Genomic DNA, 144,179 nt, shown 5'->3' with positions numbered 1-144,179 from the left:
TCCTTGCACAGAGACCCTTCTTTTCCAAATTGCCTCACAGTACAATTCTTCTCTTACAAACCAGGAGAACAAACAGGCCTGCATTTCCAACTCTCCATGATTCCCTACAAAAGACAAAGCTATATAGGAAACACTAGTAAGGAACAATGCAAGATTTTTATTAAAAACAAACTGACCAAGGAGTGAAATTTAATTGCTACACTTGCAGCAGTGATTCATCAAATTGTTGCTATTTACGTCTGTACAAGAAAAAAAAATCTTTTTTTGTGTGTGTGCTATCATCTCTTAAAACTAAATAGCAGGCAAGAAAAAGATACTTTTTTTTCTCCAACATAATGATCAATCCTGTAAAAACCCAGGGAGTGTTACTATTGAAGTTTCACATTAAATGAAAAGTATACTGTCTTTTAATATAGCCTGAGATACATTAACCTCCCCATTAAAATGGACAATCAGGTCAGTAATTATTTAAACAAAGTAATAAACAATACGGAATTTAGTGGACATTAGAACAGGTCAACTCTAAATTTTGCACTAAAATTTTAGCTAACAGCTAAGTTCAAACCTCTGTTTCCTGAAGACATAGACCAGCCTCTGCAAATTAGTAAGAAATACACTACATATTGAATACATTTTTGTGTACATGCATTACAAAGTTTGCTAGTTTATGAAACCCTCACTTAGAATGATCTTAGAACTCCTCTAAGAACATTTATACCATTCAGACAAAAAAATCAATTCCAGCCCTTTCAGAGGTGAAAACTGACCTACCAAGTTTGTATGGGCTTCTAATGCATGCTGTTAAATTACATTTATGTTTTGGTTTCTGTTTAAGTATTTTTGTGTCACAAGAAACAGAAGACATTTTATAAAATAAAGACTGGGGAAATCCAGCACCTCACCCTGTAATTGAGGCTAAGCATATATCACAGCTCAAAACATTTTTCTATGAGTATGTAAGGGTGTTGCTTTAAGATCACAGAGATCTCTACTTGAGATTCGGATGAGATATCATGAGGAAGAGATGTCCTACACCTGTTTGCTGCAGAATTGCTTCACCTGCTTTTAAGGCACATAAGACAGGACACAGGAGTGTAAGTCTGCTCCAATATTCTTATGATCCTTGGAAAATCATTACTGGTTTCCATAAATGCATTGGGTTATCATGCTGCAATCTAGTGTTCAAACACACACATATGGTGAACCACAAACATCCTCATATGCTGCTCTTGTTGGCTGCTGGCAATTACAGTCTTATATCTATTGACCTACCAAAGAAATTCACTGCAGCTCCTGTTCCTATTGAAATACCACATGTGACCTTAGGGAACTCATTTACTCCATCTCAGTTACAGTTGCCTTTTGCGAGACTGAACAGAACATCCCACCCAGATGCCTGAAGACTATGCATACTGAAGTGTTGTGTATATTATGAGTATAATCAAGAAATAGGGAATAGGTAGATTTCAGTATTAGTTTCTATGTGATGTCAGTTAACAGTGAATTGTCCCTTGGTCTAAAAACTGGGATGTATTTTAATAAAACATACTAGAAACATGAAGTCAGGTAAAGTAGGATATGCAGAAGAGATCATCTTTATTTGCTTTTCTTTTTCCATGGCAAAGTCTATGATTTTTTGATTTAATGTATCAGCATCTAATCAAATATTTAAGTTTTAGATTGCTGCACTAAAGGTCATTGATGTGATGGTATAACTGAACTGCAGAGCTGCACTTGGCTGATGTTTGGTGATGCCTCCAGCAGGACCCCTGAATGCTGTCTCTAGGATTTTTTTGCACTTCAGGATTTGTGGTTTATGTCAAAAATTTATTTGTGGATTATGTGGTGCAGCTTTAATTCTCATGTAAAACTATGCACCCTGCTTGTCTGTCTGCAGCAGCTAGATCACAGAAGAGGTTACAGGTGACCCAGCTCTCTGTCTGCAGTCCTGCTGAAGGGACAGCGATTTTCAGAAGATCAAATGAAATGAAAATATGCCCCAGCCCAAGCATGACACTTAGATAAATAGGTAAGCCATTGCAGCCATACTGCTGAAGTTTGCTGATCATAAATAGGCAGGTAGATAACAGGCAGATAGAAAAAGTGCACCTCAACAGGCAGATAGACAAACACACTTGTAAGAGCCACAAACAGCTTTAAATGACAACCCCTTCAAAAAACCTTGAGAGCTATCACACACATCCTTGCCGAGAAAATGGGCCAAACTCCTTGTACTCTGTGCCACCATGTCCCCTACCACCACCACATGGAGGATGAGGTTATATATTAGCTCAGCACTTTATACATCTCAAACATGGTGAACTCTGCAGTTGCTCAGCCAGAAGTCACAGCAGGCAGAGAAGGAGACTGAAAATGTGTAACAGGACGAAAGTACAACATGAGCAAAAATTGTGCCAAGAGTTCTGCCTCTAAAATGTTCTTTGTCCCTGCATCTGAGCTAACAATGGTGAATTTCAAAGTGAAAAGTATGGCTACTATGAAATGACATCAGAGTAAACTCCAAAGAAAGGAAATATGAGACCAATGCTGCTACATTCTAGATGTATCTATTTTATTTCTCTGATGGAAAGCTGTATTCCCTGAGTGCATGAAGTATTTTCTAACTCTCTTGCAGGAATCTGATTTGAATTATACAGAAGTCTCAGGGGTATATGTATTGTTTCTCTTCTTTATTTTTGATGCATATATCCTTACTTTCATCTGTGATATAGGAACTATTGTTCCAAGAAGGCAGATTTGCCACAAAGGTTCCATGTATTTACTGTCCATATCCTAAGAAACTACCATCTATTCCCCCAGTTGCATATTTAAGAGAGATTGAGTATGTATTGTTATTCATTGGTCCATTTTGGTTTTTTCCTTTGCCTATTTTTATGACATTTCTTTGTTGAAAAAAAGGAAAAAAAAGATACTACCAGTAAATCATCTGTTACCATTTACATATACATTGCATAGCTGCAAATAAGTCTTCCTTTTCCTTCTGGATTTCAGATTTTATCTTTTTATAACATCTGTACATCCTGAATTCCAGATATAACATGACCTTTATTTTCTTAGTCTGCTGTGACCTCTGGGATAGAACCAATAGCTTTTTTTTTTCATGAAAGCCAATTCAGATGTTAATTGAACTGGTTACAGCAATTGGCTGACTCATATAAAGTGAAGTGAACATACGAAGCTCTCGGTTGGACTCATTTCATGAGTTTACAAAGGAAAAATATACTAAAAAAAATTATACATCATCTATTATTGAAACAAGAACTGCACTCATAAAAATGAGTGCAGATTGGACAATTAACAGATTGGATCCCAGATTTAGAAAGAGTCCAGATCTAGATCCACCAAACATTACATTCTATCTGGAAGCTCTCACTACTGCCCCACAAAAAAAACCTGACAGATGCTCATCAGAATCATTACAAAATTTTCTGGCTAATCCCTAACAATTTCAAAACAGATGCTAAAGTCCCTACTTTAACTCAAGCTGAACTCAACAACTGAGGACATAATAAAGCTGGATCAGGTGGGCATGCAAAAGTATAAATCATAATATGGTGTGTCAAAGTGCTGTTTTCCCAGTGATAAGAGAGTAGGAAAATATAATAGAGGATAAATGGTCTGTGTGGGAAGAAGATACAATACAGTGTATCCAGCCTCCCATTGATGTTAAAAATGAAGGGCATTGAATTTAAAGCAGAGGCAGGAGAAAATACATCTTAGAGGATTTAAATGGCACAGTCCAGAGACCATTTCATTAGAGGTTTTGAATAATATGACGCTCATTTTGCCAAAGTTTATGACTAAAAAAAAATCAAAATAATTTATGAAACTATTATTAAAGCATTTCAGCTCCTGAAAACTTCTTTTCCAGGGTATCTTTTTTTTCTTTTATTAGACCATAAATATGTCAATACAATTTCATTAAAGGCATAATGAAAGACATTACCAGCAACAGTGGAAAATGGGTTCATTTGACAATTTGCAAAACAAGAACTGTCAGTATTCCTCTTGCTTTTCCTAATGACACTTCAGGCTTTGGACTACTTCCCCAGGGGAAAAAGCAGATAAAATGAATAAATGGCTTCCCCCCAGCGATGTGAAAGTGTGCTATTTTGGACTGTGTGCTTTCTAGGAACATTTGGCACAGTGGCAGGCAACCACCTCATCTGAAATACACCAGGCAAAATTCAGGCCAAAAAAGGGACTCAGTATCTGCCCCTTCCCTGGGTGCTGCCCTTCAAGGGGGAAGCACAGCAGCACATTTCCAAAGGCCCAGGAAGCTCCTGGATAGGGTCACCACATTGGCAGAGGAAAGAGGGGTTGTTGAGTGATAGAGGACCCAAAAGACCAACGTGTATCACCAGGTCAGCGCCCCAGGGAGGAGAGTTGCTCCCCACCACAGAGGAAGAGCAGCAGGAGCTGGGCCACCAGCACTGGATGCTGGCAAGGCTCCCTGAGTTTGTTTTGGCTCCCAGTTTCGCTTACTCTCTCCCCGGGGACCCACTGACAGCCACCGGCAGGGACAAGCTATTTGGCACTCCTCATTTCTTACAATACCATGCCTTGGTAAGACAAACTGTAATTTTCTCCATGTCTGAATCCAGAAACCACAGGATGCAGCAAAAGCAGTGCAGAATTGCTAGAAAACATTTTTTAAATACTCTCTATTGAACCCATTTCAGGGGTCTTGTTTTGACCAAAATGCTCTTAAAATCTTGACAAACTATCTCCTTTTCTAAATATACTCCTTCCCACTTCCCCTACATCCCAAGGGGGAGCCAGTCTAGGATATTAAATGACATGGACTGAAGTCACAGTATGGATATAACTTTTCCTACCAGCAGAAAGAAATTAGAGGGAAAGAGAGGGGCACATATTAATTCACTATTCCCTTAGGAGAAATAGCTCCAGCTTCAGCCTCCCCAATATATACTATTATTCCAAGGGTTGCCTTCATTAAAGAATATTCCAAGTGTAAACAAGTGAGTCTGAATTTCCTCAATATTGAAAAAACACATTTTAGCTTTGGTTTAGCTGAATTCTTCTGCCCTCTTCTAACCTAAGGAAAATCAAGCAAGAAAGCAGCAAACAAACACATCATCCTTCTGCCACCTTTACACTACGCATTTTAATCTTACAATCACTAAATACTTGAAACCTGTCACATCATGAAACACCACAAAAAGACATGCATAACAAAAATACTGTGTCAGCAGAGATACACAGCTCAAGCTCATGAAGGAAAATATTTTTACAGCTTTTCCTGAAAAATTACACATAATTGGATAGCCCCTGTGGTGGAGCTGCCTCTTTCTCTGCTGGGACTGAACAAACCACTTGCAGCAAGGAATGACTTTGTGTCTGGCAGTGGGACTAGCAATACTCTCTCTCTCTGTCATAATGACTGAGATTGGACATGGCCTTCATGTTAACACATCTTCTGTTTGAACTCCTGCAGTCCACATGCAGGCAGTTTTTGTGCTGGAATTCATTCACGGGAAAGCAGTTTGGGGTGGTTTAGAGTTTGCTTTACAAAAGTTGTCTATTACCATTTACTGTGAAATATATAGAAATTGCCTCAGTGCTGGTCAGATCATTTAAGAATTGACTGTTCTTTTTCCATGAATTTAAAAGTGGAACAATTTTTGAGAGCTTTTCTGGTCACATGCAGGCTTGATATTAAATGAAATTGGAGAATACTCTGAAGTGCCAGCAAAGAGGTAATGTGAGCACTTAAATTGTGGGAAATCTTCAGAATTGTTTGAACACGTTGTCAAAACACGTATTAGACAAAAATTACCACCCTCTGCAGCCCAAAATGTGCCAGACAACGCACTTCCAGCTTTTGCTTAATCCAAGACAGTCCTCTGAGATCAGTCATCCTGACTACTGGCACACCTGCCTGACACTGGAGATGCTGGAAGCTATGTGGTCCCCCAGCTGGAGTAAGTCTGCTGGTGGATTCCCCCAGAGTCCCTTTTGGTGGCAGATGCCTGCAGCTGCTCAGGGAAACTGGCATCACTGCTCATTTGTGCTGGAGGTGGCAGTAAAAGTGACAAGAACATCAGTCTCAGTGAGCTGAAATAACCTGTCCTGGGAGTTTGTCATTTGGCACAAATTTCAAAATCAGAAAATTCTTTCTACCCCAAATAATACTAAGATCAAGCTCAGGGAGGGAGGGAAAGGGAGGTTGTTTCATATTATGGAAGCTTTTCTTTTAGGCTAGCATTTCTCAACAGTGACAAATATCTCCAAAGTACTCATGGTTTGCAAACATGCCCTTTGCTTGGCTCCAAAACTGCCACACCATCTTTCCTTTCCACCTTACTTCCCTCCTCCACAGAACTATGAGTTTTCCAACTCATCCGAATTAATCTGGACACAATGAATTTCAATCAAACAAGGCTTCCAAAAATGTATTTTTAACACTCCTGATTGAACAATGCAATGAGTAGAAATGGTCGCGAGAACTGACAGAGACCTACTTGGGGAATTTCTCCTGCAAAGGAAATAAATAGAAGGTTGTTAGGTACTTTTGCACTGCATAATCAGTTTGTACTGTTAGCATCCCCAGACAGTGATATGTGTACAGAGGGTGCTGCAGTTGGGATCATTACTCCTTGCTGGCAAAAGCTGCAGCAGCATCTTTCTGACACCAGTTTCCTGCAAGAGACCCGGAGGACGGAACAGCAGTAGATTATAAAATTGCTGTGAACATAAACTTACTGTCCTCTCCCCAGAGTCTGACCTCCACAAGCAAAAGGTTCTGAAGGTGCAGTTAATAAACTTCAAATCTGTCCTGCCAGTGAGAGTGCTTTCCTGAAAATGTATACTTGGATCCTACCCCAACTCTAAGGACCATCCACAGATTTTACATGAAACAGTCATTGGGTAAAGTATGGAAATAGCCAGCAAGCAGAATGACAAGGTGCTGCCAGCTGGGAATCCCCAGAAGTCTTCTCTCTTCCCCATGCACCTCCCTCCTGCCCTGCAGAGTCCCCACTGCTCTCTCCTTATTTATTACCAGATTTGAGACTTCTCTGCTCCAGAAAGTTCTCTCCTGCTATTGCACCCCGTTGTGCTGGGCTCCTCCAGGAGCAGAATGACGCAGTCACTGTCATTATCCTGAATCCACAGAAAAAGTATTCTTTTGCTGTAGCACAGCCTGAGGTTTCAAAACAGAACCTCTTTCTGCAGCAGAGTTAAAGCAAAGCTTTGGAGGCTTTTTGTGGTGCAAGTTTCTCTACCAAGTGGAAAGTGCAGAATGGGTAGGAGCTGAGCCCAAGTCTTTCACCAACATGCAGCAAAACAAAACCTCCGCAAAAATATTCCAGATCTGTGATGTCATTTTCCTACAATTGCAAACTACTCCCACTTCATGGCATTCAAACCACGTCTGTCTTCATAACAGAGACTTCCCATCTTCCACATCAATACATTTAATTGTTTAGTGTTCTGGTGTCAGCAAGGATGTTGTTTAAAACTGTTATGAAACACGTCAGTAAAACATATGCCCATTACATAAATTTCTATGAATGCAGTGGAACTAAAAGCTGTCCCATTATGCTAATACTATTGAAAAGATCTATCTATATGCATATGAATAGATACATGTGTGTGTGAGTAGCTATATTGATACAGCAAGTGTACGTGTGAAATCCAGCCTACTGCTACCAGCAGCAAAAAATCCCTGTGGATCCAAATCACACAGAACTTCATCTTACATCTAATAAACACATTTACAGGTACCATAGCTGAGATTTTGAAGACCACTAGGAGGAACTGGCATCCAAATTCCACATGGAACCTCAAAAGTTTATCTCTGCTTTAAAAATTTGTGTCTGTATAGTCAACTGCATAAATCACTTGTCATATTCAACTCCAGGTTGCTGTCAAATTAGTGTTCACTAGCTGCAAAGAATTTCATGTGCACATTTGTATGAACTTTGGTTATGAACATATTTTCCCAAGCAGCACAGCTGTGAGTGCAAATGTGCACATCCTGCCCTGACAATTCAGTCCTTATCTTGGACCTGCAATTCAGTCCCTCAAAAAAAACCCATAGCAAACTAAAAAGAATTAAAAAGCCTTTCCTCAGAGTTCCCCTGGAGCAATATCCAAAATATACTGTTGGGTTTATCCCTGATGAAATCTTGAAACAAAACAAGAAAATCCCTTAGATGAACTCCCTCGGCCTGAGCAGATTTAGTTTAATTTGCCACAGTCCTTTGTGGAGCTGCTGTTCCCAGGAAAGCAGCAGGTCTTGATCTTGGCCTCTAACAGATGGCCCCAGCAATATGACAGTAATAGCATCTGACATGTGTTGTTCCAATGATCTCCCTCACTCTCGGAGAAGTATGCAAGCGTTACATGCCGTGTGCTGCTTCAGATTGCTATTTTTGGCATGCTTCTGCTGGCATATGTTATGATGAACCATTCACAACATCTTACATTTCCATCATAAAATAAAGGGGAAATAAGAGAGTAGGTCCATAAGCCTATCATTTAACCTTGTTCCCAAGGTAACATTTCCTTTGCACGAGGATCAGCTCCACAGAAAGCAAAAACCAAAACTGCATTTTGAGGGATTAGCTGTATTGCGGGAAGTGGAGTCCTGGGGGTGGAAGAGACATAGGTTGATGGAAATATTTATGGCCCAGCTCTTCAAGTGTTTCACACTGAAACATAATAAGGGTTTTCTACAATATGTATTACATAGTGGCAATCTACAATCTGAATGGCACCTGGTGATTAAGGAGCTGTGAGGAGGGGAACCAGAGGGGACTTAGTGCCCTGTCAAGATGAAGTTTTCCTGCTAATTACAAGGGTAATGAACACATCCCCTTTCAAGCCCAGAGGATTTTCTTAAGGAACTTGGGATTTTACTCATTGCCAGGTTTAACAAAATAGGATTTAAGACAGGGAAATGCTTTCAACTCTGAGCAGCAAAACCTAGCTAAAGGAGAAACATCAAGGATTTTCACTGAGTATAAGTCACTGAAATGTCTTAGCATCATAAACTACTCTTGATTGCTTTTTTCACAAATGAGCTGCTGCCAAATAGAGGACAGACGGCAACAGGGAAACCCATCTAAGCTGGTTTCCTCCTCAATTTGCAGTTACACCCCCTACCATTTTTCCCCTTAAAAGCTTATCTAGCTCCTCATAAAATTATTTATTGTTATTGCCATGTGGGTTATTTATTCAGTCAATGAAGGACAGGCTCTGACAACCCTCTCTCCCTCATCCCTCCAGGCCCTTACCTCTCCTTGACTTCAGCCGATGCTGCCTTTTCCTGTCTTGACTCAGCCTTGCTCAGCTCCATAGCCCCATCTCCCCCTCACAGTCCTGTGCCTTTTTAACCATCTCTTCTCCAGAGAACCAGGGGCTCCTTTTAGTGCCTCTGAAGGAGTTCTTCAGTGGAGAGCTGTGAAAAAGCTACAGCACAGGCAGAGAGCACAGAAAAATCATGGGGTTTGGTTGTTAGCCTTAAAAGAAGAACGACAAACATTTTGCAGCACAGCCTTGAATTTTTCTCCTTCATGCATCCGGAACAAAGGCACCAAAGCTGGAGCACACAAAGCTACAGCATTCACACCTGAAGAATTAGAAAAGAGATGTTTCAGGAGTCCTAGCCCCCATAAGTGGCCACTTTTATAATTCTGGGTATAGACCAAGAGAACAGCTTGGAAAAAAAATGGTAACTAAAAGCAAAGAGTCCCATTCAAATGACATAGAGAAGAGTGTCTGACTGCAGTGTATTGAAAACCCTCTCGGAAAAGGTGAGGTAAAACCCAGAGAAGAGCAGGGAAGGGGAGGTTTTCTGTAGAAGAACCTGAGCAGGGAAGGAGCCACTGTGATGGAGACATGGGCAAATGCACACCGCTCTTTGGACACAGGGAAGACAGAAGACTTGAGCCTTCAGGGAGCTGCTGGGGTGTCACTACCAACACCATCATCTCTGGTTAATAGCACTCAGGTTATTCACAATACTCACTCACACCACTCTGTGATGGCTCAGATTACAGCAGCAGAAAGAGTGGGATAAGGCAGAAGGACAAGAGGCAACCAGCCCAGTTTGCAGGAGGGACAATCTCAGATGGTGTTGGAGAAAGATTTCTATCTATAACAGCAGTGGAGTACTTGACGGGGCTGCTCTCAGGGGAGGCTGCTGTGGTCAGAGCTCCAGCTCCCATTCGTTCTGCTGTCACCAGAAGTGCTTAATACACCAACCACGTGCAGAGGATGGCTCATGCCTTCTTCCTTTCCATGGCATTGGTCTTCTTTCCTGTGCTTTCCTAGCCTGCATGCCCTTCCAAACCTTCAGACAAAACACTCAGCAATGCAAGTGGCACTGACATTGAGGGGAAACCAGTGAGCGTGAGGTTGGTATTTCAGTAAGATGAATGGTTTGGAAAGGTTCACCCTTTTCTGATAAGGCTGTGTTAGACTGTGGGAAGACTATCTTGGCAAACCAAATGGTTAGAATTCACTTGTTTTAACAGAAGGCTGGGTTTGGTGCTCCGTGATGCAGCCATGTCAGCCTTGTTAACATTAGTTGAGTCTTGGACACATTGCTGTTAGAACAACATCCAGAAGTTTTTGGGTTTTTTTATTCAGGGAAAGATAGTTTTCATGCTAATTCAAATTCCCACTATACCTCTGGGAGGAGTACCCACTCTAAAAATGATAGTAAAGCAAAGGAAAAGTAAACTCAAGTAACTATGGCCTAACACCAGGCTTCACCTTGCTCCTTCCAGTTCCTAATGCACAGAGCCCAAGTTCAGGGTTATGCATTGGTGGCTGGGATGTGCAGCCCAGATGAACAGTGCTGGGCACTCTTCTTTCAGGCAGTAAACCTCTTATGCCTTTGGTCAATTCTGCTTCTAGACAGCTACTGTATTTGTGAGGAGGAGAAAGACCTTTCCTGCCTATTGTGATAATGGCTGCAAGTTCCCCACACCCCTTTCTTAACGACTGTACTTGTCACCTATTGTCCTACCTTCCCTACTCCACACAGTCCTAGCCACACCCCCAGTTTTCCCTATTGGTTCCTGTACCCTAACCCCACGTGGCCCTGGCCACTCCCTCAGGTTTCCCCTATTGGTTCCTGTACCCTAACTCCGCCCCTGTACCTCCCCTGTACCCAGAGGTCACTGGGCCTGTGTGCTGTCCCTGCCCCTCTCTGTTTCCCTATAAAACCCCTTACCCTCTGCCATCTTGCTGTCTATGCTCCACGTGTGTTTATGCTCCACATGTGCTGTGCATGTGAGGCCTTCGCCCTCGAGGCATCTCTGCCTCGGGGAGGTCGTTGGCCTCTGCTGCACCATGCGAATAAACATCTTCCATGGACACAATGCATAGACCCTCCTCGCCTCCTTTATCACCGCCGGTTGTGGAAGCAGACGAACCAGAGCTAGCCTTATGGCTCCCCGGCCGGTGAGAGCGCAGTGTCTGCCCTGGGACAGAGGGTTTGGAGCACTGAGGCGCTGAACCGGGCTGGGTAGAGAAGCTCTAGGGTAAAGTCTGCTGTAACATCCTCTAAACCGCAACACCTGCCTGAGTTTTAAAAGGAAAGGATCACACATTTCCAATTTTGTGAAATTAGTACTCCTGGTTCCAATCAACTTGTTCATGACTTTCAGGAGACTTCCTAAGGGAAATGACTGACTGGAAATCCCATTTGGTCATAGACAGTTTCCTGGTCCTAATAATGACACTTCTGGGTTTTTCCAGAGATATAGGCATTTGTAAATGCCAGAGTCAAGCCTCGTGACCCTTAAGGAATTCAAACACCTTGAGGGTGTAAACAGGAAAGGAGGTGGTATTTTCCATGCATTTTGACCTAGGTGTCTACAATTTATCTAGACTACACTTTTACACCCTCTGTTTTGACACCGATGCTTAAGTTCAGGAAAAGTCCTGTTGAAGAAACAGCTATTTTCCTACAAATGGGCTGCCACTTTAATTCCTACATGAACAGAAAATTGACAGCTTGATGTCAATGCTGGTGATATTAAGGTTGACAGTAAGTGCTTTGCTGTTCCATAATGAGATTGGAACTTCATTGCTTCATGAAAGCAATGAACAGGTAAGATTAGGCTGGTGGAAGATGAAAATTTTATTGGTAGAAGCAATCAAGGAATGTTATAAACAACCTTTGAATAGAAGGAGCATTACTTTGGTTTGCAACTGAAAGGCCTGGTTAGCTGCTCAGCCAGCACCTGACAATCATGTAGCTGCATTAGCTAGCATGGGGTCTCTCAACTCCAGCTGGTCAGGAGCTTGCGAAACTACTGTCCATTACACTTATTATCTCCTGATTATTCTATTTACAAGATGCTCTCCCCAGGGAACCCCCTGGACAAGCTGCTGCAGAACCATTGAATGCAGCAGTTGTACTGGGAAGGCTCCTACTGTAAGCACACGCCTTGGGCACTCAAGAATCTGCACTGGCAAGCTGTTAGTTTTCACCTATAATTACCAAAATGGCTTGGGATCTGCCTGTCTGTAAGACACTTCTCTCCCCAGGTGATCAGACTGTCACAGTGGCACGCAGAGGATAAGCTCAAGCTGTTGCCTTACCAATTTAAGAAAGGGCAGGACCTGCTTGCAATGATTTTACTGAAAAAGGCTGCAAGCTTTGAGATATTTTCCCTCAGCTTGGATAGAAAGGTAAAATTCTCTGGAATCTCTTGACTTTTACAAATACCCCATAAAATCTAACAAAGCTTTTGTAGTGATGATAGCAGTGGTAAAGAGGATGCAAACAGTATCTGTGAGTTGGGCAGATTATTATTTATCTATATCTCACTACTCAGTACTTCGTCTGTAAATAAAAAGGAGCACCACTGGATTATGCATCCAAACTGGTGAAATTGAAGGCCTGTATCTTTTTGGAGAACATTAAGGAGAGTAGATAAGCATGGAAAAACAGCACTGACAGAAATAAATCCAGTTAATGGTAAGACTTGCTCTGGCATAGAGATTTCATATTTAAGAGTGGGACATAAGAGCCCTCCATAATTTCATTAACAAAAGGACTCATCACCTACTATTTCCAAAGCATCTGCCCACAGCATACAGAACACCCCAATTATCAACACAATGAGAAAAAAAAATGTAGCTTGAGCTTAATTTGGTTCCATTTTTTCCTTTGTAAATCACCACACATCTTAGCCTGACATTCGTTTTGCCTACAGCTCTCTACCTAATTTACATTCACATGCCAATATACCTGCTATCAAATTTGCTCACACCATTTCCTTGTAGACCCCAAGAGCTGAGCACAGAAAGTTAATGTCGGTAGTTTAATGCTTGAGAAGGGGAATTAAAAGCTGTTCTCCTGGCATCAAATTAACCCCAGGTTGTTTGAATATAAGGTATTTAGCAAGGGGTGCATCTCTTGATCCTTATCAGATGGGTGAAATATGCCCAGATGTATAGAGATTGAGATTAGCATGAATTTACATAAACCAGTATGGATCTGTGTGGAAGCGTGGGCTGTATGAGGGAATACAAGCACACACACACTGCCCACGGGCAATTGCTATTCAGTAGGAACAGTCACATTCCTGCCGTGTGATCCATGAACAGCAGAGTAACTGACTGTTACAAACTGTGCTTTGGAACTGACTGGCTTCGGAACAGACCTTTGAAATTAGCTGAAGTCTAGATAATGGGGTCAAAGAGATTGAGGATATGAATTTACGGACTTCAGATAATAATTTTTTTATCAATAAAGCCATATCCTTGCTGTGTGTCTGCTTCACCACCTCCAGAAGTTCAGGAGAATGAGGTTCCATTTGTGGCTCTCTGGAAGCTCCACTAATCCAAGAGATTTCAACACCCGCAGAGCAGGACAAAGTGACCTGGCCTTTGGACTTAGGGCTTTGACACAAAAAGCACTAAGAAAATTCTTCTGATCTTTGTCCACAGTGGGAGAATCTTCACAGGATTTCTTTGCCAAGCTGAAGGGGCTGTTAGACTCTTAACTCAAAGCTGCAGCTCACTCTCAGGAATAAACCAGCACCAGCCCTATAAACTTGAGGTCTAACTTGCTGTTTTCTTCTGCAAAATTTTATTGCCTCACACAAAACTTTGTTTCAAAAAAACTTTAAGTTTTCTTGCATCCATATGAGAAGGAGGAGAGAAGGATGTCCTGATGCCACCTTGTGCTCTGGCCTTTACCTTTCCCCTTCTGCCTGAGCAGACCAGACAGGGAGCAGGAACTAAAAGGCCACCCACCCTTTGTGCAGGTATGGCTGCATTTGATGGCTTCACAGTTAAAAAATACAGCCTCCTCACACCTCCACACATGCATCAGTCCTCAGGTGTCACTCAGGTAAATATTTTCCTCTGAGGATTCCCATGGGCAGAACTCCCTGCACACGACCAAAGGACATGAACCACTCCCTGTTATCAGTGGTTCCCTCGGGTTAATCACCTCCTTTAACATTGCAGCTGTAAATTTTTCAGGATTATATAAACAATGCCTCTCTCCTTATCTATTGAAGTTCCAATCTAGCCTCTCATCCCTGTACTTTCTGGGCTGTAATTGTAACATTATTAATGGTTATACCTCCTCTGTGAAGTAAAGAAATCTTGACTACCCCAGTTAATCAATACTTGGACAAATGAGCTGAGCCTTTTCCCTGGGCTAGGATAGTAATTATAATTATGACATGTGATCAGCTGGCAAAGTATGGTTACTAACACTTGCATCTGACAGAGAAGGGAAGTTTTAAATATCTATCCAAAGACTCTGGTTTCACAGAGACAGTATTTCTTTAAGTCTAGTTAACTACTTGTCAGAAACCATTAGCTTTAGCTAACCAGCTACCATCCTTCTGAGGAATGACAAGCAAGAGTCTAGTGGGCTGACTCTTGAGATTCCTTGTTGGCACCACCGTCCATCTGTCCAAGAGCACTGAGCAGAAGGCATCGCATTTGCAGTGAGGTCACAGGGCATCAAAGGGAAAAGCATCAGAAGGCAGAGTGGAGACAGACCAAAGCAAACAGTAGTTTACTACAAGTCCTGAACACTTTGAGGCATCTGGTAGTCAATATGGGTTAGTTACATTATGTTTGCTCTGTTTTCTGCATGAGAACCACACGTGCAGCTTCTCAGAACCCTGGGCAGCAATTGAGATGTAGGAGACCACGGAAAAATCTGCTCAGAAAATAATCTGGCCTCTTTATATTTTACATGCACATACATACACACACTGAAAAACTGTATTGCCTGACTAAGGAGCAACACACAAGATTAATTAGGGCAAATGGCAATTTAAACACAGAAGGGAAAGAGGGCACTAATATATCATCTTGCTTCTTTGCTTTAATCTCTTAAAAAGGCCAGAATAGGTTAGTTTTTGTTTAGGGTTTTACAGGTCCCAGAACTGTGAAATGTCTTACAGTGAAGCACTTAGGCAAATATGTGAAAGTAGATGTACTGATACCTTACCAAACAACATTTTCAGGAATCTGCAAGAAAGAATGGCCCTTTCTGCAGTACCAAAGATGAAGCCATCTTGTGAAAAGGAAACACAAGTCACCTTTCACCATGCTCCAGGCAACTGAAAATAAGGTTGCAAAAGGAATCACAGGAAACAAATGCTGTCTACAGCAGCTTTGAGGTGAGAGAGCCAGGGAGGCTGGAAGTGGAGCAGTCACTATCTTGAACTTGCTGATGCCAAGAAGGGAAGTTTTCTGTTTGCAGCAGTTGCTTGCCAACAGAGGGGAAACATTTTTTTCCCCAGCTTGTGATTTCTGTCCTTTATGCCATGCCCAGTAGGAAGCAGAAACTCAGGAATTTAAGGGAATCCAGATAAATCTGCTGTAGCTTCTTAGTCACAGCAATGGTTTTGTGCAAATTCTGCCCAGACAGCTCCAGAGCGACCATAATATATACTTCTTACCTGAAAGAGTTACTGCCAAGGACTACCAGAGCATGGTAACTCTTCAGGCAGATCTCTCCTGCTCCTCCAGGTATATGCCTTATGTCAGAGCTAACAAAATGGCTGATTTCACTTAAATTCAGACCACTGCCAAGGTTTGCTTGGAACTTGATGAAGTCAGAAAGATACAGAGTGAGAGCCATCCAACTGAATGGAGACATGAAGTAATGCTACATTTGCAGGAACTACCCAGGACTAACTTTACGGAGAAAAGCACTCACAGGTTATGTTCCTTTTCATCCTGTTGTAAATACCTCATATGACTAATTTGTCCCTGAAGCCCCCTACTCACTCCTACAATTCAAAGAGAACACTGCATTTCTCTGTTTTACAGGGAGCAGATTAATTGTACCACTGCAAATTTCATCCATGTACCCAGCACCGCTGGCTTGCCCAGCAAACCCAGGCCCAGTGCACTGCTTCCAGAAATGGCGGCAGTAAATTCCCCCAGAGACTCTGCAGACATTTAACCTGGCACCTCTCCCCTCTCCAGCAGTGTCATTCAAGGAGGCAGCCCTGGAACTGAGGATGCTCTTCTTCTGCGTGAACAAAGGTACTCACAGCTTAGGACTTGCAAGGAATTTTTAAGTATTTACAAGGATTTTTTAAATAAGGATTTTTTTTCCTTATTAGGCTAGGATTAGATAATTCTTCTGCTATTGATAATGGTAACTCCCTCTTCCCTACCAAAATCATGTAGGACCATCTATCCCTTTTCCACTATACACAAAAAGCAGATACTTTCTCCCTGCTATGCAGAGTTCCCTCCTGTCCATTTTTTCATTGTGCAAAATGGCACAATGAATCTTCTGCTCTTCAGGTGCCCTGAAGCCACTGGTGGGTGCCATTCCCAACAAAGGCAGGTCCTCACCACCGCCCACCCTACCTCTTCAGCCAGATCCCAGATTGACTGCTGCTGCTGCCATCCATTTAAGTGGCTCTCAGACTAACAGCATTTTTAGGATCAACTTTACACTCACATTTTATGCTAAGCAAAAGCAGTAGACTCAGGTTCTTCCATGAAGTGACAGTCTCGTCACCATCCGCCAGAAGGGGCTGCAACAGTTAACTGCTGCTACTGACTTCTAAATTTTTTCCATGTTATCTATGTAATTTAGACTCCTAAATCCTCAACTGTTCATCTTGTAACCCTAAATAATAACTTTCTTATCCATTTTTATAGGCATTATCTTCTTTCACCAACCCATTGACCCTCACTGAATTTTAAAAGCTCTACCGAATTTGCACTTTGGGACTTTTAAAATATTCATCCAGAATCTCCTACGAAATACTGATATATCAGAAATAATCAAACTTAACAAGCAATTAATTATGCTATTCTGGGAGGCTGTGCTGTTCAAACACACTGATCCCATGAGCAAGAGATGTGTGCAGTCAGGGTTGGCTCACAAACATTTCCAGATGAAAAACTGAAACTCCTCATAGTCCAAGTGATTTCTATTCTCAATAAAACTGGGGTTAAAGGCAGAAAAATGTCATCCTGTCTTGTAAAGCAGCTTGGCACATTTACTAAACGCCTCTGGGAGAAGCATCCCTTTTTCACCAGAGTTTTATGTGACCAATTCAGCTGTAACAGTTCTGGCTACTTTACTATCGACAATTTGACAAGTGGACTCAAACGAGAAATGTTTTGTGATTTCCTTTCACAAACCTGGATGGGGGAAACATTAAATAGAAATTGAAAACCAAGTTCCATTGGCATTTTTCTTTTGGACCTATTTTCCCTGGGAATTTAACTTTATTTTTAGAGGAATGTTCCAATAGACCGCAGGAAAGATAACACTTGCTTCATTTCCCTTCCCTCCAGCCTTAAACATTCAGGCTTTATACAGTTATTTTTATTCTTTTCAGATACTGCAGCCTTGCCTGCTTATAAAATGTAAGAGGTAGACAGATAATTGTACTATTTCACTAGTAAACAGGGAGCTGAACATGAAACTGAGCTCAGAATTGGAAACCCTGTCAAAGTGTTGGTGAATCATTGTATGAAATAAATTGTTCACTTTCTGTTCAGTCCATTAGCTACAAGGATGGAAAGAATTGCTCTCACAACGCATAATGCTGCAATTTCATATATTCACTTAGCACTTCCCCTTTCCCTTCTGCAAATCAGAGGCATTACATTTGAGGTTTAATTCGCTGCCTCTAACCGTGTTTTCATTCCCAACTTTGACAGACCAAGCTATCGCTTGGTGAAAATGCACCAGCTTTTACATGGCATTCATGTATATCGTGCTCTTCCTCCCCACTGGAAATAAGGTAATGGTGAGAAAACAGAGAAATAAATAGAGGCTCCTATGCCTATCCAGCTGCAGACAATCTTTTGTTTTTCCAGAGCTTTTTGAGAGATAGTGTAACAAAAGTGAATCTACATGAACCCTACATCATCAGTATGCCAGATTTTGTGCTGACTTTGTGATGAGAAAATCAATACTTGCCTATAGGTATCACACAGTTGCCCATTCCCTTTCCTTTCCTCCTTTCTCTGGGAGCCCCTGACATTTTTAACAGTCCCAAGTGTTAGGCTTCCTAAGCAATTTCTTACTTAAAGCAATTCTGCCTCTGAAATGGGGCAAGGAAGATTGTATTGGCACCACTAAGAGCCCTGATTGTCCTGGAGGGCTTCACTCCAGCAGTGAGGCTGGGCTTACCATCTCAGACAGAGCTGTGTGCTACCACACTGTACTCTCTGTACTCATCCACAGACCTCCACAAGGCTGCTCACCTCCACACAGCAATGCCCCACTGGGAAAATGCCCTGAGCGGGCACAGCAGCGAGAACTCACGCAGCCCTTCAGATCCACTGTGTGCTACTGCTGCCCTCAGAGGAGAGAAGGGCTACAGATGAGAATGAACAGATGAGAATGATGCCCTACAGAGCTTCTGCCTGAAGACTGCAGTGGGAGGCAGGCATGAATGGATGGTGCTGGTAGGCATCTATTTTGCTTTTTTTTTTTTTTGAAGCATCAGCCAGGTATAAGAAGATTTGAAAAGGAGAGCTATGGAATAAAATTCTTGGCACTTCCCAACCTGTCTTTATTACCTTCCTTATACATACGACAGCATGTGTTAAGTGATCCCACTACACAGACACCCACAGACAAAACCTGAGGAGTTATTCTGTACAAACAAGTCACAGAAGACAAGCAGTGGCCTTCTGAGGCTAAAGGAGCAGCTCGGAGTAGGAACTCTTCTCTAGGACTGAGGCAGCTTCGTAACTTCTGCCCCTGCCAATTAGCATAGGTCAAGACTTCCCTTGGGTGCATGAACTGTGCTGACCAGCACTTGGAGGGAGCAGTGAATGGGATCTCAGAAAAGAGCAGATCATGTTGCCTCTTCACTTTCTGCACACTGCATTTTTATTCTGGAGATAACATTTTCTTTTTTAAAATGTCTGCAAATGAAATAAGGAACAGGCTTTGCATGTCTGACTTACAGCTCTAGCTCCTGCTCCAGCAGACACGGATCTATCTCAGAAGTGGCTGGATTGAGACCCGCAGGTAAAATGTAGCCTTTCAGTCCAGCAACTATGAAATCTATTTTGAGCTACTTCCAATTGAACTGACTGGTGCTGGCACTAAAACGTCTCTTGGAACATGTGCTGGCTTTGCAGCAGTTGAGATTTTGACTCCCTGGTTCCCATCTGATGAGAGACGCTTGCTTCTCCATAACTCCACCTGCAAATGATCTAGTAGGGGTAATCAATAAAAGGGAACTCAAACAAATTGATCCTCCTGAGAAATTCTGCTAGAATGGCAAATCCCCTGTGTGTATAACCTTAAATTCATTTCCCATTAACTGACCTTATTCTCATCTCTGAGGTTTGTCATTCGCTGCAAGGAAGGTGGTCAGGGAGGGTAGCACTAGGTGTACCCATCAATTGTAAAGCTCTAGCAAATGGCAGCATCCCATATTCAAGATTACTCTACTTTCATGTAAAGTAGCAAGACTGGGTAGAGACTTTGGTGGCAATCAGAAAAGCTCAAGGCAGAAAATGCTCAGAGAATCAACCACTCCATAATTAACATATCTCTTTATAATCCTTACCAAAAGAATAAATGGTATTCCATTTAACCATATTACAAAAGGTTTCATAGAAAATAAGTGTGATTTTATTTGTGTCATGCTGGTCTCAAATCAGACACATTTTCTTCTGTGGGAAAGCAGGGCTGTTTGGCTCTAGAGTGCTTTATTGCTGCTCTGTTATCAGGATTGTAATCATGCTGGAGTTCACAGAGAAGCCAATGATTAGGCATATTTGGGTTGTGTTTCAGGTCATGTGCCAGTTTAACATGGACTGAAATCTACCTTGTGCTGCTTCACAAACTCAATTCTTTACCTCCAAAGATGGCGTGTGGCAATGGCAGCTTCTTCTCCATTATTTTTTCTGGACATTTGAGATTTCTGATGACATTAAAAAAATGTCCACTGGAATACCCATCACCCACCTGTATCTTAAAGTACGTGACTATATAACCCATTTCACACTTATTCCACTTGAATAGCCCCCTCTGGTCAGAATTCCAAGAAGATGCCAGCACTTATTTTCAGTCTTACCTTAATATCTCAGCTGTTGACAAAGAAATATGAATTCTTACTCAAATGTGTTAGAGGGCCTTTTTAAATTAAATGTAGCTGTTTTGAATAGACATCACTGAATTCTGATTACTTTGTGTCTACTTACATTTTCTCTAGGACCACATACAAAATTTAACAGAGGTTTCATGGAGCATTTCATGGAGCATTCATTTCATGGAGAACATTGTTTAGCCTTCAAGCTCAGTTAAATTACAGGAAATTACAAATAAGGATGCCAAGGACATTTCTACAGCCTTCACTAAGGCAACTAGAGGTACTCATTTCTAATAACCAATTTCCTTATATATTTTCCAATAAGCTATAATTTCCAGTATGACCAGAACTTTTCTCTTAGTGTCCTGTCTCAAACATACTTTGAAGCCCAGAAGAAGAATCTATCATTGTTGTGCAACTCTTCACTGAGAAGGCAAGAATATGTTGATGAAACATCTCCAGAGCTGAAGTGACTGATACCACAGAGCACAGTCATTATACAACAATAGCAGAATTACTCGCTTTACAAATTATTTGAAAATGTAATCACGGGTCCTACTGAGATAGAAGGGAAGCTGTCATATTTCTAAAAAAGGCATAGCCTGCTCTGATGAAACAAGAAGAGAAGTTTCCAGTTGAGAAAGCTGATTCCCAGAGAGGAAGAGCATTGCACTGCTCCTTACCCAGCCTTTAATGTGACACCAGGCTGGACAGCAGATGCAGTCCCCAAGTGCCCTGGAAAGCTACAGCAGGGGCCTAAACTGAAGTTCCCTTTTGGTTTACACCAGCGGGTTTCTCTTCCTTGGAAAGCAGAGGAGTTAGGAAGAACAGGCTGCTCTGTGCCCAGATTTCACCACAATGCAAGGCTGAGGTCTGCCTGGAACACTCAAGTTCAGCAGCTTGGAAGAGCTCCAAGTTCTCTAGATTGTTCAAGGAAGCACAGTCTTCCTGACAACTCAAATGCAGTCATAGACAGAATGAAATATGCATTTCTGTTTTGTTTATGAAGTTGAGCACCTTTAAACCTTGTTCGTAAAAACCACAAATGCTGGTGGCTCATGCTTGGTCTTCTGCCTCCAGGCAGCTGTAACTAGCAGATGAGTCACACACAGAGCTCTCCCAAATGGCTGATGAACTTGAAATAGAGCACCACAGTCAGCATGTAGGGCTACACTCTGACCATGGATCTTATTCATTCCCTAAGGGAAGACAGAAAGGTGAAGAACTACTCTTTCAGGTTGTTTAAAGACTGAAGGAGCAGGCAGAAGTGCAGGTGACATATATATGCTCCACAGTGGTGGCTGTTGACCATTACTGCTCTTATGAGCTGTCTGAAGCTTTTTCCAGGCTGTTGCTCTAAGGGACTTCAAGACATTTTATGGCCTCTCCTCTGGTCTCAAGATGGGACTGACTATGTCAGTCTCTCTCCTGAAAGACAGCAGCCAAAACTGTTCTCTTAAAAAATTATGGAGGCTCTGCAGTCTCCCCAAGCAATCTGTCCCCCATGTTTCACTGTTACATAACATAATGCTCCTTTCCTGCACTTTAAGTCCATTTGCTCTTGAAGCTGAAGAACAGCTTGTCCCTTCTATTTTGCAGCTATTTCTATGTGTTTGAAAAAGGTTATCGTGTCTTCCCTCAGACTCCTCTACTCCAAACTAAGCAATCACAGCCTCCCAGTTCATCACAGAGAAGCCAGGCTGCTGCTGGCTGGTGACAGCTTTCAGTAACTGCTGAGTGGACTGGATTTGTACCAGCAGCCTATAGGTGAAAGCCTTCAGCAGCTTTAGCTCTCTGAGACAGATTGTCCTTTCAAAGACATGAAATTTTTTCTGTAATCCATTACAGCACGTCAGTAAATACACATTACAGTATAGTAAATTTTTGGAATTTTCTCCATCACATTAGAGTATCCTAACAAGAAGAAAGGAAAAGACACCTTATTTCATGAAAGTGCATTTTAGGGCCAAACTTAAAACAGGATCCCCAACAGGTCTTGAAGAGTGGAGAGGGAAAATGCAATATATTGTGTTAACACCTTCCCCGTTCCACCCCTGCTACTGAGAAAATTAAACGAAATGCACGAACCATGTATTGGTTTGCAAATGAAACTTGGTATTTGTATTTGCTGCCATGTGTCAGAGTGCTGTTTTTCATTTTAGGCTTTGCATGGTAGTAAACACCGCAATGCTTTACATTCATTAAGCTCGGTCCCATTTACTCTGTGCAGGCAAAGCAAGTGCATATATCCCAGACCGATAAAGCATCAGTTCAGAATTACAGAGGAAATAAATGAGACTAAGCCAGAAGTCCAATTTCCAGAGTCCAGCTCACTAAAGCTAAACAAGTACCTTAGATAAATATGGCCTATTCTAAATGAAACGTTAGTGTAATTTGATAACTGTCAATAATTCCCTCATTATGCCTAAATGAGCTTGTCATCCAAGGAGATTGCTGCATGGCTGATCTTAATTTGCTAATAAAAACCACAGAGAAGAATTTCAGCTAAGCTGGAACTATGTGATTCATAAAAGTGCAACAGTGCACTTTTTAAAGCATTCCTTCCCAGTCCTGGCTCCTGACTGGCTGAAGCCCAAAGCCAGTTTGCTCTGCAGCCTGTAAGACGGCAGCTTTGCTATGTAAGAACAATGAGTGATTGTGTCTCTAAATCACTATTATTCCCTAGCCCATTATAGTTAATTTATTTTTAATCATGTTGTATAATAGAAATAAAATCATTGGATTAAGCATATATCTAGCAGCGGGAGCCCATTATCCTTTGACAATGTTCTGTGTCATTGACATTATATCTTCACTGTAGACAGTTTCCTTGCCATCATTAGTCCTAGAATGACTATTGGATTTCAAGGGTTTCTCCCTAATCCATAATAAGATTTACTTGCTAACAGCACAAAACAAAACAAAGATATGCTTCTATTGTTTTACTGCTACAGAATTCTTATTTTAAGCTATTCAGAAAAGTCAAGTATAAATCCAGATATTAAAAGTATTTCAAGTTTTTCTGCATAATTCTTATTCAAGGGAAAGTCTTGGTAACTTTGTAAGCTTTGAATCTTTGTTACTTGCCATGGCTTTATTTTACTTAAGCAATTAACGATACCTTGCCAGTTCTTGAACCAAGTAAGAGCTACTATTTCTTGCACAATGATTTTTTCAGACTGGTTAAAGCAAATCTCAGTACAGTCCACTTTCTCCAGAAAGAGCTACAAGGGGTTCATCAGATTCCATGGAAAGAAAGAGGGAGAAACTTTCCTGCTAAGGTTGCCAGCTATTCCTCTGTGGTAAGTACTAGCTATTAGTCAGCATTAATGCTGGGAGGTTAAAAACTCCTCTGGCATGCTGATCCCCATGGGATAATTCAACAGCTCTTCATTTGTACCAACGGCAGTCACAGTTAAATCTAAAACTAGATTCTTCCACACCCTATTAACAGCAGCATTAGAATGCAGCAGGGACTATCCACAGAAAAAAAGCCTTTTCTGTTATCTCAGAGCTATCTTTGAGGAGGTGGCAGATTTCCCTGTGAAAATTATCCTTATAGATTGCCTCTTATTTAAGGATATGCTGGTGCTATCAAAAAAGTGGTGCCTTTTTTATGCTGAAATTGCTAGCAACACTTAAGAGTCTCTGCACGACTCTTTCAGCTGGGAGAGTAGCTTCAATAGATACCTGCTTTCCATGTATGTAGACAAGCTGTGACACTTTCACCCTTATTGACATGATCTGCATAAACCATGCGGTTTCCATTAAGAAGGGTCCACACAATACAGTCAAGTCTCCATTATCTTGGTTAATAGGAGAATAGAATAACCCAGATAAAGAAAAGACATGCATAATTATTGCTTCCAGATAAGAGCCGGCTCAAATATTTCTGCACTGTGCTCCCCAGACAGAGCTGGTACTTCTGTCAGAGTTTGCCAGCTTAGAGTTTATTAACTCAGGCATTACCTGCACCCATCTGATACAAGCAAGGCAGCTTGGGTGTTTCTATTATTTAATCACTGCACAAATATTCTAGTAACTGAAAATCATCTTGGCTATAATGAAATAACAACTTGCACATTCACCTTTTTCTATGTTCTGATACTGACACAATGTAGACCCAGTCAGGCACGGCCAAGTCAATGTTGAATGTGGAATAATGAGGAAAAGAAAACTATGGATCAAATATAAGAGGAGTAAGTTCAAGACACAACAGAATGCAGAAGGAATACAATGCTGTAGAAGGGCTTTAGATTCACATCTAACAAGGGAACTAAAACAAACACTTCCTCTCTTGTTTCCAGATAGGATTCTCAGAAGAAGCATACTCAGGACTGACACAGGTAACACGTGTGAACTGCAACTACCTTTTAACATGAATTGTCAGAGGTTTCTCTTTTTGTGCTGCGCTGTACTTCCCCAGCCACACTGAACTTTTGTCAGTTATGAGTTCTCATAATGTGTAATCTTCACAGACCTTTTAGTACCAATACATAGCCTTCCTGATCTCAGTGCTGGCATATAAATTGTATTGTTCAGTCACAAGAGACACTAAGTTCTCTTACAGATATATAGACTAAACAGTGTCTTTCCCACTACAGAAAGAAATACAGATTTCTTACAAAGAAAATGAAAATGTCACAAACAACTTTTTTTTTCTGGATTTTTATGGAAGGGGAGGGATTATAAAGAAATAAACTCAGACCTTATGGAATCAGCAACACCATTTCTTAAAACATTGAAGTGAATTATCTTATTGAAACCAAACCATTGCCAGGAAAGTTTTTAATGGTATACTTGTACAAGACATTGTGTTGAGGAATTGATGATTATATTCTGCCACATTCTATGTTGCATTTACAAGTTAGCATTGCCCTGGTTTGTCTGCACATTACAATCAGACAGAGCTACACAACGATGCAAGCCACAGGTCAAGCTGTAAAAGGGAAAATTGATGGGTTTGAGAAATTAGCCATCTCATGAGATGTAACTGGCTACAGAAAGAGCAACTGACAGCAAATCACAGTGCCAAACATATCAAATCCCTAAATATCTGTTCATTTTACTTAAAGCATCACATACAGTGTTTAGATCGCTGCGGAGGTCCTGGACAACATTTTCTATACTCCTGGTATCCTTCAGAATCTCAATGCTTTGCGTATAGGGATTGAAATACACAGAGAAGGGGCGATTGATTGATTTGGCGAAGTCCCTGAAAGTAAAAAAAGAAATTAACTTTTTTTCCCCCAAACTGCTAAAGAAAAGAAAATTACATTTTTGAGACAGGGAAAATAATTTACCTCATCTTTTCTTTGGCTTCTTCAAAACTCTCTGAAACAAAGTAAGCTTCCTGGAATGTAGTGATAAGGCATTCTTGCAAACAGGTTGTCTTTGGATCAAATGTTTTCACATTGGCCTTGTCAGAGAGAGCATGCTGCAAAATACACCACAGGATCTGTTAAACTGGATTTTGATATTGCTGTGTATCTATATCAACTCTTCTTATATACACCTTTTATGGCATTGTTATGTATGTTTCCCACTAATTGGTAGTCCCTCTTGTTTTACATACAGTGTTTTTTTCAGTTTGAACAGTCAACAGAATTTGTTACTTAAAAAAAGGTCTTACTGTGGGAATATTTTTTCCTATAATAATAAAATAATAAAAAGGAGATTAGAAATGCACCTGCCATGAAGACATACAGATCTAAATGTTCAGATGGGAAAAGGAAAGTCATCAAATAACCATTCTTGAAAAATTATCGATACAATTACAGATATGTAGGTCCCCAAAATGCCATTTAGCTAGCAGAATTCATCCTCGTCTTGGTGGGTAAATTTGGTCTGACCAAACCATTCATATAATCTGTGCGTTATATTTTCAGGCCAAAATCATATACTATTTTCCTGACAGTGAAAGTGAAACTACATATCTGAAAACCCATTAAATAATGCCAATGTATTGCATGACCATTAAGTGCATTACTTTTCTGCCACACAACCTGAGTCATGATGCTCCATATAATACTGCAAAGAAAAAATAACTGAACAAACAGACACAAATATGTACAGAAAAGACATTGGGTAGATAAGGCAAATGCTGCTACCCAGAGTAGAGATTTCTGATTAGCCTTTCTCTTTATATGACTTGCACAAGCCACTGGAAAAGAGAGGTTTCAGAACCAAAAATCAGGTACTTTGTGTTGGCTTTTGGATCTACCTGATCTTCTAGAACACATATATTTTCATTCTCACTGCCCCATTATAGAAGTACAAGGTAAGGAAGGAGAGCATATTTAGGTCACCTTTCAACCTTCTTTAGTCCCCTGATATCTACACAGAGTGAAGATGTGCATGAAAAGCATAAAGAAATGACAGAGAGGAAGCAGATCCCTGAGGTCCAAAGGCGCCTCTGATTTCTTTACTTTCTATCTGCATGGATATTCTTTATAATGGAGTAAGGTATTAACCTTAAGGTATTCACCACAACTTTTATCTGTGCTCTTGCTTATGCTCATTTCTAAATCCCTGGGAAAGGCTCTGAAAATATCATACTAGTTCTCAACCTGCAGTCTCCAAATAACAGGACAGAAAACTGGAACAAGAGCCTCTTCCTCCCACCTCCTCCCTCTCCAAAAATAAATACATGAAAAATTAATGCATGGAATCTTAAAATGTCAGGGAATTAACTTTCTTTAGTAAATGTATCTTTTCCTTCTCACAAGGTTTGCTGTTTCTAGCCAGCCATCAGTTAAACAGGTTTAAAAAGAAATATAAAAAATGGTCTGTCAACCATCATCCTCTTCTAAATGGATTGCAGAAGCAGGCTCAACTCATTAGGCCCTGCCTATATCCCTGTTGTCATTTTCCCTCTGCAGAGCTATGACATGGTTGAATGCTTATAAATTAAGGCATTTACTCCTTATATCAAAATGAATTTGCCTTTTTTTCACTAGGAATTATAATAGATTCCCTGGGAGGGCAACTATAGATAAAAATCTCCTCTTAAGATGCCTTTGTACTTCCAGGTGAGACTCGATGCCTCAAATGTCTAAAGCACAAAGTTTCAAAATTCTGACTGGACTGAGTCAAATTAATTCCTTGCAGAGCATCAAGATTATGATACAGACCATGATTTTGTAGGAACTGACTACTTCTGACTCATGGTTTCTTTCCCATACTGTGAAAGGTTCAACAGAAAGGGGGACAGTGTTAACATCTCTACTTACTAATGGCTTCTGATGGGCCAGGCCCGGTCCTTGGGACTGAAATTATCAGTAGAGAAGGGATTCAGCCTGTTGGGCTCCTACATTGTATTCAACTGCTCTAATCACTGAGCCCTAATTTTATAAAAAGAGAGAGTTGAAAGAGAAGGAAAGGCTGACTATCACAAGGGATGTCCTCTGAGAAAGCCTTTCTTGTTATTCTCCTCAGATTATACACATGAAGTGACTCATACTTTCTGGATCCCAGTTTAGTTATACGTGAACAGAGCTGCTGCTTCACAAAGCAGCTCTGCAGAGAGTGGAACATGAAGACACTGGAAAATGTACAAACTGGAAACCAAGAGTTTCAAAATTAGGTGACAACTGATCAGTTATTCTTAGAATTGCAGTTTGGGAACGAAGTGTGCAAATTCTGATGAATGCCCACCTGAGATAGCTGTGTCCCTTCCAGAATATGTTCTTCTGGCTTTTAGATCAAGTAGGAATTGTCATGGCTACCAAAGCAATGTTTCCATCTTTGCAAGTCTGGATGGTGTTTTCAAATTCTGCAGCCTGGCCATCTGTAACACCTGCTATTGAGTTGATACACTAACACCAGCAATGCCAGAGTTCAGCAGCAACTGAACTAAGCCTGCAGACAAACCTTCAGAGAGGCTATAAACTGTTTAGTCTGAACTAGAATGGTTAAGACACTGACCCAAAGTTGGCTAGAGCATTTATCAGAAACATTACACTGCTCTAAAATGTTGGTCCTTGGCACTCTCAGCATTATGAAGTACATAATCTCAACGAAAAACATTGGTCTGTCCAAAAGCTTTCTACTTCAGGCCTGTATTTTTTTACACATATGTTATTCACTTATGGTTTGGTTGGACATTCAGTTCTTTAGTGAACTCAAATGAGTAAGTACGCAATACAGATTTCTCCATCAGAAACCTCTTTTGTTATCCACCTCCAATTAGATGTTAGGGTTAACACTCATATGGAAAATAGCTTTTGGTGAAATAGAGCATCTCACCATCCTGTGGATCTGCGATAACTGTCTCTAATGGCCCATACATACAGACCATACTGGTAAAACTAATAAAACTATTGGTGATTCTCCTTCAGTTCAAGAAATAAGAATTGGAGTGAAACTTCCGAATGAATCATCACTGATTCTCAGGAAAAGCAGAAGTATCAGAAAACTTAAGAATTAGACAGTCATCCATACCAAAAATCAGCACAACAATAAAGAAATGCCTCCACTCCCTGCCAGAAAAAAAGTTAAAAGAGTGATTGAAGTACCTAACCACAGGTCTCTAAGGCCCAGGCTGTGTGATGCATTGTACAGAGATTGGAAGATACAGCACAGGATCGAAAGAAGACTTTTACATGTTTCTGCAGTGGCAGCTGGTCAGAAATACTAGGGCATGTCAGAAGGCACCCGGCATTTACACTGCACAACTGTGAATCATTTCCTAAGTGACCACTATCATTGACACATGAAAAAAGAGTTTGGTCTTGTAATTTCTCCTTTGAGTATAAAAATGGAGTGCAATAATACAACCCAGAGCTTTTCAGTTTTGAGAAAAAAATTACTAAAAAAACCCAAAAAGTAAAATCTTCAGCTAGCAAGGGAAAAACTTGAGATGAGTTATAAATACTGCACTATCTGAGAAGTACAGGAGGGCAGAATAAGAACACAGGTGAGAAGCTGTGTGTGTGCCAGCACTGATTTTATCACCTTGTTTTCCCAGGGGGAGTACACAGAGTCTTGGAAAACCTGCTTTTAAGTGTTTTCCTGCTTATCCACAACATGAGTCGTGAATCTGACAGTGTCCTGATATTACCAGAAAATTTTATTCAACAGTATAATTTTATATATTGTCTATAAAAATACAGAAAAAAACTCTCCATTTAAAGAGTCTTAAAATGAGCATCTGGGATACAGGAGCTGTTTTCTTCATCTTCTTCAGAAAACAAAGCTAAAATTTGCATTTGAATCCTTTTGGTTACAAAATTTAATGCTGGCACTTCTTAAAATAAATTATCATTAAAACAAAATAACACAATTGGATACTGTATGTGACTTTAAAAATTCATAGAGAGGTTTGAAGTCTACCTCTCTGTTCAATATAGAAGCATACTACATGGATATATGACTTGATCTACAGCCAGCTGAAGTTGATAGGAGACTCCTTTAATGAAAGAGTTCAAGAGAGCATCACACAAAGTAAATGGATTAAAGTTTCTGAAGACATTTGAACTGCCTTTTAGAAACAGTTTTAATAATTGAAATGTACATTATTTCCGCCTTATCTCTAAGCCCCAAATACATACTGTGTAATAGTGTTAGCTAGAGTTAACCTGACTATATTAGGCAGAACATTTTATAACTACTTACTGTATTATTCACTTCCCCCAGGCTTCATTTTTAATCTTCTCTTTCTCCTTATTTTGTTGTGCTTTTAATTTTTTTTTTACTTGATGCTTCCATAGCATGCACATCAGGAGATGCATTTTTCAATATCTGAAATTCTAAGTCTAAATACTGAGTGGGGAAAAATATTTGAAGGGAATCCTCTCTTGATAGCTAATTTCTCTAGCTTTTACAGTTCTTTATTACTAGAGCTGTTGACCAGATTTGCAAATTGGAGCATTGTAATACAGAAAAATGGATGACTAAACAAGCTGTTCACTTCTCTGAAAGGCCCAAATACTGCTTGCCAGTTCTACCCTGCAAATAGACTAATTTATTTCTAGAAATTCATATAGATTATACATAAAATTGGCCACCATTTTATTTCCTGTGAATACCTCTACACTGAAAAGAGAGCTGATAGGGACAGCAGTTGGAGAAAGATCTTTCTTCTTGCTTACAAAAGCATATTAATAACAAATGCCTGTGCAGTCTAGAGTGCACCCTCGGTAAATCTGAAGACAACACCAAACTGGCCAGGAACATTGCTCTGCTGGAGGTTAGGGAGGCTCTGCGGAGGGATCTGCACAGGATGGATCGATGGACTGAGGCCAGTCATTGAAGTTCAGTGTGCTGTGCCCAAGTGCTGTGCCCTGTACATGGCTCCCACCAACCCCTGGCAGCACTACAGGCTGGGGGAAGAGTGACTAGAAAGTGGCACACCAGAAGAGGACCTGGGGGTGCTGGTCAACAGCACCTGAACACGAGCCAGCAGTGTGCCCAGGTGGCCAAGAAAGCCAATGGCATCCTGGCCTGTATCAGCAACAGTGTGGCCAGCAGGACCAGGGCAGTGATTGTCCCGCTGTACTCGACACTGGTGAGGCTGCACTTCAAGTACTGTGTCCAGTTTTGGGCCTCTCACTAGAAGAAAGACACTGAGGTGCTGGAGGGTGTCCAGAGAAGGGCAATGGAGCTGGGGAAGGGGCTGGACCACAAGTCTGATGAGGAGCAGTTGAGGGAACTGGGCTTGTTTAGCCTGGAGAAAAGGGAACTCAGGAGAGATCTTATCACTCTCTAAAGTTACCTGCAAGGAGGTTGTAGCCAGGTGGGGTTTGGTCTCTTCTCCTAAGTAAAAAGTGACAGGAAAGTGGAACTGGCTCCAAGTTGTGCCAGGGGAGGTTTAGATTGGATATTAAGAAAAATTTCTTCACAGAAAAGGTTGTCAAACATTGTAGTAGGCTGCCCAGGAAAGTGGTTGAGTCACCATCCCTGGAGCTATTTAAAGGATGTGTGGATATGACACTTGAGGACATGGCTTGGCAGTGCTGGGCTAACAATAGGACTTGATCATCTTAGAGATCTTTTCCAACCTAAACTGTTCTATGACTCTATACAGTCAAAGTAGCAAAATTCAACATTTCAATATCTGCCTTCCTAGTGACAGGGATACACAAGTATTTGAACTTCTTCACAGAAGTGAGTACGGGCCACAGTCACTCCCATCTTAAGTATGGCAGTAGTTATTTCTGAAAGGATGTCTTCACCGTGACACCTATGAGAAGTACGAGTGTTGTACACATGAGGGGGAGATGTCATGGCCATGCAAACTGAGTCTCCTATTCATCCTCACTCATCACCAAAACAGCCAGTATTGTTCTCTTCATTTTCAGAGCACTTGCTACCATCCATAAGGATTTCAGTTACAATCAGGATATTGATATAACCAGGATCTCAGTAACACTCTATTAGCATGGTTTCTCAGATATCTTCAGGTCAAGGAAAAAATCTGCCCTCCCAGTAGGTGCTAAGAGGGAGATTGCTTTCCCAGGAAACAGTAGAGACTGACAATGGCTTGATGAAAGGCTCTGCACCAAAGTAATGGGTGTCCAGACATTCTCCTTCCTAAGTTCTGCCTGATATATCTTGTTGATAAGAAGCACATTCATGTGCTTGTGGTCAAGAAATGGCTTCTCCTATGGTCATTTTATCAGAAAACTTAGTAGCTTTTTGCATTTTTTCCTTTATTTTTACCTTCTGTTCTACCCTGGAGCACACTCCCACAAAGACTTTCTGAACATTTTTCACCTAATCAGTCCTTTCATGGAGACTATGTCTACTTGTCGTATGGTGCTGTTCTGTTCCCACAGCACACAAGTGCTTAGTTTCTCAGTAACTGAAATGTCTAACTTAAGTCCCTAAGTTCACTATATGCAAGATCTGGTGAAATTTAGTATCTTACAATGCACAAAAGGTCAAATCAGATGATCTAATAGTCCACTCTGGCATCATATATACAAAATATGTATGTCGTGTAATAGAAAAGTATATAAAATTATTGACTTATGGCAAAATAATTATGATATATATCTGGCCATACCACTGTAGCAGATCAATATAGTCCATTAATGTGCAGATTATTTAGCTTTCAGTGTAGCTTTTCAAAAGGATTATTCTTTCCATTTATACTCTGAGATTACTGCCGAGCAAAGAACATAGATCTGGGATCACAGACGTGTGATACCAAATATGCAAACTTGACAAGAATAATGCATTTGTTTATGACATTGATGGCAGAAGATTTATTATGTTCTTGACTATTCATGTCCTTTTTTTTATGCCCTTAGATTTTGTAAATGATGTGGTAGGTATTTTCAGGGTCATCACCTAGCGACTACAACTGTTAGTTTAAATAACTGTTAGTTTAAATAATTCTTTACAGAATCCTGCACAGTTTGGGGCTCAGCAGTGAATGTTGTTGGGCCAAAGAAAAACAAATGGGACATGTTAATCTATTTCATTTAACCATCTTTGCACTGTGAGTATAAAATATTGCCAGACAGACATAGGATGCTTCTGTGGCTGAAGTATGCACAGAACTTAGTGCAACCCTAATGCATTCAAAGAAAAAATACTAGAGAGGGTAATTTACTTCAACATTTTTTTACTACTAGGAGGAATAGCAGTTTGACTAATGAGCTTCACCACAAATATTCTCAGTTACAGATAAAACAAACAGCAAAAAGGGACTGAGATACTTCTGTTAAACTGCTAGGTAGTTCACTGAAAGCCAGCCCAGGAGGGTGGGAAGATGTTTAAACACAAATAAACAATAGATATATTGCAAAATAGTTTTCAATACTCTTCTGTTTATGCTTTCTAAATCCAAATGTTTACCTGCAAAGCCACCAAGAGTTCATTTGGGTCCCTGAAGATAGTATTCCTCCCTCTCTCTACCCTTCCCTGCCATCTTACCAACATAGAGATGTATCATGTCCCAAAATACTACAGCTGTGACAAAATACTTTTTGACTGTTCCTTATGTTTTCCAGGCATAAAAAGAGGCAATAAATGATCCACTATAACTACTAACACCATGCAAGGTTAAACACTTTCACCTTTACAAGAATAGGGCTCTATGTACTGTCACACAGGCAAGTTCAACATGAGTTTATATGCCCTCCTTAATTTTAAACATGATTAATCTACTGAATCAAGATATTAAGGAATGTTGTCCTTTTCATATCAGTAATGAATCCACTCAAATACACTGGATTACTTAGAACAGAATCATGTCTGGTTTCTAGCATTTTTTGTAGGTACTAAAAATGTGTGCTTCTCATCCAAACAAAGCTTTTTGAGCCCAGGGTACTCTTACCTGTTAGAGCCCTTGAGCCTCCTTTTACAAGAAATGAAAATTCAAACAGAAATAAATTTTGTAGTTTATATTTGCTTTGGTACTTTGGGCCTTACAAGTCCATTTCATGCTTCAAGTGCCAGCTGATATTTCAAACAAAGCTTTTAGGTCAATACAATATTTTAAATATAAGCTTTTTATCTTGAGAATTTTAACTGTTACTCGAAAGTCAATATATTTATATCCAACTATTATTTTACGAAGATTAAAAGTTGACTCTGCTTTCAGGGTACCCACCTTTAATTCTCCGATAGAAGACAGAAGTCCTGCCCCATAAGCACGCAGTTGTCCTTCTTGCTTGCAAAGGCCAAATTCAATCGTAAAGAAATAGCACTGTAAAATATACAGATATTCAGACACACATAGTATAGTTGCAACCAGGCACTTCAGCAATAACAATCAGTATCATATTCACTTGCTTGTCCCATTTCTTCAGAATTATCTATTTTTAATATAAACTCAGATAAAGTATAGTATTACTGCTAAGTAATTCAAGTGTCATGTTCAGCAGTAAGGGAGCTTTGCACAAAAATGTGAGATTTTGGTCTGTGTCGGGGTACCCAAGCAGTTCACAGGAATAAGCAGTAAGGAGCAGACAAGCAAGATCATTTTCAGGTGTCAAAGGTGTTGATAGAATCCTACAGAGATTTTTGAAACCTTCAGAAATAAATGGGATGACTTGAAATAAAATCCTGCAAGGTAGTTGGTCTGACTGTCTAGGAACATCTGAAGATCTCTAAGATGTAGCTCAGGGCACTCAGTTTTAAGCTCAAGTTGATACCACTTTAAAGTCTGCAATGTACTTAAGTGCTGTCGTGAGTAAGAAAGAAGTTTCTCACATGTACGTGCTTAAGAGCCTTTTGAGCTGAGGCCTTATTCTTCACTAGATTTTACTCTGTCATAAATAAAGAACTAATATGGCATTTGGATTCTTAAATTGCAGAAAGAAAATTATACTTAGTCAAATTAATTCACTTGATCAAACCCTTACAATTGTTCTTTAGGTTCTACATTCAATCAGGTAACATATCTGACCATAAAACTGATGAGAAGCTGTGAAAAGAGATGTGCTAAATCAACATAACAGTACTGTATCTAACTTTGCTGTGCCCACACAACAAAGTTTAATATTAGGAAGATCATAAGAAGCACAGATGGCCCACTGTCCACTAAATGCAAAAGATCAAAGTCAATTCTACTCCTATGGTACTGAATTTTAGTTGGGTTTTGTTAAGACACATCAAGATTTCTTTTTTATATTAGATCAAACAGTTGAGAATAAGATAGCACTATTTCTATATATGAAGGTTTTAGGAAGTTGAGTTCTAACTTATGCAATAATATTGCACACATATATACACATATCACTATGTATGTTTTTGTTTATTACATTATCTGACAATTTCAGGTTTTGTGCAAAGAGGCATAACTCCACTGAATCTAGCAGACTTACCTAGCAGATTTACCTAGCAGATGTCTTTGCATGAAATATGAATTTAGGATGAGAAATAGCCCAGTATTTTGTACTAAATTTTAATTTTTTTAAATAACTTCAGACTGGATCCTAATACAAGTGGTTTTTTCCACTCACTTCCTCCTTAACTCCCAACTCTTCCAGACTATCATATTAAATGTAGTAGACCAGAAATTAACATCTCTTTTAAGTTCAACAGATCTTTAGAAATTCAGAAATTATTAATTGCTTAGATTCACAGACATTTCTGTAGAACTAGTGATTCATTCTGTAGAGCTAGTAGAAGGGTATAATAAAAAAAAAAAAACACATGAGCCCTGTGTCTGATTCAAACCTACTAAGTCAGCTGAGAAGAAGGAACAGCTGCAGAGACTTCAAATGTCTTAAGTCAGTTCCATCACAGAAGTCGAACACACTGATATCCATAAAGGGAGGTGAAAACACGACATCATGAAACAAAACAAAACAAAGAAACAAGCCCCCAAAAAATCAAATTTCCACCTCTGGTTTTGCTATTGACTCAGGTAAATCAAGCAGGCGTAAAATTTTTCGGTACATCCAATGAGCTGAAGTCACCACTTAGGAGGTGGCCCAGACAACTGGTTTCCAGAAATATCATCTAGCTGACAAAGAGCCAGGTACACCAAACAATGAAGGCATCACTGTAGAATTAATGAGTGAAGCTGAGAGAACTACCACAAAGAGTACAAACTTAGCTTTCCTGCCTAAATATTTTGCCAGCAAAACCATCAGTCCTGGTTCTATACAAGCTAACACTGTCAGCAACAAACTACTCAGCTTCACACTTAAATCCCAGGAACATCTTCCTTAACTCCCTTAAAGGAACCTATCAGGTAGTAGTTCTTACACAGTGAACATGAGCATTCTGACAGACATACAGAAGGATTTGACTCTTGATAAAACACAGTGATCGTGCTCATTTTCACTCTTAAAAACAACAAAAAGAAGGAGTCTGATGTTTGTCTGTTATAGATCTGTAAGAGCAGTACTTTGTCTCCATATGTGGGACACCTTTACTGTTGATCTTTCTTAGGCTGACGAAGACCAAAACCAATGTCATGCTGCTCCCAAGAGAAAGTCAAATGCCCACTTAAGCAATCTATAGGGCTAGCAGAGCTAGCCCTATAGAAGAGGGGAGAGAAACATTCTTTACTCCTCTGAGGATGTGTGCTCCAGGGAATGGAAAGGGCAGAAGGCAGAGAGCTAGCACAGGCACAGGAGAGAGCAATCCCTGCTGTCCAGGGTGAACAGTATCCTGTTCACAAGACAGGGAGAACTAGATTCCACTTCCTCCTTGATGGATAGACAGCACATAAAGAGGGGGCTTCTTTTACATCAGTTCAAAAATTATTATAATTGTTACTAATATAAAAGAGTCATATTTATGAGCCAACACTTGCTGGTGAGAACCAATCTCTAGTATTTATAAGACTTGTACTCTCAGTAAAGACTTGTACTCTCAGTAACTAACTAAAATAAAACACATAAATGGCAATACATCTGTCTACTACTAACTTGTGATATCAAACTACAGCATCAAGAGAAGCCCTTCAAATTAAAAGCTGATTTGTAAATTTGCCATATGCAACAACTACAATTTTGTATTTAAGAGAGCCCTGCTTAGCCAAGAAAGTGCAATAGCTCACCCAATGCTGCCATCTTCAGATGGTTAGACAGTGATACACAATTCCCCCCACCTGTCTACTCAGACACACAGAGGTGGCTCAGTGCACTAGAGCTTGCAGGCTTTGGTAAGTTGCGTTCTCAAGCCCATGAACATCGAGGCATACTGATAAGGAGTTTAAATATTAACTATATAGCGACATTTTTTATAGACCAGTCACATAGATACCCCACTAAATGCCTCTCTTTGTATGGTAAACTACAGTTGTGATACTCTATATTATACACAGGATAAGTGCACTGGAGTGGGAAAGACTGAACAAAGCAATGACTGTTGAGATGAATGTTTCTTTAAGCCTCACCTGAAGAAAAATTTTATTATTACACTGCTGTTGCAGGTAGGCTGGTGAATGCAAGCACAAACAGGGGCATCCAAGCTCACGTGCTCTGATTTCAAATCTTGTACCTGTCTCTGGCATAGTCCCTAGACTGTGGCCCAGATATTTATTTCCTCTACAAACTACAGCAATATCTGGTTACCTACCTTTACTTTCAGCTCCACCTCCTGTTTTGGGGTGAAGTGTTGATTTACTACAATCAATAGATAGGCTCTTGAAATAGGAAAGGTGGCTTTCCACATTCCATAAATTCTGAAGTTCTCAAAGAGCCTTACACTAAAACGCTGTTTTGTTAGTCAAATGAATAAAATGAGATGAAGAATCAAAGTGCCAAATGAGGGATTAGAAATAATTTTTATACCAAGTGACATCAATCAAGATGGTGCCAGGAACACAAGACAGTGTTCAGTATGATTTTATTCTATTTCTCTTATTAATTCAAAAATATATGAAGGATACTTTGCAGTCATGCCTATAAAACACTGTCTAATCGGTTCAAAAATTATTCAGCAGATGCACAGAAGAAAATCCAATTAAGGGCTATAAAATACTAATAGAGCAGATTTCTTCCTTCAGAGCCCTTGAATCAAAAGTCATTGGCAACTAAAGCAGTACATCAGGAAAATACCACCATATGGCTTTAGACATACATTGTCCTGCAGATGTCTGCAACTTGTCTGTGTCAGAGACAAGATACTGGGATAGCTTGTCTGGCCAAGTATATTTGTGATTTTAGGAGTCAGATCAGTTGTCCTGCTATTGATAGGAAAGATAGAGAGAAGATCAAGCCCTGGCAAACTCCAAACCTGGTCTCTAGGGTAAACACGGTGACTTTTCTTCACATTCAGATGCTGCCCTGCATTATAAACTGGACTAAAAAGAGAGAAAGAGAAAAATCAGTGACAGCTATGACAGCTAACAGAAAAAAATGTTATTCAAGGGTGCTGAGATATTTTCAAAGGCAGGAAAAAAGGTCTGATAGGCTCAATTCTCCTCACCTGTCTGGTTTCTAAGCCTCTGAAAATCCCTTCTCACACCACATCATTTTGCATTTGAGAATCTCCCTCCTGGGACCTGTGCAAAGAGCTTCCTCATGATGTTGAGTCCTAGTGTCACAGAGTCAGTAGTTCAAAATCTGACTTGTCCATAAAAAGGCCTTTCAAGCCATTCCATTCTGCTGAATTTTCTTATGGTATAGCTGGAGACCGATACTTGCATTCACTTGGCAATTTTCAGCATGATGCATAGCATTTTATCTCTTAATTTTTTTCTCTACAAATACCTTATAAAAATGTTGTCAGAATGAGTCCTGAGAACACCAATCATGTCAAGAGCTGATTCACTTGAGCTCCCTGCCACAAGGGGGGAAGAATGAGAGACTGCATAATTGCATGACTGCAATCCCGGTACATGGGCAGGAAGACTCACCACTACAAGAACTGCCAATGTCATGGGGCTACAGCCCCATGTGCAGCAGCACAATCAATTTATATGTATATAAAATTACTTGCCATGAAGACAATACAACTAATTATATATGTAAGTACTTGCAAGACCAGTGCCAAATAAATGCCCTTAAGAAAATATACTTACATTGTTTCTACTGGATTTCAGATTTCAAAGGATATTTGAATGAACCACTCAATTCAAATGCATGTGATACACTCACAACATGCAAAGATTAATTCCTTTTTCTTTAGGAGTCTTTTGATATTTCAGCTTTTAAAATATTCACCTAGAGATTAAATCTCTCATACAGTTGTAATTATATAATAAATAAATAATTATATACCACTGAAAGACTTTTTAAAATCCCATTGTTAGAAATTTATCCTAAGAATTAATGAAATAGAAGTGTTTTCATTCCTCCTGTAAAAGGTGCTCAAATTGCAAGCAACTCTCAACTCAGAAATATATATGGCTCTCATTTGTGCTTTCTTTCTTCATTCAGAACTGGTGCAAATAAATTTTTTAATGGTTGCTTATTTTTCAATCTCAAAGACATCAATAGTCACAAAAAAACCCCAAAAAACAGCTGGCATTTCACATTTGACTGAATTATTCAAAATTCACAGTCTGTTGAGTAGTATCAGGAATGCTCTACTACAAGAAACAGATAGATGTAACACAGGTAACCCAGGCAACTAGCCAATTCAGCCTAGTGCTGGAGTCCAGACCTCAAGCAATACCAGCTATTTGACAGCTATTCATGTGGGAACATTATTGAGTAGAAATGCAGGGAGATTTTTGAACAACAAATAAATCTCATGATGAGCTTGTGAATAGATCAAAAGCAGAAAAGAAGTAAAATTCAATAGCTAAGTCTCATTATAGTTTATTCAGCTACCTCCAACAAAGGCAGTGACCCTATTTACAAACAACAGCATTTCTAAATAAAAAAAAACGAAGTTTAATTCTTCAGGCTTACCTTTTTGAAGCGTTTTGTTTAGTGTGCCACTTTGAAAAGCATTTAGACTCACTGAAATGAAGTTTCCTTTGGGTATTTCAAAGTGAATATATCTAACAATATTCTCATTTTCCCCCTCATCTGACTGCTTCACATTCAGACCTTTCACCAAGGGTGAATGCTTGGAACACTCTCTTTATAAACAGAAGTTTGAGTAGATGTAGTACTGCTCATTAGAGCACTCAGAGATAGGCGCACATGAGCCTTCGCATTTCTGTTGACAGTCACATCACACAATACTACTACATGCAAATTCCTCTAATGCAAGGCTTGACATACTCAGAGAAATCATGGCCTATAGTGAGCACAGGGGGAGTTTAACCCCTCATGAATACTTTGAAATTATGCTTGTTTTTTCAGGACTTTCTGCAGAAAAACTCATAATGGTAATCAAAATAAAATTTTCATAATGAGTTTGTAAGGGAGCAGAAAATATACCTTAAGCAGAACATGTAAGGAGGTATACCTCCTACTCTGGGGAGCCCAGCCAAGACAAGACAATGTGTATGGCAGCAGCCAACCTTGCAGGTGCAATATGATTTCCAGAATAAGACCTGGAGGATGCTACTACTAACAATTTTGTATCTCTTGAATATTTCTGCTGTTCATTCTCACATGGAGGAGGCCCACTTGCTACTCTAAAGAGCAAGCAGACGGAATGGAGGATGAAGCACTTCGGGAATTTTTCTGCTGTTGCAAAAGAAGTTAGCTTCTACACAGCTGAAGTCACTTGGTATCACACTCTATGTTTGAACTACTTCAAAAGAATCTGAACTTAGGTTTTCTCTGTGCAAAGATGATGTCCATCCAGCCCCCTCATTTTATCTCAGTTGAAAACCTTGGAGTCCTCTGGAGGTGACAAATCAGGAACCTCAACACTTAGGCAGAAATTCTGGTGTTTCCTGACAAGGCTGCAATTCCCTTCCACCAAAGCTAGTGATCACAGAGATGGTGCAAAAAATCAATGCCTGGAAAAGCACATTTGCCTCAACTTGCTCAACACCACCAGAAAAAGAACTCCTAGCTGTTTCAACATAATTAACTAACAGTGCTGAAACTTAATATGCAGCTAAGAAGATGAGATCACTGAAACTAGAAACTGCTGCTGAGATAATTGTTAAACATAAGTCATTGAAGCCCTAATGCTTTGCCCTTCCTATTTCCTCTTACCTATCATTTGACTCTTATCTTGAACAACTGCTAAAACCTGGGGGTTTCAGGTTTATTAATTTCATGTGGAGTTATTAAGAAAAAAATTATGTGCAATAATGAACCATCTCCTTTCCACTTTATTTTACATCATATAATATGAGTTCACATTCAGTGTTCCTCATTTTAGCTGAAACGAGTATTTGCTCACTTCTTTTTCAAGCTGTTGATTCAAATTTCAGTCATCCAGAGATTTCACACAGGTAACATAACAGGGACAGTGAGGTCTTCTGACATGTTAGCTGGGACTACAAGAGATAGGGTCCTCTGACAGTCAAAGAAAAAGGAAAAAGGAAAAAGGAAAAAGGAAAAATGAAAAAAGAAAAAAGGAAAAAGGAAAAAGGAAAAAGGAAAAAGGAAAAAAAATAAAAAAGAAAAAAGAAAAAAGAAAAAAGAAAAAAGAAAAAAGAAAAAAGAAAAAAGAAAAAAGAAAAAAGAAAAAAGAAAAAAGAAAAAAGAAAAAAGAAAAAGAAAGGTGAGCAAACCTATCACTTCTGTCCAACCACACTCTTCAGTCTATGCTGCCTCATATGACACACTTGGTTCATTAAGATCCCTCAAAATTCACAGGCTGCAAGCAGGGACTGTCTTTATGGCTTTGCCATTCCTGTTTTCCAGATCTTTGCCCTGCTACACTTACAAACCAGGACTTGGAATTAACACAGCCTGTCAAAACAAGAACAGTCCTGATTTCATAGGCTCTAGGGGCAAGGACTAGCACCCCATAGTGTTCTCCTCAGCTTTGTGGTTTATGTTACTGCTTGGAGAGTATGACTCCTCCAGCAAAGAGCAAGGGACTTGAACACTGACAGGAGGCATCACACAAGTGAGAGCAAAATTTGTAATATATACACATACAAAGAGATCATTTGCCTGTCCTGTGCCTGACTGCATACTCATTTGATGGGTCATTGACCCTAGGACTGTTACCCCAAATTGTGAATTGCCTTGCTTAGAAGAATACCCTACGAACAGACAAGAACCACCTCAAACACTTGTCTTCCCCCAGCATCCAGGCCAGAATCTCTACAGATGCCTAGCTCAGTCCTCAGGACCCATTTACCACAGTTACTGGTAGACCTCAGCACTGGTCCAAAGTTGTTTGTCCTTCTCTAAAAGACCACCTTCCACTTCACAGCAAGCATGCTAAGCTGGAGACTCAGAAGAGAAAGCATAAAATTGCAACACTCCATGAAATACCAAGAAAACTTCTTCAGGTTGGGAAGGAAGAGTTCATCCTCTTGAAAATGCTGCAATGCTCCAAGGAAACCTCAAAAGGGGAAAACTGGCACAGGATTCTCTTCCACTTATCCTGGGAGAAGCTTTTGACAGACTGGTACAGTAAATCCACAGATTATCAAGTAGCAAAGGTGAAGCAATTAATCACAGAACAGGCAACCCTCACTTCTATAAGCAGGGAGTTTACTGAATCACTGCCCTGTGCCAGTCCACTGTCAGAATTAATTACTGCGAGCTGTGAGGCCTCTTTAGTAACCATCCTCGGCCAACCCGAGACAGACCCCTGGTGTCCTTCCTAACAGGCATTCCCCTGGGGAAGACACTAGGATCATGTGGTGCTTCTCGTGATGCCATTTCCTGGAGCAAGTGTGTCCCCACTAATTGCCAGGCCAATTACTGCCCATGACAATAGCACTGCAGGGAGCAATGCAGGAGAGCCACTGAGCCTCCCATGCCATTTTAGCCAAGGAGAGGTATGAGGTTCTTGTTTACATGATCAGCTGCAGAAGTCCTAATGTATTTATTAACGAGGGGAAGTTATATCTTCAGAAAGGGGAGCAGCCTCCAGGGGCTGACAGGATCTCAGAACTTTTTCAAGTTCTGTAACTGTGGGGGCAAAAACACATTGAAGAGACAAGGGACAACTGGTCAGTGAAGTTTTAAAATTCTTATTTCAAGGAAAAAATGCACTATTTCTTCACAGTCATATTAATTTCAAATTTATTTCTGAAGAGCAAAAAAGAGTTAGGACTTTATTCCAAATTTACCAGCATCCACACTAATTTTCTAAACATTTTTTTAGAAAATGTTCTAAAAAAGTTCTTGCATCTACTTAGTGAAAACTGACTTAATAGCTAAGACTTGTTTTCAAACATCATAGTTTCTAACAGCAACACTGCATTTAAACTCAATGTTCTTTTAATCACGTAAATGCCAAGGGACTCCCAAAAGCTGTTGTGACTCTTAATGCATTAGCTCAACCTGCTTTGCAAAAAAGAAGCAAAAAAGATAGTAGGCATAAGCACAAAAGTGTAAGTTCTATTCATGTCAAGCTGACAGACAGATCAAAGAAGAAAAGTAGCTCAGGGAATTTTAAATATCTATTAATTTTGTTACTAAAAATATATCCAAATTGAAGATGTTTTTCACAGCCCCAGACAAAATCTTTTTCAAGTATAGCTGAGCACCTTCTTGCAGCACCCTGATTTTCAGCAGCGAGGGCATGTAAAATGAATCTATCGTAACCACAGAGTAGTCAACTGAGTCACCATTGACTTACTTGCCAGCAGTGTGTAAACACAAAGCAAATCACATGAAAATGTATTCAGCAAGGTGGAAAAAATATACTGAGCAAGTACCTGTGAGCAGAGAGATCGCAGCTCTTCACTGTACCGAAGTCAAAGGAATTTATAGTGGCTGTGGTCTGGAAGTGACTTACCAAGTGTGAAGATCTGAAACGACTCCGCAATTGTCACTAGTGATCAGACTCCCACTGATATGCAAGAATTCTGTGCTTATATAGGTCCTAAATTCATTGCAGATGTACAGTATGGATCTGTACATAAGCTAATATGCTTATTCAAAGCTGAAAAATTAATCCTATAAAGGTGTTTACGTTCGAGAGATGTAAAATGTCTTGTTAAACTATAATTTCAGCTACTTTCATGTAGACAAAATATATAATTATTGCAATTACAGCCTACTGGTTCAAGGTAGGGAACAAATATATCCAGGGGGAAAAAAAGAGTAATATGCTTTACAGGGAGAAAAAATTATAATCTGTGAGTACCCGCTCTTTCTAGCACGTCCTGAAAAACCTCTGAGCTCAAACAGCTTTATCTAGCACTATTAGTTGACACCATCTTTATGAATGTCACAATTATGATCTATAGAAAGTTCTCTGTAAGGTAGAGCATACATAAAACTGACAGCTAATAACTGAAACAAGGTTCCCCAGTCTAAACTAATGCTATGTCTGATGCAAAAGCAAACTAAAAAAAAGAATAAGAGAGCAGAGGGGTTGTTCAAAGTGTGCCTGAAAGGGCACCATCATGGTGAAGTTCTGTTGACCTCGCACTGCAACAACTTCAGCCACAGTTGGAATCAAACCAAACCAACCAAAATTAACAGTCACAAAGCCCTTCTCTGCGGCCTTTGGCTTCAACAATGCTCTCAGGTTTAGAGTATTTGCTTTAACTTTCCAAAATCATCAAAAAATAAACCAAAAACCTTTATACAATAACTTCAGAAGGCCTGCCAGCTCTAAGAAGTAGCTAACAGAATTTGTTGCATGCTGTACCACACGAGTCTGGACAGAGACACAACTGCAAAACCGTGTGTCCTCCAGAATCAATTCTATCCCCAGAGAAACCCATATTCCTAAATAACAAGTTTTGACAAGTAAATTATAAACATTAATCAGCAAGAAATTTTACTTTCATTTGCATGTGTAGAACTCTATTGCCTTTTAGGAGATGGTACACATGGAAATGAGGTTAGTATTTAGCCCACAGACCTAACTCATTGAAAGCAATGGCAAACCGCCCCCTGGCCATCTGTAGCAACAGCATTGGACCTATAAATATATAATTAAGCTATACTTGCAAAATTATTATGGTAGATCACCCAAAAATATCTCAATTAAAAATTTATGGGACCACATTCCATCCAGCACTTTGATGCCATTTGATAGAAGGGTGACGACAGGCATAAGAACCACTTCCAAATTTGCAGCATTAAGTAATTAAGCCCTCGGCATAGTTAGCTCTTTAGGGATGCCAGATGTATTTTGTCTTGCTTCCATATATCAATCTGTGCATACAAAGAAAGTATGCTGGGTGAGATAATTAGACTGAACACATGAGGTATGTCCAGTCCTGTGGTTGTGAACATTAAGTTAGGACCTGTTCAGCTCTGTATGGATACATATTTTAAGACTCTTTCCATAAGATACTATTTGGGTTATGCATAATAGCTCCATGCATGAATGTCCTTTTGGAAGCAAAATTGTTCACAGAAATATCCCAGACAATAAAAAGAATAGTGCACAGCTTGAGGACTTTAGTGAGGTCACATCTGGAGTGCTGTGTCCAGTTTTGGACTCCTCAGACATGAAGCTCCTGGAGCAGGTGCAGCAAAAGGCTATTGAGACTTAGGGGCTGAAGCATCTCTCTTATGAGGAGAGCCTGAGGGAGCTGGGCCTGTTCAGCCTCGAAAGGAAGATGACTGAGAGGGGACCTCATCAATGTTTGTAAGTATCTGAAGGGAGGGTGTCAAGAGTATGGATCTGGGCTCTTCTCCGTGGTGCCCAGCAACAGGACAAGAGGCAACAGGCAGAAACTGATGCACAGGAAGTTCTACCTGACCATGAGGAAGAATTTTACTGTAGGGGTAATTGTACACTCAAACAGATTGCCCAGAGAGGTTGTGGAGTCTCCCTCACTGGAGACCTTCAAGCACCATCTGGAATACAATTCTGTGCAATGTGATCCAGGATGACACTGCTTGAGCAAGGAGGCTGGGCCAGATGATCCACTGTGGTCCCTTCCAGCTTTACCCATTCTGTGACACGACTCTGATTACATATGACTGCTTTGGTTTCTGCCTGAATGCAGAATCTCCTGGCTTCCTTCTCCTGATGGGGTCACTGACCCCTGAAATGAGGGTGGCATATGCAGGGTAGCAGCCATGGTTGCACAGCACAATGCAGCAGGATGCACACATCCCTGAGCAAGGGGAGCCTGTAGCTGGCCCACCCCAATACCACTGTAGATCCCAGCCAGGTAACCAAGCAGCTGCATTCAAGGAGCTGCTCTTAAGAGAACCCTCCCTGCAGTCACCAAAGCTATTTTTGCACAGCACTCCTCAGCTGCTCTGGCTCCATGGAAAGCATGGGTAAAACCAACTCTTCCACTTGTGCACCCACAGCACAGACATTCACTCAGTCCTACGCAAGACCTAGACATGGCTGAAATGAGCTGCTACATGCTAAACTCCTTCACTTCCTCATATATCTATGTGCTGCTGCTGGAGGATGTCCCTGTCTTGTACTAATGACTTAAATAATGTGTCACAGTGTGAATGATACCTACACAGAGCCCAGAATTCACTCTTTTATTCTACATGCTTGTGAAAGCACACGGGCAGTCAGGAACAGCAATAGCAATATATTCCAAATTTTTCCTTTATTGGTCTTTTCCCCCCCACTAAGGTTTAAACCTTTATTCCTGTAACTTATGAGTGCATTGTTAGTAGCTGTTACCCAAAATGTTTATCTTGCTGTTGCTCACTGGAAGCTTATGCTGGGTAATACCTTCTTTTGTCCTGGTTACATATGTTCTATAAAAGACACTTTATGCCTTTTTGCTAATACATTATCTACTCTAGGTCAAGAGAGAAAACAAATATGCAAAAGATCCTATCAAAATTCATGGACTCCTTTCACCCATTCCTCAACCTATCTCAACTGCATCCAACACTGAATTGGCAGATGCTTGCCACTTGCATGCACTCCTAAATTCCACAATTTTTTCCTAAGCTATTTTTCAGGCTCACTTTCATTACTACTGTAGCAGAGCAAATATTCAGAGTGTGAGCTATTGAACTACTGGCAAAGATTGCTATTGCAGAATCTGCAATTTCTTAATGAAAATGAAGTTGCTTCTGAAAATAAACAAACGTAATTAGCAAGCCAGTGCTGTGTGAAATTTGCACCATTCTCTTGTTAACCTCTATGTCAAAATGTATTACTTGTGTGCATGAAAATTTGCATTTGCAGTTCAGTAACCTCAGAGATTATGATCAAACCACTTTTGGAAACAAAATGCTACAAGAAATAAAAGCAAATCCAGTCTCTGGCTGCAATTTGTTATTTTAATGGAGCTTTCTTCTTTAGCGCTTCTAACTGCTTAGGGCTTGATCTTCATAAATCACATCCTGTCTAAAATGAACTATATTGTTTCTACAGTAAAATTTCTAATTTCTTCCCTGCTCCCAATTAAGTCAAATTAGTTCTCTCTTACATCTAGCTTCCTCATTACAGGGCTGGGCTCAAGGATAGAAATTCAGAAGTACATTACAGAACAACACTTTTTCTAGCTACTTGTGAGCACAAATTTTGGCTGTCAGGGCAACATGAGATCCTTTCAAGAAGCACATTACTGACCTGAGCAGCTTGCCACCCTCACAGCAACAGGTGAGCCCTTTCACCTTCTTAATTTTGAGGGACCCAGTACAAAGCACAAGATGTTTCTTTCCAAGATTAACACATGCTACATTGACCTACTCCTTTGTGATCAGAAACAAAATATCCTTGTATGGTGATGCAAGATGGATCCACTGAATCCTACCTTCCTCCTGCATCAGCCTATTTCTCTCATCCCTAAGGAACAAATTGTGTTAGCTGTACAACACTAGATCCACTCTTCCTACCATACACAAGGCCCCCACTGCAACAGCAAGCACATCCAAAACTGACAACTCCACAGTGCTACCCTTAACCAAAACTCAGGACAGAGTTCAAGCTGCTCATTTACCCTGTTCCACAGCCTAGTGACTGAGATATCCTCTCTCTTTTGCAGTCCTAGCTGGAAAGGTGGGAAGGATTTGGGGAAGAAATAACATCCTTAACAGCATGAGGGGTAACTAAACAAACAACTGGTTTCCAATCCAAGAAAATAGAGAACCAAGCAAAAAAATGTGTGCTGTAGTTGTGATGGCAAACAGAAAGCCTCCAGGGATGATTTGACTGTTCTCTCTTCACATACAAAAAACCTAGTAGGAATCAGGTTAAAAAAAACCAAAATGAGATAGTACACCAGACAGTGAATTGAGCCATTGAACTTGTTGACAAAGTTACTGCTGGTACTTAAAATTTACATGTCTTCAAACATAAACAGCTCTCTCTGCACAGAAATCCTTTCAGAATAATTAAATACATAGAAGCCACATTATGGGAACAAGAGTTTCCCAAGTTTTTGAATTGTCAGAAGTTTGGAAAACATTTGAAAATAATCAGGTATGCTCATCCTGTTCTTTTATCTCCCTTAAGCAGCTATTTATGACTTGGGCACCAAGGCGCTAGACACGGCCCTGCACAGCACAGCAACTCTTACAAATCCAAACCTGGAAACAGACTCTCCAAACCTAGAAAAAAGCCCTCAGCAGAATGCCACAATTCCTGCAGAAAACATTGAGCATTAGGCCCCAATTCCAGCAAGGGAACTCTTTAATCTGGAGTGCTTGTTTAAATCTGGTTAGGCATCTCTGCTGACATTTTTCTTCTTGTGCTACAAATCTTTGACAGAATGACTGTAAAAATGCACTTCAGGAGAACACTGTAGTATTCTAAAATATTAAATATTGATCTCTGGAATCTACAGTGGTTTTTTACCCCTTTAGTCCTGTTCTGTGACATATGTACTATTTTTCTGCCCACCTTTTTGATTATGCATAGTGTAGGAAGGACTTCACATCAGTGCTTCAGCTACTTTATCAAAAAGTATTGCTGAAAGAAACCCTTAAAATGGAGACCGTTACTTTTTATTAATTCCTTTAGAACATTTTGCAGAGCAAGTCCACAAATTCTGGAATAGTTTTAGAGCAGCAGTCAGTGAGCCCAGCAATACTTCATTAAACAAAGGAAAGTAATCCAATAGTAGGTTATCCTTTTCTCCTGACTCAAAAACACCTGTGTGACTCTGTAATGGTCAAGAAAGCCACAAAGCTTCATCAGCTTCCTCTTCTGCTTCTTGTTAATGTTTCATGGGCAATTTCATGGGCAACTTGGGCAATTTTCAAATACATCTGCATATGGGTGGTTTTGCCTGGTCAAAGTAAGGAACACAAACATAGTCCAGGCCATCTACTGATGAACAATACAGCTCATAGTGTTTGGAGTCTCAGGCTGTGTAGCAGGACAATGTCTATATATCCATCACACCTGATTTCAGCTTGATCGTCCCAGCTTTTACCCAGGGAATTGATTCATCTCCCTTAAGTGACATACAGCCCAAAACAGAATAATTTCGTATGTCTCCTATAAGCCAAAAAAACTTACTCAAGCAGTGTTAACTCATATACACTTCCAGCTCTTCATGCTGCAGCTCCTTTATTCACTAACTACAGGTGTAGCTGGAAGTATGACTTTTGCAAGAAACTGCATTATGTCACCACTGGATTTAAGGCACTCACTGTGCTCACTCTTGGCATCTGTCACACATACATGGCATGCAGCTGGGATACAGAAAAAAGACTACGCAGAGATTTGAATGTTAAACTTCAATATGCTCAGTGACTGCCATAGCTCTTGGGCTGTAACACCAGGTTTCTGTTGGCCAATATGTAATTATTTTTATATGTCAGAATAGCTTCAGCTGGGGAACTGGTCACAGACTTACAATGATGGTTAGTTCCCTATCTGTCATGTCACAACTATAAATGAAAAACACAAAGACAGTTTTGATTTTTCAGATGTACAGTGGAATGCTCAAAATCTCAAATTTTCTTCTCAGCTCCATTTGCTCATTCATGGAGGAAGACAGTAACCCAGTTCACAAACAACCCAGTTCACAGCCTAGCAGTACCAAATAGCCCCTACGGGAAATCGAATCTGTTGTTTGTGAAGATGAGAGGCTGCAACAGCCTGTTCTACCTAGTGAGAGCGTGAATGCTGAGTCTTCCCTAAGTTACCAAATGCTACTCAGTCTTTATCCGAACTGTTCCCATTTCTTCCATTCTAGTTATTTCCTCAGCAAACATGAAGAATTGTCCTGAATTGTGCGACAGTACTTCAGCATGGGAAAAGGACTAGAATGATATCACAAGACCAGACATTCTAGATTCTGAGGGAAGACAGGTAAGTAAAGTCACAAGAATTACCACAACCCAGAGAGGCAGTTCTGAATGTTATTTTTTTTCCCATATAAAATTTTAAAATATTCTGGGTTTGATACATACACAGATGAATTAAGTTAGCTTCAGAAATGAAAAATCAGCCTCAGTCACACTCCTGGCAAGGCAAAACTTTTAGACTCATAACAGTCCTGAAATGCATTACAAGATCTCATCACACATAATTCCTTCAAACTTAGAAGCAATTTTTGTGGTTTTCTATGTAAAGGATAGCAAGAACCAAAGAAATTTCTTAATTGTCCCATGCTGCTACAATACAAGAACAAATATTATCAAGAAAATAAAAAGGTGAAAGTTTTACAGTTCTAAAGAACTGAATGTTTAAATGTAACTTCCAGTGAGAAATGACTGGGAAAAAAACTTGATGCAAATAATGAGGCCCTAATGACCAAATTCTTGGGTGCAATGATTTGGTGATAAACTGCACAAAAGACACTCTGCTAACCTCTTTTCTGAACCACCACCCACTGAATTGCACCTACACAAACACATCCTATATATACTGAATCTTGAAGGAGCAACCTGAGCTGTGCTGAAACAAGTTAGCAAGAGTCAGGAGTCATTTCTGCCATTAGCAAGATAGGCAGGTTCCTGCTTAGTAACTTCCAGCTTTATGAAGACAGCTCCCAAGTCCACAAATTACAAGCTAACACTGAAATGCAAAGCGAGATGTGTTTTTTGGTACAATTTTCCTGACAAAACCTTACGTTATGTGCTGTTAAATGTTGTAAATTATATACTATATAAATTAGTTGAAACACCTCATGTCAAGTCCTCTCTACAGTTTATGGTTTGATAGGTAAGCAGAAAAGACAGCCTTTTTTATTTCGGTACTATGCGAAAATAGAAAGATTAGACATGCAGGAAAATCAGCTCAAAAGATGTTCTAGAAAATCAATCAGAACAGCACAAGACATGAGTAATGATGATGATAACAATTAGCACCCAGACATGCAAGGACAATATTGCATTTCCTCAACCAGTAACTGCATTAAACCACACTCTATGAGAAAAAGTGGATGGTGCAAGTATTTCATTCTGTTTCAGTAACATAATCTTTCAGTCACTTTTTTGTTTGTGTCTTTCTTATTTCTTACCCTCCTTAAAGGCTGTAAAGGAAATGGAATCTCTCAAAAAAAACACTAGTCTTTTGGCTCTTTCGATATTCCACTCTCAAGACAAAGCAGAAGCAATTCCTCTCTCCTTTCCCTCATCTGACTACGAGACCCCAAGAGGATGAAGGGAACTTGCACACTCTCTTTCCAGCTCTCTTCCCTGCAGCCACCCTTCTCCCTCCAGCCGGCCAGCACCAGGGCCCCTGCAATGCTCTCCTATTTAATTCCTGCCCTCAGTGGGGCTGCACAGGCGTGACTAATTGCAATTTATCAAACTCTTCTAGTCTGCCCAAGCACCAGGCTCCAGCTTGCTCTACATCCAGAGTGTCAGCCCTGCAGGGACAAAAACATCAAATGTTTCCTTTGGAGCTCAGGGCTGACGGGGCACAAAGAGCAGATCTATCAAAGCTGATACACAGTGTCTTTTTGAGAACAGAATGGAGCAAAAGATTATGAAATCACCTGTAACAATTCTTCTCTTTGTGGTCTGAATTCTTAAGAGATTATTTCCTCTCTTCCTAAGGCCACTGTCCTCCCTGTAATGGCTCAGCTGTTAATGTCACTGTCTTTTGAAACAGGTCATGCTAATGGCAAGCTTGCTTTGGGCATATTGACTCAAGCTCATTAATATGCATACTCTGTCTCCATTCATTTCTCTATTTACTTTGAAGTTGCCTTGTTGGAACTTGCAATGCTTTTCTCTGTTAAGACTCTTGGCTGGCATTTCTCAGCTTGTTGTGTTTGTTTTTTGTCTAGGATGGAAACAGGACCAAACGTTGCAAAAGTTATTCAATGGCACCTCAGGTGATATTTGGTGCCCAGCTGAACGAGCTTCTTGGCCTCCTCACCACTGAGAGATATTATTTCTAGTTGCTTTCAAGTTGGCAGTTTACACTGTACGTTTTAGGGCAAGCAACATCTCTGTATTTGTCAAGCATCTGTCCCAGGGGAGCACAGCCCCTCATTGTGCTCCTACAAAAAATACCACCAGCAGACTCTTTCTAAAATGTCCCTTCCACCTGAAAGCTATTTCCAGAATAGGAGGAGAAATTGACTTTGACTCAGATATCAAATTCTCAGTGTGATAAGGGAAAGTGATTCAGCTGTCTTCTTTTATTTTTTGCTTCGTGATTCGGGAGCAGCTCATTGTTCAGATGACACAGTCAGTCATAACTGGGAACTTCTGTGAGGGGGAGGAGTAAAAGCATTTATATAATATTCAGAGGTCACTTTATATTAATATCTCTACCCAAACAGACCAGTACCAACTTTGTCCTCTGCTAGAGTCCCATGGCATCCAAGGTTATTTTGGGGTTAAATATTTGGACATACCATTTTCCTCAAAGTACTTACAGGGATAGCCAGTTAGGTAGTTTCTCTTGAGATGCATGTCATGTCAAGGTAGGTCTGTGTCCTACTAAGTCCCTCCCAAGCAAATGTGGGAATATTCACTCAACTTCCATGGTTCCTCCATATGAACAACTGTTTCTTCTCCACACACATCCATTAGAAAAACAAGGAACACATCCCAAAGCATGTGAGAGTAGTTGGCCATGACCAAGACATTGAGCCTGTCTAACTAAGGAGTGAAGCCAGTTTGATTAACTAAATTTAATGACTTCTTCTGGAAGGCTAAAGGATTCAAATCAAACAAATGTGGTACACACACCTTTTTGGCAAATAGAACCCTAAGCCTCTGCTAAGCCAGTGCATCAAAACTTCTACAGTTTAATTGAACCTAATTTGACTCCACATCCAACACTTATTTCCAAGCCTTTAAATCCCCACTGCACTTCTTGTGTAGAAAAGCAGCAGTATGCTGCAAAAGTTATAAAGTAACCAATTCTCCTGCACTATCTCAAAGCATTTTTCGGAAAATAATATATTTAAATGTGGAACTTTTTAAATACAGAGTTTTTCAATCCAATATAGGTCCTATTATTTTTAATGGGATCCACAAAAGGAAAACATACAAGAAGTAAACACAACTGAACAAAGCAAGTGGTAAAGACCAGAGGTCACTAATTTATGTCCTGATGCAAAGAGCTGCATCAAAGTTACTGGAATATGGCAATAGAGCAATGCTGACAGGTGGCCAGGAGCTGAGAGTCATGACAACTTGACAGGGTCCCTGTCAAGGCCAGGAAGGCTCCAGTCACAGCAGCATCTAACACCTTTAACACAAGGACACAGTTCACACTGTCTACTGGCTTGTGCCTCACTTGATGCAATGCAGAATCCATGTCCCAGCTGCTGGCTGAGGCACTTATCTTGGTCTAGATCTACTGCTGCACAGCCTTGGCTTAGTAACTACATATTCTCCAGTGGAAGCAGCATGAAAGGACACAACATCATCTCAAAATCCACCACACACTGCAGTACAATTAAGAACTGCAAAACTGAACAGTGAGTACAGAAATATCAGTGCTAAGAGCCAAAGTGGCCACCTGCGGAGGAGCTAACAGTCCAGAAATCAGAGCACACACCAAAATTTAGGCTGTGGTTTTTTTCCAAGTTTACATTTCTTACGTGTTTCCAGCACTTTAAAACAGCCAAAATTCAACTCAGCTCACCCTAAAAATTGGTGGTTTTTGCAAATAAAAGTAGAACTGATTAGCTAATATGATCAGCTTCGGTCTTAGTAAAAACAATGGAAAAACACCTAAAGCTCTGTGATTGTCACATCATAGTCACCTGGAACCTGAAAATGTAGTGAGCTCTAATAAGACAATGCACATCACTTCATCAGCTAAAAAAGAGGAGAGATGAGAGAGCATACCACAAAAAGATTTTGACTCACAGTGGCTAATTTCTGAACATCTTCATCAGATGCTCCCAGTGAAGCAAGTCCTATCTCTTGTGAAAACTGTGCAAATTTGGGATCAGCAAGTAGAGGCACATGTCCCAAGAGTTCATGGCACGTATCCCTAAGGGAATGGAAATTAAAAGAGAGTCATTACAGAAATTCATACCGTAATAATTCCACAATTAATTTAACATAAGCCATCTTACATGGGCCTGACCCCTACTTTAGAAGTCTTACAATGAAATATAGTTTTTACAGTGTAGTTCTTTCCTGTATATGGTTTCTGTGTAGGTAGAAAGACACAATTTTTTTTCTGTTAAATAGGTCATATGTCATTTAACCCCATCTGTTCTGTGATTTCCTCATGATTTCCAGACTGTGTGGAAGAGCCTGATCACTACTATCTTTCAGGTTTGGTGACATGAAGACTGAACTGCCCAGAGGAAAGCCAGAGGTCTCACAAGTAAAGTTTTCAGCTTTTCTCTCCACATGAATTGAAGTCCAACATATTCCCTACTTCTTTTCTCTGTTTCTCTTTCTGTACCTGGGTAGAGGTCCACATCATTTTGCCACTTGCTCCCAGAAATTTGGGGCAATATTTAGAGACATTTCTATGTGCCTAATTTCTCATTTATTCACGAGATCCTTCTGCAATTACTGGGTACTTCTGTTATGCAGTATACTTTTCAGCAAGCATATTTCAGAAAAAGCAGAGAATCCAAATAATTTCAAAAAGAACAGATGTTCACATCTGTAAGTGCATTGTTAGTCATGACAAAGTGCAGACATAAGTGTACAAAAAACTGCTAACAGAAGTGCACATGCATCATCTACAAAAGCTTTCAAACAATTCTGAGCATTTTTCTGCATTTGTTCACAGGAAATAATGGACCTGGTAGTAAAGTTCACTTTAAAAATCCAATCTGACATTTCCTTTGCTTTTGTCTCTTCAAAGACATTCCTCTTTTTTTTTTTTTTTTTTTTTATCCTAAGCTGTAAACAAATGTTTTAAAGGCAGGGAGAAAACATCAAGTTTTCTGCCTTCTACCCAAAATCATCCAATTTGTCTTTTATAAACTATTTTTGTTTGAAAAGTCACCGAACCTGACATTTCAGATAAATCATGAACAGAAAAACAACCCTCCATATAATTTAAAGTTTTCTTACTCAGTATCTTCACCAAGAAGTCTGAACCAATAATGTGTAGGTAGATAGTAGTAAATAGAAGTTTCTGAATATACAAATGAAGATTAAAACTTTTGGTATTCCTAGTTTGCCTCACCAAAAGTGTATCAAATACAGTTCAAGTACTGGAGAGCCACATACAAGTCTTCCTTCTCAGTCCAAATGGTCTCACTGATAGGTGTGGAGCAACATTTGCTCATGTTATAATCACACTTTTTGGTGAGACAAGCACCACTGTGATGTTGTGTGTGACAAGTTTGAGCCAACTTCATATATGAGTAATTCATTCAACAAGACCCATAGCTTAGATAGCAGTCCCTTTCTCACTGGAATTCAGACTGCAAAAATTGGTTAGCTCTGCATGGTAGCCATTTCTTTGCTCAGGAGGTGGTTTGCATCACTCAACTGGATAATTGTCAAAGATAATGACTCTTCTTTAATTAATTCATTTTCAGTCACAAGAATTTCTTCTATCATCTCCTGCAAGACTTAGCTCACTATCAAAGCTGGGAAATGTAATTTGCAGTCTGACAGACACACCACTTCCCAGTACCAAGCAATTCACTGGAGGAACGCGATTTCTTCATCAACTTCCAACATAAAAACGGACCACAAAGCCCATTCTCTGGAAACCCAGCACACCAATTCTTACCTCCACTGGACAAATTGACACTAATTGCCAAGCATTTGTGCTGCACTACATCAGTCCAGATATATTTAGCTTTGTGTCAATAGATCAAACAAAAGCAAAGAAGATACAGTGAAACTGGCTCCAAGCCCCTGGCTCCAGGTAAGCACACTGGTCTGTAGGCAGGTTTCTACAGCAGCATCGCGACTACTGACAGCTGAGCGAGTGCCTACATCTCTGTTTTCCTGTCTGAAGCCACAAGCCCCAGAAACAAATAAGCAAAGATGAGTTATTCCCAGCTCTGCACTGGGACACATGGTCTTTTTTGTGTCCACCCTTGCAGACAAAATGAGAACAGACACAGCCTAATCCCATTAACTTGTCTCTGTTGGCATGGGAAAGAGAATGAGGAGGCAGAAGACTTTTTTTCTCATGCCTTTAGCTTGTAGATTCTTCCATTAAAGCTATGCAAAGTAGTATTTTGAATGTGCAGTTATAAAGAGGGAGCTTGAAGCAAAAAGCATATGAACAAAGCAAAAACCAAACCCACAAAATCTTTCAGGCAGAAACATGAACCAGCATTTGGGATTGTCAGTGAAGTCTCTTAGACTTCCCTGACAGTCTGGCCCTTTATAGATAGTCTAAACAATATAATTCTTCGCTTAACTACCAAGGCTTGATTCTTTTGTTTTGTCTTATTCTGAAAATAATTAAGTTCCTTTAATTTATTCACACACGTTGCTCAGAGAAAATAAGATTTTTGTAATGCACTTTTCACAGCAAAAGATTTTTCTTGGAATAAATTAGTTAGCAGAACAGAAGAAATCTACATAGCTCTGTAAACGTAGTAGAAACATGATTAAAATCAGGAAGAAATATGTTTTAAAATGCATATGGTAGTGATACAGATCAAACCAAATGAACTCTCTAATTTGTATCTCCCTCTACAGCCTGGGTGTTAAATCTAACGGAAAGCCCACTGAAGTCAAAGCAAGCCTTTTTACCAGGTTTATGTCATTGAAATGCAACATTCACCAGCCAGGGACCTGCAGCAAACCTCATTATGGCCCCATATATCAACCAGCAGATCTCAAGGCATTGTAGCTACTGCAGAAGATGAAGAGCTGTCGCCACTCAAGTCAATTTAGTTTTGCCATTGATTTAAAAAAGCACCAGGATTTCACTCTACACTTCTGGTAATGCTTACTATGTGTTCTATGTTATGGAAAAAAACCTAAATACATTTTTAAAGGGATTTTCAAAATTTTCCTATGGAGTTCCTTATAGTTAGTACACATTACTTAACTAATGTGAACCAGGAGTTCGGCAAGAAGAGTTTAGCATCATTAGAAAATGAAAACTTAAATCCTCTGTTAGTCACATTTAGAGGTGTTAAGACCACAACCTGTATTTTTACATTCAGCTCAAATAAGGAATAAAAACTTTCATTCTAACACAACCATTATTACTCAGTAACTTTACAGACAGCATGACCAGAGAGGCCACAAAAAAAAGGTGCCATTACTACTAAGGATCAGCTATGATCCATTGCATAATTCTGAATGTAAGCAGCATCCTGAAAACTACAGGACTCTCATATACACAAATCAATGAGCCAGAGAACATTAGGAAAAGCACAGACACACTTAACTGCTTCTTGGAAGATGTTATTTCCCTTTATCATGTTGGAGTTATGTACCTAAATCTCTTATCAGTAGATGAAAATGTTCTTCTAGTTTGTACTAAGTTAATAAATGTAATCATTCTTTTGCTGAACACTGGTACATGCTGCAGTCTGAAACACTGGCTTCCCACAGGAGAGGAAATCATTGATGCAAAGCCTGGTACTTTCTTTGTATCATTTATTTTTTTGAAATATCTACAGGTATTTTTAGATAGACTGGAAGAGGTTCAGCACTTTTTTCCATCCAAGCCCTTCTTTCAAGGTTTTACATTTGTATCAATTTGCTTACAAATTTAAGATACTAAAATTCTAATTATAGAGGTTACAGAAGTGACTGAATTCCTTCAGGGAATACCACCTCCTTTCCAAAAGAAACACAGACAAAAACTAGCCTCAGAGCATTTCAGGAAATACTTCACCCAGTTCAGATGCTCAGAAAAAAGGCAGATAACTGTCTAACAGCACCACCTGGTGACTCCTACCAGAAAGAAGGCTACAGCATTTTTAGATACAGTTTAGTATGCTGTGCCATGAAACCTTTTATATCCAAAAATATTACTCCATGGTCTTGGCAGTCAATTCATGAAATCAAACTTAGGCATAGGTCCAAATGTTTACAAGACTGGAGCTGAATATATATATGTATGAATCCTTTGTGTAAATCTGGACCAAAATCAAATACGCTCAAGTAGTCCAAGCTGATTAAACCACAACTACAATTTCATGCTAACTGCCTGATGACTGATTCACTGCAAAAATGTCTTGTGGTTACAAGATCAGCAGACACCTTTGGTAAAGCTACCTCCATATTATCTAAATGGCATGCACTGTTCTGCTATTACTGCTCAGAACACAATGTATATAGCATAAGGCAAGAACTACAGTCTCTTTGATCTTCTTTTTCCCCACTTTTCGTCAAAAGACCATATGCCAAAATATTTCATACTAACTTGCAATATTCTGTTTTGGAAAAGCTGCAATGCTGTCCCATAAAAGTCATAATTAAAGTGGCTCTTATTTCTGCCATCATGCTACCTGTAACAGGCTTCATATCTAATACTCTCTCTTGGTAAGAGAACAGTGCCTCATAACTTGCTTGTGTTGTGTTACAGGAGAGAAATTAAGTTCAGCTGCAGAGCCTGGTCCAGAAAAAGAAAAATGGGAACACAGAAGACCAAATTAAAATTCTAAAAGCAGGGTTTTTTCAATAGATTCAGGTTTGTTGGTTTTTTTTTCACAACTTCTTTCTAGTCGTAGAGCAGAAAATAAAATTGTAGACACTTTTCCAAAAATTTTAGGTGAAAACTCCATTTTCCACTGAAATATAATCCAAATAGTATTTCTGACCCACTATATAAAAAGCCCAGTTATTTAAGACCCTTTCAAAAAGTCAACAAAAAGGTCTTTGAATTAAATTCTGGCTCACCAATGGGAAGGATTTTGTCATCAACAGTGTAGGAAGAATTTCACATTTGTAGGAAGGTTCCTATTTTCAATCTAGGCAAATTCTGTTGGGTCTTTTAAGAAACAGGTGAGCATTTTTGGTCAATATGAAGCAAACACGGCAACTTACGGTTCCGGTGTGTAGAGGGGATCTGAGCCATGCCGTATGTACTGAGTACAGTGAAAGACTCTGTATGCTAAGCCAGCTAAAAAATCACGGGGAGACAGGTACCCAGCAACTGGTCTCACTGTGAAGCCAGACCTTTCTGAAGTGAAGGAAATAATAAAAGACCACATTACATATATCACTGTATCAGTTTCTGGTGACAGATCTGTTGTTAATTATTCTACCAGAAGTACGACACAAAGAATCCTGACAATCACCACACATCGTTTTCAATTACTACAGACAGGAAATATTTTGTATTGCTAGCATATGTATAATGAAAACAGCTTGAGGTATTTCAAAGTTGGTTTGAATATCTTTGTCTAGGAAGAAATGTAGCTACTGTAAGTGATGTTCTTAAAATTTTTATGTCTGGTACTAAGTTAGAGAGAAACTGCCATATTAGAAAATATCCAAAATATTATTAAAAACTAACAGAAGAGAACAGGATTAAAACAAATCTGTCCTTATTTTTACAGATAAAATATTGTTTGTGTCAATAAAATACTGATTTTTATATATGAGGTCCTGTTAAATATTTAAGAGTGTCCCTATGTCAGATGAGATCCAGAGGGAAACAGTTTCAGACTCAGTGACTTTAAAATGCATGTTTCTCTCAAAAATTAATTCTTTACTCTTTCGAAGTTTTTACAGGACAGTGTTTCAAGTTTTTCTGCCACAGATAGTACTACCTGTTCCATGTAGTCTGAAAACATATAAACATATTTCTGACAGAAGTGTGAGATTTTCAATTTCTAGCTAGCGAGAAAATACCTGTACAATTTGGCATCATTCCTTAGAGACAGTAACACAATATATGAGAGACCCAGAAGGACATGGTCAAATTCAATGAATGACGAGTCAACTATTAGCAAATGACAAGAATTGTGGATGAAGTACAGACTGAGGAAAGTAAGCCTATCATTACAAATTCTTTATTTCCTTCACTTTTCCACATATATATATTTGAGACCAAACGGTTTGTTAATTATTCTCTTACCAACATATAAGTTGTTTGGTTTTTTTTTTCAAACACCCACATCTATAATATTCTAGTTCCTAAGTAAGAGCTTTAAGGAACAAATATATGTATCTGAAGGGACCTTTGAGGAGAAATTAAAACCTTAAATTAACTCTTTGGTGGCTTTTCTTCTAGAGCTAAAAAACACAGCTCCATGTCTGCCACATTTTCCGTATAGGATACGTTTACATTACAGCTCAAAAATAAGATTATTTTCAAACTTAAGTATGCAATAGACTGATCCTTTAAAAAATAAAATCAAACAGAAGCACCACATCACCTGCAGTGTCCAACATATCTTTCAACATACAAATGTAAGGACTAGCTTCATGAGGTCTTGAGCACTAAGGAAAGCCTCATATTCATCAGGCTACACAACAATGTGCCAAGCCTGCTCTCCTCTTTAAATTCGGTTATCATGGCATTTGACTCCCTCTTCTTCCTGCCTGGCTATTTGGGGGATGCCTAGTGTTGTTATCAGAATTCCCAATTTGTGGCAATGAGAGAGCAGCACTAACTCAACTCTTTTCACTGTACTGAAGGATTTTCTCCCTGTACAAGATAACTTCATGCTTTACATGTTCAGCTGATTCACTTCTCTCCATTTCATACTAGCAAGTATCTACATAAAATTGTCTTGACTCAAAAAGCTCTTTGCCTTGGAGAACACCAAAAACAGAATGATACTTCAGGCTAAACTGAAGATCACTGACGATGCTGAGTCTTTTCATTCAATGTGCTTTGTACTCCATACTAAAAAAAAAGAGTGTTTTCATGAAACTGTACCCACTAATAAACCAAATACAAATCATACCTTTCAGAAAAATAGAAACATCTTCCAACTGAGGCACATTATCTTCTCTGTATCCACAGTACTTGGTCAGCAGAGGAAAGTTTTTTAAATATTCACGACAAGCATGGGTGGGATAGAGTTTACTGAGTTCCCTAAAAACCACCCCCCAAGTTTTAACTTCTTCAGCTGTGTACTCCACTCTGGGAATGGGTTGACCACTGTACAAAAAAAAAATACAAAACACATCTGAATCCAACCAGACTGTAGACAGATTGTAGATTGCAACATTTCCACAAAATATATTATTTAAATAAAGACAAATGAGACTATTAAAACTATTTGAACTATTTTAAATTGACAGCTTGATGCTTCTTCCTTAGAATTATTTCTTGATGCTATGATGTACATATTCCATCATTTCCTTAAGAACTGTATTTCGTACTAAGCAATCACATTATTTCTTAATCTTTGCACATCATAGTAGAAAGATGGATTTTTTTCTATACAATGCTCCTACACCAGACTAATATTCCTCCACTTATTGCCACTGATGCCTTTGCAAGTGGATAGCTGAAGATCCTGATTCAATCTAACATGTAGATTCAGTAAAACCTTCATCAGACTGCACACTCTATCCATTCTTTAAAATACATACAATCACACAGCATCAAATGCTGGGTCAAGGTCAGGCAATTACATAGATGCTTAGAAATGTATTGATCCAATTAAAATTATATTTATTGCTTACACTGTTGCTTACATGTTGCAGATATGTTTGGAATCCTAAATTCATGCAGGACTACATTATGAGGAAGCTCATCTCAGAGCCAGCAGCCCAGCCTAAGTGAAACTAAGCCTTTAAATACATCTCTTCTTTTTTAAAATTCTGCCGTCTTCCTCTGCCCCCTCCCCTTTGCAATGATGAGCAGATATTGCAAGGCAGGAGACTTCCAGGGTACCTGCAAATCTGTTTCTGACATCCAAGATTTGCCTTCAGTAGTTACAGTTAATTCAAAACTGACTGACAGTGTGAACACTGCAAAGAGCTCCTTCCAACTTGCACTGCCTTGTATTAAGCTATAAGGAATTTCCCATGTCATGGTCACAGGCCATCATCTCATGTCATTAATTCCCCCTAGAAATGTTATAATGTTTATCTGGATTTAATATTCACAATATAGAATATGTATTCTCTGCAATCTGCCTTCTCCTCAGGTGTCTTCTTCTGCTGCACTGTAATGGTGTACAGATTGGCAAAGGGATTCCACAGGATCCTCCTCCACTCCATCAGTCCTTATCTCTCACTCTCCTGCCACGGGGCTGGGAACATGAGCACTCCCAGCCCAGTGCTGCAGCTTCCCCAGTATCACAAAGAGCAGCTGGAATGGCATATCAGGCACAGGGTACTCCACTGCAGCAGGAGAACTGCAGCACTGGGCTTTTGCTGGTGGTTGTTGCCCAATTCATAATCCTGTCTGCACTGTATAAGGTAACAAGCAATAAGTCCTCATGTCACATTTGATTGCTGCTGTGCAGTCCCTACATGCACAAGAGAGGATCATCTGCCCTACATTCATTGTGGTTGTCCCCTCATCTTTATTGAAAACTTACCATTTAATCCCTTTGCCTTTCATGATATCAAAGGATTTTGATTCATGGCAGTTATCTGTCAGTCAAAGGCAACTTTGTATGAGGTACTCGTACTTGGTAAGGACTGCTGAATATCCAATACATGCATTAGTTCCCTGTCAGCCGCTTTTGCAGACATGACAAGAATTGCAACACATTTAGAGAAATATTTCTCATCCACAGAAGCTGCACTGGGTCTCTGCTCATCCTGCAGTGGGAGACAGTCCTTCAGGTGTAATATCTGTCTTCCCCCTTAACACCTCATCAGCCTTAAGCTGCCTGCCAGCTCATGGAAAGCATAGCACAGCTACCCTAAATTGTACCATACACGACAGATACAAGCAGGTTGCTACTCCATCCACTTGGGTTTGCCAGAATACCCACCCTCATCCCTTTTTCTTTGGCCTGACCTCTACTATGGATAATGCCACAGCCAGCACTGGCGGATCAAGGAGGAAGATACATTTTACCAGTGGAAAAACTCATATTTCTATTTAGCCTGTCACTAAGAAAGGCATAAATACAATCAAGGATCTGAAGTTTGTTCACTGCTCACTAAAAGGTTTATAACTTAGTTATTGTTTCAATTAATTCATTAGCACTGAAGTAAGGTTCACTGAACATTAATTCATTAATCGGCTTTATGCCTAGGAGAGCTGATCTTATTTCCAGCTGATCATGATACTGCTTTCTTTACAGAGAGAATCAAGGCAGCCAGACTTGAGGGAGGATCTATGCCTTTCTCCCTCAGCCCGGCAAGCCTCAGATTTCTTACCTTCTTATTTCAGCAAGCAAGAGCCACCTTGCACTCAAACACTTCAATAAATCATGGAAATGGCCAACCCACACAGCCGGTTTCCTTGTGGCTAAGATGACTCTACAAGCTAACCTAATCTGAATTTTTATTTCTCCTTATTAAAATAAGGTCTTTCTGTTTTGCCATGGTCATGAGCTATCAACTCATATTATTAACTGCCATTTAAATATCGTATGTTTCCTCCAGATTTCATTTTCTCAACATTTTTCCAAACCCTAATCAGTCTCAAAGGACTAATTAGCAAGATTAAGGCATTTTCACTATCTTTGGGATGGAAGCCAAGTGAAGGAGGGAGGAATATGGTTTTTTATGGTTTTTTTGGTCCATTTATTTCATACAGATCATCTTCACTGCTGTGCTCTGTTAACATGTCTTTTCCTTTAACACCCTGCTCCAGCAAATACCTGCTCCTCCAAGTTCACTTTGCAACATTTCTCTCTCTCTCTCTCCATTACAGACACCACTTTATGTTCAAGTAAAGCAAAGCATCTACCACAATAGAACAGCATCAATTTGTAAAGGAAATGCTGACCTGGGATTTTCAACTCAACTTTTTATGGAGCCAATTCCTTGCAGCCAAATCTCTTTGTTTGATTTTAATTTTTTTAAGGAAACAATTGTGGGTTGTTGGTTTTTTTATTATGGAAAATGAAGAGTAGAAGCACATCAAGCCTAAGTAAGTGATTAGGAAGGTCACCTGCCTGGAAGACATTGAGAGGTGTTTGTCCCCAAGAAATGTAGCCCTTGCAAAAGAGCTGTTCTTTTAATATAAATAAGTAAATAGTCATTAGACCACAGAAGAGAGTGTGATGAGACTGTGATGCAGTGTCAAGACACCGATAGTAACTGAGCTCCACAACATCAGAAACAGAAGCAGCCCAGCTGTAGCAGCACAGTCTTCCCTGAGTTGATTTGCCTTTGCTCAGCACAGCTTAGGCTGTGCTGCAGCAGGATACTGAGGGTGTCTCCCTGGGCTGTCTCTCCATGGATACCCAGAGATAGACTGACTGTGCAGACCAGTGGATACAGCACATCCCTGGGGGTAAGGATAACCACTGCAGGGGACCTGAAGTACAAAAGAGATTTTGACACGTTAGGTAACTGCCCTAAGCACTGGTCTCCCAGCCTTTTTGTGGTCCCTGGCTAAGAGTATTTGAAAACACTTGGGTTTTTTTGCTTGTAATAAAAGGACAAGTTTAAAATCTTTTAAAGGTTTGAAAAGGTAAGTGGAATGAAGGAGTACATCTGAGCAGTTTTGCTGAAGTACGAGATCTGGTCCTCAAATAACCTCTGGTTTGGATTGTTTAATTTTTGCAATATGCCTACAAAAATGTTCTTAAGCCTTCAAAATCTAAGGAAAAGGTTTTCCTTTCCTGTATTTGTTTTATTTTCTGGAAATATGCAGTATTACTTTATGTGATTTTGCAAAAAGATGTTTGTCTACCAGTTTCAGGGTGGAAAATAAAGCCCAGACTTTGAAGCAAAAGACTAACTGCTGCTTAGGAAGCCAGCTGCATCACCTTTCCAGCACTTAGGCAGCTGAGAGGGAGAAGCAAGGAAGATCTTACCAGATCTTAACAGCTGTAAAATGCACAGTGCTACTGCTACAGTCATGGGTAAATGGAGAACTATCCCACTTACTGAAAGAGCTTAAGAGCACACACAGCCTGCCCTGTCCACAGGTATCCACTTGACATTTCACACTGCAATAAATGCTAGGGAAGAAGCACTAACTTCACTGCAAGCATTAGACTAAAAGAAAGATAATAAATCAATCAGCTGTAAATAAACATACTGACAAAAAGCTGTTTCAATTTACATTTGAAAGCTGGCTAAACGCAGGGCTTACCTGGGCAGCCTAGAGAGCTTCTCTGCCAATAAACACCTGCCCTAGCAGGCAACAGCTCAGTGTGCTAGATGGATGGCATAAGCACCCAGCTAAACAAATACCACTGTGGGCAGAAAGAAAGGCAAACAAGCACTAGCACCTACATGTGTGAGACTGGTAATAGCTTAATGACCAACTTGGGACAAAAGGAAAGGAGAAATATAATCAGAATTATATGGTCACAAAGCAGAGTTAATCCTTCTGTCCCCTCAGCCTTCTGCAGGCTGTATAATAGCTTTATACTGAAAAACCTTCAAAAATTCAATTTTTACTTGATTCCTGACAGGATGTTACGCCTGTAAGTGGAAAAAAAATTTCCCGTTTCATATTCTTAAACCACGTAGGTAGAAATCTCAAAGGAGAAAAAATGAAAAACCTGAAGAAGTGTGGAGAAGAAAATGGAAAAGAACATGAAATTAATATGTTCTTTCCCTTGAGAAAGAGGGCTTAAACCTGTTGCAAATAAAACCTAGAGTAGGACTAGAATTAGTTCAGTGCTTCAGTGATAAGAAAATTGCAACACAGTAGGTGTTTGTAGGTAGAATAGAAAGTTTCCTAACTTCCATGGACTATAGCAAATTGAAAATACTGACTTGAAATGGGGAGGAGGGAGAATCAGAATGAGAAAACACTTGCAGTGTACTTGTGCACAACCACCAGTTTCTCTAACTACATAGAAAAGCACTGACTAAATTCTAAGAAATTTGGAGCTGTGTTGGCAAAATTGATAAATGGCATTTTGCAGCATCCAGCAGAATGATAAAATCATAGAATTGTTAAGGTTGGAAAAGCCCTCTGGGATCATCAAGTCCAATTGTTAACCCAGCACTGCTATATTTACCACTAAACCTTGTCCCAAAGTGCCATATCCAACCTCCTTTTGAACACTTCCAGGGATGGTGATCCCACCACTTCCCTGGGTAGACTACTCCAATGCCCAAACCCTTTCAATGAACAGATGTTTCCGACTATCCAATCTAAACCTCCCCTTGTGCAGCTTGCAGCCATTTCCTCTCACCCTGTCAGTTGTTATCTGGGAGAAGAGGCCAACTCCCACTTCACACAACCTCCTTGCAGGTAGCTGTAGAGTGAGTGAGAAGGTCTCCCCCCAGCCTCCTTTTCTCCAGGCTAAACAACCCTAGCTGCTCCTCACAGGATTTGTGCTCCAGACTCTTCCCTAGCTTCACTGCTCTTCTCTGGACACCCTCCAGCACCTCAATGTCCTTTTTGAAGTGAGGAGCCTAAAACTGGACACAGGATTCGAAGTTTGGCCTCACTAGTGGGTGAGTACATGGAGAAAATCACCGCTCTGGTCCTGCTGGCCACACTACTCCCGATACAGGCCAGGATGCCATTGGCCCTCTTGGCCACCTGAGCACACTGCTGGCTCCTGGTCAGATGCTGCCAACCAGCACCTCCAGATGCTTCTCAACTTAGCAGCTTTCCAGCTAATCTTCTCCCAGCCTGCAGCACTGCAGGTTGTTGAGACACAAGTGCAGGACTCAGCACTTGCTTTCTTGAACCTTGTACAATTAGCCTCAGCCCAGCATAACATGCACATCAAAAGAAAATTAGTGAGCTCTTCCAGCTACTAGGGGATGCTAGATTTGTGTGATTCAGCAGTGCATCAGTTTGTCAGCAAGACACACAAATATTTGTAAAATATTTTCTAAATTTTAAGCAGCTGTGAATAAAATGCTAGAAGAGGGAGTGCTTGCCTTTCAAATGCTTTACTTGTCTGCACTTGTAACAAAAATGTAACGGGATTCCAAGGATCAAGTTTGTCATTTATAGCCTACACTAAACGAGTAAAAGTTTAAAGGATGACTTTGTCTACTATTAAACTTCATTCTACAGAATTAAGTAGAGCATGAATTCTAACTAGTCAGCAGCACAGGGAAGAATTATGCCAGTACTTACTATTTATAGCTCATGGCAACATCCACAAAGTACTTTCTTCTCTGTCGATAGGCATTGTCCTTAAATCCCTTAAGCAAGGAAGAAGAGAGTAATTTAAAATAAGGACATAAAATTAGCTGTAAGAATTATTAAATAAATCATTAAAGTGTTTATTTAGTACTTCGTTGCATAGTATTTTGATAAAAATGTCTACTGCACTGCAAGAGAAAATAAGGATTTTTTTTCATCTTTTTCTTCACGGAAGTTCCACAGGAGTTCTTTCAAGATAGTTTTGTGCATAGGTACAGTTGTTCATCCAAGATGTTGAAAAGGGAAACTTTCTTTTGGTCATTTCATCTAACTCATGTTTTCCTTGATCTGAATGGAGATCTACACACAGGCACATAGCACAATAATCTACCTATTCTTAATTTATCTTTCTTCAGTAAAATCAAGCATCTAAAGATCATATGCAACTTATTTTGAAGATTCTTATTTCAGCAGTTGCCATCTTAACCAACACATTAGGAACTGAACCACCAGCCTCCAGCACCAAGTGGGCATATTGCTTCAGTTTGAGTTACAAGGGAAGGGCTCTACCTCATGGGCTACAGTAGTCTCACACCTTTCCCATATTAAGAGCAAAAGAGTTGTGTATTACAGTTACAGCTATTCAAAATTAGAACAAGATCTCTTTTATATCTGTAAAATATATAGACACTTCAGGTTTGGACTACAAGAAGAGTAAACCATTTTCAAAGTAGAACTGCCAACCTCTTGAAAATAAGAAAAGGTAAAGAGTTGTCTAAGTTCCCCAGTTAGTAGCCCAGAAAGTGCATTTAAGTTTCCCCCAGTAAAAGCTGAAAATTAAAATATCTTTTTTCCTTACTGCTCACATAGACAGATGCAAAACACTAAAGGGAATGAAAAGATAACATTGCTTGATTTGAAATATTTGTATGAGCTTCCATAAAACTCAGAAGACATTTTACTGCCCCATAACCAAAGCTGTGCTGCTGGGGCAGAGTATGGGAGGACTTCAGAAGACTACAGAAAGCCTCCTACTCAGAAAGTTTCTTCGACTGGCAAAAAATTGCTGTAATCTGGGGGTGCCTCCTTGTCTCCTTAATCCCGTTTGACGTAAATGTTGAGTTACTCAGCTGAAGGCCATTCAAGACCTGGAAAGTGATGGAAGACAGCACAGGGACTTAAGAGCTTGTCAAGTGTAATGAAACTGAACTGAAATCATTAGCTATTTTGGAGTGGGTTAGGGCTAAATTGCTGAAGTGGTGCTATCCCTACAGGTTCTATAATAGGATATTTCTCTTTAACCCTCTGGCACCTACATGCCTCTGCTAAGGAACAGGGCAGGCACCTGGAGAGGCCTTTTAAAGGCCAGTCACAGACATAAAGGTTCTTACCCCATTTCTAACATCTCCCATGCTACATACGCTAACAAACGGCATGTAAATTGTGTTTGTAAGAGTTCTCCCAAGTGTAAAATATATATTCATATAATGCAAATGTCTTTTTTTGTTTTCTGTAAAACTGAAGGCAAATTTTCAGCAGAGTGCTCAAGTATTTAATGAAGGTACCAGCTCAGAACATAAAACAGTATCTAATGGTCTGTCACAGCCATAAACTCAAAGCTGGAATGAGCTGTCACTACAATCTCTGTTTGAACCAAATTATGGTTAATGGTTGAAGACAATCAACAGGCTTTTCCCTTCTCAGAAAATGTGAACTAAATCCTACCTTGTCACCAAAAAGTACCTGGCAGAAACCAGGATCCAGGAACCCTGACTATGGGTCCTCAGTATGGCAAAGGGCTCCCACATGATAGAGGAGGCTGGGAACAAAGCAAGGTGATGGTGAAGATTGATGATGATGATGATAATGATTGTGGCTGGTATGTGGGCAGGTTACACCCGAGGCAGGGAAGTGGGGCTGTGTCAGAGACTGAAATGTTATAGTTTATGACTTACACATCTTCAAGAAGGACTTCTGCCTATTATAGCAAAACTGTACAAAAGCTGCAGAGAAGACCACCATGCCCTGAACAGGCCTTCTGACTGAGGCCCTGGCTTGCTTGCTGATGGAGATAAGACAAAGTGTCTCAAAGAAAAGAATGCATTCACAGAGGGATCAAGCTTAGCACCTTCAGGGTGGAGACCACACCCCAGAGATATCAACTGCCAGGCCAGCATAGACGCTGACACCAAAGTGTGGGGGGAGAGAGGCTTTCGGTGTTAAGTGGAAAAGCCTCTGGTCAGAGGCAGTGAACACCCAGAGAAGTGCAGCTGCAGAGGCTCCTTCACCCTGGGAAAACCTCATCCACACAAAGGACAGCCGAGGGGGTGTCATGGCCCATCAAAGGCCCCTTCAATGGGTTCCCCAGGCCCTACACCAGACCCTGCACCAAAGATGATGCAGCAGATCCCCAGCGTTGCAAGGGACAGTGTCAAATCTAACCCCCTCAGAGACACGTGGGCATTCCCACCTGCCCAAAACATGTATTAACCCACTGGATTCTATACTTTTTGGCGTGGTGGCGTGGTGCAAGGGTGATGGGAGACCCTCACTACTCAAAAGACCTGATAGAGAGGAGCAACAAGATGTCGTCGGGACCTCTGGAAGGGTAATATGTTTCTATCTAACCCCTGTCACTCTCTCTCTGTCTCGCCCCCCCCCACACACACTTCTTTTTCTATTTCTTTCTTTTCTCTTTCTTTCTCCTTGCCTCTTTTACTATTAAATAAAATATACCCAGTTTTTGGCACCAACATCTAACCTCGTTTGGTCTTAATCACATTTTTTGAGACATTTCGAACCTTTTTGGGTTTGATCCTTTCTATTCACAGAGGCATAGCTTTCTTTGCTTTTCTGTATTTTAACCGGATAGTAACAGGCTGCCATGGGGCCTTGTGATGGTGTCCATTTGATATATGTGCACAGGAGTGAGAATCTGTGCCCAAGCTCCCACCACAGCACAAAATGTGTGCAACAAAAAACAAAGGACACTATCATCTACAGCTAGAGTTTAATCTGATTCTATTACAAGACAATCTTATGGTCAGATATCTTAATTCACTGCCTACTTGCTTTCAGCTAGAAGTTTCTGACAATTCCAGTTTAATGCAGCCTATTTTAGGAATTAATACAACTACCTACCACCAGTATCTTTCAGTCAAGTCATTCAGAGGTAAAAACTTGGATTTATAAAAAGAGAAAATATTTTAACGCAAATTATTTCAATCATCTGCCATCTAAAGACTCAGAGGTTAAGCATTTGTAGACATTAGTCAAAAGAAATTAAACAATAACAAACCCATTTTTCTGTCTTTTGCATTGAGCATTTGGCACTAGTACAGATACAGCTTGTGTATGCAGGGTTGTCTCCTGCCACCAAAGCCAGGAAACAATGAGAGACACCTTCCCATCTGCTGCATTCATCACAAACGGGAGCATGTTTCTCTGTTTTATCTTGTAATTACCTCCTTCGTAATTCTTTCTTCTCTGATGCCTACTGACAGTATCAATTCTTACCTAAGAGCTATTTGTGGTAGAACTGAAGGTCATATTGATCTAGACTCTAAAGTTCGAAACCTTTCTATCAACCAATTCAATTTTTAAAAAAATGCAAGCAGTACAAAAGGGGATATACTTGTTAAACAATGAATAGGTTTTCTGGAGGACCTCCATTTTGTGTATCCTTCAACAGAAAAGGAAAACTAATTCATGGAAACCACTGAAGAGAAACCAGTCCTCATCTTCTGAAAACAATCAGCAGCCAACAGGCTTTTTATTTGACAGGCAAATAACCTGAACAAATTATCTACAGGACAATTTTGTGTTACACTTACAGGGTGATCAGCATCCAGCTCAGATCCATACATCAAAACTCTCTGAGAGCATTTGTCTAACTCAGAGATCTTCCTGGGGAACCAAGGGACACAGTCAAGATCTGTAGGAGACAGAATGCAAATTGAATGGATTGGAGGGTAAGATCATGGAGATACCTGTGCAAAACATCTATCAGTGTCTAAACCAAATGATACAAAAACAGCCTTGCCTTCTTCATCAGTCCAGATATTTTCTGGTGGATTGAGAGATACTATATTAGTCTGAAACTTGAGCAACTGGATTAGTTCATTAAATTCTTTCTTACTGCAGTCACAGTCCACAAAAATTTCCACCTCTGAATTCCTTCTCTTTGATTTTCGTGATTCAATATGAACCATACTCACATGTTTTTCCTGTGGAAAGATGAAATAGCAGATGAAATACAGACATACCCAGAAATGCAATGCTAGAAGAGCAACGTTGATGGCATATACCTCAGGAAAGTTTTTCCAGTTATTAAAAGGCCTCTTTATTGAAAGTATTTGACTGACTTTCTACAGACTCCAATTTTTCCTTTTTCTTGCTAGATAGAAACTGTTATTTTTCACAACTATTCTTTCACCTACTCAGTGAAGCTAATAAAACATTTGTTAACTTCCAAATGGGAAGAAATTTGTGTTTGTACCACCATTTGCCTGCTGTATTGTATATAAATGTCCATTTTAGGTGAAAGTTTCCTCTGGTACAGCCAACCAGCAGTCTCTGGTTTTACATCTCTGGATATACATACATAGCTCTTTTACTGGCATGCTCCATATCCTGTGTACACGGTGTAGCAACCCAATCACATAACAAATTCACTTTTATCTTCCCTAGGCTAAGCAGAGAACAAAACCCTGCATTCTCCCTCATAGTACTCAAATCATTAAGTGACTACATGAATGGGGGTGATACCTCTGCCACACCTTTCAGAAGCATTTAAGAGACCAGAGTGAATTCTATGCCAATTCCCAAGAAGGGGTAGTAGATGTGCAAATCCAAAATTTCAGGTATGAACCCATATAAGCATTTCAGACAGAGCTGCAGTTAGACACTTAACCCTTGGAGAAAAGCTGAAAACAGAACTCCTGCAATTTCTATTATTTCACTTAGGTTTCTGCTCTTTTTATCAAAGACCCTGCTTTCTGGCAGACTCCCTCCTGTGGGTCTAACTCACCCCTTCTTCTTGGCTGGGGGCTCTAAGTATCTAATCTCCATGAGCCTTGGGAATCTGTTCCCAGAGCCAGATGCTGTGAGTGAGCACTGGTAACACCCACTGATCTCTCACTTACCTCTGATGGTTTGGCCTGAGAGGTAGGCTCCAAGCCAAGCTCCTAACTTTCTCTTCACTGCACTGCACAGTCTGAACAACTTAAGACTTTTATCATATTGTTTTGACTATCCTCAGACATGTCTCCAAGCATTCTGACCAGAAGTCCGACCGACAAGCACTGATTGCATGGGGATCTATGTAGGAACCAAGACTTCACAATTTACATTCCAGTTAGACACATAAAACCCTAACCCTGCAAATGCTTAAAGGTGTCTCTACCTTCATGACCAAGCAAGGCTGCCACCAGCACCACCTGACTGTATGTAACTTAGATTCCAAACTGCTCTCTGAAAGTGCTTCCTTTCATTGTGGCCTGCACAGACAACTTCAAATTTAATTTACAGTGTTAAAAATCATGTTGGAAACCTAAAGGGAATGATGTGAACATCAGCATCACTGTCAAACTTTATTCCAGAAAACGCTTCACGAGCCCAAAATGCTTTGTTCAATGGGCCATAAAATTTTCAGTTACTTTTATTCAGTTCTGCAGAGCGAGTGTAGCTGCACTCTGTTCCTTCTGCCATGGTCCATTAGATTTATATCAACAAAGAGCCTGGCCTCAGTAGCTGTCCTCAGACCAGCCAGCATAAATGATTTGTAAGTGTTACCTGGAAGAGTCGGAGAGCTTTCACCAATCCACCAACTTCATTCTTCAAGGAAAACACCACAGCTGTCTTTCCACCTTCAGAAGCAGATTCACTTTTCCCATTCCCCTTATACCCTTTCTTTTCCTCATTTTTTCCAGAACTCGATCTGTTTAGCTACAAACGGATAAAAAACATGATCATTTCAAACAAAACAGGCATTTCCCACAAGAGAAATTTTTGTTTGAAAATAGCTGAACAGAAGATCCTGGCTTAATTCAAAAGGTAGTGTGTTTACTTGAAATTGGAATCACAGGTTAAAGGCAGCTGCTAGAGATGATTGTGTAAGATGCCAGTCATTACAAAAAAAAAAAAAACCTAAGGAAAAGTATATAAATGGGATACAAAAATGATGGCATTATTAGGGCAACGCTATCATTAGAAGTAAATATGGAGACAGTCTAAATTACTGGTAAAGACTTCAGATTGGTTGTTGTAACCTGAATATTGCTGCTGAATATTGATAGTTATGGGGCAGGTCACTCCTGTTTTAACTTCAGTAATATCTGGGATTTGGCTAAATCCTTTTCACATACATCAAGCACACAACCTCCACATGAAGCAACAAATGTGCTGTTTTTACAGCATCTGTGGTTTTTCATTGTGTGCTGCTTTCTATGAAGTCAACTGTGCTTCTGAGAATCTCAATACTGTCAGCTCCTCTGGAAAACAAGGGCACTTGGTGCCTTCCAAGACTGTCACAGGTTCCCTAATACTCTCAAGAGAGCATTACCCAAAGTGATGACTGAAAGACCCTCTCAAGCATTTGAAAACTAGAATGAATACCTACCAGTAGAAGAGGCTGAACTTGAATTTTATTAGCCATGCTCATTAGTACACTTTGTAATTAAACAACAGCTAACAGAACAACTTTCCTAAGGAAAATCAACTATCTGGAGCAAGTGCGAGTCCTCAGGAAAGGAAGTCTTTTATAGCAGAACTCAGTGAAGAAAATAACTCAGATATAAAGACAGTAAAACAAGATTATTCAATTTAATTCAATGCTTTCACTAGAAGCAGAGCATGTACACACAGGGATATTCCACATTTTACTATAAAGACAATAGGCCAATTCATAACTGGTACAAGCCCATACATTCTGTTGGTTCTATCCAAGTGATAAAAATCTTCGTCTGTCGCAAAATTTTATAGGAGGCACAGTCTTCATAATCCTATTTCACATACTCAGAGCAGGCTGTCTTATTTAGGCACACACACATTTACCCGTTAGCATACAGAAGTTTATCCCACGCTTGAAACAACCCAAGCACCTGTTGCACCCACACCATCACCTTACAGAGAACCCTTTCTATCTGTCTCCTGACAGGGCTTTCCAGCAGCCTCCTGCACGGTGCTCCCACGTGTCCCTGCCCCGCAGTCCCGCGGCAGCAGCCGGAACACAGCAGCATGTCCATCGGCACCGATGCCGTGCGAGTGCGCGGCAATTGGGTCTAGCCAAAAATGCTTTCTAGATCGTGCTGTGAGGCTCACGAGCGCCCTAAAAACGCAGGCTCTGCTGATGTATATAGCCCGCTGGACCAACCAAAGACTTCCAAAAGCATTTAAAACCATGTGAATTGCACCCCGATGCTTTTCTATTATTCCAACAGCAATACGGTTCATTTCTGCAATAAGGCTTGTACTACTAATGAAACTTTTTTCTGCTATTTATGACACTTTTAAGGCAGCGTTTTGAACGAGGACCGGTTGGACAGCAAAGTTAGTTTCACCGGCCCCTACACCTGCTGAGAAACTGCTGCCTTGAGCGCGAAGCGAGGACAAGGAGGACGCCCGGCTGCCCGGCAGCGGCTCCGGCGGCCCCTGCTCCCCCTGCCCGCCCCAGCCCAGCACTTACGGAGAGGCTGCCGGCGGCGGGGCGCTCCTCCGGCAGGGCCGAGTCCAGCGAGAAGCCCCTGCGCGCCCAGTACTTGCTGGAGAACATCATCATGGCGGGCTGCATGGGGCCGGCGGCGGGCGGGGGGCAGCGCCGCGCTCTGCCCGCCTCGCCCGCCACCGCTCCTTTTATACGCCCCCGCCGAGGCTGATGGAAGCACGATTACGGGACACTCGTCTCCGGGTGACGAGAGCCGCCGGCAGGCGGACGCCCACGGTCCCCGCTCACCTCAGCCGCCGGGGCGGGACGGGACAGCGCAGCACGGAGAGCGATCCCGCCGCCTCGCACCGGCTGCAGCTTCGGGAAGCCGTGCCGGCAGGATCTACGGAAAACTCCGCCGGCAGCAGCTCCGGGAAGCTGTGCGGGCAGCAGCCGCGCAGGTCCCGCTGCGGAGCGCCTGCCCCCGCCCGCCCCTGGGGCTGCTCCGGGCGGCGCCATCGCCCTCCCCTCACAGCTGCTCCGAAGGGCCCGAGCGGCACGGCCGGCCCGCCCTCTGCCCTCACCGCGGCACGGCGGGCAGGGCACGGCACGACAGGGCTCACAGCCTCTTTTACCTTCCAAATCTTCTCCACGACATCCCTTTGGATACACAGGTTACCTTAGAGCATGTAGCTGTGAACAGCATGTCAGTTTCCCTCAAATGCATACAGAGTTTTCTCTGTTCCACCACACCAGGCAGGGGAAACTGACTTCCCCTTGAAAAGCACCATCGGTGACTTGCCCTGAACCTCCCGAAAGAGGGGCAAACTAGCTGAATGCAACATCTGGCTTCACATGGCCTTAACTGGATGTACACAGATTGAGAAGAAAAAGTTGAAATCAGATTGACTGAAGGTGGCACATTGAGCAGGGAGCTGCGCAAGGCAAGCACAGGAAAGTATCCTTGATAATACTAAGCTCATGTCACATCTAACTCAGCTGCAGACTGCCTCTCTTCATAGACTCAAAGCCTTCACCCTCGAAAGACTCCACACACCTTATAACTATAATTAACATGTCAGCATCACCAGCGAATTAGTCTTGCTCTTCTGCAAGACCAACACAAAAGCACAACGAAAGATCTGAGGTTTTTTCTCCCACAGAGTATCATGGAATCATATTTTATCACAATGAAGAAAAAACAGCAAAAGTTTCCAGTCTAAACTGGCTGCTGACAGTGAGATACTTCCCTTCTTAAAATGGGTGGTCATGCTCCATGTTCAGGACCAGGACAGGTTCACAGCTGCCTCAGAACTCATCAGAGGCCTGAGGTAAACCCTTTTAGACTCACTTGTCCAGAGTTTCCCAGGTGTAACACGTAATAAGCATCCTTTCTTCATGTTGGCAGTAAGTTTATAATAATGTTTGGTTTCTCTACCTGCTGCTTTAATGCAAATCAATCATTTTTGTTACACTAGCCCACAAAGTTTTATTTCATTTTCCCAGTCAGAGAAAAGCATGTCTATGCATATTATTAGCTCAGTTTCATATCCAAAGTTATCAAGAGATGTTCTCTGTCCTGTATTTTCATTACTTTTGATGATAGGAAAACAAGCTGGTGTCTTCGGACTTTGATATTCCTACCTGCTGTGCATGAGATATGTAGACACCATTCCTGCAGTTGAGCTATTTATGAGTGAGGTTGCTTAGCACTTTCTGAATGCTCCAATGACAAAACTGAGCACCCCTGAGTTGCCTGTTCACTTGCAGGCATGACAGAGCATGATTTTATCTACCATTAGATGCTGGCTCTGCAGCTGGGACATCACTCAAATATTGCTGTGGACCCTACTGCTCCATAGCCTTGTTATTGGTGCACCTCTGTGCAGTAACCAGAGCACAGCAAAGGTTTTGTCTCTCATTTTGTCTCTCTTTTCAGCATGACTCATAAATGCAAAACAAACCAAGGTACATTGTGCCAGCTGGTGTTAATAACAGGTAGGAGGACTCAAGTGCTTCAACTATTTTAACCATGCTGTCTGCCCATGTGTCCCACAGAGAGATTGCTTCTTCTGAGAAAGAAGTTCTTCTTTTGCAACTTGTATTTTGTAGGTGGACTTTGCCATATCAGTGCCAGATTAAAGGACATTTATGGACTGAAAATGTTTATTTCTTCTTTGTTCTAGCTGGTGTACAGCAGAGATGGTGTATGGCTCTGGGAATATTGCTAAACTACAAACTTTGTTTAGAGTTCAACTAATTTTTCTATAGTTCACAGTGCTGTATATTTAGAGCAAGTGAAGTCTTAAAATCAGTGACCAAAAAATTAGAAGTTCATTGAAGCACCCGTTCAAAAATACCTGTTCTAGAGCATGTGTCAGGGTGCCACACAGCAATGTTATTTCGCCTTGGGAAATGGAGTTAATGTTGGTAGTAAGAAATGGATAAGCTTACTTTTGTCGCTAAAATGTACCTTATTGCCTATAATCAGAAATCAGAATCTGCAAGGTCCTCTTTACACAAACTTTTTTTTCCTTTCATGAGAGAGCAGAGTCACGGTTGCCTGAAATCCTTAGCTATGCCCATTTTAAGCTTCAAAAAATGCAGAATTCTCAAGTGAAAATTTAAAGCAAATCTGTGAGATATTTTCAATGTTTGAGTAATTTCCCCCACACTAGAGATACCAATTGCCAGTTTCAGCATAGTTTTCCTTAGAACTATTTGTAACATTTACTGTAGTTTGATTTAACCAGAGGATAAGTTTCACAGTGCAGAGCAGCTAGTATTGATCAAGAAACTATCTGAATTTACCCCTGGCTCTCCCAGATCACCACTAAGTCTTTGTCTGGAGGCATGCTACAGCAGGAAGGAGAACTCTCAAGTCATGTGGAAGAACAGAGAAAGAACTGAAGCTGTGAAAAAGTATCCAAAAAGCATGAAGAACGATGGCTGCTGCAAGGATCTAAAATGTAAATAGCACTATTATTCAATGTAAGGGTCAAAAAGGCAATGCAGAGTATAGATGTGCTTATTATTAATGTAAGAGATGTTGATACAAGCAGAAAACAGAAGTCGCAATGCCTTTTCAAACCACATTTTTGTTGGTAAAACAATGATTTTTACCAACAAAAATTGACAAGTGGACTAACCAAAGGGAACAACATGGGAAGAAGGATGTACAATCTGTTCATGTTTATCAGAGATGCACATGCCAACTGCAAAGCCCATTTCTCTGAGACATGTAGGTCTGCTGAAAAAATCTATGATGGCAATGTACATTTAGTTTCAGGTTTTAAGTCATGAAGATATGGGAAGCATGGATTTTCAAGCAGCCAGCAAAACCATCCCAAGATACTGTAGCACTAAGGGGATTTTAACCAAGTGACAACCATTGGGCAAGAATATCTACCAAATTATGGACTGGCTAGGAAGGTCTGGGAATATGGATGATATGATGAACATGAAGTGAATTCACAATCTTCAGCCAAATAAAGGCTCTGAGAAGGAACTAGGAACTGACGATTTCACAGGGGGAAAAAAGGATTTCAATAAATTCCATTATTACAAGCACCAAGGAGTGGGAACCTAGAGCAGAAAGACAGTTCTTTCCTTACTCCAGGGAAAACATAGTTTCTTCAAGAAACTGTTACATTATAGTGGAAGTGTGGTCTTCTACTACAGTTTTACTAGTAGTAACATAAGTCATTAGTTTGTCATTACGTTCAGTTCAAATGAGGAACTTAGAAGAGATGAAAACTAGGACCGAGCTACTAAATACAGGCAGAATAACACATAGATAAAGGCTGTGGTACAAAATTCAAAGTCATTAGTACAGGACATCAAAAGCAACTTTTTTAAAAAGTTAAGTTTTTCCAGCTGCTGCTCTATTTATTATCAGACCACTGAATATAAGGAAAGGAGAAAACAAAAAAAACCCTTAAAATTAGCTAGGTATTTAATACACTTTTTAATATCATTCTTTGTTAAAGAATCAACTGTGACCAAATGTCTATCATAACAAATAGCAAGGGCAGAGAGATAAGCTCTTTGTTTTTAACAAGATGAAACAATGTTGGAGAATACTTGTGATAAGTCTGCTCATAGCAAATGAGAGCACAGAAACCACACTTACAAAACAGGCTCATTAAACCTCTGCCATCAATAAATATTTTAAGAACTCAGGGGAAGAACAAGTAACAAAAGACTGGAAACAGGCCAAAATTATGCCAGTCTCCAAGAAGATAATGAGGAGGCAGAAGGGCTGAAGAATTATGGACCAGTCTAATTTCATTTTTTTGAGAAAACAGAAGTACTGAAATTATTTGTAAAGATCCAGAAGATAACAGATGATTAAACAGTCAAGACAGATTTGCTGAGAACAAATTGAGTCAAGCAAATTTCATTTCCTCTTATGACAGTCCTGTGGACCAAGGCAAAACAATACACGTCATTCATCTTGATGGTACTGAAGCATTTGGCATAGTCTCTCATAACATTCTCACAAGAGAGATAAGGAAAACAGGTACAGATGAAAGTAATGCATTGTACAAAGGGGTGGGCTCGCTGTTAAACGGAGGGATGCAGAGAACAGGAGAGCCTCAAGTATCTACCCTCACTCCTATACTGTTTAATAAAAGCCTTACATGAGCCCCTAGAGCCCAGCTGTAAATTCCCAGACCATACTTACCTCAAAGATGCTGCAATAGTTACAAAATTTAAACAGATGCTGGGGCAGAGAGGGCTGCTTACAGATAACCAGCTCAGCTGCACAAGCATCAGGGAAGGCAGACCTCATGTGAGGGCAGTCAGAAGTTAGAGAAAATCTCCAGCTGCATGCAATCACTCCATCTGCCCTGGAAGTCCACAAGCACCTGAAAATTGCTTGCATAATGGATTGCAGGATCTACAAAGGTATCCTGCAAACAGATTAGACAGGCACCTAGCACAAGATAGACGTGCCTTCCAACAGGAGATACTGTAGCTAATCGATTATGAACAAGCTTTTAAAAGTGACTCCCAATATTGCAAACCTGGAATTTTAACAAACTTGTTGTATGTATATATACAGGTATTCACTGCATGATGAAAAAACCTGTGGTATTATTGATCTGGCTAAGATAACTTAAGTCTGAAATTTATCAGCTCCTTTATGTTGTTCACCATATACTGCACAAATTAATTGTAACAGCATAAAGGGTGTAGCAGCCCAGGGCAGAGTACAAAGAACCAGGATTGCCACTTCTCATCGCAGTAGTTGTACCGTTTGTTGCTTGAGGAATTATCATCTCCCTGAACCTAGAAGTTTGTAAAGACTTATTTTAAAGACTTTCTTGTTCTCCTGCATCACTGACTTTTAACAGTAAAACCACAGGAGTGTATGGAAGCTTTCCAAGACCAATGCCTGAAGGTAGCATGCACTGATGGAATCTAAATGTCATCTTGATCAATTCATACACTGAGTGTGTGTTGGAAAAATTTCTGGTGTTGCATCCCGTTGAGTTATGGCAAAGAAAACAGAACATCTGGATACCATTTGCTTGTATGCAACACAAGCAAATTTTTTTGTACCAGCTTCAGATGGGTGCTTAAAAAGTGTTCTATTCAATACAGTAAGATTTTTTCCCTAACATGATCTCAGACACCATCAAGAATGGTTTGGCTGCCATCACAGCCAAAGAGGTCAGGCTGGGGTGCAGTTTACTTTCCTCACAGTAGCCCAGATGGTGATGTGTTTGGGCTTGTGCCTAGGTCAGCGTTAGTAACACACCAGGGTTTCAGCTGCTGCTGAACACTACACAGCACTGAGGTTCTCTGGCTGCTTCCCGGGGGTGGGCACTGGCCTGAGAGCAGTCACAGCCAGGACACCTGACCCAAACTGACCAAAGGCACATTCCATACCACACACCATTGTGCTCTGTAATAGAAGTTCAAGGAAAGGAGGAGGAAAGCAGGAACATTCATGATCATGGTGTTTGTCTTTCCAAGGAACCTGTGGTGGGGTCTTGCTTTCCAGGAGGTGCCTGGACACCTGCCTGCCGATGGGCAGTAGCGCATGAAATTCTCTTTGTGCTTTGCCTGCAGGAGCAGCATTGGCTTTCCTGTTAAACTGTCATTGCCTCAGTCCATGAGCCTTCCTGCCTTCCTTCTATTTTCTCCCTGTCCCATGGGAGAGGGGAATAGGCAAGGGGCTGGGTGGGTGCTTGGCTGCTGGCCAGGGTCAACTACAACACTCCGAGAGGAAAGTCATGGCCTTTTGCTGAACTGCTGTAACCTGGGCAGCAGTTTAAGCTCTGCACAATGGGGCTCTGCAGGGAGTTGGTTAATAACAAGATTCATCTGTAGAAATAGTCTAAGTGATAATGTTAAGGTGGGGTATGTGTGAGCCTGTATACTCAAAATACATACTATAATTGAATTCTTTCAAAACAAAACCCATCTAGAAGACTTCATTTATTTGAATTACATAGACAGTTTGAAATATATATTTGATTCAACTGTGAAATTCATTTTGGATGAGACAAAAAGTGACATCCTACAATATATTGTTTGCAATTCATCAGAAAAATTCAATTTGTGCCAAAGATATTGTGATTTAACATGAAAAAATAGCACACATTCTCTAAAAAATGTTTAAGAATAAAATCCTCACTTGAATGAAAAATTAAATTCAAGCTTAGTTTATACAAGGTCTGCACTCCAACAATATCACTTAATTGAATAGCACATTTTGAAGTCCCACTAAACATGAAGCACAACTTGTAACATAATAAAAAACCCAAAACCATTTGAAAGCGCCTGCAAATCAAATATAGTATCACACATATATGAAATCTGTCTGTTAAGTGCTCAGTTATGTATCTGTGTCTCATCACGTTATCAACACTCATATACAAACCTCATTGTCACATCAACTACTGAGCTAGACATAATTGCACAGACAGAACCAAGGGTTCGGATTTCCTGCTTTAAACCCAGCCACCATAGAGCAGCTCATGGAAACTTTTATGTAAGAACAAGTGCTGACTTCTCTCGCCATGGCTCTTTCACACAGATGGCACCAGCCACTGACTAAATATTCAGAAAAAACATGCAACTGATTTGAAAAATATATTTTGAGATACTTAGCCAACCACAGGTAAAGCTTTTATGAGTCATTCTTCTGCAGCCCACAGACCAAACTTCAGTTTTAAGCTGCATCAATGCAAGAATATTGACTAAAATCGAGTCTGAGGAATAGTTAACACATTTCCTGAACAAATTGTTAATCCTGTATTCAGCCCATTTAATTGCTTTTATCCAATACTATTTGTAACATCAGTCAATTCACAGATGCACTTTTCACATGTCACTAACCTCTTCAGCATGGTCATCTATGTTGTCCAACAGGGAACACATGTTTTGAGGAAAATATAGCTTCTACTTACAGAAATTCAACCCCATACTTGGTAAGGCTTCATTTGCATCACAGTAGTATGCACAAATCATGCTAGTGGGTACCAAAACTACTTCATAATCCAAATTCTGACTGCTAATTTACAAAAAAATCTTTTTTTTCAAGTTAGGAAAGTCTTGTAACAGAAAATTATTTAGACAAGTGAGGAACAAGTGCCTCATGTGTTTTGAACTAAAATATCTCAAAAAGTGGAAGCTAGAAGAACAATTCTTAGGGGTTTCTGAAAAGTTTCATCAATAGAGCTTCAAGCTGCTGCTCAAGAATATATTTGAGAGTAATGAGGAAACCAGTTCCTCACTATTTGGCTGACTGAGGCCAAGGACTTTTGTCGAGTAATGTGTGAGGAAAAACTAAAGAGAATAATTACTGAGGCACCATCAGCATTTTAAAATTGTCCACTAGAAAAATTTAAAGGTTTTAAGAAAAATCTTGTTAGTAACAAAACTGGGCTCTGTTGAACATTAACACCTTAATTTGAATTAAACAGAATAACCTCAAGAATGTACTTTCAAAACAAGTAAAATTGTCCAAGCAGGCAAAATGAGAAAAAAGTCTGTTTTAAAGAGAACTACATAAATGTAATTTTTGGAACAGATAACTGGAAAACTGCTAAGACTGAAAAGTATGAAGTTTTAAACCTCACCCCCAGAAGACAATTATCTTCAAGTCAAGCATTAAGAAACAAAACAGGTTTGCAGGAATTAAACAAGTATTGCCTCTTTAATGGCCTGACAGCTGTAACCAAAACTGTGTTCAGAGTTAGTTCATATTTATTATTTCTAAGCAATCTAAATCATTCACATACAAAAGAAATTCAAACATCCTGGACCTTCAAAGCACAGCATTTCATGGCATGTCAGCCATCATGATGCTGATTAAGGCCTCTCACAGTGTTTTGTAGTCTCCACCGAGACTAAATCCATCTCTAACAATCAGGAATAGTTTGGTGGAGGATGAGGTTCCTCCTGCAATTCTTTGCAAGGCTGCCTGTCAGCAGGAAAGGAACTGCAGATACCAAATGCTGCAAGGGGCCTTTGATCTTATTGCTGGGAAGCTGAGCAAGCCTATCTACCCCGAGCCCTCCACAGCAGCCGCGCACTGTTAGTTCACAAGCAACCTTCTCATTCTTGACATCCAAGGGCTTAATACAAAGGGAAAAGTTGAAGAATTATACCCAAAAAAGAAAGGCAAACTTTAAGGGCTGGTAGATTTGCTCAGCAGCCATAGCTGTAATTCTAAGAAATGACGGAATTCCTCTTAAATACGCTTTTCCTAAATATTTGAATATTCATGTTTAGTCAGTTAGGTGTTCTTCAAGATCTTAGTATCTCGCATACCATTTTTTGTGACTGCACATCTTGAGTAACTAAAAACCATGCATAGTTAACTGACAGCTCACACACTGCAGTTGTAGACATTTCCCTCCTCCCCCCATAGTTTAGTTACACATAATTTTTGATAAAAACATTTTGCAAGTACACTTCAAAGTGAACTAGGTGCTCCAAAAAATACTGAAACTAACTTAATATCTTTGAACCGAAGTGTAGAATATCTAAGTGCTAATGCCTTTCTGTATTCTATGTCACATTAAATTAACTGCCAAGAAGTACAATGCTCACCATGGAACAAAGGCATGATGCTTCACAGTAATTTCCTGGGCAGGAAATGAAAGGCTGTAGATAATGCTGAGCTGTGAATCCTTGACTTTCACCACATAGGACTCAAGTTCTTATTAACTGATGAAAGATAGCACATTGACGATATTAAAACCAAAATCCGTACTGATTCAGCTGTCTAGTGTTTGCTCACAACTGGTGACAGAAGTTGAAATCGACACCCAAATTATTGTAACAACTTGATTTATCTATTAAAGCATTTTGTATTACTTGTATTTGCTTGAGATGGCAAAATAACATTTGTAAAAGTAAACTGCTCCAGGAGAAAAGAAAGCTCTGCCATATCCCACATGTCAACCACCTAGAGAGGAAAAGCGTGTTCCACTCTGTACCAACAAGCAGACACTCCCACAGCCCTCCATTACCCACAAAATATGTCATATCCATGGACTAACCACTAGCTCTCCCTTTTGTCTCATGTTCTTACATTAACAACCAGACAACTAGATTTTTTTTCTCTAAATATTATTTAATTAAAAACACTAAATCAGCTTTGACTTTTATTTTATATATGTACAATAGTTACCAAATAATGAATACACTTAATCAGTTATGTTAAATTTCACATAACGTCAAAGGACCATCAGCATGGCATGGAATAAACTCACTGCCTTTTGCAGATACAAAAAAAATGCATTAATGTTAATTGTGATTACTGTTTTCATGTGTGGTTTGTTGGTTGGCTTTTTTATAACCTGCTTATTAATTCTTCAAATAATGTTGCCATAAAAAGAGTGTAAGTAGTTAATTGATCAGTTAATATATTAGCAAATATGAACATTAGTAAAGTTTGCAAGATATCAATTGCAAAATTACATCAAGTGTAGGACTGAATGTATTCAGATGAAAGTTACCTTCAGTTAGAAAAGTTTTGAAAAAGAGCCCAGGTCGGAGCTGTGCATTAATTTGGTCAAACTGATTCATATGAATGAACAGTCAAATGTATTAAGATATTGAAAATACAACTATCCTTTTTAGTATTCACAAACATTTGTGTATATAGTGTGTGTATATGTGTAAATATATATATGTATATATAAAGTGAAGATATGTTAATGTAAAAATATACTGTTCATCCACTCCCAGTTACACAAAATTCAGTATTTGGACATTAAACTGTGCAAGTATGAATGTCCATTTCAAATCTACATTCAACCAGCAACAAATACTTAGCAGTATTTTTGTAAACATTTGAGATAGGGAAAATCCATTTACAAAAGAATCCTCCTTTAGCACATCAGCATCACTTCAGCTTGAAAATTTTGTACAGCAGCTTCAGCTGGCATATTGTGAATCTGCTCAAATCAAAGAGCTCACACTGTCTTAGATCAATATGTGTGAAAGCTCAGCAAATGCAGAATTTTCAAATTCATTCTTAATCACCATCCATTTCCAGTTTACCAGCAAAAAGAAAATGCACTTGGCTACAAAAATATTAAGGAATGTTATTGAAAACAAAAGGCTATTTTGGTAGAAGAAACTACAAAAATAGTTGAGTCATGTTGTAAAGCTTTAATGCAAGAGCATTACAGTACAGATTTTCTTTACAACCTTAAAGCTTAATCAACACCAAATTTAAATATCCATCTCTCAAGTGCTTGAAAAACACGTGCTCAGTAAAAGTCTTTCTCCAATGTGACCAACTGTAATTACGCAGGTGCCAGGCTCTGCGCCTCAGCCATCTGTTGGGCGCCGTCCCGTGTCCCATTGGCAGCAGTCACAGGTGTTGAGATACTCTGATACAATGACGTCGGACAGCTCAACTCAGCTGCACTTTCATCCTCTCCAGTATCTGAATCCGGTGTTACTGAGCTGTTCTCTATCCCCAGAATCTCACTAACTGCTTGAGGCAATTCCTAGAAAGGAGGCAGCAGAGGAAATATTAAAAACTATTGTAATTAAATGCAAAAAGTTAACAACCAAGTCCCCCTCTGTCCATCCTGCATTCCAGTACTCATTCATCTGAGCAATCATTCATCTGAATTTAGCTGCACTGAAAGAATCTCTCTCAGCATTACTTGCATTACAGTTACCATTTTCTGTTGCTGCTTTTCAAAAAACAGCAAAGGGAACACACTCAGGAATCAATTCCTGATCAACAATATAATCTTCATTACAAAAATAAAAGTCTAATCAATTATTAGAATTACACTTCGTGTTACTGAAATTCATTTTATTGAGTGACCCACTAGTTTTTGCCTAGTAAGTCTGGCATGCTTTCAGTGCAATGCACCTTTCAATTTGGTTTTCTCAAGCACACCGAACATCAAGTATCTTGGAGTGAGGTTATCTAGTGAGAGTTGAGAAATCACAGCCAAAAGGTACAATTCAGCTTCCCCCTGTGAACAGTATTACTCTATAAAATCAATCACTCTTGCTTACAGACTTTTAGAACATAGGTGCTGCACAGCTATGCAACGTGCTTTATTGCACCCAGGTATTTAGTTATTTCATATCATACATGAACACTTACAGCTAACTACATACTTTTACTGTCTACAAACATGCACAGTAGATATAGTCAAAATATCTTTACCTTGCAATTCATCATCTGCATAGAAATTGCTTCTGCTTTGCAGAGTATATACTCCACATCAATTTTCATAGACAGTTCATTGATATGCTAAAAGTAGATTCAAAAGCCATAGTGAGATAAGTAACTATGCTTTACCCAAAATACATTAATACTGTACTGCACTGCTAATAAGGATCACCTTATAAGCCCGCCCCTTAAGCTATGAAATGCTAGACACAGTCTATTAGCTTTGAGAAATGGCTACTCAAAGATACAGCATGCAAGAGCTGTCTTTCACCAGCATCCAAGGTCTGCAAGAGGAATCCATGGCACCTCTAAATGTGACAAACTATCTAGTCCTATGTACTTCCCCCACCAGCTCACATTTTCAGAGATGATAAACTAGATCATAGAAGAAAAAGCAAAAGTTATTATTAAATATACTAAGTCGTAATCTGAGGGGAGAACCCTTTTCGATCTATTAAGGATCTTATCACTAAACACAGACATCCAATAAGCCATTTCAAAAGCCTGCAGGATACACATTCAGCTGACATTTAATCCTTCAGAAGATAGCATGCACCTTTTCCTCCCCCAGCACAAACCCCAATCATATACCATTAACTCCAAAAAGTTAACTAATATTTAATTTAATACCCAAAAGACAGCCCCATAGTAACCACTAGGAAGACAATTAACTGTACTGCAGCCAAAACCAGCACAATAATGCATAAGAATGTGATACCTTTAATATTTCATTAAAGCCATAGTGCTTGTCCATTATTTGCTGTTTTTCAGATTCTAGGATAGCACAACAAAGGAGAAGATGAAAATTCTGACAAGGCAATTCTGTCCACATGACCTGTTAAAACACAAAAAACCCCACACTTGAAACGCTTATACTTTTCCTCTGAAAATAATAGCAACTCTTAGAAAATAAGTCCTCCAGCCAAATCACTTAACTAACAATAAGCTATTTTTGAAAGCAACTAAGTATTTGTACAATTATTTGGGATTTTACTTCTGACCCTTTAGTGACAAGTGCGAGTCTGAGTCACCAAATACTTATCTGGTTCTTAAGATACCGTCCACTATGCCACTAAGCTGCTTGAGCTTGTGGTCTTGTGAATGTGTGTTCTGCCTCAGCTCATGTGAAACAGAAGTAATTAAAACTAACAAATTATTTGTGTGGCTTAATGTGTCTGCATTAAGTATCAATTGGCAAAAGTGTGTCATGCTCAGCAATACCTTCATGAGATTCTAATGTTTATAAACAAAGAGCTAAAGTTGCTCCCAGTCCCCCCATCACAAGAACCCAAAGACACACACATGCAGGTACTAGGGATGGGAGGGTATTCCTTTCTCACTGAAGACACACAGCCTTTTGGTCCCATGGAAGACACAATTTATCATTCTTGAGTTCACTGGGATTGAAATGTGCAAACTCAGCACTAATACCCTATTTTAGGACATGCAGGAAAACATTTTAAAAAAAAGTATTTGAAAAGAAGTTGTGTGGTCAGCAGAAAGCTGGAAAAGAAAAGAATTTTGCAAACAAAACCAGAAAGAAGCAAAACTCTGCTTGCACAAAAAGGGGATTTAAGACAATGGATTTACTCTCAAAAAAGGCAGGTAAGAAAGCAGACTTCTGAAAATTCATTACTTCATTAGCAAAAAACTTATTTCATCATTATTGATGGAATAGCGCCTTAAAGCTGAGCAAGAGCTTATACTTATACTTGAACTTTCATCACTGGTACATGTAACCTGTAAACATAATTGCAGAAATCCCAAAGAAATCCAAACCACATTCCCCAAAATACGGTGCAATAATCTTAAATGTTTCAATTAAAATTCAGTTCAGAAATGAAATTTCACATCTTTTTCAGACAAGCAATATTCTGTTAAAGCATTCTGTCACACTCCAGGAAAAAGACTGGAATGCAAATAGGCTGATAAAAAGTAACAATTGGATGAAAATGCCTATAATCTACCAAACACAGTCTTTCTACACACTATTGTGTTTTTCTATGCCTACTTCATAAGAAGGACATATTGACAGTTGTGCATTGATTTGGTTCAACATCAAGTTGCTGCAAAAAAAATCCATACATTTTGCTACCATTTTTGATAAACCTTTCGAAGTCTGGAGCAGAGCATGCACTTAAGGTTATGTATGTAAATGTATAACTGCAGCATCACAACACGCTGAAAGGATGGAAGAAAAGCAGCATTTAAATTATAAGTATAAAAGTAAAAATAGAAAAGATAGAAAAATAAGGAGCAAGAACTCTTTTTTTCTTCTTTCTTTCTAATAAAGCTATACAAGTAAGAACTCATCTATTTTAACGTTACCTCAGAAGCTACAAATATTTGTAACCAATGTATGTAAAGTAACTTATTCCCAAGTCATTCTTGCTCTATGCTATGAGAGTGGTACTAAAATAACACTGGAGCTAGCTGTAAGTTAGTTGTAATTTACATAAAAATTAGTAAATTAGTTGTAATTGTCACAGAAATTTTCTTCTGGGTTTCTTCTAGGCAACCCACTGTGCAAATAAAAGATTAAGAACTAAAATAAAAGATTAATAACTAGGTGATACTGCCTGTCTCTCCAGTGTCAAGGAGGGAGTGAACTACTCTCAAATTTTTGACAGCTAAGCAGTGGGTCAGTAGGCTGTTTATCTGGCCCAAGTTTGAGAGGCACTGCTAAAATGTGCTGTAAGTAAACCCATCCACAGACAGAGCAGTGTAACCCACACTCACTTTTCTGTGAAAAGGCATTGCAAGTAACAATTTACAACTGCACTCACATAACGTGTCTCAGCTGATCCACACAAGGTGGAATGTCACCTCTCTATCACAGAGTTGATACAACCACCCACATTTTCTGCCACAACCTGATTATGGCTCTTGCTCAGAAAGTGCACAGACTTGGAGTTAGCCTGATGAGGAATGGTTTCTCCCATCTCCAAAGTGAATGGGAGATGGGAGAAACCAGACTAGGGAAGAATCTTTCTCATTCCTTTTTTTGTGATAAAACACTGGAAGTCACGAAGCCAGTGGGAACAGGGAGAAAGTGTCTGATGCTAACTTAGTGGTTCATGAGTCAGAGGACAGAAATAAAGATCCAGAAAAACACCCTGAAATTAACAGATTAGACAATAAAGCCCCAGAAGTCCTGGAACTGGAATCTCAGACAGTACCTCTCCTTCTTCCCATTCTATGCTCTGCAAGTGGGTATGTCACATGGTAATATCGCCTTCAAATGGATTTCCCCAATTCATGTGCTATTACAAAACTGCACATGAGGTTTGCTCAGTCAAATACCCAAAAAAGCAGTTTATTTCTCTCTAAAGGGAAACGGTCTCCTGTGCCTATAGCTTGCCTTTCTAAATCCCACTTACTTCACTGATACCGGTGAAGCTGCATGGCTATGCACAGGAAAATCTCACTGCAAACTGGACTTCAACTGTGATCAAGGTGACACTGGCCTTCACATAAAAACATCAACATAATGCCTTAAATACTTTGTTTCAAAAAGGAAAACAAGATACTCCCTTTCCCATTACATATCTCCTGGCAAAAAAATTGAGTACTTGTAGTAAACATACATTATGATGTGCTAGAAGGAACCTATAGGACAATAATATATCAATAGGTTTCCATCGTCTTCCTAAGAGAGGAAAAAAAATACTTGAGTGAGAAATATAGCGTGCTTCTTTTCTGTGTGCACACATAGACACACATTAAAGCAGAGGTGATAAAAACATGCTAGCCTGGGACTATAAACTATAAATAAAAACACTGTTGTCATAAACTTTAAAAGAAAAATTAGTCTTTAGAAAAATACTGAGAAGACAACATAATACTGGGGAGAAGAGATGAGTGCATCTCCCCTCCCAAATCATTATCATTTATACCTTGGACTAAGAGAATTCTTCTGGTTTTGTACATATTGGTTTCCTTATTTATGAATGTTATCCATAAACTTTTTTGTCTGCTGGTTAAAATACCACCTCAATACTCTATGATAGTAAATTCCAGCAACTGATGATAAAAAAGCTAAAAAAGATTTACTTTAGACAGTTTTAAATACTGGTCCTCCTCTTTATGTGACTCCTTTTTCATTAGTGGAAAAAGCGAATAAAAGCATCAACATTATTTTTCATTACACCAGAAACAACATTATTTTTCATTATAGTACAAATTTTATGCATCTCAGCCCTGTTCTTTTCATTACCCTTCTGTTCTCCAACACATGAGATGTCATGTCCTAGAAAATACTCCCTCCATTCATCTCTTATTCTCTCATTTATTCTCTTCTTCTGAGTTTTCAGTGAATACTGTCCCCTTGTTAAATGCATCTTAGACAATAAACCTGCACTGTTGACACACTTCTCAATTTTCTCAGAACAAAAGAATTAGACAAAAATATTAATCTTAACTATCCCACCTGATCCCAAGATCACCTAAATCGAAAAAACCCTTACAAACCCAGAATTATCAGAACTTCAACATTTTGATGTTTTACATAATGTTATTTGGCATCACAAGGCCTTATCATCAAGATTAATGATCTTCTGACATCATTCTCCTCATGGTTTTGGCTAAAACCACCCTGACAGTGCTTCATTCCATGTAATTTATAAAGAATTACCAATACCAAGGAATTAATCAAACACACACACGCACATACACACAAATGCTCTTTCTTCTCTCATAACCAGTTTTCCATTAATAGTTAACTGGTACTCTCCACTTACTACTTTCACTTAAGAGTCTCAGTTGAAGGCTCCTGTCCAAATCTTTTTGCAAAAGCCAATTTATCCAAACCAGCTCTAGTAAGTATTTTTTCATTAACTTTCCAAGTCGTTCTTTAGGCTAAAAAGACCTAAGAAATGCTCACTTGTCTTCAGATCATTCCACTAAATCTTTTTTTTTTTCTTTTTTAAATTTATCAGAGTATTAAACACTTTGCAAAATGATCCATGCTTTTTGTTCTTAAGTCCAAAAACGCTTGGAGTTTGTGTGACAAAGTATTTCCTTACCTCCCAGAGTCGAAGAATATCTTGAAAGCTAAATTCCCTTTTAAATCTGATAAGAAGCCACCGGAAGCAAAAATAAAGGTAGCCTGAGTCTTGAGATTCTAGGAATAAGAGGATAACATTTCAGAAGCATCAAATTTGGTTCAGACAATAAGTGAAAAAAAAATAAAACCTACACTTTACAGGTACACATTCATACCACTAAGTTTTAACATGGCAGCCCCTTTTCAGAATCAAAGGTATTTGCCAGAGAATGTTATATTTTTAAAATTGGCAACAGGATGACCCTGTTCTTTCAACAAGCATGGAGCAATTAGTGAAATCTTTTAGTCATTATTAATTTACAAGTCTTGAATTTGCATAATATTGGAATTCAATTTAGACTGGTAAAAAACAGAATGCAGGAAGTTGTTTCAGTTACTGTGCATGAATAATACACCTACCTAAATAACTGCAAAATCCACTGTCTAGTAAACGAAGCAAAGTACTCAGCTGAATTAGTTGTGTCTTCATACCCTGCATCTGTTCTTCAAAATTCTGATGCTGTATGGAATAAAACAGTAGCATTATCATTTTTATTAACTCAATTTTGAGATTTGCAGCTATTTTTAAAGAAGTTTTGATATTGCAATAGTGGTTCTCATCCTTTAGGTATTTAACGTATGGATATTCAACTGTACCTAATGAACTGTCTGCCTTTTACTGAGAAGTTTAACTGAAGCAATGAACTGTATTTCTCTGCTAACACTTCTGTATGTAATAAGGATAGTTTAAATCAGCGTACACTCTGTACTTTCAAGCAGCATGACTGCACTCAAACAAAATACCCAACTTTTCTTTTACTCTCGTATCAGTCACACTGTTTTGCCACATGCACAAGTCATAGAAGTTTCCGTTTGTGGGAAGACCAAATTGCATTTAACAAAAGCCAAAAGGCACGTATGACATGAAACCATTATCCTAAACAAAATCCTGCTTGAGGACTCCTAATAAATACAGATTTGTCTGTGACGGTTACTTTGGAATTCTTAAGGAGCAAAATATATCTGTATTGTACAGCAATAGTATTGCAAAGCCACCATAACCTCAATCAAAAAAAGCATATTGACTCCAAACATAAAATGACTGCTTTAAAAGAATTCAAAAAACCCAATGATATTTGTAAAATAAAATTAACCCCAAATGCTATCTGTGGCTTATCTGTTTATGTGGGTTAAAAAAGCCTTATTTTACCATTTGATCCATGTAGGATACAAAGCACCAAAAGGCATCTACTTCATTCTCCATAACATACAAGACAGGTGACAGCAAGTCGCTCATCCCCTGCACATAACCTTGATGGAGAAAAAGGAGAGGGGGGGGAAATTAAATAGAAATTTAAACTCAGCAGCTAAGTAGTAATTTTTCAAGTGTGATGAATGACTGAATAAAACAAAAACATACAGAAACTATAATTCTCCAATTCAACTACCAGTTAAGACAAATTTGTATTAATAGCCACCAACATCCAGCAGATCAGGTAAGATTTATCAGCCATTTCTGCCAATCTAAAGAACACATAAAGCAAACACATTGTTCTTGTAGTTGTTAAAATATGCACAAACTGACTTGACAATAGATTTTTAGTAAAAACATTCCTATTTAGAACTCAGGTGCATATATTGTTATTTTTAAGAAGATTAAGTATATCTCTTGCACCATCACAAATATAAACTTATATATAGTCTCCTTTCTATTTGTACTTGGTTACTTTCTTCCAGTAGTTTAAACATTTTGAATATCTTCCCACTCCCCCACCCAGCCCCAAATGAAGATTTTCTTCTCAAATTCATTTAAAGAGATGTTGAGCTGCAATTCCAGAAAAACATGGTGCAACAGTTCTCATGAAGAAAATTTCGCACTTCGCACTTTTTTTTTCTGGCACTGAATATGCTATAAATATTCCTTTATTTAAGGAAGTTGGGACTGTTCTGCTTGGACAGTACTTTAAATACACCCAAGCCTAAGACCATTTGTGTAACCAAGCAGACAACAACGAAGAATTCAACCTATCAAAGTAGGAAAGGGAATTAGCAGTAAAGTATTGCTTACAAGAAGCAAAAAAGTAACACATATCTGGACCTGATTCAAGGAAGGACTTTTAGGTTTTGTCCCTAAAAGTGGTGAATCAAGTTTATACCTCCTAAAAAGCACTCACATGCCTTATAAGAAAAGCTTTCATTTAACTGAAGAAGGAAATACCCATTAAAGCATATAATTTTTATGAAGAACTATAAAACTTTGTTGTATAAAAAAATGTTTTTCAAATGTTTATATAGTTTTTTAATGCCTCTTCCAGCTTTTTTGTTTGCAATTCACATCCATTTAAGAAAAGCAGAGGATAAAAATTTTTACAGGTAATTTTTCCCCTTCTTCCCAACTCTTCCAATTACCACTGATGCTAGTGCCAGCTTATCTACTGCCCTATCATTGCTGATCTCCCTAAATAAGACAACACAATTAATGTGGATATCTATTATCAATGACTGGTTTGACACAACATTTCTCAGCTGGCTGACTTAAATTCTTAATGATGTAATTGTAACTGTGTAACTGGAAAGAGGATTAGTCAATAACTGAAATGTGGAACAGCTGAGAGAAGAATAATAGAATAGGTAACAGCAAACAGGTAAATAATAAAAAGGTCAAAAGAAAAAAAAGGTTTTATTCCCCACATATTTAATACTACAGCCAACTAAAAATAAATGCAGAGAAAATTCTGTTGAAGACAGTTTAAAAGTCTATTGAGTAATAAAACCAATTCCATTTAAACAGACTAAAGGAATTAATTCAGAAAAACATTCTATTAACAGCTGTTCTGTCCCCTCCCCTATCTGACAGTTTGGGGCATTATTCAGACCCCTCTAAAGCGGCTGTCAAAAGATTAAGAGCAGCGCTGCACCAGTGCTTAGAAGCCTTGGACAGTTATGTCAAATTTACTGTATTTCCATTATTCCTGCTTGTTTATAAAACAAAAGACTTATCCACTGTGTACATTCAAGCCATCCAAACAGTGTTTTTAATAGAGTGGGTGGTGAATCTGCTTTAATTTCACCCATAATGTCACGGTTTATTAATGAAGGTTGAAATGTGGAAAGAGGTGAAACAGAGCTATGTGTTTAAACCATCAGTTTTAGTTTTCTCTTTTTTCAAGCTGGAGATTAAGACTCTCTTTTAGAGAGGACAAAAGCTGACAAGAACTACAGCTCTGCAAAGTGTTAACTAGCAGTTAAAGATTTATCCTTACTTTTTGTTTTCAAAATCGGGCGCAAAGTGGGCTTTTAGAATCCCAAAAAACTTTTCTGATACAGAATACCCAAATAAACTCTCAAGTATACATGGGAGGCAAATGTCATGCCAGGGGTGAAGGGGGAACCAACTAGAAGTATATTTTCCCTCTCTCCCAAAATAATTAACAGGAAGCCAAGATTTAGCCATCACATTAACACTGTGATTAAAGCAAGATGTTATATGGTCTTCCCTCTGCAACAGATGCATACACTAAAGTGTAATTTTTGACAGATTGCTAAGTGCACTTCTCAAGAACCAGTTTTTAAAATATTCACAAGAACACCATGTTTACAAACAGCTGGTTCCGCATGCTGAGCTTTAATTACAGCAGTGGCAGCTGGCTTATCATTTTTATTGATATATCAGTCTTAAAAATAAATATAACACTCATGATCCAAAGACCCAAACCCATTTAAACTCTGAAAAGCAAGGCTGCTTCAATTGTATTAAAAAAACTAACACAAAAAAACCTAAACCACAAAAACTGCACGAAAACCACACAAAAACCCCAAAAATAACAAAAGAACCCCACAACAATAGGTCTGTGGTGAAGACAAACTACCACTTAATTCCAAATCCCACTGCAACTGATGAGTTCAGAGATAAGCATCAAATTCAAAAGAAGAAAAACTGAAGTTACCTACATTATTAAATAATATAAACTAATAAGTATTCTTTAAAACATTTATAAAAAGCATTGTAATCCATACAAGCTCAATTGTATTAACACGACTTAACATAAGCAAAGCTGCATATCAGAAGCCAAGAAGGCTTTTACATTCAGAGGGACACAACTTACCTAAATCAAAGTCATACATGCAATAGGTCATCAAAATATCATGAAGTAAAATCAGTCCTGGATTATCTTCGCCTTCATAGAACTTATTTGTTCGATCTGTCCTGTTAACATCTTTTTCTAAGAAAACAGTTCAGATTTAAAAACACTTTCAAAACCAGTCCTACAAAGTTGGTATCAAATTAATTCAGAATGTTTAAGCTGATTTCTTCCTCAAACACTGTTGCAAAGCTTTGAAGTGCTTGAGAAAACTGCATAGCTGAATGCCATTTCAAAATAAAGAACATTTTAAAATAAAGAAAATGCTTCCTATCTGCAATGAAAGGATTTGCTCATAAACATATTTTAAAGCTTTCTGCCTTTTCTTTGATAACACATTTTATGGAAAAATTCCTGATTATAATTCAGCAAAAATATCTAACACTTAAGAGGATTAAAAACAATTTTACGCAAGTTAACTCTACAATGCCATTTATGAATACTGATGTGACGCAGCATTAGCCATAGTTGGAAAGTTCCCACATGATCAGCTCAAAGACACTGTGACAGGTCATAACAGCATGTTTATAAATACTGTTTAACAAGTTCCCATAACTCACAGCAGATGAAACTGCCTCTTTCATCAGGCAGTTTTGATGCCTGAAAACACACCAAGCACACAGTACACTCTTTAATAAGGTGAAATTCAAGATGCATATATTTCTAAGTTTTGCAAAATTTTGACTGCAGTTTGATAAAGGAGTATTTCATAGTTTTGGATTATTTTACTCCATAACCCAAATATTGCCGCTTACATTTCAAATACTTAAAAATTAAAATAATTGTTTCAACAGAAACAAACATATGGCCTTTTTTCAACTCTGAATATAATTTTTTTCTGTTACGATTCTCTACAAATATAGTTTATTAATCTACCAAGACTAAACTTTGACCCTTTCAGCTTTCCTGTTGAATAATTGCCTGAAATAAGTTTAGTCTTTTTCTCAGAAAAATACAGAAATTTTGTCCTGTCTCCTGAAAAAATATTTAGCAATGCTAAACATTGGTGCCCAGTTCTCACTACCAAAGACAACTGAGGATACAAACTGCTAATACTCAGCATACTTGGATGAAATTTTTAGAAGTAGGTATAAAACCCCAGAAGTCACAATGCACATACACAAATCCATGTAAGAAATTATAAAAGATGAACAGACCTATTTTCACAATCTTATTGTATATCATTATTTTAACAACATTTCCAGTAAAAACACATCACGACATAGCACAAAATTAAGGGCTTTTTGTTATTAAGTAAAGGAAGTTTAAAAATCCAGCCAGTTCGTAACACTAATACGTAAAGCTCTGAATCACTCTAGTTGAGAAAGTTTTAATATTAAATATATAACCAAGTCTAGGGACCTCTGAAAAGAGCAACACGTAATTTTTTAGTGCCACTCCACACAGGTTCTTCAAAAGGGTACTTTTTAAAATTTCTTATTAACTTCTAAATGTTTGTGTGCAGTTAGGTATGTTTCTAAACCTGAATTTACCTATAAGACTCCGGTAATCTCTTAATCTTGAATTTCGCTTTTCCTGTTCCTCACTGACAGATTTCCACTGCAGTTTCATCCTGAAATATTCATCCCTGAAGAAGAAAGATAATTTTTGAAACCAACACATACTCAATTATCACATTTCTTTTTTTTTTTTTTTACTTAAGCATTCATTTGTTCCATTCATTCTTTGAGATAAAGGGAACAACAACACTCTGTTTATAGAATGGTTTTAGTATAATAATTTTTAAGCAATTTTCATAAGTTTATGCATTCAACAATTTTAGCAGCTGTCTTTCAACATTCCAAAAGGCTTTCTACATCACTATGTCTTAAAAAAAGATGCAGCTTTTAAATTTATTTTTTAAGAAAAAAGTCCCTGTACTCACGTTTTCCTTTTCTGCAGATTTGCTCTCTCTTCCTTAGTGCTATTCCAAGGAAAATACCCCAAAAGAAATTTCCATGCCTCTTTTCTTAAAGTATGGCAGAGACCCTTGGGAAAAATGGATATAAAGCATCAACAAAAAGTATTTCCATACTGTGAGGAAACATTCGTATAGCCACGCAACACTTCTCCAAGTAGCAACTTAAAGTCAGTTTCTTTTTACATTGTAGCCAAGTCTCATGTGCTAACTAGGTAACACAGTGGGAGAAAACAGGAGGAAAATAGTATGATTAAGCAGAAAACTGTAGAAGCCCTGGATTCACACTTCGGTAAAAAAAGCAACTTTAGAAAATAATTTTCTTCCTATATTTTTGTTTCACTGCTAAAAATAAAAACCTTACAGGCATCACAGACTTTAAGAAGCAAAAAAATTTTTACAATGTATGTATATAATGCTGCTTCTGGTTACAATTACTAAACTTATGGTCTTGCCACAAACTCATCTTGAGGACTAATACTCCATTTATTTTTTTTTTTGAACGAATATTCTCATCTCACAAGACATGGCCAATGTTCAATTAATTGTTCAGTCAAAAATACTAGTGTCTACTCAAGAAGCCTGTTTGTCAGAAATCTTTCCAAGTAATGCTCAATATTTTTAGACTACAAAAATGTACGGAGCTGAATCATATCCTGCTCTCATCAAGACATTTTCTTGCAACTTCTGCAGCATAGCTGTAAGAATAGCCACTTTGGCTACAAGTGTCCCCAGTCTGGGGATCTTGAGTCATAAATAAAATAGAGCACTCTGCCCAGTGCCAGGGGAGTGAGATGACAGGAAAGTGGGCTACAGGAAGAAAAGGTTTATAGTAATGCTCATGATTGCAGAAGGGTCCTTTATTGGGCACATAAGGCACACCAGTATTAAGGAACAGCCACAGAAACTGAAAACATTTCCTTTTCACTCTACCTCCTTTACAGTACATTACTTAGTAAGTATTGCTTAGTATGTACAGGCCTTTTAAAAACCTGCAATATCAGTGTTATCATACTCCTCCACTTGTGAACATGCATCAACGTGCACACAATGAATGCATTAAGGCAGCTGGATTCTCACCAAAACATAGAAATACTGAGGTAACATTAGGTAGAAAAGCTACAGGACACAACTACAGTTTTCAAAATTTCCATCACTGGAACTAAATTCACATTCATATTGCAAAACCCTCAGTTCAATTAAAAATATCAGCAAAAGTGTTTAGCACTGCTCTGATGAGGGTCAAATCCCAGCAAACTGCTGGGCAAAACCAGAAGCTTTTGCTGAAGGATAAGAAAAAACCTTTTAAGAGAAAAGAACAAACTTAATATCCTTGCACCGAAACACCGGTCTTTCCCTGAAAGCCACTTTCATTTGTTTTATCACTTAAGCTTCTGTATTTTAAACTCATTTCCTTCAGCCAGACACAACAAGATCTCTCTCCTTGTAGAGCACTTTATATGGCTGCAAGACTGCTGAGGTATTTGATTGGCACAAAACTATGCTTTATGAAGTCTCTTAATAATGACTGTCTGGGTCATGCTCAAAGTTCTGCATGAAACATTACAAGTGTAACAAAAACAGAATAACCACTGTTTGGGAAGGAAAGTAAAAGCCAGAATCAAGCCATAGATCTTGCTGAATTTAGAAAAAAAACGTTACCCCTTTGAATATCAATCGCTTTATGTAGTCAACATCTAAAATTCTTCCTTCGGAATCCATATTCTTAGCCCATTCTTCAGCCGACACAGGCTCTCTTCTACTAACTTCAGGCTGTTTCCCAAGGTCGATCTGAAACATAACAAAGGTGCTAATGAATCCCAATGAAGTGCTTCAGTAGTTGCAAACTACTGCACAAATGGTACTAAGCTTGGCAGTTCCTTACATTCAGTGCAAGTACATTTCAACATGCACACACCTCAGTTAACAACCCTAAGGATCTACGGTTGCATTCACGTGAGCAAGTAGTGCGGGCCAATGCAAGCAGATCTTTAGACACTTGGTGCTGAGGAGCTGGTTATACACGTTATTTCAAATACACGTATTTCAAATAACCTGCCAACTCCACAAACACCTATGAGCTAGATTCCCATACACTAATGCAACACAGCAAACAAGGATAATCGGGAGCTTCACTTCAAAAACACATTCCTGATACAAATTAGCACATCTTAAGAGAACTGAAAACCAGGTTGGGTTCAGAGATGCTATCCCTACACAAACTGTACAACGCGGCTGGAAAGATCAATTTTGGTACACAGCCTCTTAAAAAAACCCAAGGATGTATTTACTTCCAGAATTTATAACCCCATTCAAACTTTCAGTTTGTGCTTAGTCTCTCAGTTTCCAAACTGCATGTCCAAGTACAACAGAATTCAGCAGACACTAAATCCTGGGTTCCTAAAAATATTTTTATGATGGTGACCCCAAAATCAATTCGGGTTTCAACTCCTTAGAAGTCCAAGGCATTTGTCAGATTAAGACATATAAGTCAATGTTAATTTCCACATGTAGCATTTCTCATACTTTCTCACTGGTAGATTAACTGAGTAAGTGCTAGGCAGCAATTTCTTAGAATAGTTCATACAACTACTGCTAAGATATTAACACCACCTTGAACTCAAAAAAAAACCCATATCAGAGAGTTTAATGTTTTAAAAATATGTAAACTGCTTAAATAATAATCACAAGCATTTAAAAATAAACCTTTCCCACCTATCTGTAAAAGACTCCAACAGAAGTCCACAGTGATTCATGATCCAATTATAAGTTCATTCTAGCTTTGGTTCAAATCATATATAAATCTATAATTTATACACCCTAGACATTAATCATCCAATTAAGCACTTAATTTTAATCTTAGAAGAAACTGAAATGTTAGCAGTGATTAGCCAAGTTGGTTATTAACCTGCATTCTCCAATTTTACTTAATGTAGCTCTAATTGACCTCCGAGGAAACACTAAACATAAAATTGGTCACTTTTTAAGGCAGTGCCTCTAACATAACTAGAGTCACCATTTCATTAATTACTAACTTCCTTTCAAAGGAAAACTCACATTCGCATGCATAAAAATGACATATTCAAAAGTAACTGATTATGATCTTAACTCTTGAGAATAAACAGTAATATGCCACAAAGCATAAACAGTATAACTCCCCATGCTTCAAGTTCTACCATTCATTAAAGGAGTGTAAAAAACAATCAACGCATCTGTATCATTAATTTATACACTCACTCGTGTAATGACTTCAAATCCTGGTTCTTCCTGCTGATTTATCCTCAGCCCTGGAATAGTATCATTGAGAAAGTCTGCCATTTCTGATGGTGGTCGCCTTTGATTTGATGGATCACTTGAACGGAAACTATCAAAAATATAGTTTGTGACTTTGGAGAATCTTCCCATTGTTACAATGTATGGATCTTTCTTCCATTTCTGTGTTATAACAAGGAAAACAAGCAAACCACAAAAATTTGTGTTTATAACATATTTGTAATATATATATATATATATTTGTAATTCTTGTACTCATAGCAAAACATCAGGAAAAGTACTGTAAGTCTCAAATTTACTTAAGTTTCATGTATTGGTAGTCATACAGAACAGTCATTACATGATTAAACAACTTCGTTATGAAGATAACACTGCTAATTGTTTTGAAAGATTGGATACCAGTGTTGTCAGTAAGCCTGACCTATGTATAGAAGTGGATCAGATCCAGTGTTTACTATCCAGTGATTCATGGCACAGAACATCCCCCTTACGCCCAGCTTCCCTATCCTCACAGAGAAAACAGTTTGAACCATCATGTACTCTGCTAGGAATTTCACACAAAACTTGATTTGACAACTAAATGTACAAACTAATGTAATTAATTCATGAAGATTTTCTTTAATTAAATAGATCAGCAGGTCAAAACTCTGGCCTCAGTGAAGTCACTCAAGTTTTGCTGCTGACTTTCACAAGTCCATTAGCCCCATCAAATGATAAGCAATTGTAGTATTAAAAAAGCTCATCTTTTTAGACAATGTTGTCCTCTTTGCTGATGTATTTCCATCATCCCTCCAAAAGTCTCAGCAAATACCAATGAAAAGAATATTTAGTCAAGGAAAACTTAGAAAATTATAATTAATATGTTTTGGTAACTCCTAAAATTTTTCTTTTTCCTTCTTTTTAAGACTTTCTGTATCCAAATGTATAGAATCACAGAGAACATGAACTTGAATAGGTTTGAAATAATACCACTGGGAAGTTAAGAAACCATACATCATAGAAATCATACATCACAGAATACAGCTTACAATTAAGTGTACTTTTTATGGTAAGCATTTGTTTTAGGATACAGTCAATGCTTCTACAATGGCATTATTCTTGGCAATAATTAACAACAACGTCATAAATGGCATTATTGCTTCTACAATGGCATTAAATCATTATTCAGCAAATATTCCTATTACATGACAGAGTGGATTTTTTTAAATACATGTCTTCAGAATAAAAACTTCTGATATAATACATACTTGTAATAAGCCATATGATGGTTCATCAAAGAGATTTTCAAAAGACTGAGACAGTGACTTCTGAGTCTTCACAAGAAGAACCCGTTCATCATGTGGAGACCTGCAATAAAATTAAAAAAGAGTGTCTGGGTGCTACCAGTTTTTTATTCTATGAAGTTTTCAAAACATTCACTGGCTTTTTAAAGTCACATTTCAGGCTTCATAGGAAAAAAAAAAAAAAATTTGATGCAAGATCATTCTTGGTTCTTGGCACAAGCTAACAAACTAATGCTACACAAAACAGGACTTCCATTTTCCAAAAGATCTGTAACTTCTATGTTAATTTTTAATTGTACTCTTTCATTCCTTGAAAAATGAAACTTCAGAAATTTTTTTTGAGAAATTATTCTGGAAGATAATGTAATTTACAGGCAGATGAAAACAGTACCAACAAAGGTAGTGGAACCTCCTAAGAGTGGCTGCTCTTAGTAATTAATCTGTTCTTTAAATCTCACACCTACTTCCCCTGCAACATCACATTTTGTCCCCTTCTTCAGCACAGGCACCCCATTACTTCCTTCAGCAGCTGCTGAATCACCAATTTACTGCTCAGTAGGTGACAGAAGACATAACAGTTCAGAAAGTGGGCTGACATTCAAGCCGTGGAGTTTGTATCTAGGCAGGAGAAAGCCAAGCACTTTGCCATCTGACCTAATCCATTGCACACATTTATATTTATAACACACCTCTCTACTGTTCCCTCACAAAGTTTAAATCCACTGTTTTTTAAATCCACTTTCTAGTCTTTGAAAGAAAAAATTACTTCTCTTTTTATTAGCACCTGCATCATCTACCATGTTATTAAAGTCAAAGATAAGAACTTTAATAAGCCTTATCTCTTTCCCATTCCAACAGGACAGGACACTGTTAACACTGACGGATATGAAATGCAACAAGAGATCTTATTTTGAGACAGCCAGACATCACAGTCATAGTTCTGAGGCAGCAACAGTTAATGAAGCTCAACTGGCTTTTTCTAAAAAGCAGGACAAGGGCAAAGGCTGAGTCATGTATTAAGTTTTCCTTAACTGAAAGAGTGAAAACTTTGTACTTTTAATTAAACACATTTTCTGGACAGTCAGGTGGGCATCAACATCCACTATAGGTATTGTCCAAAAATTTGTGTGCTAGACAATTTCTTAAACTTACTCATAGTCCTGCCACTTAGAAAGTGTCACCTGTGCACACAGTATTTTCTCAATATTAGCCTGGTCCGACCAAACTAGGAGGTCCATAATCCTCAGGGCAAAAAATTACAACTATTTTGTGCGAATTTAGCTGCTTCACACTGATTTCAGCAATGATGTGATATTTTATAAAAGATGGTATTAGAGAAGGGCAAAATCTTTTGAGGTAATAGGAACATAAGAAAATACCTGTGACATAAAGATAATTTAGAGATAAGCTAAAATTTCTGCCTTAATATCAATATCCCATGTATTCTAAAACAGAAGTTGGGATAACAAGTAATTACACTGCCAAGTATTTGCTTGTGGCATCCAAGCAGCTGAGTAAACATATTTTTCCTGAATGAGGTTGTGAGATTACATACATTATGTACTAAAGAATGAATAACCACTAGGAAACAAGAGAAACAGATTGACTCTGTCATTTCCATAATTTGGATGGCCATTTTGTTATTTTCTCTTTCCTTAGAAAAAATAATCATCATAATTCATGACTAGATGACAGAAGAGAATTTGGTGGCAGAAGCAGACCTTAACTGAATAAGAAAACTAAAGCTGGAAGTTTCTGCTCAGGTCAATGCCTAAAGTCATCCAAATTTAATTTCCATAGATGCCACTGCTTTTTGCTTTAAAGTTGCTGAAGTATCTGTCCTTGCATTCATTTATGCTTACAACTGTTCAAGATGACAATACCAAGCAGCACAGCATGTCCTGCAAGCCTGAACATCACCTCAAGTTTTGCTGTCTTATCCTAGCAATTATTCAGAAAATTTGAAATATGCTGCTGCACAGGCAACAGATCACACAGATCTGGTATAAAGCTTCCTGTGACTCACCATATAACACAGGTGTGTTTTCAGTGTTTGCTGTATCAGTTGTCCCCAAAACGTACTCCAGCCTACCAGCTAAAACAGAGCTGTAAACAGAGCAGTATGCTCAAAGGGAGGGAGGGGGACAGCAGGACAACGTTTCCCTATACCTGCAGAAGTTGTGAAATTATGAAACTAAATGAAAGCATGTTTAAGGAAGGACTCTGTGGGAATCTAGAGAAAAAACTCCTCAGGACTTAAGATGAAGTTGCCATTCAGGATTTTCTAATCTACAGTTGTACTGAGAATATTCCTATTTACAAGTTCATCTTGTCCCCTTAATAGCCTCTCCTTTGGTCTTCCTGACTTTTCCCCTTAAAAAGCTGACATACAATGCTACAGCCATTGCCATTCCACCAACTGGCCACACTGACCATACTCCCTTCTCGAAGCAGCTGAAAACTTCTGATTATCACAAACCCTAATACCATGTCTTGAAACTGTCAAAGCCTTCCACAAATCAGTTCAACAAATATACACCACTCATGTCCTACTGGCTTGTTCTCCAGCCAAGTGTTCCTCAGTATTACTCAGCATCAGCCTGCCCTACTTGTTGGGAGAAGAGCTCTCTGTAAGGATTCCCACAGCCATTTCACTATCCACCTTCAAATCTGCCATCAGACTATTCTGTTGCAAGTGACAACAGCAAAAGGCTTTTGAAAATAGAACATATTACACTGATATTACACCTGCTATAGGTATACATGCCACATCTCATTTATTTCTTCATATTCTATCTAACCTTATTAACCTGTTGCCTTCCTAAATTATATTTATGCCTACATGATGAGAGCAGAAAATTGTATTTTATTCTGCACTTATGCTATGCTGATCAAAAAGGATTTATCCTTGTAAAAAACTTGGAGGTAACATAATATAAATTCACAACAACCCCAAAGTATTTAACACCACAATAGGCTCTTAAATATATTTGCACTCAGAAAGTTGTTTTGTGCAGTAAAGATCAAGTGTGAAACACTAACCACACAAGAAATTACAGGGGAACAGAATCGTGGGAGAAAACATTTATATACCAATTGATTTAGTTGACAGTACTGTAAGTTACCTTGCACACTCATGTAAATATTCATAGATATTTCACCCAAAGGAGCCAATCTCAAATTTTAACACAAATTATCCCATTTTGTAGAAGTGGTTCATGAAGGGTTTAACTTTTACACTGAATGACCATAAGAAGCTTCTGCACCCGCTAGAGGGAGCAACCCAGGCAGTCAGAGCTAATAACACTTTAGATTCTAAAATACTTCATAAACCAATCCAGTAATTTTAAAACTTCAGCTTACATTCCAAATGCATATGTGAAATCAGTTTCAGTCACCTTGAAAACTGATTCTACTAACAGAAAAACAAAGAGAAAAACAATCAGGAAGTATTAATCTGAAATTCATTACATGATTTAAGTAAACCAATAATCTCTATTTTACAGAACTAAGAGAGTTGGCTGATACTTACTCATTCAGCACAACGTGCTTTTCAAGGCATTTAATCAATAGTTTGCTATCTCCACGATGAAAGTGAAGGGCTGGAAGCTTCACATCATCCTTCAGACAGAACACCAAATAAGACCATCCCATGCCTTCTTTGTTTTGTTTGATTGATTTCAGATCTGTCAAACTGAACAGGAATGACCACTTGCTTTCTCCGTTTGCATGAGTCGTAGCATCTTAAAAACAAAATTACCACATGATTTCACTTTAACTTTCAGTGTCAGCAATCATAAATGCATTGTATCTGTCATTGTTCCTAAAGAACAAAGTCAAACACCAGCATTGGTTCTAATAATAAAATGCACACTGTAACTGCTGTTTCCAGATTTCTCTTTGAGCCTCACTGTCTATTGACTTGTAAAACAACAAACAACTCCATCAGACTGCTCCCCTAAAGCTGTACCTGCAGTTGATAGGAAAAGGTTTTTCACCCAGACAGTGGCTGGGCACTGGAACAGGCTCCCCAGGGAAGTGGTCATGGCATTAAGCTTAACAAGAGCTCAAAAAGCATTTGGACAACACTCGCAGGCACATGGTGTGATTCTTGGGGCTGTCTTGTGCAGGGCTGGGAGTTGGACTTCAATGATCCCTGTGGGTCACTTGCAACTCAGGATATTCTATGATCCCACAACAGAAGTGACCAAGCAGTTAAATGTACAGCTGCTGTATCAAGCAGCAGCAAGCTAAATCCAACCTGCATCTCCACCAGGTAGTGCTACTTACTCTAACTAAAGAGTAATGCACTGATATGCACTACAATCCTGTAACCTACATATTGCCCACAGCCATGTGTTGTGTAAGGCTCCTACCAAAGCAAGGGCAAAGGAATTGGAAATCTGCCCCTCACCCTTTCCTCCCACACTGTGCAAGCTTGTATACATTCTGTGCAAGACTGTATATATTCAAGGAGAAGGGATTAAAGTTCACTTTACCAGAGGACACAAAATTGCCAGCATACCTAGAAGGAATCTGGGACACCCCCTGGCCTGCTCCCATCAAATTACAGCAATTGAAAATAACCAAGAAGTGGCAAAGAACATAATCCAAGTCAGTAGGGCTCAGTGACACTCACTGTGGATATAGACATGCTCTGATGACTGGAGATGAAAAATCAATACAAACTAGTGATGTGGTAAACTACCTTTACCCAACAAAGATGCTGTGTGTATGCATGTATGTGTATAGAAAGCAAGAACTGTGCTTTACCCAAAAACATTCTTAATCTGACATCCAAACCCTGCACTCATACATGACAGAGATGACATTTAAAACCAATATAAAGATGATAAAACAAGAACAATAGTCCCCAGTTATAGCCTGTGAAATAATACATGGAAAACAAATATTATAATAAAACCACTATGGGAGAATCAGACAAAAGAGATTACTTGAGAATCACTGTTCTTTCTCCACAACTCGTTTTTCAAGATCTCTACTGAGACTCTATAACAAAAATGGTGTAGCTATAGAATTATTTTGCCCAAGCAAAAAAGACCATATAAAAGACCCATGTACCTCATAATTGTACATTCCATCTCCCCCTGCTGCTGCAGTATGGAAAGGCGTTTGAGTAGTAAACCACTTGTTTTTCCATTTTCATTTCTAACATGACACCTAGTTTAAATTCCATTTTTTTTCAAAGAATGCAAGCCCAATGCAGATAAAACTGCTACTACATGTAATGATGAATCAAAAAGTTAGATTTAGTGTTCATTTTCAATACAATTTAAAGAAAAAAATAGAGGCAGGTGACGGTTATTCCATTTGTGAATTTTTTTTCCACACCCAGAGATTCAGCTCTTAGAACAAGTGAATCCCAGCTTTTCAAGTCCTAATAAAATCCATTTTACTGTACCTAGAAAACAATTCTTCAGTTACAAGTTACCATCATGGAAGAAAACCAAAACACCCTACAAACAAAAAAGCCCTCCATACTTATTTTTTAAGTACCTCCATTTGAATGAGGTTTCTTCTTAAAAGAGACTGTGGTGACCATGTCCCATTCTGCTTCATAACTACTTGGACGGTCTGCTCGGGAACATTTTTCTTTAGGAGTTTGAGTCCATTCCACAACAGAACTGGAATCCTGAGAAAAACAACCAAAGCAACTATCAAAAAACACAAGGCATAAAAATTGACCTAGTTTCTCAGATTCAACATGAAGAATCAGCATCTTTATTTTGTAGAGTAAAAGAAAATGTACTGAAATCCTCAGAAACATGATACAGTTCAACACAGGAAATTTGGACTTATGACTAAGACTGTATGGATTTACGTAATAAATTCCAACATACTAAATTATCCTTGCCTCTCTTGAAAACTCTGTGAACATAACAAACTTTTCATTTAAGTGTAAAACTTCCATCTTTTTTATTTAGTCACATCCTCTTAATACTGCTTAAACACCACATATCACTGCATCTCGGAACCCCCAAGGATTTCTATTTTTATTTTGCATTGGAACAGCACCTCTCACTTTTGTGTCTAACTATGAAGAATGAATCACCAAACTACAACACAGCAGATGCCAAGGGACTGGTGACTGTGGTACACTTACACTTGTTTGGTCTTTACTAATCATAGTTAATCCCCTACTATTTTGTGAACCAAGAAAAAACTAAGTACAGTCAACCTACACATGTCTCCTAATAACCTGAACAGGACTGCAGTCTGCAAATAAGATTCCTACATGTAGCTATTAATACCAATGATAAGTAAGTTTTGCTTCCAGTTATAAGATCACCCACGCATTAGTTAACACAAAATCTCTGGAGAAACGGAATGAAGAACACTGATAACTAACAAACCTTTCCAGCACAGAGGATATTAGAAGTATCCAAAGTCTCATCCAGTGGTCTCCAGTCTACTACTACTTCATTTTCCTACAATACAAACGATGACAAAAAATTCAACATTACGCAACAAAATACCTATTGCTATATATAGTCATGGTGTGATTACAGTACAACTTACGTATACATATCAATTATGTGGACAATGTCAAACACAATGTAGTATTTGTTCATTTACAAAATTCTATACTTAAAAAGGTATTTATGATTTGCCAAACTTAATATATGCTTTGCTGACAAATATACAAAGTCTGTAACTGTACTATGCAAATACCTTTTCTATGACACGCAGTATTCCTGCAATTAAGCTGTCCTGGTCATCGTTTTTTCCACAGGAGGAGTGAATGAAAACTCCTTCTTGCTCATATACGACCTATAACAAAATGAGTAATGAAATTAGAAAACCCAAGGTTTTAAAATCATTAAAATAGTTTATTTTCCTATGGTACTAATTATCACTTTGACTCGCCTACAGAAGTTGAAATGAACACCTCTATCTTGTTAGGGGTTTTGTTACAAAGAGACCAAGACCCAAGTCTTTCACTTACTAAAGTCAAGAAACAATGGAAAATGGAACTTGTCAAACTTACCCTCTAAGCAACATACTGACTCCTACTACTTTGTCAGAACACCACAAGAAAACACTTTCAATACCTAGTACTTTTTAACAGGCACAGGTTCAATGGAAGTACTACACAGCTTTTAAAACATTAAAAGGCTTTCTCATACAGTCTAGCTTTTTGCCACCTGCCATTAAGCATGGAATTCTAAAATGTAATTGTAATTGAATTAATAAATAATAAAATTGAATTATAATTTCAACAGAATTGAAATTATAAAATTAAATTAAAAATGGACCAAATAGTGTAAAAATATGAACTCCAGAGAAATAAAAAAATTGAACCCTGAATTAAAAGCTTAACCCTATATTCAGGGCCAGTGGCAAAGATTCCATCTAAAAGGAAGAGTATATAACAGTTGGATAAGAAAGCCTTGTAGGAGTGCACACAGTCCACATAACTTTTCCATTTAAGCATTTGCCAAACTCTTCACAGTATTCTGATCATGCTCATAAAAAAAAAGAAAAGAAAATCAGAGAACTCTTGGCTGTCAGAATTCAGCAGGCATTTCAAAGCTACATACACATACTCTTAAAAGCTCTATAAATATTGTAAATGGGTTCTATTTTACACAGCTCTAAGAGTAAAAAGTCCCTTAGATTTTGTGGAAGTTAAATAAATCAAATAGTAACAGTAATTTTTTCAGAACCATTTTCATTTTCACACCAAGATGTGAACACTGCTTTAAGAAACACATATTTTTAAAGGCAAAGCCTAGCAATCCTTAACTATTCAGAGACAGATATTGTATCTCTTTCGTTCTAAAATATCACTAACTCTTATTCTCATTTGTCAGCTTTTTAAAATCATTACATTTGCAGTCAGACCAGTAAACTAAAAGGTTAGGTGTGTAAGCCCAACTAGCCAGATGAGAAAACATGGCTTAAAAAGAGCAATAAAATCCACTTAATGCGTCCTTTCTGTTCTAGTTTTACAACAATTTCTCTTCCTTTTACATAAGCAAGAAATTTCAGAAGTATCCTGTTAAACCACAGAAATATCACTCAAAAGAAATCTCTAAAGGTCACTTACTATATCTCCCTCTTGAAGGATTATTATCATAATTACATTTCAAATATTGGAAGTCTTCTTTCCTGTTCTCTATTACACCTGTTTTCTCTTTCCTATCCAAAAAGATCCTCCCTCTATTTCTACCATCTGTTTTCAAATTCAGTCTCTGTTCAAACAAGGCAACCTTGAAATTTATTTTAATTTTACCTTCTAGCTATGTGGACCTGATCTATCCCAAAAATTAGTCAGCAATACGAACCAGTTATCAACCACTGGAACAACTACTCCAGAAAAATAAAAAATCTACTTGAATCAGAGTCATACTGGTAAAATGCACTTCTGCCAATAATCTCAGTAAGTATCACAAAATATACCTTCTCAGTCTAGAAGGTATGCAATCTAATTACTGTTTTTATTATTTTCTGTCTATTAATCTCTCAGAAGTACAAATGTTTCCATCCATTGGAAAAGAAAAGTGTTCCAAATGCCACAGTTTGTCATGAAACTGAAAAATCCTACATTGCTCTTCATAACAGCTTCAGCTCCCTGCATGGTGCTCCACCAAAACAGGTGATAAAATCAAAGAACATGCTCAGAATGTTCATGCTCAGAACTTCAGAGGTATTTGTAAAACACCATATTTGTCACATAGCACCTTATTCCCCTCATACTGTTACTCAAGAGAAAATGTTCTCCAAGTTTGAAAGGCCGGAAGGCCAAGCTGCTGGGATTTTTCTTTTCCAGTAACAAGTGCAACCTATTTATTTTTCTAACTGTTAACTGGAGTCTAGCAGACACAATAATGTAAGTAATTTGAAGAAAGAGATAACATTGATCATACAAAAGAATATGCAGATGTTTTTCACAGTTAATCCCACCGCAAAACATTTTGGAAGTTACCATCTTGAATTCTTGAAAATACTGAGCCGCTCTGTTCAGCAGTACGTTGTAAGGTAACTCCATAACTGCATTTGAACAAACTGAGTTTGAAAATGTAATTCTATAGTGGTAGCACCTGAAAATTATAGTGGTAGCACCAGCCACATTGGGCGGCTATATTTCACACAGCATTCTTAGTAAGCCGAAAATTCAAAAATGCTATTAAGTATTCTTACACTAAAATGTAGCTTGTTACAGATTTTTGTTTTCCAGTTATTGCAACACTGGCAAGCTATCCAAAGTCAATTTAAAGATGAAAAGTAACTTGTACAATTAAAGTACCAAAGTGAAAGACAGTATACCACTAGATAGGTTTGAATAAAACCCCATCCATCAGAAGACAACTACTACTACATTGTGTAGCTCAATCTCACACATCTTTATGCTTTTTGTATTTCAAGACAGGAAAACACACTACTGGCTCACCTTGGGTTTGTACTATTCATTATTTTACATATTCATCATGGGCTCTTCTACAAAGGTGAGGAGTAGGAAGAGTCAAGCTCAACCTTTCATTTTCTTTTCATATGATTAGAGCCATCACTATTCCCTTAAGTCTACACAAAATCAATAAGCCCACCATGAAAAAAAGACAAGTTACTGTAAGTGCACACCACAGGTGACCAGGTAAGTTGACATGATTTTAATAAAAACCCAAAAGTATCCCTCATCCCAGTACTACAGCCCTTCCGCCCGTCCAGCTAATAAGAACTCTGTGCTCTACACAGTCTATCCACTGGTTCCTGAAACAGAACCTCAGGGAAGAAAAGCTGCACGTGTTGCTCAGATGCTTGAAGCCAGAACAGCTGTCCAGCAATGACAAGGCCTCACTACAGATTTAAAAAGTGATTTTTCTGTTTTCTTCTATACCTGTTTGCAAACATCTACTGAACTCTCCACAGAGATGCATATTTCAAAGGTTTAAATGTTATTACCTACATGAAAGCCAGACTCTGCTGGTTCCACAACAAAAACACAAATGAAAAAAGAAGAGTGTTTATCAAAAGCACACACCAATACAATCAAAGCAAATGAAGATGTAGTGTGACAGGAGCTGAACAACTTTGAAAATTATTTGATTTCAAATAAATTTTAATTATATCTTGTGGCTGTACATTGGAATTACTGAAAGATTTTCAGACATTTTACTAGCTTAAAGCTAGCTCTGTGCAGAACAGATTTAACCACCCATGGTATTCTTAAGTTCAAATCATAAGCATTACTTAAGGCAACTTAAGACTGTAAAAGCATTCAGCTGGCAACTTTTTTCTCTGAAAAAATGATGGAGACAGTAGGAAAAAAGTTTGTATTATTTAAGTATTACTTTTAATAATCCTAAAGTTTCAAGTTTGAAATAAGATATACCCAAGAAGCTTATGTTCATAAGTCTTTCCTGCTTGTCAAGAAGTCCATGCTGGCAGCTTGCATTCACAATTCACACCATATTTATTTTTCCAGTTCTACTGAATGAAATCTAGACCCATTGCCTGTCTGTTTCAGAGCCCCACCAAAAGCTAAAACTCAATATAAGTTTCCAAGCGCTGCTGAGCCACCTTGACCTGTTTCTTTTTTTTCCATAGGTGCTACAGAGGTCAAAGGCAAATTCACAATTCAATCTGATCAGTCTTTGAAAGCACCGTGCCACACAGAGACAACACCTGCTCTAACTCATATACTGACCAAAGGTCTGTAAAAACAGGGAACCACAGCAGAAAATTCAGGAAAGCTGCACAAAGAAATAATTGTCTACCCACCTACTACGAAAAAACAGACAGAAGCAGCAGGATGTAGGCTCAGTTTACATGTCATGGCATATACTAGTTAAGGTTCTGGAAAACTGTTCAAGTATTTATAGTCTGTGTCCAGCAAAAAAAATAGCTTTCTTAAGTCCCACCCTTGCCTCAGTAACATTTTCTGAGAAATAAATTGTATCACTGTTAACACCATAAGCACACAGCATGGACAATGCATATCTCCATATTTCTACTGCACTGCTTACAGTGAGCAGCCAACAGGCACTGTTTGTAGCTTTTTATTGCCAAAGACATACATGAGCAGAAGGCCTTTGGCATGCCACACCAACAATTACAATATAAGCCAGAACACAAGCAAAGCCTTGTGATTTAATGTTTGCCATTTGATAGCAATTTACAGCCCTGTGCTACCAGCTAGTGAAAGATGACAGCATTGCACCCTAAGACAATGAAGTATAGATAACAAATAAAAGGAGAGCTAAGATCTGGGGCTACCACAGAACAGGATGGTTCTGCCATCCTCACCCATGTATTTTCCACCCTGCCTGTGCTGAGCACCTAAGTATCAGCTGTCACCATGTGCATTGACTATTCGTATCTTGTGACTCCTGTTCCTAGGTGTGTCATAAACCAACAACCAAACACAGGACACTTGAGAGAAAGGAGGAGCACTGCAGCTCTCCCAGCTAGTTTGTCCCATGTTTCAGATACTTCATACTCTCACCCTGTGTTCTTGGAGAGTGTGTTCCACTCACTCCCCTTCTCTGCCAGAGAGTACAGCTCAAGGCCAGCATTGCTCTGCCAAGATGCCATCCAGTTTCTCATTACAGACACAGCTTGAAGCACTTACATCATGAATCAGCCACTGCTCTGGAGTCAGTAAATAACTGTGGAACTGTGTAAATACTGACATCAACAACTTTCAATAGCAGTTACTTCATTTTTGCCTTATATTAGAGAATCAGGTAAAGGACATCACCAAGGATTCACCAGGTGAAGCAGCAAGCAGTCTGTTCATAAGAAAGTAACTGACCAAAAAAGTCTGAATGCTCTGCAGACTTCAAACTAAGGAAAAATTAGTCTGTCCACAAACATTAACAACAGATATAGCAGCTGTGCAGCACCTTATTTTCAGATTCTGATGGAAAGGAAACAGAACAAAAGACGCACTACTGTAAGGAAACAGTTACAGGCAAGTGAAAAATAACTTTTCTGACAGCCCATGTGTCAACTGGTAATTTGAGAAAGATCTAACAGCCCATGTGCTCAAGATACTCCGAACTCCAAGAACATTAAAAAAAAAAAATCGTTACTGTCTTTAGACCAGCTTCAATAATCATCTATATACTGACAGACTAAAATTGAAGTTTGTACTTCTCCCCATACACAACTTTTTAGCTCATTTTCTAACATGGTTTTCTGTTATAAGGGTAAGTTCAGATCCAGTTCTCTGAAATACAGTAAACAAACTGCTATTTGCTAAGCAACAAAAAGAGAGAAAATACACTTGTTTTCATTAAGTATAATATATGTATAATATATAGTTATACCTGTTTGCATAAAGTCAAAAGCTCTGAAAACGGAAGACCTTATTACCAATGTTACTTGCAGGGAAAAGCATCTCTAAGAAAGGGCAAAAAACTGAAGCTCACATTGTTCTAGGGCAGATGGTCATTAATAAAGAATGAGTCACGACTCCAGAACTCAACTGCAATAACTTTTCCTGAACAGAGTTAACCATCCAGACACAGAAAAACACTGATAAGAACCTCCTGAGATACGAAACAAGAAAAAAAAAAAAACAGGACAGAAGTCCAAGTAAAGTAATACATGAGGTCACCAAATTTATAATTCATATCCCATTAACATATGGAGCATGAAATAGCTGAATTCTGAATCTACTGATATTAATGATGCCTGGGAAATTAAAAAAAAATAAAAAAACACCTACAAAAAGCCAAAAAAACAACAAAAAAACCCCCTGCAATAGAGAAAAGTAAGACAAACAGTAAAAATGTAATACAAACCACAACCTTATATGGTTTGCTAAAACAAGATTTTGTGAGAGCTGAAACAATGCAAGTTGTCCCAGCTGCTCAATGTACTGCCACGTGCATTACACTTTGTGTAATATTTTGCAGAACAGAGCACATACATTAAAATACTTTACCTTCATGTGGTAAGATCTGCCACATGAGACTAAAGCACCCCACACACTAATGCCTACTACTCTTCCAGAAAGCTACCACCTGAAACACCTCATTACAACACTGCACAGCCAGAAGGAAAGCCGTAGTTAACTTAGGACATCCACAGCTGTAAAGACACTGAAGTGCAAAACGCCTGAAGTAAGAATGCTGGGTCTGTACCAACCTACACTGCATATATTCCAGCTGGGGTGAAGTTTCATTAGTTTGTGAGCCCTTCCAAAACCCTGCTGCCACTCAAAGCAACAATTTGTGGTCCAATGTGCTCCCGATAGAAAACTAACCCAGACAAAATTAAGCACAGTTGTATGTATTGTTTTATCTTGCTAGATCTAATCACTGACAGAAAAAATGAGTACAGTATCCAAGACAGAAACAGTGTAACACATGGGTGGGGAAATATGGAGAAGGATGGAACTGCTCCTGAGAGCAGTGAAACTTCAAACCAGCCCAGCCACTTCACAAAGTTTGAGAGAACAAAACTGTCATTTTGTTCTCTGTATGATGAGAGACATGGCAAAGAATGTTACTGAATTAGAAGTTGTATTAACAAGTTGCATTAATATTTTGGACATGGCATAACTGAAACGGTTTTGCAATGTCTTAGAAATTTAATCTCAGGCAAACAGGCTTCTTTAAAAGGAACAATGAATACATAGCAAATTTGCAAACAACTAATCCACAATCATTTTAGTATCTCATATAATCCATCATAATGCAGATGCTTTCATGACAAACATCCTGAAGAAGATCCTGATAGAAACCTAAGTGGAAAAGAAAAAACAACCTGAAGAATTAAAATAGTAAATATTAAAATATTTATCTAAAAATTCAAATATTCTCCTTCATCCAATAAACTTCTAGATTAATATTAAATTGGACAAAACCGGAAGAGGAACTTCTCTGTATACATAAAAACTGGATGTGCATAGCTAGAAACAGCTGGAACGGCAGTATGGCTATCTAGATACTTACACACCTAACAGCAGTAAAGCACATAAAAATAAAATTGTAAAAACTCGAGCTGCACAAATTGCCTGCTTCAACAATTAGAGTTGATACAGATATGGTAAGGCGGCACAAAGCAAGATCGCTATGGAATTTTTGTGCTATAGCTAAGTGCACTCCTCAGCACCGTGGGAGAAGCACAGAAGTGGTGTGTTCTCTCATGCCGACATCAGCACGAGCTGTAACAATCACCTCCTGCCCTATGCTGGGAAAGTGAAACCGCAGACTACCACACACCGTCGGACACGACACCGAGATTTTAAATCCTAAATAAAGGATCCACGTGCTCGAGAACATCGCACTGCAAAGCAACGCTTTCAGAACACAGTCATGAAATAAAATTATTTCTACAATAATACAACACAGACACAGCTTGTATCTGTTGGCGGGGGCGGAGGGAAGCAGTGGGTGTTGCCTGTACCTCCGCCTCCTGCGATCTCAGACCCTGTCAAGCGATACTGTTTCGTTCCGGAACTCTCGGCAAGGATCCTCGGCATATAAACATTTTTAAATTACAAATTATCGCACCGACGAGGTTTTGTAGCCACGCCGGGGGCAGGTTTCCGCACACTGCCAGCGCGCAGGCCGGGGTGAAGGCCACTGCCGCCCGTGAGCACCTCTCGGACACGCGGCCACGTAGACGGGACAAGCTCGTTCCTCCCCGCCAGGCCGGGAGCCAGCGCGGCCGCGGGGCTGCCGCAGGGCGGAGAGCGGCCTCCCGCCGCCCCGGGCCGGACCGAGCTGCCGCGGGGCGCTGCCCGGGCGGCAGGTGCGGGAAAGGCCCGAGTCCCGCCCGCCCGCCGCGGCCCCCTCCGGCGCAGAGGGCCCTCGGCCGCCAGCGCCAGGCCGACCGGAGGCCGGGACGGCCCGAGCCCGGAGGGACGGCCCGGGCAGCGACCCCCGCACGGCAGGGGAAAAGGCGCCCGCCCGGCCGCACGGCGGCTCAACCCCCTCCTCCCCGCGACTCCCGCCAGCCGGGGAGACCCAGCGCCGGACACGGCGCGTCCCGCGGCGGGAGAGGCGGAGAGGAAGGAGAGGAAGGAGAGGCCGGCCCGGCCCCGCCGCCGCCCGCCCCCGTTACCTTGCCGCTCGGCGGCGCCGCCATGTTGCCCACGAGTGTTTATGGTGACGTAGCACTCCTCACGTGCTTCCCCGCCGCGCCACAACACGGGCGTCACGGCGGCGGGCGGCGCATGCGCAGGGCGCGGGGCGGGGAAGGCGCGGAGCGGCCTCGGCGGGGCGGGGAGCGAGCGAGCGAGCGAGGGAGGGAGGGGTGCTGAGGGCTGCGGGGTAGGACGGACTGGGCTGTGCTGTGGGACAGGCTGTGCTGTGGGACAGGCTGTGCTGTGCTGTGGGACAGGCTAGGCGCCGCGCTCCTGCCGCTCGGTTTGAATTCCCGGTAGGCACGCAGCCCTCCGCGAGGTTGGCGGCTGCGCAGCGGCGACCGCTCCGCGATAGCGCGCGGGTACGGCGGCGAGGAGGAAAGAGGGGATTGTTCTTTTTTTTTCTTTTTCTTTTTTTTTTTCTTTTTCCTCCCACCCTTAAAGCTTTTTCGGAGCTCCCTGAGATTGCCAGTATAATTTGAGCAATGTTTTATAGGGGATATAAAACACGCGTCAAGCTCTCTCGAGTTATTTTCTTCCCGCTGTTGTCCAGTCATAGAATCAGTTTGGTTGGAAGGACCTTAAAGGTCACCCAGTTCCACCCCCCGGCATGGGCAGGAGCACCTTGCCCTGGCCGGGCTGCTCAGAGCCCCACCCAGCCTGGCGTGGGACACTGCCGGGGATGGACAGCCAGAGCTGCTGTGCAGCCTGTTCAGTGCTGCACCGCCCGGACACGAGAGAGGCTCTTTCTAGTATCTGTTCTAAACCTACCCTCTGCCCGTTTGAAGCCATTCCCCCTTGCCCTACCATTCCATGCCCTTGTAAAAAGTCTCTCTACAGTCTCTCGCAGGCCCCTTTAGGCCCTGGAAGGTGCTTTGAGATCTCACGGTACCCACAGGCTCTGCTAAGCTGCCCCAATACTCATATACCAGATCTTTATTGTTACCGAAAAATACACTGCTTTCGAGATGATGGTTTTCAACACATTATGCATTCAACACATCATGGGAGAAAGGTGGATCTTAATCACGGTGTCATCCAGGTTAGGAAATACTCAGCTTTCATATGTGTACAGATTTGTAAAGTCTGAAAGAATTCTCCAGCAGATATCAATGGATTTTGATTGGACTTCTTTATCTGGAAAAGTATATAATGTGGAGTATTACTTCTAAAAAATTTGCTTTTACTTAACGTCTGCAACATTTGATGCTGCTGAGAGCCATAAATAAAGACAGTTTTTAAGACACTGGTTATATTCCAACTACAGCATAAAATATTTTGAGCAAATAGTATATCCCCAAATATTGTTTATTTGAAACAGACAAATGAGATGCTTGCAGGGAAGTGATTTGCTACTCTGAAAGAGGAAAGGTAATTTGTTGGAGTTTGGGATGGGTTTTGTTTGGGGTTGGGGGTTTTTATTTCTGTCATAAAGTGGTGTAATTATAATTCCCTTCTGACTTCTCGAATTAAAAACCCATTTGGTTAGATTAACACCCATACTGTACTTACCATGGAAAACCAGATTTGCAATTCTCAAGACAAATACTGATTTGCATCAAAGTTGGGAAAGTCTGTTCTGACTCTCTGCATATAAACATGCATAAAGATGAGAAAATTAAATAACACAGAACACAAATTCCTGTAGTAATATCTGGGTCTGGAAAGCTGTATCAGTGTAGCAAAAATGGACACCATAGCTTTGGTGGTCCTTTTCTTTGAATTTATTAAGAGCACAATTGCGTGTTATGGTGAATACAAGGGAGAAGGCTACACATTAAAAATGCATCACCATAAATTAATTGCTTTGAGGGGTGCAATTGTTTTAGCCATCTTCAACATCCACACAGGTTTCATCTCATTTGGTCTCCCATGTGTTCGTTTTCATCCTTTCCTTTTCCTATCCTTTTCCGTTGTTTGTTTCTCCTTGCAATATAATAATGCATTTGTTACACACCCGTCAGTACTCCTATTCCCCTCTGCACTTTCTTTTCATCTCTAACCTCTCTGAAATCTGCAATGAACACTGGAGACTTCCTTTGATTAGCTCAATCACATCCTCTCATTCTGGCCCTTCAATGAAACTGTTTTGTCAAGGTTTCTTTCCTAGGAGAAGCTCAAAATTGAGATTCCCATCTCAGCTTTATTAGCCAAATCACAATCTATAATGGACTCCTTGAAGTCTGCTCTCTTTACTAGCATGATTGCCATCTGCTAGTTCTCCCATCTCTTGGACTTTATCATTAGCATATTTGAATCAAAGCCTCTGTTTGTTTGTAGGAAATTGTGTCAATAAATACATATTTATCTCATGACTCATTGCCATATTTCTACTACAGCCATTAATTCTGATCAAGATTAAAATATCTTTTTATCATGTGCAGGCAGCTAACAGACAAGATGGTTTTACTTTCCTCCAGATTCTCCTGGCACTCATTTCTCTTCAATATCAATATCTATCTGTTTCCAAGGCCCACAGCTTGGCTGATGCCTTAGTCCTAGAGATCTCTCTGAACTCTTTCGTGTTTTACCAAGCTCCCTTGCAGACTTTTTCTAGTACAACAGCATCAAATCATAGCTTTCCCCATCTGTTCACACAGCTAAATATTTTTTGTGTAACATTCTGTTTGCTGACAGTGACCAATACCATTTTGATATGTCCAGAGTGGAATGCTTTTGTCATTCATTTTGTCATTATCCCACCCATATTACTTTAACCCTCTCAACTAACTCCTCCTGTTCATCTATCCACTCTCACCCTTCTGCAGGGCCCAAGATAAAATACCATTCCTCATTCTGAGGACAATTACTACCCACTCTCACTCCCTGCCAAAGGTCTTGCTTCCATCAAGTCAGCTCAGTGCTAGACTTTGCCTGTTAGTTGTAAAGTTTTCACACAAGTTGTGTGGAAAGCTTTTTCCTCAAGCTGGTCTTCGTGGAGCTGTCAACTAAGTAAAGAATTAAAAGATAAATCCCATTTGTATTACTGCTGGACATCAGTTAATTCTTATGTTTCCCAAGTTAATAAGTTTTGCTGGAACATATCACTGGAATACACAGTCCCAAAATATGTGTGGAAATTCTTCAACTTGTCATCTGTTTGAAGCATTAAAATTTAATACATTTGTTTATCTGGCCTTAGGACAACCCCAGTCCTTGGGAATCATCCATATCTCTCACAGATATCAGTTCCAGTAAATTGCATCCCTGAGTTTCAAATTAAGTGACAGTTCTCACACAACAACCAGGCTTGCTCTTTTTGTTCCCCAGGTACGTCTTTCATAGTACTTTAAAGTCAAGCTTGAAACCTGTCAGGCTTAGCAATGATACTTGCCTTTGTGGGATGTGCTCAGTGGAGCTCCCTTCTCCTTCCACAGCACACATAGGAAAGGAGCCTCTGCTCTGTGTTACTTTGGTGAATGAACAACTGGTCCCACAGGACTCCTCTTGGGGCTCTTCTTCTGCTGTGCTGCTCTCAGCATGCCAGTTGCCACTTACCTTGGTGTCAAGGAGGCAGGTATGTTTCAGAGAACTCAGTCCCACAGACCAATTTGCTCCATGAGATATATGACCATTTTCTAGCTATTTGTCTAATCTTCTAGACATCCATCTTGGGCCTTCTCCCTTGTTCTTTAGCAAATTATCATTGTGTATAACAATGTGTATATTGTTACTCAAGAGGAAGAGCAGAATTACCCTTTGGTACCAGGTTGCACAATCAAAGGACTACTGAAAAGTTGAAAGTTTGCAGGAATCTTGAGATCATCTAGTCCAACCCTCCTGCCCAGAGCAGATCACAAATGATTGCCCAGGGCTTTGTAAAGTTTGAGGTTTGTGTATCTTCAAGAATATACACTCCACAACCTCCTCAGCCATGCTGCTTCATGAGTGCTTGGTTGTTTTTGGAGTGGGAAAGATTTTTCTTATGCTTAAATGGAATTTCTTGTATTTCGGTCTGGGTCCATTTTGTCATGTTCTGTCATTGAATACCACTAAAGAGACCAGCTCTGCCTTCTTTATGCCCTCTCATAATGTATTTTTAGACATTGAAAAGATCCTCTGAGCCTTCTAGATGCTGAACAGTCTCACATCTGTCAGCATCTCTTTGTATGCTAGATGGTCCAGTCTGCTAATTGTCTTTGATAGCCCTTCACAGGTCTCACTCCAGGATGTCAGTGTCTCCATTGTACCAGGGAGCATAGCACTAGACCCAGCATTACAAGTGTCTCACCAGGGCTAAGGGAAGTATCATCACCCCTCAGCCTGCTGGCAGTGCTCCTCCTGGTGCAGCCCAGAATGGCTTCCTTTTCTGGCTCCTCACTGACTTGTTGTGCACTGTTGTTGACACTCAGATACTTTAGTGCAAAGCTACTCTCCAGCCTACATTATTGGTGCATTATATAATTTCACTTTACAAACCTGAATGCCACACAACAGCAAGTTCCATAGGCTGACACAGTGCTAGCAGGTTCCTCTCCATTCTCCATAAGCCCTTTAAGAAAACAATGGGACAGTCTGTAGCTCTATGCTAAAGTCCAAGCTTTCACACACTACACAGATGGGAATCTAAGGAGGAGGGTGTCTTTTGCCTGGGGGCTCACTCTTCATTGGATTTTAATTAACCATCTGCTCTAATAAGGAATCTTCTGTCACGTAAAGGTAGTCACAGCACGCCAGCCAGCACCGAGTGTGCAGCCAGTGTTCCTGGCTTTCCCGTGGTTTCTGTTGCTGTCACAGCTGCAAGCATAGCTGTTACTGCTGTGCCAGAAGCAGCAGCAGCTGCTATTGTTGTTCACACAGCTATTTCAGCAGAGTTCCAAGATACTTTCCTGTATTCAGAAGAGTCAGCTGCCCACATGCTCAACCACATGAAAACCTGGCCCACACAAGACAAGTGCAGATTCTGTCAAGTCCTTCCATCACAGGCTTAATTTGTACAAACAACCCCACAGTAGAGAAACAAAGACAAACAGTGCCAAAAATGTCTTTCTCTTTGACCTTTTTTTCTCCTCACACGAAATGGATATATTCCAAGCCTTGCTTTGACAGATGCAACCCACAATTTTTCTAGGCTACTCCAGTCTGTCACAGATCACAAGTAGACAGTAAATGGAGTGCTGTCCTGGACTCTGGGTGCAGCAAGACACCCAGGAGATAACTGCAAACTAGGCATTTTGACTTGCTCATATTTTAATCGGTACCAGTCCTCAACATGAATTGCATTGTAAACAATAAAGGATATATTTGAGGATTTAGCTGTGAAATGCTCTTATTTTCCCCATGCAATAGGAAAAAATCTTTTAAAAATCCTCCCATCCTACTCCACAATTAGGAGAGCAGGAGGGAGATCAGGCCCTGACTACCTCCACACAAGTCAACCAAGAAAGCTTCTGTGGTACTGACCTAGAGTCAGCCTTTCCATTTTATCATTAGTTTGCTCTTTTATATAATTATGGGCCATACCATTTAAGGTTTCTCAGACTAATACCTAGAGACAGGGTTGGGAACAGCACAGCCACTCCAAGCAGGCAGTATGTAAATATGATTTAAAGGGCAAAAGAGGACTAAAGCACCTGGATTAAAGCTGCACTGTGCCATCTGCTCTCAAGGCAAGAGCTCCTTAGGCACCCTGGCCTAATTTATTTGCCAGTAAAAATGTAGCCTCTGGGACCAATTGGGATCTTCTCTATTCACCAATTGTTTCTACCTCAAAGCAGAAACAGAGATGAAGATACAACAGCCTTTCTAACCTGTTTCTCCAAGAAAACAAAAAAACCCACTAACCTGCACAAGTAGACCATGCAGATAGAGTCATGTTCCATGCTTAGCTGCCTTCTGCCACAAGGTTAGACAAGAATGGGGACAAACAAGCTAAGGACACATAAACCAAAATTAAAAGGAAGGAAATGCCACTGCCCAGTTTTTAGAGTGTGAAGGCGGGGAGATGTAACAAGTCATGAAGGCAGTATGCTGAATTATGAGCTTTCTTGAAGCATTTGCACTGTCACATTTTGTATATCTTTAAGGACAGCTGTGAGTTCATGTTTGTGAACTTGATTTTTTTTAATCTGTGTATCAATACAATTCCAGAATATGAATCAACCCAAAACATACAGGAGTTGTCACATAAGAAAACATTATGGTTGATGTAACTGACCATCACTTTATAACAGCTTTGTTCTCTCAGCAGGACATGAAATCGTGGGGGGTTTTAAATATAAAAGAAGCAGAGCAGATACTAACATGAATGCTCTGCATTTATCGTGCAATAAGAAATTAATGATTGCATCAGCCTCCACAGAGGGTAGTTGGAAGCTATCCGAGAGTGATGACTAAACAGAATCTGATCTGTTGTTTGCCGATTGGCACAGGAATATTACCAGAGCTAGGAATGCAGAGGGAAAGACAAATGGTTGTAACCCTATGACTTCCACATTTACATCATAATACCACCAAACAACATTTCCTGGAAAGAGCAGAAAACTAACAGAACAATTGTTTTAGGGTGAGGACAGTCAGTGTTTACTTCCTGATGATAATTTGCCACCATAACCCACTTCAGAGATCGCTCCATTTCCCATACAGGCTGAAATCCCTAAGTCTCTGAAAAACGATGGGTGTACATGGTGCTAAGCACTGCAGTATTCACATGCAGAAAGGATTCCTTGGAGGCACCTTGACTGGAGTAATTTTAAGCCTCAATCAAACTTCAGGATGGGCACATCTTACAGTTGAGGACTGTTTTGCAATTACTCTATGTCACAAAACAGTGGGAGAGTAGATGGACTTCAGAGGTGTATCAGATACTCTGCTGCCTCTTGCAATTTGAAATATTCACCATAGGACTCTGAATGCAGGGTGTTAACTACACACAGTAGACTTGCTCTTCACCACTTATAGCCCCTTCAATGAAATGCTGACAGACTTTAGAAAGATTAAACCTGTGAAGCAACTACATTTACTCTAAAAAGCTCTGAATTTTAGTTTCTTGGAAAAAAACCCAACTCATTTAACTAAAATTTACACCCTTTTAAAGGGAGGTTGTAAAGTCTCTGTTACTGGAGATACTCAAGAACTGCCTGGACAATTCCATGTAATATCCTCTAGGATGACCCTGCTTGAAGAGGGAGGCTGGACCAGATGACCCACTATGGTCCTTTCCAACCATGCAGTGAATCTGGGACATGAAGGTAGTACAATACAGTTGCTGACTTTTTAGAACTGCAAGTGAAAGGGCTAAGAACAGCCCAAGCAGAAACATGCAAATTGCTCTCATCTTGCTGTGCTTTTCCTGTTGCTTGCTGTTTTCACTCACAATGTCCACCTAGTTCAAATCCACAGCATCAGCCCCGCAGCAGTTTTCACTAGGGAAACATGACCAAGTGTTCATGGTGGAGGCAGGATATCAGGAGGTTACAGACACATGGTCGGTGGAAAATTCCCACCTTAGCCTTGGTGCCACGTTTGACTTTGTTCTGCTGCACACAGGCAGCAGCCTGAGGCTATTGTTAAACATAAACGTGGTTCAACAGCAACTGCTCCTGCCTCTGTTCTGAGATGCCAGAGACCAGTGCTGAGAATCAAAGCTGTATTTTACTGGGGATACACTCACACTACAGTCTCTGGGGTATATGCTAGCATAATTTAGAGCAACCTCAGTGAACCTGGTTTGATATCTTAAAGCCATCTTTTGTCACATCATACTCTGGTGGGTTCAGAAATATTATATGTGTAACATAAAACATCTGTGGTCTCAGTCACTGACCCCAAGTTCCAGCAACTTTCAGGGCCACTTTATTAGGGACAGACATCAAGTTTCAAATTCTGTAACCTTCTGTAAAAGAAAGTGATGTTTTCTTTCTGTATTGGTTTTCAGTACACTTTTTTCTCCTTATTGATTCATTTCCATGCGTTGTCACTTTTAGTGTCAGGCATTGATAACCAGCAGTCATTATAAAAATATCTTGTTTTTATAGCTGATTTACCATTTGGTATTAATTTATCACAGAGCTATCTTTCTGTAAATGCACTGGCATATAAAATGTATCAAGATGTATTTAAGAACTCCAGCTGCAAAAATGCACTGAGAAAGGTAACATTCATGAAGCCTCTGCCAGATATTTTTTGTTTTTACAAAATTTTTATTCACAAATGCCAAATAGAATATTCCGACAACATTTGACAATGTTGTTACCTGACACTAAAAATGCTGCATCCTTTTCAGCACTGGCTTTTGCCCTGCTAATGTCTTCTTTATATTTGACTGAGACTGATAAGCTCAATGAGCTTATCTGATGAGAAAAATCCAGTAAGACCATCATTATAATGCCTGTATGATCAAATAGCACTGACAGCACTTAAAAGATTTAGGTATCACATGCTTTTCTCTTCTCTTTTTACTAAAACAAGCTTGATTAGGCAGTTTTAAATTTCCTGTTCTGAAAGAGAAAATACTTGTTCTCCTCCACTGCAAGTCCCAAATTTGTTTACTTTTCAGAATGGAGTGATGGCTACCTTGAAGAAGGGCCTGCAATTTAATGGCTTCAACAATTTAAAAGCATGAGTATGGATCTGTCACAGAATATCAACTATTTGCAACAGATGAGGAAGTAGTTCTTGGTCTCTTGGATCCTCTCAACTGGGATTTCTTATAAGGCACTTCCAATATCCAAGAATCAGGAGTCAGATACAGAGGTGGCAAGGACTCAGCATTAAACTTTCAATATCCTCTCTTCACTGTTTTGGAGATGGGGTATGACCAATTGTTAGGGAAAACTGCTGTAAAACTGCTACTCATCATCCTTGCTTGTCATGCTTTCAAATTGAACATCTTTTGGGTAACCTACAATGATGAATTAAAACCCCTTGAAGGAATGGGTGAGACTAGATACACAGAAAAAATTACTTGTCAAGATATAAGAAAAGCTCCTCTTGAGGAAAAGAATGTTCTCAAACTGAGAGGAACTGGGTATTACTGGGTATTATTGAGAGGAACTGGGTATTACTGGCCTCTCACCGCCTAGAAGAGCTAGAGAAGCAAGGAGAGAACGTGCACTTCCTTTCTTGCACAGCACCCAAAGTTTGCTTTAGCAGTAATTTAGCAACAAGGATTAATGCAGCCGAGAAGCAGGAACAGAAGCCCTCTTTTCACAGTGACCCTGCAGCTGCATCAGGTCCATGCTACTCACCTGAGTGCACAAAGCAGTGGAAATAGACTGCGAACATAGTTGTTTTAATCTAGCTTTCAACATCCTGGTATCGAATAAACATCACCTAAGCTCTAAACCAGCCAGTGGAATATGAACAAGTATGAAGTTCCTCCCAGCAATCAAACTTCAGTTTATGGCTGTAAAACATGGCAAGCTATTTATGGCTTTTGCCAAGTTAAGCAAACCTAAGTCTTAAAAAAAAAAATTAAGACCAGAGAGATCACCTAAAAATTAGCTTTCATTTTGGAAGTAGAGAAATTTATCATTTTAATCAGATCACAGTAAAAATTTGTCCAAGCCAAACTATTTTATCTTGGACAGAATAATACTTTGTCATAATGGCAACATTTTCATAGACTCTTTTTCAAGCCATCTCAAGACAAAAAGCATTCCAGATTCTCCACAACTCTCAAAATCATCTTCACCTCATTCTGCTCAATACAGGGGCCAATGACAGCTCAAAAAAAAATGCAGGAGCAAAGAACATACATTGTTATTTCACAAAAAAAGCCTAAATTTATTAGACAGCTACATCATTGATTGTATAGGCTTGCCTACATGGAAGGAAAATCCTGATGTTGAGCAGAATCCTCCAAAGAGTAGCAAGTGCCCAGCACAGTTATGAGCTAGTGAGCTAGGTTTGGGACCTTGTTGAGCTTGCACAGCAAGTAGTGCCAAGGATCTTGGTCATCATCTGCAACCCCTTGACACAACTGCAATAAAAGTTATCCTCATAGCATGATATATGTCTGACTTGTCAGGAAAAAGATCCTAGGATCTGATGCAGACTAAGATTAACGAAGTCAGTGACATGTAAATAGTTCCTAAATATTCTAATAAGTTTTAAGTACGTTAGTATTGTGCCCGAAAGCCTGCTCAAAGTTAGTTGCATTCTCTTTAATGAAGCAAAAAGGGTATTTCACTGAAGTAAAAACAATCCAGGAAGTGAATTTAGAAATGCTGAATAAGGTACTGCCATTGCTGAGACTTGCTAGCAACTCAAAGAAAAGGTTAACTCAGCATGTCACTCAGCAACCTACTACCAGCACCCTCAGTTTTTCCTGCATTCTTTTTTCTTCCTATTTCTCCTTTTCATTCCACTAAAAGCAGAAAAATCAGAGGTGGCTGGCTCCAGCTCTTATTTCTATACTATCCATATCACTTAACTGCTTTCAGCTTATGGAGATTTCTGACCTGCATTTAAACTCTTTTTTCTGAGAGCATCCAGCATTTTTGGAGAGCTCCATTTGAGATCTAACCACTTTCCATGACTTCATACCATTCCGCAAAGCTTTTTTCATCTGGTTTGGAATCTAAAGTAGAAATGTAATTACCAAATTCTTTTAAGACCTGTAGGCAGAGATACAAGTTAAACACCCAAACAATAAAAGTGGTAGGATGGAAAGGGCTACGGGATACTTTTCAATGTGGTAGGAAGCAAGAATACCTGTGGACACTGTGTGAACACTGAAGAAAAGCATGTAATATGATCAAGGTAACACTCAATTACTTGTCTGCTTCACAAACCATCCCATACAGTTCATCTGGACATTGGATACCCCATTTTGGGATCATGTGCAAGATCACTCCTAAACAGATGAAGTCATCTCCCCCAGTCTTTGCAGCTAGTTATGCTCATTGCCAAGTACTACACATCTGAATTTATGAGTGTCTGTGTGTGAATCAATCTACCCAATCTTTTATAGCTTCTGAACTGAAGTCTAAGTGCAATAAACAGTGTTCATAAATAACTCCTAGCAGAGAGACATACTGTTGCCTTAATGCAGTTGCACTTTGGTTTGTTGGATTTTTTTTCAGCAAGCAATGAAGTTTCATAGGTAGCTTGTGTATTCATAGTAGCAGCATCAAGACTGTGTGCAAGCACTTAAAAATTGTTTTAGAAGGGTATTTGTAGCAAGTTAGACTATTTTATTTTAGTATGTATGTGAGTAATCTTTGTCAAGATATATCCTGAGGAAGTGTGTTCAATGTTGTCTTAAATATGCTTTAGCGGGTGTCTGGCTGATTCTATCTGTCCCACAATAGAGGTACTTTCTAAAGACAGAGAGCCTTGTCTTCTTTCACTTCTCAAAAGAATGAAAAATAGCCTACTTGTTTACAGCCACAGAAGTCTGCAACAAGAAAACAGTTCTCCTTCAGACATACAAACCAGGCAATCTAGATTAGTAACACCAAGCTAGTAACACCAGCTCACTTGAGTAAGATCTTGCTCAAATATACAGAAGAACACAAATAGCTTGGTTTTCCATATCAAGTGCAAAGAACAATCTCAGTATCTTTGACAAAGATGCTTTTTCCTGGAACTGTTGTATTTTGTCTGCTAACAATGAATAGCTGAAATCTTATGTTAATCAGTCTAAACATCACTCTAAACAATTCATCATGTTTTCACCTCTGTCTTGAAAACCAGCTTCCCTGACTTCACGAAGCTATACTTTTGTTAAGTTCTATAATGATACCCTGAAAAACACAGGTTTTAAGTTTAATAAATAATGTCCAACCAAACCACAGCTTAGACAGGAAAGTTTCCAGTGAATATTTTTTATGTTGTAGCTTAAGTAAGAAAAGTAACGAGAATTTATTTTGAAAAATATTTTGCTAATAGCAACCAGAACCTTTTTAGTATTACAAAATTGTAGACTTCTTTATCCCCCTCTAGGTTTTCAGTAGTAATAGTTTTAATTCTGCAATAGACTTCAGGTACTGTAAGAGACTAGTATCAACATGCCTTTGTTAGTTTGGTAATTGCCAGAATTCATATAGGATGCCCCTACCACAGAATACACTAAAAACTCTTTAGCTGCAGGCAGAAAGATACATTCCACACACTACTTCAACTGATTCTAATTGAAGTTGGGCTGTTTGGGGTTTTATTTGCAGAGACAGAGAAGAGTGAATTTGAAAAAAAAAAATTTGAAAACTCCTGAGGAGATTCCATTCTTGAACATCAAGACTTGCCAATTTCATTCTTTGTATCAATACTGTGTCACTTACAAAGCTGATTATCAGATACCAGTGTTAGATCAAACTGACCTGGTTTCCAACTTTGACAAAGCTCACTGTTAGACATGTGAATGTTAACAGTGTTGCTACATATAGACACATAAAATCACGGATTTTAGATTCACACCAAAGCTCTGCACAGCTGAGAAACTTTATCTTCACTAGCATAAACAGACCACCTTTCTCCATCATGCATACAAACATGTCAGAAGAGCACAGCAATGGTAGTCTAAGAAAAAGTATCTACACCACAGTTAAGGCAAAAGGGAAAAAATGCACCAGGAAAAGTCTGTATCAAAGCTAGCTATTATTTCAGAGAAGATAAAAATCAGATTGAAGACAGCACACTTCTCTTACACAGACTAATTCATTACTACTACTCTTTTTGTGTATCAGAACATACCCACACCATTCAGTGCATTCATATGCAATACTAAGTCTACCTTTCAGAAAAAGGAATGCCAAGGATATTCTACTTTGTCATAGACATCACCTTTACTGTTTTTCCAAGCATGACAACTTAAGTAAAAAAGTCAGAGCACAAAACATTTTGAACTTTCAGCTACCACCATTTGTGTTCTTTTGTGATAGTAGTTTACACATTTTTTTCTGAAAACCCTCCTCCTGAAACTTAAGTGGGCTTTCTCAAAATGTTTTACAGGAGAAAGAGCAAGTCAGGAATAAGTTCAATTCTGCCTAGACTCCCCAAAGTTACAGCTACATCTGGCAAGTTTCACATCTTCAATTTAATCACTCCAAATTAGAAGCAGTTCTAGTTAATGCCAATTAATTGTTCACACAAACCCTGCAGGAAAAAAATATGCTCATGAATAGTTTATAATGCTGTCTTTAGAAACAAATGTATTAAAGCAGCTAAAGAGTTTCCCATGCATCTGGTTTACTGGCTACCAGACAGATGAGGGCTTAAGTTGCTTTGACTTTCTGGGGATCTTCTGAGAGGACAAAGTAACTGCAGAGGCAAGGTATGTGCATGCACCAACTGTTTTAGCTGGGAGTCAAACAACAGTCTACAGAAGCATTCTCTTCCAGTAAGGGGATACTCTAAATACTGCTGCTTGCCAGAAATGGATTAAAGAATTGCTGTAGCTATGGATGTACCGAAAACAAAGCTGTTTTCAGGTAGGGGAATAGAATGAGCAATTCAACAATACATATGAAAAGCTTGCATCTTTCACTGACTTATTAACTCCACAATCACTGACAAGACTGATGTACATATTTCTGCACCTGCAACTGTAAAAGCAGATAAAATATTTAATATGTAATTTACAATGTATTTTATCAGCTTGGCATACAGATGAACAGAATATATCAAAGTAGTTGAGTTATAGGCTTGTGGAGGCCCTGCAAAAATATTACTTCAGATATCTGCTAATCAAAAAAAAAAATCAATTTGCATTTTAGAAGTGATACAATTCCATCTACCACAAAATACAAAGAGCTGCAAAAACGTATACCATTCCAACAACAATGTATATAAGTTATTAAATAATGATCTGATTTAAAAGAATATAAATGAAGCCTTTAAGTAGGTCTTTTCTACATGCATATTATTCCTCATTAAAGAAAAATATGTAAAAAGGCCATTGGTAATTGCTTTGTTAACCACTGTAGAAAACGCCAATTCTCTGGTCACAGACGCCACTAGTTTAGCACTTAAGGTCTCTGCAGTGTTACATGTGATTATTTTTAAATACTGTTAATTCTATTACTCCATTGGTAAAGAATGTGTGACTTGGAATATGGCAGTCTTCATATTGAGAGGGCAGTGATGCACAGTTTTATAGTTATCCAGAAGAACAGCACCCTCCACTGCTCTGTACTTGTGGCTCATCATCAATGATCTGTACACCTCGCCTTGCTATTCCTGACTGACTGGAGCCATTGCCTCTTGCTCTTTCATCCACTTGAGCAGTTTCTATCATTCCTGTAAAGAAAGAAGTGTATTAGATGACATTGCACTGCATTTTTACGTAAGACTCTGCTATCTTAATCTATCTGAACTATAGGCACAAAGTTCAGCAAGAGTGGTTCTCCTATTTGTTATGCAGAACTAAGTACTTGGGTATCACATGGCATAGCTTCAAGAACATAAAAATTTTTTTTCTAAAGCACCAAACATTTAGCAGCTCCTGGTAACTAAGGGAGACTTCTGAGATTCTCAAGTGTCCTGGAGTTAGCAACTTCAAAAGCTAGATTTACCCATCCATATCATTAGCACTGTTAAAAAAAAAAAAAACTGAACAAGAAACTCCACCCTGCCAAAAAATCCCCAACCAACCAACTCTTCAGAAATGCGGATGTTTTCCTTAGATTTTTATCACAGAAACACAACTAATAGAGTGACTTGCTTGTGTTACATTTCATCCCACAAACTATGATCTTGACCATTTGTTTAGATTGTTGTGTAAAATTTGCATCATTAAAGCTTTGAGTTTATGATCGGTAATTGACATAATTTAAGAAGATTTTTGAAAGCAGTTGAAACAGAGGACTTGAAGCAAGCAATGGTGAGACCAGTAACATTAATTTTGATTTGGTTTACTACTTAAGCATGGTCAGTGGAACAGCAGTTGGTGTTCCAACAAATGACATATTTTTGGAAAACAGCATGAATTTGCAATATTGTAAGCATCCATTCATCAAGCTTCCAGAGCTGTTACACAAGTGGCTTGAAACAGACTGAAATTAAGTCAGTTTTAAGTAGTAGTTTACACTAAAGCTTTTCTAAATGACCTTAAAAGCATTGCTGAAGCCTAGAGCATTTTATGAATGAGCTCTTTAGCAACAAACTAGATAATACCTACTTTTGCAAAGGTCAAGAAACAGTTCTTCAATTCCTTTGTTCTGTTTAGCTGACGTATGATAATGTTTTGCTCCAACAGATTCAGCATACCTGTAGAAATGCAGATATGGAACTTCATTGTAGTGAAGGACTCAATCTTTCTAAGCCACTTGACATGAAGGAATAAGATGATCACAAGAGGTTTTTTCTGACTTTACAGTTAACCTACACAAGCTGATTTAATACAAAGAAAGGAGTTATGTGTTTAAAACTGCCAGGACTGATGCAACACACTAGATGAAATTCAGAAAATTTCAGAAATTCAGAAATTCCTTCACATGCAACTCTAAAGCTACAGTTTGGTCAGCCAGGATACCCTGTGACTCAGATACTAACAGAACACTCAACAACTGGCACGCATAAGCCAGCAGTGCCTAGCTGGCTGCTGTGTTAACAGCATCACGAGTTTATTACTCCAGCATAATTCTGCAATGACTGTTTCTATTAGTAATTGGCGTGACTTACGTTTCTGCTTCTTGCACTGAAACATGTCTCTCTTTTTCCAAGTCTATTTTGTTACCTGTTGGAAACAAGTTAATCTTTTAAGTCTTTCTACTCCAAAAATACCCAAAAAGAAAACAGACATGTAATCGTGGTACTCCATTTTCCCAAGCTGTCCCAGTAAAGACTTGCTCTTACACAGGTCTCAATTTCAAGCACAATACAATTTTATAATTTCCTTTCACACAAGCATTTACAGGCAATGAAGATGAAGTGCTACTTCATCTTCATCTACTAGAGAGATCAGGACAGCTAAATGCCTCCATATAAGGCACCCAATTCAGCCTTTTGCTTTTCTTTTGTAATTTATTAGCACCTTCCTTGTGCTGCAGAGATAATTTTTATAGAATGTCCACATATCTAATCTCATTAAACTGTTTTAATAATTAGATCAGATTTAAATCCAAACCCAGCATTTGTTGCATTCCATTTGCATTGAAATACCCAAGCTTTAAGACTCACTCCAATCTGCAACTTTAATTATGAGAACAGACAAGCACCTAGTCTATGCCACTGAGAAGTAAAATCCACAAGTTTGAGGATTTGAAAGAAGGATAACATGCTTTTTTTTGTTAAACTACAGTCTTCAGGTGTATGTACCATGCACTTCTGATAGCGCATCATTAAACAACTTACTTTTTCAATCAAGCTCTTATTTTCCTCAATGGGATCAACTGAAACTTTTAGTTCCAGTTTAATTTTAAATACCTAACTTAAGCTTTACCCCTTTACATGCACAAGCTGTCAAAGCAGCATTTCAAAGATGCTATTAATCAAAACAGATGTTTCCAATTCAGTCATGTTGAAAAAGACTTACCTACTATACATAAACAGATTTCATTTCCCAACATTTTTCTTAATTCCTTAACCCAGTTTTTTACCTGCAAAAAAGAACAGAGATTAGTTTGTTTTCACATGATATACTATTAACTTAGGCAATGCAGAACCATCCCATTTCCTTCATCAACCATCTACTCTACACAAGAAGCAAACATGTTTAGAGCAACATAGATGGAAAAATATTCTTTAGATGGATACACATGGCTCTTGCTCAGCAAGTTTTACTTCACAGGTGACATTAAGAGCAAATGACTTAGATAAAATGGTTCAATTACTCCAGAAATATAACTCACCACACTCATGTTAGCCCCACTCCAAAGAACAAAAGTTCACTGCATGGGCCACTTTAGATCAGGCATGAGATCTTTTATCAAGAGGCACTTACTGACAAATCACAAAGGGTTCTTCAAAGATGGACGCATCTGAACTGAATTTTTCAGCTTAGATTATAACAGATGGGACAAGCATGTCAAGTCAGCTGATGGTAAGGTATCTGTTATGCTTTGAAAGTTGTATGATCACTGCACTGCCTTAGAAACTGCTATTTTAAGGGAATAATTGTCAAGAGAGGCAATCACTTCAAGAATCTAAAGTTTGGCTACATGATACAGTTGTACTTCTGCAATAACTTCTGTAAATTAGCCTTTTTCTCTGCACATTTAAGTGTTTTGGTATTACAGGGTTTCACTAAGTAAGGCTCAGCATGAAAAGGCACAAGTTGAAGTATGATTCACAAGTCATCACCATTCTGCAGGTGGGGACAAGTGTTTAACTGCTAGCACAAGTGCTTTACTTGCCCCACACCAGATTTAAATTAAACTGTTGTGGAACTGTACCCTTACTATTTCTATCACTGCTAACCCAAGCCTTGCCCATACAACCAATTTCTTACTTCTGTCCACACAGAAGTCCAACTGGTTTTACCAAAAGCTAGTCAGAGACGACTTGCTTAGACAAGAGTGTCACCAGTTTTCAGCTGAAACATCCTATAGAGTGGTACCATAGATTTGACACAGGGTGGGAAAAACTCACCTGATCAAATTGATCAACTAATATAGCCATAAAATAACTAGCCATCGAATTTCATGTTTTGATGAGGATTTGAAGAACAAATAACTTATCACAGAGAAAATAATTTTCCACTATGACATACTGCAATTTTAGAGTTCTCAAATCTGTAAAAGGTCATGTCACTTAACACATTTTAGTAATTTGGTTTATATAGTGAGGATCAGTATGGCATACCATGAGAACACTACAGGTTTGTGTTTATAGCATGCCACAGGTAACTTGCACAGCTACATTACAGAATATTCTGAGTTGTAAGATCACAAGGATCATGAAGTCCAGCTGTTAAATGATTGGTCCATACAGGGATCAAACCCACAACTTTGGCATTATTAGGACCATGCTCTAACCAACAGTGCTAATTCTTTGGTGTCTCTGAACAACCCTGCTAGCAGGGAAGTCAGCCTTCAAAAGAGTACTAATAAGGTGTATACTTCCGTTACATGATCTACATTTGCAAATAGAATATATATTGCTGAAAACAGAAGACCTCTGTTTACACGACAGATTATCTTTCAACCAGTTTACATCTCAGACATAAAAGCTATCCATTACCTTCTGAAAAGAGTCTTCATCTGTTATATCATATACTAGAATAGCGCCATTGGAGTCCCTGTAGTAGATAGGCCCCAATGCATGAAATCTTTCTTGACCTGCTGTATCCTGCATTTAAAATACACTTGTTAGCATTTAAGACAAAGCAAACAATACTTAAGGAACTCCAAATACTTAGAAATGTTACTTTACTAAGAAGTAGCAAACATTTGAGATACAGTAAGCCTAAGCAGCTTTTGTTCAGAAATATTCTATGTAGCTAAGGGGAAAAAAAAATAGGAACGTAAACATACCCATATTGCAAGGTTTACTCTTTTCCCACCAATATTTAGCTTCTTTGTAAGGAAAGATGCCTGGAAAGCAAAATAGATTAGAGTTAAGTTTTACACACCAAACACATAATTTGACTTCAGAATAACTTATTAATAAAAACATCAGAATCAATAAAAGACAAATTTCTAGATTGAAAGACTCTGTAAGCAACAAGGCTAAGTCAATACTAAGCCAGTTAGTCATTTCCCTACAGTTTGCCAGCAGTCTATTCTAAATAAATTTGGGTTAAGACAATCATTTACTACATCTTTTTGCTGTTGTTTTGAATTATTTGGGAAGGATGAGTGGTATGGAAAGTATCTGAATTCACAACACTGATAAATCTAAGCTGAACTCAAAGCATTTCACAAGAGTATGTAATGTTTGGGTAGGAACCAGCCTAACAGGATTCTTAATCTGCAGGAATTAGGCAAAGTAGTTCACTATTAGTAAGGTACTAGAACCATAAACAATAGTTTGAATTTATCACTAAATAACTTGGAACATTAGTACTTCACAAGTTTCCTTGTCTGTATCTTTTCCTTTTTGGTTTTTTTTTACTGAAGTGTGCCCACAACTTACCCCCATCTATTTTTTGGTTCTGTGTTTCTGTTTGAGCTGAAAAGCCTCAGAATAAGCATACAAACTGCTTTAGAATTCCACTACTTTAACTTCTGGAAATGTTTTACAGGACCAGAGCACATTGCAAGGTTAGACTAATTTCAGTAACTTGCATAGATATGCTTTTCTCCAAGCTTGCATGATGTGCATTTTCAAACACCACCTCTGTTACAAAGTCTGTTATTTGATGGCTAAGAAGGGAATATAATTTAATCCAAGTTTAAGGGACCAGAACAGGGCCTGAAGGTGTTGATGCATTAAGAACCTGCTGCCCACATTCTAAAGACTATCAGTAATATGTTAATATCAAACAATTCCGTTGCCACGGGCTAACTTTAGTCTGCTGCCTGAAATTATAGTCAGTTTTCCGTTCAGTTTTCCCTCAACTTGCATTTGGGTTGAAACAAGTACTCAGTGGTATTTTATTGTACATTCATCACAGATTATTTTAGGCTGGATTGTAGCAGCTCAAGAGGAGTCCTCTGTACGAGCACTGCTCTGCCACAGAATCAAGTGTCACATGTTGAAAGTATCATGGGCCAGACAAGCTGCTTGAACGAGCTTCCTGCTTAACTACACAAGGAACCAGTAAGCACCCAGAAGACCACAACAGTTCAATTTACCCCAGCCTAAACTGCTGTCAAAAGTGTCTTTCTGGAGTACTGCCTGTATTACAGTTAAAGTCATCCAACATTCGGTTGCTACAGCAGCTCCTTCTCTTCAGCTACTTCCTAACATTGACTCTGACATCAGTATGACCTAAGGTGAGATGGTTAAAAAGAAAACCTTTCAATCTAAGTTTTACCTTCCCCCAAAGCTTTCCACAAAGTCTGATGAACAGAACAGACACAGAGAGAGAACAGACCAGAAGAAAAACACTCAGAGACTTTCCAAGAGCAGATAGCAAAGAACTAATCACTACAACCCTTGTGTTCAACATAACTAAAGCATTAACACTACACTACCCCCTCAGTCTACAGTGAGGGGACATAAGTCAAAAGTCTGGAAAAACTTCCAGACAGCACATTAAATGGATTTAACCCTCTAACCAACCTGCAACAAACAGCTTAACAGAAGAGCAGCAAATCTTCAACATCAGAAAACTTTTCATTCTTTAATTAAAAGCTCTACAGAAAGTAGTTGATGGCTTTCAAACAGCTGCCCCTGAGAATTAATTCATCAGTAGGCTTCACAGTTTGTTCTACTACACCACAATTTAGAGGCGAAAAGCTTAGAGGCAACTTCAGAAGTTTTAATTCACCAACACTTGAGCCACATGGAGAGAAAATACTGTTAGGCACAATGAATCAAGCTTACCTGACAATATTCTATTGATTTGCTGTACTACAGTACTCAATATACTACTGCAAATCTCAAAGGAAAAGCTCTTCTTTTCCTTTGGAAACAGGAAGAGCACTGTTGCTTTTTGTCAATACACCAACAACCCAAACCTGCTTAGTTGATGTGAATTCCACATGACTGTTTGAGAATCAATTTCTGAGCAGAAAAATCTTTCACAGAAAGGGGATTTATAGTTAAAAACCCAGAGAGCTCAGTGTCCACAAAGCTGTATCATTGTAGCTTTAGACACTGACCCAATTAGTAGCACAAGTGTATTTCCTATCTGACACAGCAAAAACTAAAGTAGGTTTATCTACACAGGTAAGCTTTGCTTTAGGATAACCTGCCCTTCAGGTACTATGGCTTTTGACAGAAATATTGTCTTCTATCACTAAGATAGAGATTATTCCATTTGCTATATATCCCAGTACAGGAAGACTCCTACATGCAAGTAAGGCCTTTTAGTATCTCCTGCAAGAATATCCATAACCACAGGCAACTGCAGCAAGGGTATTTAGCACTGGGCTATTGTACTTGCTCTCTGCATTAAAACTTGATGAATTTGTAATAATTAAGTTTTAGTCTACTTAAAGTCTTAGGCCTGTAATCAAAAAAGGACAGACAGTGTCCCCTGTCAGGTACCCTGATTACAAGCAGGTTTGTCTGATAAGATTGGAACCTGGCATTTGAAGCAGTCATGTTTGGTAATGAGCTGAAAGCTTTTTGATTATGCTGCAAGAAACCATCAATACTATGATAGAGATTTAATGATTCATCCTTCTTGATTTTGCTCATTTACTTGAAGAATACAGTTAGCAGGCTCTACTCATTAATTGGTAGGTATGGGTAAGTTTTGTGCATTTACATTCAATAAAACACATTTTACATCCATAGTGGCAAACATGCCAGAGACAAACCAACTAATATCTTTTAATCTTTTAACACACACATACCCCTCCCCAACTAGTCTGAGGTTAGTGGGGGGGGGGGGGAAAATCAAGTGAACAGCAGAACTACGCAATTTTTGGAAATCTGAGAGAACCCAACACATAAGAGCCTTACTTTCTGATTTGAGACAGTTTAGAGGAAAAAAATCAGTAGCCAAGATTCTAAAGTTTGCCAAGTTTCAAAGCCAAAGCCTTTGAAATCAAAACAGTCTACAGTGCATTAGGTAATTACACATAGAAGCTTCAACATTTTCTCTAATCTCCCAAAAATTTACTGAATTGAGTAGTGCAGTTTCAAGTCTGAGTTGTGACTTGATTTACAATCAGTAACTCCTTTCCATATTATTTTAATTACTGTGACAGTTCGTTTTTACTTGGACTTTCAAAAACTCAAATATACAGGCCCACAGTTAAATCAAAGATAAGTAATTTCAAACAACTCTTTGAAGTAAGCTTCTAATTTTCATATTTTGACTCTGCTGTCTTATGACTGGTCTGAAGTATACTTAGGCACTTAGAAAAGGATAATGCAATTATAAGAGCTAAAATTTCAGTCTTCTGATGTGGCTGTAGGAAATATTTTCTTTCTTTTAATTCCTTCTTCTATGAGTTCAGTTTCACATGCCCACCAGGCCCTGCTAGGAGCTGATAAAGGGGCTTGAGTAGAACACAAGGAAGACCCAGCTGGAAGAGATTCTCCTGAAAGTCACTGACCAAAAACAGGTGTGTGGCACCTGCCCTTGACTGCTTCATCTTCAACAGAAGCAGGTCAGGCATACAAACACTGCATATAGCACTGAACCTCCTTATGTCATCTTCCAGTCACCCCAGCTACCTTGATAGCAAACACAGCTTTTCCAAGTTATGCAAGTCCATCAAAGCAATCAGGAACTCTATGATTAGAACCACAACAGCAGCTCTCTTGGGTTGGATATTTTGCAATTCTCCACACATTTAAGAGAGCACTATTCAGAAGTTGGTTTTAAATAATTTATCTTTAAATAATAAAAAAGTATCTACTTAATTAAAAAATTGCTTGATAGTCAGTTTATTACTGGAATAATTCCAGCACAGTTCACTTGATATCAAGTTATATCTTATAATTATTAGATCTGGATGAAAGCATTGACTTCAATATTTCAGACAACGGGAACCACTTCTAACTGTCCCACTAGGTCTGACAACAGGTTCTGAACTACATTCATTGCATGCAAAAATCCCTACTTTTCCTGCATCAGCTTTTTCACAACATTTTAACTAGATGTTTTCTTGTGTGAATCAGTAGCTACCCTAACTTCAACCTGCACATCATCAATATTTTAAGTACGTGACTTGATGCCAACACAACTACAGCAACACATCCCAGCAGCCTCCGAAATCAAAGGAGATTCCAGTGCACTCCAGTCAGCACTGAGAGAAGGGGAGTGTGGAGAGAGGAGAAACTGCTCCCTTTTAGTCAAAGTCTTCTGTTACTAGCACAAATGAAACTTTCCTATTTGGGTATACACAGATAACATCAGTAGAATAACATGACTAAATGAAGTTTCTAGAAGGCTACAGTCTCACCACCCTTTTGTAGCAAACATATTGGAATAAAGCACTATGCAATATTTTCTTAAGTTGGAGAACATTGTGGATGGAGAGCTTCTTGTCTCAATATCTAGTGATCTTTTCATGTGATTCATCACTGTCACTCCTTCGCTGGACCAGGAGCAAAGTATTTATCTAATTTTGGCTTTATTGGAACAAAAGGAATTTGGTGCAATACTTTGAACTGCTGCCATGAAACAAAGCAACCTTATCAGATTAAGCCTTTAACCTTAAAAAAAAATGCTTTGCAAATATGTTATTTCATTGCTTAATCAGATATACTAGTTTCTCTTCATCTTAGTATTAACTTATTTTCCCATTTAATAGTGGAAGAATTTACTTCAATTTTGTTCTAGAACTGTAATATGTAGAGAAATAAAAATAAAGATATTACTTTAAAAGTGCACATGATGCACAGTAAGATTCAACAGCAATTAACATTGTATTTTAGAATCAGCAAGATGCATATGTGGCCAAGGAGGCTCAGCACAGAAAACCAAACAACTTGAGAAACATGCAGTCGGTTAAAAGACACAGGTAGCAACCACAAACTTGGTTACACAGGAGAAACAAAATCTCAGCAGGAACCGCAAACACGTGCTTCCACTCCTGTATACACCCCTCTCTCTAGACAGCCAAAACCAAAAGCTCTTGAGCCACTCTACCGACACATATTTTTCTATCAGCACTTTGGAGCAACTTAAAGGTGCATTTTATGATATTTGTGACCCAAGTCTGTATTCCAACCTTGTTTTCACTTACAAGTTTTGGTTTTCCACTACAGATTTAAAGAACAAAAAAAAAAAAACCACGAAAACCCCCAACAACAATCAATCTTCATCACATAATCTACTCAGACCTACTCTTGCAACATGAGATATAAGAATTCAGCTACACATGATCAGTCTGATGCACTTTAACTGATTGTTCACTCAATGCTATGCTTCTGCTGCACCTCTGACTAGAAGCTACCAGTCATCTCTGTGGCACACCAAATATCAATTACCTCTGTGGCATGACAGCTACAACTAGCTCCCTATAAATACCCTGCCTGCTAAACCTGCCAATAGATTAACCCAAAAGCTGAGTATGCACACAGGATAACAAAGTCTAAAACATATTCTTTTTACCTGTTCACAGCAAAAATGGAACAACACTGTCTGTTTATGAAACATTCCCTGTATTGTTTCTAGTGCATCTATAATGCTTCTTTGGTTTAAAGGGAAAACTTCACTATTAATTACACCTGAGATACACAACTCAAGAACTTCCCCCAAAAGGCGTGGGAATAGCACTTAACTACCTTAAAGCTTTTTTTTTTTTTGGCATTACCTATTATTTCTTCTGTACTTCAAGAAACTCAAAATTAGTTCAAAACCCACTACGGGTCCACCAAGTGGCAGGGTTCATTTCTTTATTTAAAAAAGAAAAATTAAGAGTAGTATATATTAAATCCACACTTCCACCTATGCAAGCTGACATCCTGAAAGACTTCATATATCACTCACAACACGAACTTCAAAACATGTTTTCTGAGACGGTGTACAATAGAAGCAGTTGATTACATACCATCCATCACTAACTAGCAAGTCGTGAAACAAAAACATTACTTTCAAGCAGGCACCCTGTCACATTTCATCAGTGGAACATCACTTTGTAGTTCTTTATATTATAGCAGACAGCACTACTGAGAATCCAGCCAAAATTCAGGGAGCTGTCACGACAAGCAGTTAAGCCTTAAGACTCTTCCCCGTTATTAAATCATAAGCCTTAATCTCATAAACCATTTTGTGAAAGCTGTTCTCCTTAAACAGGAACGTTTAGCTAGTGCTAGTGTTAGTATTTCAGAACACCAGGAAGCCCATGATTAAAAGAAACGCAGCACACATGAAACACTTAGTCATCAGTCCACTAACAATGACTACAATAACATTACTTTGGCATCATACTTCCCCAAGACTCAAACGAAGACACTCACATACATAACTGGAAAAAACGGAGCAGTTAGTATGCAAAATAGAAAAGAGGCCTTAAAACACTGAAAGCTTAGATGCGAGGCGTGAACAGAAGGAGAAAACTGGCTTCCAGCGAACTCGGCAGGACACACCACTAGCGAGGGGCGCGGGTGCCTGCGCCGCCGCTGAGCTGTAAGCAAGGCACCGCCGGCAGCGCCAGGTGCGCGGGGAGAACAACCGCGGGATCCCACACGGCCGCGCCCCGCCCGGCCCGCACCTGCAGCGTGGTGATGTGCTTGTCGTTGAACTTGTTCTCGCAGTAGCGCAGCACCAGCGAGGTTTTCCCCACGCAGCCCTCCCCGAGCAGCACCACCTTGAAGGAGAAGCTGCGGCCCCCGGCCGCCGCGCCGGCCCCCGCCGCCATCCGCGCCCCGCCGCCGAGCCGCGCCTCACATCAACGGGCCGCGCCGCGGCGCCGCCGCCGCCCACGGGGACGGGAGCCCGCGAGGAGCGGGAGGGGGCTGGCGGGGACGGGGAGCACCAGCACCAGCACCGGCGCGGCGAGGGAGGCGAGGGAGAGACACGGCAGCCGAACCTGCTCCGCGGCCGCGGCCCCGCTGCCCCTAATGGCGGCTTCTTCCTCCTACGTCACGCGCCGCCGCTCACGCGCAGGCCCCGCCGCCAATGGGAGGGAGGGACGCGGCGGCGGCGGGAGGCCCCGCCCAGCAGGCGCGAGGGGGGCGGGTCCGTGGGCGGGGCTTGGGAATGGGCGGGGCTCGGCGGAGGGGCGGGGCCAGGCGGGGTGGCGCGGGAGCTCTGAGCTCTGCCCCCCCCATGGATTTGTCCCCAAATCCCACCGCCAGGCTTCCCGGAGCGACACGCCGACCTACCGAGCGCTCCTCCCGTGGGAAGGGAAGCCGCCTGACAGATGGCAGATGTCACAGGCATGGATTTTGGGTGATTGGTGTTCGTGTGGACTAAGCTACGCTAGTCTGAATGTTTGCGAAATACAAGTTCATAATAAAAGTACTTTAAAACAGAGATGTGGGAGCGGGTGAGGAAAAAGGCAAAAGAAAACGTTATTCTGTCGAGTTCCTTGATTGCAGGGGTCCAGTAGAGGTTTCAATACAAGGATTGGATAACTGCCTTGTAAAACTGGGTATCATTACTTAATTAAAAGCAATCCTCACAAACAGATCCAAACAACTGCAGCGCAACCTCTCTCTTGTGATCATTTAGTGGGAAGAAAAATAATGCTTATGAAAAGGCTTCATAGTGCAATTTCCTTTTTCTCTGTCAGTACTAATGCTCTGTTGTATGAGAAAGAATAGAGGAAAACACAAAGAACGCATCCAGGAGAACAAGGATTGGATTTCCTGAAGTAAGAAGCCTTGTCACTGAACACTATTACATTCACATACAGAATGAATTGTTTTTATTTCCTCCACAGGTAAATAAAGTAAACCTTTTTGGTAAATTAAGGAAATGAGACAAGGAAAAAAATCAATGCAGACACAATCTTCAGGCATATCTTTCTTTAAATAAATTTCCAGTTTTATTAGTACGTAAGGGCTTTCAGCAAGTTGCTATAAAAACACTGTCTTGCTGGAAAGTGATGCTGGCTTCTGTCAGTCATGCCTTCTGTGGACAGAAAATAAAATTGATTGGCATGTTAGTTATTCTTTCGGGCTGAATAGAAGAAGGAGGCGAAATGGAGTTTGGATTAAGGTTGCCAGAGACAATGGAAATCAATGCTCATGAGCACAAGCTGCTTGCAGGGCCCAGCAGTTTGAGGCTTTCCTGGGTGACTGCTGCCAAATGCATCTGCTGAGACACATGGCTGTGTGAGAGCTGTCTTCAAAAACCCTCCTGTTCTTACAGATTTTTACTGTTTTCAACAAAAACGGGTTCCATGTGCATTCTGCATAAATACATGGGATTGCACTGAAGAAAACTCCTGATTTGTACTTTTC

The 144,179-nt window shown here is 39.4% G+C and overlaps 3 protein-coding genes across 3 annotated transcripts; all 3 read right to left on the bottom strand.

Annotated features, from left to right (window-relative positions):
* Positions 1 to 25,322: 25,322 nt before the first annotated feature.
* On the bottom strand, positions 25,323 to 75,185 carry TPH2 (tryptophan hydroxylase 2). Its single transcript, XM_085045066.1, has 11 exons — positions 75,028 to 75,185; positions 73,137 to 73,289; positions 71,386 to 71,569; positions 71,177 to 71,277; positions 67,335 to 67,402; positions 61,102 to 61,298; positions 59,231 to 59,366; positions 54,155 to 54,281; positions 34,135 to 34,230; positions 25,877 to 26,010; positions 25,323 to 25,788 (listed from the first exon to the last, which is right to left on the bottom strand). The coding sequence occupies exons 1-11, from the start codon at positions 75,130 to 75,132 to the stop codon at positions 25,614 to 25,616; spliced, it is 1,476 nt and encodes a 491-aa protein (XP_084901192.1). The 5' UTR covers positions 75,133 to 75,185; the 3' UTR covers positions 25,323 to 25,613.
* Positions 75,186 to 85,606: 10,421 nt separating this feature from the next.
* On the bottom strand, positions 85,607 to 117,472 carry TBC1D15 (TBC1 domain family member 15). Its single transcript, XM_085045056.1, has 17 exons — positions 117,356 to 117,472; positions 109,010 to 109,108; positions 108,691 to 108,765; positions 107,834 to 107,969; positions 105,849 to 106,059; positions 102,281 to 102,380; positions 100,998 to 101,195; positions 99,423 to 99,551; positions 97,728 to 97,831; positions 97,336 to 97,430; positions 95,807 to 95,923; positions 92,911 to 93,011; positions 92,121 to 92,220; positions 91,681 to 91,778; positions 87,375 to 87,491; positions 86,651 to 86,737; positions 85,607 to 85,970 (listed from the first exon to the last, which is right to left on the bottom strand). Exons 1-17 carry the CDS (start codon positions 117,377 to 117,379, stop codon positions 85,764 to 85,766), a joined length of 1,998 nt encoding a protein of 665 aa, XP_084901182.1. The 5' UTR covers positions 117,380 to 117,472; the 3' UTR covers positions 85,607 to 85,763.
* A 12,271-nt stretch (positions 117,473 to 129,743) lies between these two features.
* Positions 129,744 to 142,855, bottom strand: RAB21 (RAB21, member RAS oncogene family). Its single transcript, XM_085045047.1, has 7 exons — positions 142,484 to 142,855; positions 135,734 to 135,793; positions 135,441 to 135,548; positions 133,795 to 133,858; positions 132,942 to 132,996; positions 132,439 to 132,527; positions 129,744 to 131,558 (listed from the first exon to the last, which is right to left on the bottom strand). The coding sequence occupies exons 1-7, from the start codon at positions 142,628 to 142,630 to the stop codon at positions 131,419 to 131,421; spliced, it is 663 nt and encodes a 220-aa protein (XP_084901173.1). The 5' UTR covers positions 142,631 to 142,855; the 3' UTR covers positions 129,744 to 131,418.
* Between the last annotated feature and the right edge of the window lie 1,324 nt (positions 142,856 to 144,179).

Source organism: Lichenostomus cassidix, chromosome 1Aa (assembly GCF_008360975.1).
Source record: "Lichenostomus cassidix isolate B80296 chromosome 1Aa, HeHo_3.0, whole genome shotgun sequence".
NCBI classification, from domain to species: Eukaryota; Metazoa; Chordata; class Aves; order Passeriformes; family Meliphagidae; genus Lichenostomus; species Lichenostomus cassidix.
Note: the sequence above shows the minus strand (reverse complement) of the source record. Positions and strands in the feature narration are given on the sequence as shown.

Bases quoted from the DNA above. Each gene is read 5' to 3' on its own strand.
- TPH2 (XM_085045066.1), bottom strand. From the start codon at position 75,132: ATGCAGCCCGCCATGATGATGTTCTCCAGCAAGTACTGGGCGCGCAGG. The intron at 34,231-54,154 runs GTGAGTCAAAAT...TATATTTTACAG, and splicing joins ATGTTCAGAAATTAGCCACT to TGCTATTTCTTTACGATTGA. The intron at 26,011-34,134 runs GTGGGTACCCTG...TGTATTTTGCAG, and splicing joins CTTCTATCGGAGAATTAAAG to CATGCTCTCTCTGACAAGGC.
- RAB21 (XM_085045047.1), bottom strand. From the start codon at position 142,630: ATGGCGGCGGGGGCCGGCGCGGCGGCCGGGGGCCGCAGCTTCTCCTTC. The intron at 135,549-135,733 runs GTATGTTTACGT...TTTTAAATGCAG, and splicing joins GAGTAAACCTTGCAATATGG to GATACAGCAGGTCAAGAAAG. The intron at 132,528-132,941 runs GTAAGTCACGCC...GCATTTCTACAG, and splicing joins TCAGTGCAAGAAGCAGAAAC to GTATGCTGAATCTGTTGGAG.
- TBC1D15 (XM_085045056.1), bottom strand. From the start codon at position 117,379: ATGGCGGCGCCGCCGAGCGGCAAG. The intron at 97,832-99,422 runs GTAACGTTTTTT...ATTTTTCCCAAG, and splicing joins AGCGATTGATATTCAAAGGG to GGTCTCTGCCATACTTTAAG. The intron at 92,221-92,910 runs GTAAAATAAGGC...TATTCCATACAG, and splicing joins TATCCTACATGGATCAAATG to CATCAGAATTTTGAAGAACA.